Here is a 113,593-nt window from a genome sequence, read left to right on the forward strand (position 1 = left end):
TGGTCTCCAGAAATTGCTTGGATAAGCTTAAAATATAATGGATTTGTCAATTTAACTAGATACTACATTCACAGAAACAAAAATCTGACTACTATAGATACAAACCTCTGTATCCAGGCACTTCACCCTCTTATTTCAGACGTTATTGGAAGCATTGGCTTCTGGATCTTACTTTACGGTATGCAGGAGCCCTAGGCATGCTAGCAGCTTTTCTACACGTGGAAGTTGTTCTGCTACAGAAAAGGCCACATCCTTTTAGGACACACAGTTACCCTGTAGCAGATGTCCATGTGGGTACTTTTATTCTGTGCTTAAATTGCCTTTTTTTTTTGCACTGAACAGAACCTCACAAAAGCATTTCTGGTGTGAAATAAGTGTGTCCACTCAGCAACCTAGTATATATTAGCTATTGCAAAATAGGCATTCACTAGTAAGTGATCTCCTCAGCATAAAGAAGCTGCTAGTTGAACATCTAGGAAAGCATCCACATACCTAATGTGGTATTAAGGCACGAGCTAGGCTGTGTTTGGGTGCTAAGAGCCACACTGGGGCAAGGCCAGGTCACAGCCCAGTGCTGCCTCCCCCACCTCCTGCACCAAAGAGCCCACAGGGAGGAAGACCGCATGCCCAGGCCGGATGAAAGCACAGCACCTGGGACACGTCAGGGACCTCACCCAATACTGTGATCCTCCCAACTGCACTGACCTGGAGCTCCTGAATTTTTTATGGGAAAGGTTCAAGCACCTAAAATTTGACTCCTGGACTTGGTCAGAAACCCCTCAGTCTTCACAGCACAGAGTAGCTCAACACCTATTTCCCACCACAACCTGCCAGGGTCCCCCAAGCAGGTATCCTTATGCTGTCTTGCCTGAAGGACTTGGACCCACAAGTGCTGTCAGATGGGTTTTACACAGTAGATTTATGGTAAGCAGAGACCAAGGGGAGAGCCAGGCTCTGCTGTGTCTAAGCTCGCAGTGGTTCAGACCACTAGCTACTATCTCTCAGGAGAAGGCTACAGGGCTTCAGGCTACTGAGGAGAAGGGCACACTCTCTCCCTCTTATTTTGAGGTTGTTCTTCCTCTTTGTTTAAAACTTAAGGTTATCCTGGGCAGCATAGACATACTCCTAGTATTTTGATGGATCCAGTCCCTTTTGTGTTGAGGCCTTGGAAGTTGTCGTGCATGTCCCTTGTCATTGCGTGTTTCCAGCCGGAGTAATGTCTACACTAAATACTTTGGGCAGCTGCAGAATCACTCTTCTAGCCTTCCAGCCTGACCAAAAGCTGTGTGAACATGGTTAGCACTGTGACAAAGCCTGAATCACGATACCTTGCCTTGAATAAGGTTTATTAAGGCACTCTGTGCTGCTCTAGCCACGTTCACCTGGTTTCTTGTTGGAGCTTAGACAGACTTTGTGTGTGCGTGCACCACAATTATATCATATAGCCATAGCCAAAGTTACCTGAGCTTGTGGTGCGCTCCCTTTGCAATTACAATTCTTTTGCTGAAAAAAGATGTTTCAGCTGAGTAAAGGGCAAACAGTCTGTATGCAGTCCCGTGAAGCATGTGGAGCGGGTATGGCTTCTCTGGAGAATGTGTGTGCAAACAGGAGCTGTGTACAAATTGCCCAGTTCATGTGGTACACAAGAAGTAAGGTCAGTGTCCACAGCTTGAAACATGTTATAAAGAGTATTTTGTGAAAATATGTGTTTTCCCCCCTAACAAAAATAATAGGATCATGGCTTACAGCTGGGAGCAGATTTGTTGCATCAAATGCCTTTATACACACACATATATATAGATATATATGTATGTATACATTTACAGGAGTAAATGTACTCCTGTACTCCAGAATGAGTCCTGAGATTCTGCTAGGATTTAACCTGATAGGTCATTTAGATTCTAATCCTAAAAAAAGTATCATCAGGAGCATCAACATCAAGGGCAATCAAGTGATAATTGCAAAAGGAAAAGCACATTATCGGAAAACGCATTCCAGTTATTATTGGAGACAGCTTTGCTTTATATTATGCCAGTACTTTAATGAAGAGTTGTGAAGGAAATATGTCTGAAGTTATAGTTAATTATCTAAAATATTACAGTAAAAGAGTAGAGTGACAAAATAAAGATTTGTACAGACTAAGTAAGGATTTTCTTTACGTGCAAATACTTGAGAAGGCCTGTCAAGTTGAGATCTAACGATACCACATTTGGTTTGTCAAGGAAAAGAAAACAAATATATGCAAATGGCAAAGGGATCAATTAGCCCTTTGTTTCATTTAATGTCAGTTATATTTGTTTCACTGAATATCAATGTTATCAACATCAGTAGCAGTATAAATGGAGCAACCTTTGATAAATTAGCATGGCTTACTTTAATTTTGATTGAAACACACTAAAAAAGTGCTTGTTATCCAAAACACATGCAATTACCTGACATGTTTTCAGAAGGAAAGATTTACTAGTTCATGGACTATGTACTGAAGATAAATATTAGATGCTGTACCATGAATACACAGAAGCTATTTCTGAAATTTTGATTACTGTTGCATTTTATATAGCATTTTAGTCATTCATATCCCAATGGTTTTTTAAAAATCCATCCATTTAGCTTTTTCTGCATTATTATCAGTGTATCCCAAATTGTATCTTAGCTGATGTTTGACAAGAATTAATTTTAAATTTTATAAAGCTGAGGAGGAGATTACTGACCAGTTAACCGAAGGCTTGTGTCTTCAATTGTAAGATATACTTTAAAAAAAATTATTTTAAGCAGTCAAAAGATTTAAAGCCCCAGTTCTGCAAATCATTTGATAAACACACAAACAGTTTAACAGTCTTCTTGAAGACACTTGCTGAATTGAGGCTTAAATGTGTGTCTGAGTTCCTGACCTGAGTGGTGGTATTACGGATAGTATTTAAAAAATATAATAACTTTCCAACAGGCTCTGATTCATAGTTATATAGATCTAAAATCTATAATCACAGTGACTGGGTCAGACAAGGGCCAGAGTTAAAGGAGAACCCCATTTTTCCTTTCTTTCACACGTGTGTGAGAAAAAAAAAATCACTTCAAAAGTAGCCACCAGTCACTCCCGCCGTTTTCCTCGGATTCCCATTTTGGGACACGCACTTCCACTAGGCAGTGAGTGCGCTCTGGTCGGTCATGGAGCTGGCGCCGCAACGTCCGCTTGTGCTGAAAGGGAAGACAAAGCATGTAGCCTATTTGGGACTCTAGTTTCCCCTCTGGGTTACTGCCCTGGCCAATGGGAGATATTTCCCTGAGAATACTTTAGCCATCCACTCAACTGCCACACAACTCTGGGGAGGATCTAGTCTTTAGACAGCTCTATTAAGACAATGAAAAATCATCCTACATCAGCTGAGAGGGAAGCTGTCACTATTTATAACGTAGCGCCAGCATACTGACATGTATTTGTGGCTGCTGTAGTTTCCTCCTTTTTTATTTTATTGGAACAGCTTGGAACCTGCCAAGCTTCGCTCAGATTGATTTGCAGCTAATTAATTCAACAGACATTTTTAATCCTGCAAATCTGTGACTTGTAATACAGTAATCAAGCTCCTGTGAGCAAACATTAATCAGTTAGGGAAAAAAGGAAAACCTCTCTTAGCTGAGTACAGCATGGTGCCCACCCTGGAGGGAGAGATCTACAAGAAATGCAGCATGAGTAAATTCATCCTAGCTAAGCTCTCGTCATTCATCTTATGAATCATTCATCCATTTCAGCTCGTTTTACGAGCAAGGAGTTGCATTCAAAAGTGGATTGGTGTGGTTGGCATAGCTCTAGTAATTGGCAACGGGAAACCGGCCAACTTTCTGGTCAGCTGTTTCCACGTCAACCAAAAAGTCATTCTACCCAACAGCAGTTTATTTTCATTTATGAGATGAGCGTGCTGGCTGTAGAACAGTTTCTCCTGGAGAAATGACCAAGTAACAAAATACTTAACCACATTTAGCAACCACACTAAGAACTGGAAGAATGAATGGAGAATCTTTTTTATGCATTGCTTTCAACATACAGCTGGATCTCAGGTAATTTGAAGTGAAGCAGAATGGGAAAATCTAATGGTGCCCACACCAAACCTGATCTCTAAACAAAGAAAGAGTTTTGGTCAGCAGAACATTTATTTTAAGTCCTTTCGCAAGAAGGGAAGTCATAAGTTAACACTCTTTCAGTTTATAAAAATGAGCAGGAACTAGTGGGTGGTGTAACCTTTAACCTAACTCCAGTACTCAGAGGAGCATAGCTACAGCAAGAAGGGACTCAGCGAGAGCTCGCGGCTTGGCTGTGCCCACTCCTCGCCCAGATTTTGCAGCCTGCGCTGAGCACTCCGCTGTCACAGCTGCACAGCCAAGCCCAGGCAGGTCGGGTCTGTCTGCACAGGACACACACAAATGTACACAGGATGGCTACTGTGTCCATACTTTTTATCATGAAAACATATCCACTGGGAACCTTAGCCAGGAAGCCAAAGATCAAAAATGTGTGAAGGTTAACAAGCGATTCCTTCGGTCAGGATTTAGGGGCATTTGTGAAACATTGTGGAAAAGCTGGTCCTGTTTTTTCAGTGACTAAAGGAAAGAGTAGAGTCTTTTAACAGCAAAAAAACAACCCAAACCTCAATGCCAAAATACTATTTATGGTGCAGTTACTCTCTTCTCTAGTTAAGATGTTGGCTGAGAAAATTCTAGATGTGTTACAAGCCTGCTGGAACATGCAGGTAGACAGTGAAAGATACTTCTTAAATAGAACTTCTTTGTTATTGACAGGAGTAGTTCATTTGCAATAAGATACAAAGATATCTCAAACTAAGGCCAGGGTGACAAGGATTTTGTATGGATGTTATGTCAGTGATTGTTAAGATTAGAAATCCTAGATCTTTATAATAACTTATAGGTCAACAGATTATTTTATTTTCTTTACAGAGGATAAATCTCAGATGGCTTCTACGAGAACATAGTTTTTAAAATAGACTCTTAAAATGGGCTTTTCTGTATATGGAATATTATAGGCTTGGTGTTGTTAAGTGCTTGTGTGTTTTCTCATGCTCTCAATTTCTATGTTACCTTTGGCAAACAGTGGATTTGCATGTGCATGTTCCTTCAGTGCAAATAGTCCTCACGTCAGCTTTGTCAGGAACAGCTCAAGACCACATGCATGGTGTGTGTGTGTGCACTTGTAAAGGTACAGAGGAGAAAAAAAAAGGAGGATGGAGGTCAGTGGATGATGTGGCAAAAGTCTTATTATATTTAGGGAACAGCTCTGAATCTTACTGGGTATGTGAACCCTTGTGATATTTCTTCTGCTCAGGCTCAGGTATGCTGTCACTCAGCTCATCATAGGAATAACTGCTGATGGACTTCCAAGCGTATTATAAGCTATCAATTTGTGCTTGTTTAGAAGCAACCTGACTGCAACAGAAATCCCTATGGAGGCAAACACAGCCTCACACATGATCTGTAAGTGTAGCATATCATCGCAGTTCTGGTTTCTTCACAGATTCACTCAAACAAGTTTGCAAAATTTACTAGATATTGTTCTTATTTTTTTCTTGCTTCATTTTCCTCTTGTGCTTATGAATTTTATATGCAATCCCCACTGAAGAGAAAAGGAGAAGGCACTCAGGTTATATATCTTTTTTTTTTTTTCTCATGTAACAGTACAAAATTCAACAATCCCCTTATGTAATACCTAGCTATTGAGATAATCTCCACAGTAAGAGAAGAAAAAGCAAGTTAATGATGAAACAGTGAAGTAATTATATTGACTGCAAAGCAGAAACATTTTTAAAGATAACCATCATATTTTGCTGTTCAGCTGATCTTACTTCATAATTCCAAAAGCCTTGCTATACGTCTGTAACAACCTATAAATAAACATCTTTTGTTTTAGAGATTCACAGAACAGGCAATAACTTGAGATCATCTTGGATTAGCAAGCCCTGACCCCCTATGGCACTACAGTTCTTTAGCCAGACCACAGTTCCCTTGAATCAAGTCCCATTGATTCCCAAGAGCTGAAACTGTCCCCTGCATAGTATGTTCCATATGGTGGGATAGATATTTTACTGTATCTTCTTTGAGTTGTGTATTTTTAACAAGCTAAAATTTATCCTAACAAATAAGCATCACTGTATTTTCCCATGGGTGCCATTCCATGTGTTTGGCTGTCTGAAAAGGGGAAGCTGACTCCGTTCTTTTGCCCATGCTTGCTTACCTGTACCTTTAATCAAACACTAACTTTAAAAATATTTTTGTTTGTGCTGCTGAGACATGAACAACACAGTCTGTCTTTTGGATTCTGGATTTGACTCATGGCACTAGCAAATGGGAGAGTCATCTTCTCGGTGTAGGGCAAGTGCATTGGAAACAGAATCCACTGAGACACAGTAAATATGGTTCTTCCCCACGCTGATTTGATTGCCATTTGTCAGGGCACAGCTGTGCTTTAAAAGTTTGTGAAGCTCTCTGAAATCTTATTTTATTTAAAAAAAAAATCCCTTTACCTGTTCTTCCTTATTATATATTGTTCTCATGAAATTTACTATTTGTAATGAGCATGTCAGTTAATTCATATTGGAACAGTCCTTCCTCTGTAGACATTCCAAATAGTTTCCTATAAAAGCTATTAATAAGCCCAGTAGTAATTTAAAAGAACATATTCTCCAGTCATTATCGCAAAATGTACACTCAGATAAGGCAGTAGCTTAACTAACTTGTGCATGTTTGCCCCCTTCATCTCCTGAGACACAGAGCTCAAAGTTTGTTTTTCAGATTGACTGCTGAGTTTGCTCTCCTTTGAGAGGATGTGTACAAAAGTGTTTCTAGACTATTACTAAAATGGGTGAACCTTCCAAAGCAATTTCATGTGAGGCAAATGATCTTGTAGGACTCAGACTTAATAATGGCTGTTCACACACAGCTTTTTCGAACAGTCTACAGTGAAAAAAAAAAAAGAAATTCTCATAAGACTGATAGAGAAATTCTGTCCAGTGAAGACTTCAGTAAGTCGTACTTATACCAGCCCTCTGGACAGTATCATTTGTTATCCCGGGATTTGCCTTGATTATTGACAGTTTATAATCATAAAGGGCGTGCCTGAATGTCCACTATAGTAAATGGATGAATTTCTGTTGAGTTAACTCGGATAAGCCCCAGGAGTAAGCACTTGGGTGTTTTGCCTTTAAATTTCACAATGCCTCTCCAAATGAAATTTATTTTTAAGGAATCTCTTTAGTAACTGTTTTACAGCTCACTTGAATTTTACTGTCAAGTGAAGCAGTCAGTCATTGTGCACCCAGTGCTGATTAGGCTGAGTTAATGGAAACGTCTGGGGAAGGAATACGAGACTGGAAGCAATACTAAAGCATTTCTAGGCCTTCCAATTCTGTTAGTCACTGGATGAGTCCAAGATATCTGGCTGGGTTCCAGAATAAATTAAAATAGCTCTTTACATTTTCAGACAGCTTATTAAAAGTAATATTTTCTGTGAAAAAGTACCCTGCAAACTATACATTTCTATTTCAAGGGAAAACCATATCTCCTGAATAAAGCCTAAGTCCCTGGGCTGTAGGGCAGCAGGAGAGAACGTGGACAAGTTGGGGAGGTGCATTTTATCTTAAGCTCGGGCAAGGGTGCCCCTGCTTTCCCCACCAGCTGACCTTCAGCCTGCAGCCCCAGCCCTCCACCACACTTATTTGTCATCCTGTAGCCACTGAAGCCCATGAAAAGGGACCTAGGATTTCAGTCCTGACAAACCACATCTCAGTCTTTAGCGCTGTGTCACACGGGGCAGGGAGAGAGACACCGACACGAGGGTAGGATCAGGCAGGTACAGCTCTTGTTTCGTTATAGTGTCTCCAGTGGCTGCCCTGACACAGCTGAGCTGGTGACAGGGAAGGGGTCTGCTTTTTCTTGTGGCAGATGCTGCCTTTTGAGTACTGAGACTTGAGGAGTTTATCAAGCTATTATTTTTAGTGCGCCTCTGCGAAAAGGAAAGGCGGAGAATAAAAGTTATGATGCACTGAGGTAAGAGGATGCCTACGTATGTTAAATACCCGCAATGCCAGAACGGTAAAACATTGAGCTGGATGCCAGGCCTATAGAGGTTAGCGCTAAGAACAAAAACAAGTTTATTAACTGGTACAATGCAGTCCTCAGAGATCCAGTTCCCAATTTTGCAAATTGTCAGGGAAAAACAAAGGATCACCTCTACTGTTGTTCCATGTGAAGAACACGTTTTTTTACATCAGTTTAAAAGGTGTGCCTTTTAGCATCTTCGTGTTTTATGAAGACCTGGCAAATAGTTTTCTCCCCTCCAAAATTAAAATATCTCCTTTTGCTTGGGTTTACGTAAACCTGTATAGCCTGGATGTCTGTGAGAAACTGGGTGATTACTGAAATTCTCACAGCACCACCCTCAAAAAATCTGAGCGACTGAACAGGAACTCTTGACAAAATCTAGGGGGGAAGCTGCAATACCACAGTGCCCTGAGAAATCTCTCGTCCCAGTTTTCTAGTTTTTCACTCCATTCTGTGTCAAGAGCAGGAAAATTTAAAGGCAAAAATGTGCAAGTGTAATTAGCAATTACCAGTGGCTCTGCTCTGCCACTGTAGTGGATAGGTTCAACACACTGTGAACATTAGTGACTCCTCATGCAGAGTTGCCAGAAGTGAAGTTGTTCAAAACCATGTCACTTTTGAAAATCATGATCAAAATACAGGGTGTTTAAAAAGGTACAGCTAAGCAGATACAAATGAGTTCCAGGATTTCCTTGCTTGATAGAAACCCCCTCGCCCAAAATAACACAGACACATTTTTCTCTTTCATAGGTTATATGTAAACCATACACGCATTTCAGAAGTATAAAGGCTGTGTTTTCACAGGCCCATTAAAAAAATATATTTACATTTGTGGTGTTCCCTGCTGTGATTTCTTAGAGTCGGGTGCCTGATGTCAGGCGCAGAATTCACGATACCCTGTTACACGCACCCATGTTGTTAAAGGATCAGCAGTAGGATCTGAGAACAAAATTCAGAAAAGCCAGAGCATTCAGTAATGGCATGTATGATAGATAGTCACTGTTGAAGAGAGGAACACTTTTCCAATTTTGTCTGTCTCCTAGAAGTAGGCTTCTCTGTGAAATTCATATCCTGAAGTCTCCTTTTGCACTCGCACACATATGTTGTGCATTTAGGTACAGAAAACTGCATCGCTCTTCTTTTGAAGCAGGACTCAGAATAGAAAGCTGGGGCTGCCATTGTGCCAGGAGTCTCCTGGCCAGAGCTTTGGGCCAAAGGTGTGGGCTCAAGTCCCTGCTCATCCTGAGAGGATTCAAGCCAACACTTTCTTGGAGAGTGTCCTGTCCGCAGGATGGGGGACCCGGTCCATCTCTCCAGTTGAGAAAAGCCTACCATGCAGCCTGAAATGCAAAAAGTGCTGGGTGCAGATGGGAAAGCCCAAGAGGAGTTATGACTCTGTAGTCCAAGGTGGAAGCTGATCCTCTCTTTGGTTTTGGTTCCTACCAAAGGAGAGTTTAAAATTCGATTTAAGACCATGATTGGATAGATCACAAAAACGCTCCCATGATCAAGGGCTAGAGCCCACGCCTGCTCCCCACCTGCCTTGGCCCCTGAGCAGGCCCAGCCCACCCTTCCCAGCAGCCAGCTCCATCAGTGGGCAGCACCATCACTCTGGGTTTGCTTATACAGAATCTGTAGGAATATTTGGTGAGGAATCCCAAACGTGGGTACATCACACCTGTATCCAAACACATGGCTACACCCCAGACCTGCTCAGAGGCCATGTATCCAATAGTCCCCCAGGAGACGTAGGCATGGGACACCTGGTTTTGTGACTCCCAGGTGGCCGCTGTTGAAGAGGAGTGCCTAGAAGTTCACCTGAGCTGAGATGGTGGTGCCTCTGGGCACACACAGTGGCACAACTTCAAGCACTCCTGTTGCATTTCTGCCTTTCAGGAGCTGGAATGTGATAAAAGGTAAATGACTTCCTGACACTATAAAAAGCCTGTAAAAAAGTGCACATGCAAATAGACTCAAATACTTGAAATTCAAATTCCAATAGTATATTCTGTGTCCATTCTTTGTTACTATTACTGAAACTTTTTTTTTTTTTTTTTAGAAATCATAAAGATTCATGCTTGGCATTAAATTGTTACATGATATAAAATCAATTTCAGATGAGTGAATTTTTACTATATATGTCCTGGGTTTAGTTTCTTGGTTATTTTTCGTAAACACATTTTACATCTAACTACCTCAGCTGCCTTTTGTTTTGTTTTGGCACATACAAAGTCATGCACTTTCTATATTTGGGGAGGGGGGGAGGTTCTTTCCATTTTGAATAACCAGGTTCAAAGCCATGTTGATCAATTTATAGAGGAGATCAATTTAACGAGACGTAATTATTAACAGTTGCAGAACATACATTTTATTTTTAGCTTCTGTTGGGGTATAGTTTAACTATCCAGAAAAAGAAAAAAAACACCATAAGCTGCTTATTAATTTGCCTTAAAAAATGTGTGCTCTTTCCTATTCAAGTTGTGTTATTTAACTCTTATCTTGTACACAATTTATGTGACAAAAACTAAAGTAACAGTTGGCAGATAAATAGCAAATTGAACAGAATGGACCAATAGTTTCTCAGTTCTCTCTTGTAAACTGTTGCATTATACACTGATTGTGCTAAAATAATTGTTACTGTGCTTATACTCCTTAGTCACCATTGCAGAAATAAAGTTATGGAAGATCACATTCGTGTTTATGGAACAGTGTAGATATCCCCCAAGTACAAGCACAGTAACTTGAGGTGAATGATAATCACTGCAGAACTTGTGCTTTGACTTGTAAACATTGTAAAAATGTATTTGGTATTTTATTTGAAATGAAGAATCAAAATAGTTATTAAAAAATCTTCCTGTAAATATATATATTCAGATTCCATGTATACAAACATTCCTTTAGAGTTCAGATTGTGAAGAGTGTCTTTATTGGCTAGAGACTACTGTCTCCCATGGCAGTGGTTACATGTGCTATAGTAAAGAACACAGTGTGTGAAGTATTTGATGTACTGCAGTACCATAGTTCTTTTGGTCTGTTAAGTAAGTTGCAATTTGTGATGAAATGAAGTTGAAAGTAGTGCTTCATACTAACAAATTTCCTTGGTTACAACTTGATTTTTCTTGTAAAACTTAAAAGGAAAACTTGAAAATTTTATATATTTGGATTTTGTAGATTTTTTTTATTTTATTGCAACACAAGGTACCAAAATCATTAAATAAAGTACACTGTGGTCATTTTACCATATCTCTAGAGTCTTTTTTAAAACTCTTTTGCCCTGGTGAATCAGCAAAAGCATGCCTCTGAAATTATTACTGAACAAGACCAAAGTTGACCTGCTTTGAGCAAGGGATTGAACCAGATGACTTCCAGGGGTCCTTTCCAACATTAATTATTCTAGGATTCTAGGCAGTATTATCATACAACACAATTCAGCTCTGTTGTATCTGTGTAAATTCATAATAATTTGTAGTTTACAAGTTTTATAGAGCCGGTCTGAAATTACAGCAAGTAACATAGCAGAACTCAGTTTTCTTCAACAAGGATTGTCCTTTAATAATTTATTTTGGCTTTTATACGCATATACTAGAACCTTTGAGAAATCTTAATGGGTGAAACCACATAACATGCAATGCTCAAGCCACAGAATTATTCCAGTGCTCGTTTCTTCAGCAAGCACCTGAATAGCAGGCATTTCCCTGCCAGGATCCTATGGAGTCCCACACACAGTCAATAGAAACCTCCACATAAGGCAGAGGTCCCTGAGCGCAGAGGCAGTGCAGGCAGCTCCCAGGCTACCTCAGAGACCTAGAGGAAACTCAGTGTCTCCATGTGGGACCTGGACAACCCTACAAGCCCAGCAGACTGCCCCAGGAAACTGCCCCAACAGGCACCTCGGCCAATACAAGTAGGGTGCTCCGGCCACTGTGGTTGGTTGGTGGTGAACTGAGCACTGTTTCCAAGGCAGGACTCCAGAAAAGCTGCCTTTTGCCCAGGGAGTGGGAAGGCTCCTTGGTCCATCAGAGCCGAATCTGCCTCCTCTGTGGGAAGCTGGCTCACCCCTTGCCCCAGCTATCTGGCATGGAGCCACCTGCCCCTGCGAGAAGCCCACAGCACCAAAGAGGGGAAAAGCAAGAGAGAGCCTTGGTGATGAGGATGCTCCTTTGGAAAGGGGAGATTTCTGGCCTCTGCTGTCAGGGCTAGTTCAGCATTTTAGCCACAGCTAATACAAAATGAATGAGAAGCTGTAGAAACCTGGGACTCTTCTGTCACCTAAGAAGTCCTCTGCTCACTGAGGGACAGAAGAAGGTGCTCTGTTGCTTTTATTCTCCCTTCAGACTCCTGAAAGCATTACTATTTGCAGTGCAGTGAGCCAGGTCAAGAAGCTGGAGAAGGAAGATTGGCCTCATCCCAGCCTTGTCTTGAGTATGATTCAAGAACAACTTCCTGGCCAGAGGCAGCTTCCTCGAATTTAGTCCATTCAAACCCCCTTGACTCAAGGAGGTTTAGTTTCTTCTAGTCCTGCCTTATTGGCAAGTACTTTAATCACTAGGCTATTGCACAAGTTGTTGATGTCTTTGGCAGCATCTCTAATGGCTTTAATAGCCCTCCTGGATTTTCTTGCAACTTTACAATGTGCAATGACACCCCAAGCAGGACCGGGAATTTGTGCAACAAAGGGCAGACCCAAATCTCATAGCCTTTCTATCCCTTAGCCAGGCTCCTGCTCTTTCTTCTTAGATTGTTGGTCTCTCTTAGACCATCAAGAAGGGCAGACAGGGGAAAACAACCCATGAGTTATTTAGCTGGAGATCGTATTGGCTTTATTTTGGAGAGCGCTCATGGCCTGCAGCACTTCTTGTCTCAAATAGGAGCTGGGAATGCTCAGTGGCTCTGAAAGACGTGGCCCTTCTTTTTCACACTGAATAGCCAAAGCACCTCGGTGCCTGGTGTAATCAGAGGGGTCTTTTGGACCCATCAGCTTTGACTCCTGCATCCACAATGCCCTTTCTCTTTGGGACACAACTCGCATCTCCCTGTATGAGAAGAGGTTGTCCTGAATAATGAGCTGACTTTGAAATCTGCTCTGAAGACAATTCTATCAAATAAGTAATTGTGCTGTTCCCCTTAAATCAGTGCTCTGTTCTAGCTTCATCATGGTCGCCTCGAATACAGACAGCTTTAATTTTCTCCTTTTCAAACTCAAAAGCAAACTAGCTATTTCATAACTTTTAGTTACATATCAGAATAACAAGGAACATCTGGAGACTCCTTCAGATTGAGCGAGCAGCATAATGCAATTCACCCATTCCTTACTGCATTTGTTTGTTCCTAATGATCTTTTTTTGCTTGTCTGATGATTTTATAACTCTTTCAAGATTCTCCCTTTAAGGCTTTTTCTGCTTTTGTTTTTGTCTGTTTGTTTATTTTAAATGCCTGTTTGTCTCTGATATTTGTTTCTGTGCTTTCCTTTGGGGATTTGGTTTTGCTTTCAGCTGTATTTTACCATCTGTTACGTCTGAGTCTGCATTTCAAATGCTGTCACCTTCTTTTGCCAACTTTGATTCCAGCTGGCTGCGACAGTGCAGTGGTGGGAGAGGAGCTTTCTGGTTACATTATACCTGTGTGGTATTTCGTCAGAGGTCTGTTGTCCTGAGGAACGTCCTAACAACAGCCTGATGAAAGCAGGGACGTTAAGCCACATATAAACTTGTTTGATTGGTCTGAGCATTTCATTGTGTTCATTATCATTTCATCTGCATCCTGTGTCATTTTTTGCCTACAGGTTTATTACAGAATCGTAAGTGCTGCCTTGGAATTTCCTTGGCTTTTATATGTGATTCCACCTAGCCCATATTTTCAAATCAAGAAAAGCCAAAATGAAGGGATCCTGCCTTAGCTGGGCCATAGTGTCTAAGAGCACTTGCCATTTTTAAGCAAGTATTTTAAGCCTCCAAAGCAATGCAAAGAATTGCCATATACTTAAACTCTGTTACAGCATAAAGCATATAGTATATCTTAATGATAACCCTTAATGAACACCAAATATCATACCTGTGTGAGCAGTATACACAATACAGTGTACTGTGTATGTAATGGAAAAATGAGGCTGTAGTTTAAGTTCTGTGTTACTGTATATAGGAGGAAAGGGGTTGTCTTGTCTTCTGTGAGAAGTACTGGTACTCATACACAGGGGTTACAGTCCTCCCCACTTCCTCCCAGCTGACAGTAGGCAGGACACTATTGGTAATTAAGAATAAACATGCCTTACAGTTATATCGTTCTTTAAGGTGAAATGAACTCCTACGTATGACCTGTAGCTAGTAATTAATCAAGTTTAGCCTTTAGATGGGCTTTTGCTTTTATATTTGATCTGTCTGATGTTTAAAGTTACAGCTCTGCAACTCTATTCTATTCAAAATTCTGTCTTTGATTTCCTCCATATGAATTGCTAGAATCAGGCATTTTAATAAAATATGCAATTGAGCTAGGAATGTTCTTGGAAACTTTGGGATCCAAATAATGTTGCCCCTTAGGTTCTTTTTCAGTGCTCAGTTAAGGCCTCTGACAAACTACTGTTTGTTTTTCCTCATCCTGGTAAGACTTTAAAATGTGGGTTGGGGAGCAGGGAACCAAAAGGACAGTCTCTGATTTGCCTGATACAGCCATCCAGCCACTTAAATGGTCTCATCTGCCACAGTAGCGCACATTTAAAAGGTCATCATGGCATCGTTCAGCACACAGGCATTGCTGCCCAGGCTGGATTCATGTTACTTGCTGGCCGCACAGAGAAGTACTGAAGAGATGGCATTTGAATTCATACAGTAAGACAGATTTCTAGGGAGATGCTGTACCTCTTATTAAGTTAGCTGGTGTATTTGGAAGAAAGCAAGCAAGCTTTTGGGCTCAGAGTCTCGCTGTTATTTATGTTATATCTGCCTAAAGTCATGGGGCAAATACACAAAGAATCTGTGCCTAGAGAACAAGGTGTAAATGCGTAGCTCGGCGCGTGCCGAAGGAGAGGGCAGAGCCAGGGAGGAGATGCCGCCTGTCAGAAGCCAGGCGGAGGGTGAGTGCTGGAGCTGGATGCCACTAGCTGCTGCACTGGCTGGAGTCACGATCTGTGCTCTGCTCTCTCCGGGTCCCGCACATCCGAGTTTTAAACAGAGGCTGCAAAGAAGACTTTCCCATACTGTTTTTTTCAGAACACATCAGGCTGCATGAATAAATTGCTCCCTATGTGCCAGCTTGCATTGCTGCTGTACTAAACAGCAAGGCACTGACCTGAGCATTTCTCTTGCTGCAGCTGTCAGGACATGAATGCAGAATTTGACATTAATGCTCAGAGAAGCCCAGCTGAAGTATTCAGAGGAATAGCCTCTGCTTCAGTGATATGGTTTTCCACTTGTGCCAAGACAGCAGTGCTTCTAAATTCTCGTGCCGATAATGTTTCTGATATCAGAAACACTGGCTGCAAACTTCCAGCCAATATGCCTGGGGAAAAAAGAAAAAGAAGTGAGCCAAAATGTTAGCAAATCATCTGTCTTCTCACTGTAAGCTCCCCTGTGCAAATATCCTTGAGTTTGCCCTCAGGTGCCTACAGAGGAGATGCAATGTTCAGGTTTTTTCATGCCATGGATTGCCCTGCCCTAGACAAGCGAATGGAGAGGTGGTGCCCATGCAAATCAAGGCAAACCTTACCAAGGCAGTTATGGAAACAGGCTTATGTATTTTAAGTGTGAAACAAGCAGGCCTGGGACCAAGCGGCAGCCAGACAAGGCTGATTTCTGACTAGCTAGGGCCTGATTTCTGGGGATCAGACATATAAGAAAAGTTGTCCTTTCATCTTAAAAAGGAGCGTAACCGCACTATCTGAGCCACACTGAGCCATCTTGCATTTTGATAGCTTTTCAAACTTAAGACAGCCTGCCTTGCTAAATGTTAACCTCTTTTTGTGTCACAGGCTTGGCGCTGACCGGGGGCAGCTAAGTGTTTCCTATGATTACGGTTATAATGGGGCAGCACAGCTCTCTAAACAAAGGGGCAAAATGGACAGGAAAAAAAAGTCCAAAATCTTGTGCAGAATCCACGTTTCCATATCTGATGGATTTTTGTAAGACTGGTGAATCCTTGGGAGAAAGAAACCTTCATTTTTTTCTCCTGAAGCATATGGTAAATCCAGCATACCCAGACAACAGTACGGGATCCCAGGAAGGGAAACCTGGGCCGTCGGTATGTGAATTACCTGGAACCAGCCACATTTTCTTGATCTTATTTATTTATTTATTTCAAGCAGCTGCCAACACCCGCTGCACCTCTTAAAATTGAGTTTGCCCCACCCCAGCAGCGGCACATTTATTCCGGGATGAATCACCACTGCCTTCCTCCCACAGGCAACCTGCCTATGTTCAGCCAAGCCTACTTTGATCTCCCCAGATGCACATCAGTGGCTGTTTCCAGCAGTTTAGTATTAAATCTGATTCAGGCTTAGATGGAAGCAGATCTGCCCCTAAAGAGCCTATACCATAGGCTCTTCTGTTTTCCTTCAGCTGCATGTCTCCTCTGCCATCTCCTGCCTGGCACGCTGCCCAGGGAGGTGCAGTCACTGTCGAAACAGGACTGCTTGCCAAAGAAATGAAACTTCTCTCAAAGGACAACCCTGGTACAATGATTTCAGTCTTTTTTCAAGCAGTCCCCACTCTACAGGTAAAATTGCATCTGTGGCCATGCTCCTTTATATTTGAATGTATCTGTTTACTTCCTCGTCAAACCTGCTTTTTCTATGTGTTTTACTCTGGAGCTCAGGAAGATCAGTATTGCCAACATCTATTGAGGCAGGGTCACTATTCTGAAACCTAAGAAGTGTTTCAATCTTAATTGCACTGATGTGAGCACACTGCTAATATGGATGCTGTTTTCCATTGTAGAGGTGGGACCTGGCGCGCAAATTCATAAAGGTATGCAACTTCCTAGTTGATGAAAATGTTCCTATAGCCTTAGTTCCCACATTTACAGAGAGCATTTGCATTAAAATCAGGAGCTAAGGCTCCGGAAATCATTATTTCCTTTCTATCGCAGTATTGCCCATGTTTTGTTGCATGGTTTGAAGAGCCAATCAGTTAGAAATCAGCACATCCACAGAAACCAGTTAATGAGAAATGATTAAGTATAATGACAAAGCAAGCATGAAAGCTATCATCTTGACATTCTCAAAGCCAAAGGCAGATTGAATAATACTGGTCTGCTATTTGACTTGCAACAGGAGCTAAAGTAGGTTCCGTGTTCCTATTTATACAGAAGAAACAGGGCATCTCACATACACACACACACACACACACACACACACACACACATATACATAGTGCTGTGTAAATAATAAGACTAGACAGTATCTGCTCCTGCAACCATTAATGGTCAGAAAATGTTAAGAGTTAAGAAACTAGAAAAGATTGATTAATGCACTCCATTGACTGAGATTTTCTGTTTGCCTTTTTAGGTCAATTCTGTATTCCCATTGCTCCTATAAGTGTGTTTTGGGGCACTTGTGAGTGCCTAACCGCCCACATGCTAAATTCTCCTTAATCACCTTTCCGCAGACAGCAGCAAAAGCAGTCTTCCAACTTTAAATGCCTGTCAAACCGTACGTACTTATCAAGGATGAGGAGTGCTTTGCACAGCTAAATAATGAAGCGCTGGGCATGGAGTAGTCAAAGCAACTTGAAGGTGTTGCGGTCAGAAGAACTTCAGATCCACATTTGACCCAGAAGCTGCACCAGAAGGGTGGAATAAATTATACAGTGTAAGAATGGAGGGGGGGGGGGGTTGGACTAGATGATCTGCAGAGGTCCCTTCCAACCTCAACCATTCTGTGATTCTGTAATGTCCGTCAGTTCCTCTATTCAAGCTGCTACGCAGAAAGCTTATTTCCTCCCAGAAGCAGTAGTTGCAGATACTGTATGTATGACAGAAAAATACCAGAAGCTCTTTTTATAAAGCTTTCATACCTTGTTAGAACTGTAGTCTTCCCCTGCAAGGTGTGATCTGTGCACACGGAGACCCTAAAGATGGTAGTGGGGTGCACATGAAGACCAGAAGTTAACCAGTTTAGCTCCTCAGCCCTAACTTCTTGTGCAGCCAGGGACAGGCTGTGTCTGCTGAGCCACAGCTGCACCAGCTCTAGGCTGCGCAAGGTTTATCAGGGTACTTGATGCACTAAAAACAGGATGACTGAACCAGCCTGGCTGCTGCCTCTTCTGCTGCCCATGTTGCAAAGACTGCTCCAGCCTAGCGCAGCCTCATGCACTGCCTGCACTGCCAGGCCAACCTTAGCAGCCTTGTTACACTGTGTCTGCAGGTGCTCACGGAGCACCAGCTCTTCAGTACAGGGTTGCCACAATTCCCTAGGATGTGGAGACATGTGTGAGATCAGTGATGGAGAGAGGAAATTAGGAGGAAGCATGACTGCTAGCTTGCTTTAGAGGGGAAATAGCAACCCTTGAGGTGCTATCTGATGAACAAGTCTACTATGGAGCTGGCTACTAGACATCTTATGCTAGAGTCTACTGGCTTATTGTTTGCTCCCAAGAGGCCCTCAGTCCTGCTGAGACCTGTTCACAAGGCTGCGCTGCAGCTCTTTCCAAAGAGGACTGCACCCCCTCGCACATACCCTCATTGCACAACATGGATGGCATGTTTGGTACCGGCAACACCATCATATCCGCTTTGCTTCTCTGCTGGTTCTGGGTGTACACAGAGAGAAAAAAGAGTCAGGAAGCTTTAATCTTGTAAATGTGACCCAAGATTGTCCAGAATTAGGACTCCAGAACTAGTTTGGAGATTGTGTGTGTGTGTGCCTGTGTTTCATTTATGGGACTTGTTTTCTATTTTTATGAAAGCCTTCAGGGACTGAACCAAATTGCAATCAGCCTTTTCTGTCAAGCTTGTTCTCATAAAACAAAATAAAGATACCAAAAAGTCCATTTGGAATATGCAACTGTACAGGCAAAAAAACATAGCTAAGCAAGCCTGTAACTGCCAGCTAGTTAGGAAAATTAATCCATTGCAGTATGGACAGGAGAAAATTCATCCATTTCAGGATGGGGAAGACATTTTAAAAGCCCTAGTGGATCTGCCAGGAGAGTAGTTTTTACACAGTAAGGAGAAGTGTGACCATTCAAGAAGCATCTGGCGTGCTGGCAGCTTCATCACAGCAGTTGAAACAGGAGCTCAGAAATGTTTTTACATATCTTCAATAGACTTTAAAAAAATCAAAATGAGAACTGCTACATGTTCATTGGGTTCTACCTTCCCATTCCCTGATGAGAGTTAATTGAAGAAGGATTGAAGCTGCTCTGGTATTGCAGAAAAGTCCAAGGGGGCAGAGAGCATAGACCTGACCATAGGAAAACATGGTTAGGAAACCAGAAAAGCAAAACTCAGTCTGGAATACACAAAGCTCAGGCATATCTGCAACAGGATTCATCCTATTTCATCTGCCACAGACTCTCTGTAAAGATGACAAGAAACTGCAAAATTTTACCCTCCCCAACATTTGGTACATTTTGTTTCCCATGAACAGGAACTAAGTGAAAAACAGTTCAGTTTTCTTGCCTTTTAACTTTTTAAAAGTTTTTTGTTAACTTTTAACATCTTCTCTGCATAATACAAACTCTTTAGTGTTTTATGTAGAAGTTTGGCATCTCTTTTTTCCAGAGTATGCAGTGGTTTTAGCTAGAAAACAGGAGCCACAGGCGATCTGAAGAATCCATACTTACACTCTCTCCAGTTATAGCTACTAATAGGGAAGCTAGGGACTGATGGTCTTACTCTCATGTGATGGCTGTGACACATGGGCTGGTAGAATAGACCTGCTCTCCAACAACTGACTCAGCTCCATAGTGAGGAGAAAAAAGCTGAGCCTGCCTTATAAATAGCCTGATGTTAATTCTAAATTGCATCTTATCCTCTTCTAATGTTCTACGCATACACACACACACACACACACACACACAGAGCAAGCAGAAGTGTAAGCATATGCTTTTGTTTAAGAAAAAAATCTCCCTACAGTTCAAAAGTTTATTACATTTCTGGCCAATTTTCTGACATGGAGAAATCATTATAACAATTAAAAATATACTTCAGGAAGCAAGATATGGCATGTGCTCAATGTATATTGTGACAAAAACTCAAGATAGTAAGTGGTGATTTTGCAAACAGTGCCAGTACAAAACAGATTTATTCAAAAAGCAAACAAGCAAACACTGCAAATAACCCACAATGAGAAAAGTAATTTGCTTTGAGACCACGATTCATTTTGGCTAGCTCTGAACTAGAGAAAAAGAAAAGGCATTAGCATTATTGATCTACACCATAGAAACACCTTATCTTTGTTGCTGGCAAGGACCTTAGTAGACAGAAAGTGAAGTGCATAGAACTAAGAAAAGTGATATCAGATTGTCTGATCAAGTTTCAGCAGAAATGTTTTGGAGGATTATTTTGCTTACTATGTATTTTCTGTGCTATTACACTCGTGCAGCAGTTCCATACATCCCTACATTTATCTTTGGTATATTTCTTTTTTGGTGCAAAAATATCATCCAAAAAGTATTCAACATCTATGACAGGCTTAACAGGGATTAAGCACTGCAGGGCTAGTAAGAGTTAAAAGTCACTGTAGCTGCATCTTTCTCTTCAGAGTAATAGGATGAAGCAACATAATGGGACACTTGCACAGCAAACCCAATACCAAATGAACGGCACAACTGTGTTGACAGTGCTGATTACCTGCTCTAGCTTGCATGTGCAGTGGTTAATTTCATGCAAAAGCATCCTAATATTAGATGTTCAGACTGTGCTCTGCTATTGCACAACAAGACAGTAAACTGGCCAGTAGGAGGTTTGGGTCTTGCTGAGAGATAAAGCTAAATACCTGTTGGTACAGTAGCCTACTTCTATTTCCAAACAAGCTAAAAATGCATGTCCTGGTTATGCTGTTTGCATGAAAGAAGGCAAAATAAGAGAAGGAGAAGCCTGGAACGTCTTCAGCATATCCAAAGGCTAATGATATAATTCACTATCTAGTCTAATGATGCTAAAATTTCCTTTAAGTATTTCTGTCTAACAAAGAATAAACCAAATCAGCTAAAAGAAAGCCTGGTCCATAAGTTGTAAGAGTCTCTCTCCAGATCTTTCCCCTTTTTCAATGAAACAAAGGTAGATAATCATTCACCCACCAAATCTGTATAAATACATTTTAGTTTTTCACTTTTGCTACTTACTTTCTGTGTGGAATCTTAAATATAACTTTAGTGGTATTGCAGTGCCTATTAAGGCCTCCTTTGACACTCACTAGAACTGTTAAAACTCAGACCTACCATTTATGTGACTTCTGTCCATTATTCCACTATTGTCCAAATTATTTTTCCTTTAATTCATTCCTTCTGGGGCTTCTTCTAGGCAAGAAAAGCTTCTCAAGGGAATTACATACTGCTCAGAAGCACTGATAGTTCAGGAGGGGAGAGCATTTATATTTTCATTTAGTTCAAAAACACAACACAATCCCAGAAGCCTGTTCCAGTTGTCAATTTTATTTGGAAAGTATCTTCTATACATTTTAAAATATAGAAATAAATATGAAAGGTCTATACAAATATTAATATGAGCCTCTAAGGAGTACCAATACTGCACTTGATTTTTGATACTTGTCTTTGATACTTAAAGGGGAAAAAGTTGCATCAAACACAGCCCTCAAATTTAGTAAAATAAATTTTACAAAATCTAACATCACAAAGGTCTGTTCACATCTAGTGGAACCTTTTAAATTGAGTTTTCTTCTACATATATGCAACCACAACACTAAAGTATGGTTTAGTCGCCTTTGAGAATTTCACAATATAGACTGATTTAACACTTTCCTCAAGCTGGACAGTAAAAATAAAGTCATACTTAAGTTGTACTCAGATGTAGTATTTTGGCATTCTCAGTTTTAATGATACACTGTGTTAATGCAATATTTTTGAAATACATTCCAATAACTTAAAAGGACACAATCTTGTCTTCAAGTAAAACCCAAATCATTAAAACAAACAAACAAACAAACAAAAAACTTTGAAATGGGCATTTGTTTTTACCAAACACAATTTTTCCCCAAGCTTTAAAACATTTAGTTCAACACCACATAAAATGCTTTTGATATTTAAAAAACAAAAAACAAAAACACCCCACATAAAACAGGTGAGCTTTGGGGGGTTTGCAGGTCATATTTTATAGAATCTTTCCCATACAGTGATTTTATTCTAACATAGGGCATCATCCACATGCACTTATGTAACTCCATTGATTTACAATTGAAGGAGTATAAGGCAAAGCATGTGCTTAAATATTTGGAGGAATGAGTAACAACTTGAATACAACTGCTCTTTCAAAAAAAAATTTGTTTGGGGTTTTTATTTTTTTGTTAAGAAAAGGTAAAAAAAAAAATCCAACATTATTGAAAAAAGACTACATAATAAAGCAAAAATCTCTTTTGCCTTTCCTTAAGGATTTTGATCTCATCCCACAACTAAAGAGTTCCCAGATGTTAATTTAGGAACTGTAGATTAAACTTGCTGGCAATCAGAGGAAATATTTCAGATATTTCCTATTTAGATAATAAAAGCATAGGCTTTAGTTCAGAAAAAAATGTAATATACTATGTGTGCATAAAAGCCCAATCCTGCAACTCCTTCTGTTCATTCAATGGCTTTTATTTAAGGAAAGTGTATAAGCTTTTCCTCTCAACCCAATTTAGTAACTTACATAAAAACTATGTTTGAAGAATATGGATGTTTAGCAGATTATATATATACACACTAGATTTAAAGGGTATTTGGGAATATCTACCCTGTTTTTCAAAAGAACCACTGTTTAAAAAAAAAAAAGTGCTACAAGTTGTACTAATTTTTCATTTCTTTCCTTCAAAATAAAGCATTCTGAACTCATGTTACTAAAAGGGACTCATTTCTATTTTAAAAAGTTCAAATGCTTGGTTCATTCTGTCAAAGGAGAATTTGCAGATTCAGTAAGACATATATGGGACAACACTCTCTACTCGGGAGTAAATATTCAACGTGGTTCTACTTAGGAGAGCGACTACTGAATCAGGTTCCGATTCACTGCTTGGGAGTGGTTTCTGAAACAAGCTTGCTTGCTTCACTACAGGTTTTTGCTCTAATCGATTTCCACTGCTACAAACTCTTTCTGAGCATACCCAGTAAAACTTCCCAGGTTACTGGAAAGTATTTTCCAGGTTTTACAGGTAGAGCTGGAGGTTCTGCACTGAAGGCTCACTGCTTCTGTCAGCAGTCTATTTTTCAAAAGCTCAACAGTAACAACCTATAGGAAGTTTTCCTAAGAGCTGTATGTTCTAGTCATGATGCTCCAGACAGCAGGACTCCAGTCAGAGGGTCTAACATTCAGGTTAAACAGCAACCATAGTTTTGGGGTTTTTTTTTTTTTTTTTAATAATAAGACAAGAGATCATGAACATTAAGACTTGCTGCGTCATTTTTACAAAAACACTTTCAAGGTAGGAACGTACTTGTCAAGAACTAAGTTTTGCCCCATTATGAATGATTTAAAGTTTGGGCTCCTGAGTTTGATATTGGACAAGGGCAAGAGCAAAGGAAAGTGTCTTATATCACAAATTATACAGCAGTATCACTAGGGCAGTATTTTAAACCTGTTATTAGAAGAGTTAATAAGTTACAAATATGACTTTAAGAACATTATAACTAGATAGTAGTTTATTCAGAGCACCTTAATCTTCTTTCTGTCGTGTCTGAAATCGTTCCATTAAAGCCCTAAATACATTTCCAGGTATTTTCTGATGTTTGTCTATTAGAGACTGGACTGCAGCTTTTGCCTGTAAGGAAAAAGAGAAGTTTTGGACAAAATAAATATCATCTTTATATTGCTGGAACATGGAAACAACTTCTGGGCTGTTTTTCATCCTTTCAAATACTGCAGAACTACTGCAGGACTAAAATACTATTTTTCATATTTATGCCCACAGGATGTGTTTGTGGGATCACTGTCAAGAAACAAACCAACAAACTTATATGTTTTACCTCCAAGCTCCCTGGCAGCTGTGTTCAATGTGTTTACAAGCTCTAGTAGTGACATGCAATAGTAAAATGAAGATGCAGTAAACTAATGAAGAGACCTAGATCCACAAAGCATGTCAGTGCCTGTGTACTGTAGCATAACTCAGAAATTTCTGTCAATGCCCAGGTTTGCAGCAGTAACACTTCTTCAGTGTGCAAGGACTTCTACACACACTCAGAAGCAGCACTGGAAACACAGCCGTCTCTTGCTTAAGTCCATCCGGCTTTTACAAAGTAATAATCCCTGCGTCCAAGTCCCCTAAAGGAGCAGGTCCAGTAAAGCACGCTTAGATCACACTTAAAATACTGCATATGACAGCAACAGTCACTTTCACTCAAAAACATAGAAGGCCAAGAAGTTAATAGCAGCCATTCTTAATATATAATAGCTCTATGGGGAACATTCAAATCCAGGGCAATATGCAAAGCTATGGGAAGGACACGCAGTAACCTTCCTATCGTGCCTAGAGAAGCAAAGACAAGTCAATTCTTAAGGCCAGAGACAGAACAGAGACCTGTTTGCTTTTTGTAAACCAGGGATCAGCATGCTCATTTGAGAGGTGGTAAAAGTGAGTTTTGGTACAAGCTCTCACTGTTTATATGAAAAAGACAGAAGCAAGTGAGAGTGGGCATTAATGTAAGACTCCAAGCATGGCTGGATGTCATTTAAACAGACACTCTCTCCCAAAAGCCAACAGTTCAGAAGCTCTATCAGACTGAAGCCATGTGCAAACCCCAACAGAAACACTCACTTTTCCACAAACAGGTCATTGGATAATGCAGATAAACATTTTAAGATGTCATTTTGCATAGATCTTATCAGAGGGTAAACAGGTAATGAGAGACAACTGAACTGATACCTGTATGGTCAAAAATAAAAATTTCTTTCCCCTCATGTGACGTTTTCACAATGCTAAAAATGACCATTTGTGAAGCTTTCAAAAACAGATATTTCAACTGCTGACCGCTTCATGACTTACAGGCTTTGCGTTTCTGCACTGTGAAAGCTATTCATAAACTAAAGCAACACAAAAACCTGACAATCCTCTCTATAAACCACCTCGGCTTGAAAAAGGGGAGCATCCACAAGTAAATTTGTTGTGTGGGAAGCTGGAGGAAATAGAAATGGGAATAGACTGTGCAAAGCTGTGAAATGATTTGGCTTTAGTTGTTTTATTGTATGGAATTTCCACAATTTGCAACCACAGGTTGGCTAAATTTGGAAGGCTTCATTAGTATCTTTCTGAAAAGGTTAAAAAAACAGAATGCTTTCCCTGGGTGAAGTGCTCATTGACTTTCTTTACCAACCTAGAGCAGGTAACTGGACATATTTTTATCTGACCGAACTTCTTCAGGCTCTAAAGCGAGATGCTTCTTGGAGCAAATACAGGGTACATTGACATTAAAAGGCCTACAACTTCTGCAAGTCCAGTTATAAAAGACAGCATTTAGGAGGAGCATTCAGAATTCAGTAATCCAAAATTTATCATGATTCCATCAACTTTTATAACAAGCTCCAAGGCAAAAGTCACTATCCTGACAAGTATATTCCAGTGTTTTGTATTAAAACAGTCAATATGTTAATTTAAACATACACACACACAATCTTACCTTTGCAGTTAGTTCCTCCGTAGTTACATTTGGTTCATATGGAATGGGTTCTCCAAGAAATGTACGAAGTTTGACTGGAAATCCACCATACATAGGAACTACTGGCAATCTAAGATGCTCATATAGCGACCTAAATATTTCTAACATGAAAGAATTTAGAGGGAAGGAGTGAGAAGGAGCGAGAACAAGAAAGAAGGAGAGAGAATAAGATTATTCCGTAAAGGTTTTTTTTCACCAGTATGTTTTAAAATAGAAACTGGTTTGTCAGGTAATCCAGCCCCTGCCCCAGCTTCTCAAGCAATGTCATCTCAAGTGCTATTCTACCCTTGACTTTCATTTAATAAAAAATGTATTAATGCTAATGTAAGACTTGTTTCACTTTAGAATGAAATCTGTCCTCCAAACAGTAACTGCAAAGAAAAGAGCAGGAGAAAAATCCAGTAGCTGCCTCTCTGGAATGGAAGGCTACACAATACAGGTTACAGTTCAACTAATCTTACAGGTTAGTTTAAGAAACTACCATTGCTGGAAGACTGTTCTGTTCAATCCCACTGAGGTCTAAAGGATCAGGAACAGTCATATCTACCTCAAAGACAGTCATATTAAAATGCTGAACTTGCTCTTTCTGACCACACACTGGTTGCAGTGAAACACTACACACAGAGGTAAAAAAACAGGTTATTTCAATCCGCTCTAATCTTTCTCTCTCATGCCACTTCCTAAGCATCTGTCCCAAACATCACCAGAACACATTTCTCACAGAATGGGTGCTAATATCATCTCTCGCAATTTTAAACAAGAAATTCCTTCAACTGAGTGTTGGTATAAGAAAATCCTTACTGACTGGGATGTGATTTCTTCTGTATACAACTTGTAAGAACAAAGAATATTCCAAAACTACTGAAACTGGAGTAATACCTCCAGCGATCAATAGCATGTTAGTTAAATCCCTCTAGTACCTCTGCTGTAGAATACAAGTAGCATAAACATTTTTGGCTTAAATTTCTTCTAGTTTGGGAAGATTCAGATTAGTCTGAGGCCCTGCAAACCCTAGTACTTCTCCTGAACACAGCAACTGTTAATTGCTGTTTATTTTTCTAGAACCTGAAGAATGCGAATCTTTCTGCCTGTCTACATTGATGCCTGGCCTTTCTCCACACAGTGGAGAAAGCTCCTAATTAGAGGGTAGAAAGTTAGGGAACTGTTTTGCCCTAGAGTCCTCTGATGAAGATGATGATGCCACACTTGAGGCAGAACACACTGCGTGGAAGAGACTGTTTTGGCCCTCTCTGCCAGACAGCAAGTTGGAGAATGAAAAAAAGAGGAGTTTGACACTAGCAGATCAGCAGAGATGTGGGCATCTAATTGTCCCAGAGGTGGATCTTTCAGGCTTATACCCATCTATTAGTGTGCTCACTGGAATCCCCAAAGAGGTGAGGAAAGAGAAAGACAGCAGGCAAATGCAAGGTTTTGTGCCAAATAGTAAACTAACTATGTATTATATGTACTTCAGACCACCTAAAGTTTAAGTACAGGTAGAGGTGTAAGCACAGAGCTTTAAGAGGACATTTAAAGAAATTAGTCATCAGTTGCAAACCCTTATGTTTGCCTTGCTTCTTAACAGGCTGCAGAAAGCCTAGAGTTGGCCTAGCAGATATAAGCAGAAAACAAACAGCAGTCTAAATGTATTTGCCTTTGTTCTGGTTCATTTTTCCCTCCGCTCTTCTACTCCATATGTGAAGACCCTTTGCTATGCAGAGAATAACTTACATGAGCAAATACTTCATCTACTGCTGGTATTAAATACAATATATAAATAAATATAATAACATGTATCCATCTCATTTAACTCTACTAGAGAGTAAACCTCAAGAAACAAGACTGTGTCAAATCTCAAGTTTATACAGAGATTACTTCTACAGAAATAGGCTAAACACACATGGAAAAAATAAACTACAAAAAAAAAATAAAATATCTTACTTATTCCTCCTAATGTCCTAATGCCTTCTCGAACATTTTGTGTAAACATAGGAATGATGGGCTAGGAGGGAAAAAAAAAAGAAAAAAAAAAAGGTAAGAATTTAATGAAGATAGTACTATCTTAAAAAAAAAAAAAAAAAAAAATCTATCTCACTTAAACCTAAAGGGCAAATTAATTTCAGAAGCGTTTGTCAGACAAGGACATACAGAGAGCAAAACAAGGCTTCATAAGTTCTAAAGCCAAAGCAATGAGGTTTCAGGCTGGAGAATAACATCAGCTGACAGCAAGTTACTGTTCCAGAAAGTCTATTTACTTCAAGCAGTGCAGGATTTTTAACACTTATGGAGCATTTAGGCTTCCCCTCATCTAGCAGCATTTGTACTTTTGTGACTGAAGGGCTTAAGCCTTTTGACTAATTTGCAGTTATGCTCAAAGGAAAGCAGTCACATGATTGAAACCCTAGACTTGTCTGATTTGTCTCTGCTCTGCTGATTTTATTACTTCACACATAATGTGTCATTGCAAATTAATCTAATTTCTGCAGAAGAATATTTGGAAGACTGTGATTAGTTCAAGCTTTTATTGGAAGCTACAAAGATCTTTCAAGATTTACAAGACCTGGTGGGGGCTCTATTATATAAGGTTTCTTAATATCAAATTATAATGGATGCTCATTTTACACAGCAGCATCAGAAATACACAACTCTACAGGATTTTCAAACATCCAGATTCTTTCAAACTTTTTATAAAGGCATGGAGATGAGTTAGCAAATTAAAATTTTTATACAGGTAGTAAGAAATTTGTTAAAAAAAAGAGTCTGCAAATAATCCAATGCAACTATAAAGAATAAAGAGAAGTGCAGTTGCCTACACTGAATGGCAACATATTTCTATATTCTGGACCATCTTCTTTGGAACATCTTACTTTTGATATACAGGTACAGGTAGAGATTTTTGCATATACCAAGCTTGTCTATATGACAAAACACATTGAAAAATTCTGGCAAACAAAATGCTGAAACAAAAACAACCTCAAGAAGCTGAAGGTCCCAATACTGATATTTTAGGCACGTTTTCCTTTCCTGGAAGGGTTATGGTTAAAAGTGATTTAAAGTTCATCTTTATCCTACACAAAGTTATTTTCCTTGCTTTCAGCCTGCCTCCAACACTGTTCCTACTTTACTGCATCCCTCAATTATGGAAAACAGCGCAATGGGAACTGAACATACATTCAAATGAAATAACTAAAACAACCATAGCTGAATCCCAAGTACGGCCTTTCACATGCTATTACAATATCCTAATAAAATCTAAATTTGTTGAAAATATCCTGTTTAAACTGCATTATTTTCCTCCTAAGCAAAGTGTCACACATGTAAATTTGGATCTTAAAAGTATTCTATTCATGTATAAAACCCAGAGTTTTACCTATTGTCCAACAGAGACTGGTTAAGCATAAAACTCTTGATGTGATACTCCCTCCCCCCCCCCTTTTTTTTTTAATTGAGGCATACACAGACCTGTGGGCATATGTACACACCTTCCAAGTACAAATACAGAATGAGAGGGCCTCTGGTCTGAAAGGATTATTAAAATAGTTACAACTCAAACATATCATACACATATGTGCCTTGCTCAGTTGGTCCCCTATGAGTAATTATGTTTGGTCAGCAGGTAGATAATGTTATATATTAAGCAGAACTGAAGAGAAAATGTTCACACTAGTGAATAGCATCTCCTGCTGCTGCTGTAAATATGACCTAGAGGTCCCTCACTACCATAAAAATGGCAAAACGGTATATAGCGACAGTGATTCTAGTATGAGTACAAAGGCACAGACAGAGAGTATAGGTCTGCAGAGTCTCAGAGCGTGCTTCAGCAAAGGGGAAATATAACTACTGATGTATGGTTGCTTTGCAATCATTCTGGTCAGAGGTTGTGCCTTTACAACCCTGAGCAGGTATGTGCAAAGCAGCACAAGCTTATAACACAAAAACTGTCCTAGATTTCATCTCTCATTCTTTTAAGACTTGTTGATTTCATAGATTTCCTGATCATAATATTCTTAGCTGATTCCAAAACCTTCTTATCAAAAGGGAGAAAAAGAATCTTGAAATTTAGTTATAAGAGTAAGTACAGCATATTCAGGACACTCAACAATGTAACGCCAAAATATCTGATAATCAGAACAGCTTCCCTGGAAGAAAGTATTAATAAGTTAGCATTCTTTGCTTCTCTTTTGTGATCTGTCACACTTACCACTTTTGCATCAATGGCCACCTGAGCAAAGCCCTTTCGATTACCCCACATAACAACATATGTCTCATCACTGAAGAGTGCTTCCCGAACTCCACCTGGGGAAATGGCTACCAGATGGCCCTTCTTCAGAGCATTGACACATTCTTCTTTTGATCCATGCATAACTCCAACTACATCAAGTAATAGCTTAAAACCTGTAGGATATGATAATATTAATTCAGAAAATGTTAATTCACTTTACCATTGAGTACACATTCCCAAAACAGAACACAGTGGCTAAAACTTAACTTGTCTAATAACCTATATCCCCAAATCAAAGATGTTTCTGGAGGTGCTGAAGCGTTAAGCTTTGCTTGTAATTTTCATCTATCAAGTTGAAGATTTATTTTTTTCAGTGGCTTGTTGTCACAGTAAAGGCAGATGCTATCTCACAGTCAGGACTGGGGGCGGGGGGGGGGGGGGGGGGGAAGGCAAGCACTCCGTGCCATCTTTAATGTACCCTTTCAAGGAGTTGTTAAGTCTGCTACTGGGCACTGTTTCTTTGCCCAAACTTTACTCTTCAGATGTGGCATAGTCCTAGTAAAGTCCAGTAACAAAACAGACCACCAAATTGCTGTGTTTTTTCCCCCCCTTTGGCAAACAAAGGAGAGTAGGTACAAAAGACGAATAAAATGTAGCATTTTCCATGTTCCATATCACTGCAGTATTAACTCCACAGCTCACTCTGTAAGTACACTGATGACCTTTCACTAGAAAGACCGATTTGCATATATTCATCTCATGTTCAGATTTTTTCATCTACTGCTGAAGTATTTAAATGTAAAATTACATACACCCTTCACACCATCTTGAATTTGAAATGTCATACTGACCCTGCTTTTCAATAACAGAAAAACATCAAAAATTGTTTACAAGTATCAGATAGACACACACCTGCACAATTTAGACAACTAGCTAAATGTGAAGGAACATAACTACCATCAACCTCATTTTTCAGAAACTGTCCATCATGTTCACTTGGTTCAATATATTTTAAATTCACTTAGCTTTTATGAATACCATATACTGAAATGGGAACTTCAGATGACTGAGCACTATGGGAAAGATTACTTCTTTCTTGAAGTTTCCCACTGAGGCAAACTTAAGCAGATCAACCATAGAAAAGAGTACAGAATTGTTCTAGTCAAATTTGTCCCTCAATAATAAATCTTCATTTTTTAACCTCAGGTAAACAAATGAATATTTGTTACTATAAACACACATTTCTTACACACATACACTGAAGCACTGAAGAAGAGTACATATACTTAAGACAGAGCTCTGTCTTGACTTACAGACCATATAAATTAAGGACTTGGGAAGGAGAGCATGAGTCAGCACATCATTAGTTTATTCTTAGCTGAATTCTGATCTCCAACTAGTTTTAGTTTTTGGTGTGAATAATAATTACTCCTGATTTATATTTACATACAGTCAGAATCTATTTACAAACATGACAACAAACACAAGCTCTGTTACAGCTGAGGCTGATCTGATTCTGTAAGGTCCTTGTCTTGTACTGCCTCATAGCTGGCTGTACCTGCCTCACACACTGCAGGTAACACTAGCGGTCTTCACCTAGCAGCATTTGAACACAAGACTCCTGAAACAGAGTTTTCTTAAAGCCATTTCATTTCTCTCAGATGCTTTGTTCAGGGGATTTTACATGGTTTTACATTCCCGAACTAGTTAAAGCTCTTTGGAACATACATGGCATTACAAAGTTGCTTGCCTCTAAGCTCCTTTCTATCAGTGAGTTGGGGGGAATTACAAAACGTTAACAAGAAGGGTAGAGTCAAACAGGAAGAGAGGCTCCAAGGAAGGAGCAGGTATGAAAATAGTTTTCCTTTCTGCAATGGGCATGCCAGAGTAGGAGGGAAATGATAGAGCAACTCCATGGGAGTCTCTCCAGCTCATAGGTCAGAAAACAAGATGACAGCATAGGCAGAATATAGGCAATACTTTGCAATGGGGAATAGTGGTGGTGGAGTTTCAAGTTGATTCTCTCAAGACTTTTCAGCCATACTTCCCCCTTGATTTTTATTATAAACTTTACACTCTGAGCTGTGTCTCATACCCTGACTAGCAGATCCTACGTTAATATTAACACCTTTGCTCCAAGAGCAAAGAAGAAGAGGAACTGGCTAAATTAGGGAAATAGAGAGAGGAATTAATGCAGTGTCCGTGATGTGACCACAATCATACTCTATGGACAGGGTAAGGGTCATCACAGAGTGAGAAGCAGCAGTGGGGTGGCACTTTACTGTAGCATGCAAGTGACCAGTAATCTTTTTTTTCCCACTTTAAGCAACAACACTCCCCTGCAAAAGTATTTTAAGCAAAGTTTTTCACCCTTCCAGAACATGGAAAGATGCTGATTTTTCCAAATACCAAGTAATCCAAAAATAATTGTATTCCACAGTTCAGCCTAGACTCTGTTCCAGCATCCCAACACTCTTCTCCCATTCCCCCAAAACATTGTTCCCTCACAAATGTTTGACAACCCTTTGGAAAGTACCCTGAAACGTATTTAACACTTATCTCAACAGTTTTTATGCATTATTACCCTTCTCTAACCTAGCCCCAGTGACCACTGTAATATGGGGACTATCATCAACCTGCTAGGGAGATGGCAAGAAGGTCCCTCTGCTTTTTCTACTGATGTCCTTTAGGACTACAAACAGAGAGGAATCATTTAGATCACTGAATCCAATCTTCTCCAATTGTAGGTAACCATGCAAGGATATCTGCAAAACACCTAGTCCACAGGCCACTTTGCAATACCTTGTCTATATAACAGACAAGAAGCCACAGTTCCTTTCCTCTGAGACATTACAGGATAGGGACCAACTTAGATCTCTAAAATAGCAGGAAATCTTTTAAAGAGAGCACCTACATAATTCTAGGAAGCAGATCATGTCCCATACTATAGGCAGGGTGACAGAGAAGAACAACATTTCAGTTAACTCAATCTTGGAGATATCAATTTAATCCTGGGCATAGCTGAGAATCCACAGATCATAAAAGCACTAGCATGTTTCTTTTCTGTGACCTACCTTCAGTATAAATAACATAACGTAACATAACATAACATAACAAAGATCTAGGACAATATTTCACATCCCTTCTGCCCCTCAAAGGTAAGCAACAGAAGTGTAGTATGGATAGAACATTATTACATTATTGATACAATACCCAATGCAGAGGTTGCAGCGAGACTGCATCCTGGCAATTCCCGAGATTCAGATCTATGAAATAAGCCGTTCCTCACAGGTATTCATAATAGATTCACAAATCATAAAAACAGAAGGATCATTAAATCATCTAAACCAAGTGCGTTTAACACAGCCCATAGCTTTTTTCCCCCCATTTCCTCTGCACTGAGCCGATTAACTTCAGGTTAATTAAAGCATCTTCTGGAAAGACATTCAATTTAAAGACTTAATCAACATCAGGCAGCCTTAGATCAGGCAAGCTAAAATGATAGCAAGCTTTCTGGTTTGATTCACAAAAGAAGCTCCTTCCATCCTGTCAGATTACCGTGCAGATTTCAAAACATGATCAGAAATGATATTGGGGCTCCTTGAGCTCGTCTTTCCTGTATGGCCTTATTCATTCACAGAATCTGAGAATAATCTGGGTTGGAAGGGATCTCTGAAGGTCATCTAATCCAACCTTCCACTCAAACTGTGTCCAACTAGATCAGGCTGCCCAGGGCTGCACTTCAAGGATAGAGATTTCCCAATTTTCCTGGGCAAGCCATTCGGGCGTCTGATCACCCTCATTGTGAAAATACCTCTCCATATGCCTAATCAGAATATCCTGCATTGCAACTTGCCTCTGTTGCTTCTCATTCTCATCTCTGCGCACCTTTGAGAAGAGTCTGACTGTCATCTTTGCACCCTCCATTAGGTAGCTGAAGACAGCAATAAAACCTCTCCTGAGCCTTCTCAGACACAGACCGAACAAACCCAGGTCCCTCTGCCTCTCCTCATACACTGTGCACCAACCCCCTAATCACCTTGGTGGCCCTCCATTGAATCCAGTCTAGTATGTCAACATCTTTCTTGTACAGGGGAGCCCAAAACTGGACACAGTTGTTGCAGATGAGTGAGGAGTGATGCACTTCACTCGTAAGAGAGAAGTAGCAATAGGTTTTATTGAGGTAAGACAGTGATTTAACAGAGTTCAACCGTAAATAAGACAGTGATTTAACAAGGGTCGATGGCAAGGTTCACTCAGTTATTTACTGCGTGGAGGACAGGGTCAAATGAAAGGGTCAAGGAGACCCTCCCATTGAGTCACGAGGTTCAGAATGGACCCCCTTGCTTTCCAAACTCCTCCTCAGAGGAGTCTGAGGGCGGCTGGATCCTATCTTAGTCCCAGACTTGGTCAACCGTTTATGTCTAAAGGATTATGTGTACAATCAGAGATGCAACTCAGCAAAGTTTCCCAAAGTTTTGCAAAGTTTCAGCATGTTATTAGTCAATTACCAAGAATCTGTCGCAGGTAAGGAATCTCTCAACCTCGAGGAGTAACCTTGAGAGGCCTCCCTGCTCAAGAGGAGGTTCTGCAGTGCAGCCCACTGCTGTGCAGGAGAGCTCAAGGGGCTCTGGGCTGCCCCCTATTTATGGGGGGGAAATGACTGACTCATAGTCATATTTGCATACTGGATGGATTTTAGTTGGCACATGCTCAGTTAGCCCCGCCTATGTGCTGTTTGCAGAGAGGTCAGGTGGGCAGTGGGAAGGGGGGGGAAGGGGGAAAGGAGCACATGGTCACAACAGTGCTCCAAGATGTGCTTTCACAGGCACCACATAAGAGGGAAGAATCTCTTCCCACAACCTGCTGGCTACACATGCTAATAAAGGCAGTTGATCTTTGCTGCAAGGGCACACTGCTGATTCACGCTTAACTTGTTGTCCACGAGAATGTCCAGGTCCTTCTCTGCAAAGCCACTTTCTACTCACTGTCCCACCGCTACTGTTGCGTGGGGTTATTCCATCCCAGATGCATGACTTCACATTTGCTTTTGTTGAACTTCAAGACATTTTTCAGTCCATTCCTGTGAAGTCACTCTGAATACCAGCTCTAACCCCCTGTGCATCAACTGCTCCCCCAATGCGGTATCATCAATAAAACTTGCTGAGAGCACACTCAAACCCATCATCCAGGTAATCACTAAAACCATTAAACAATACCAGCCTCAGTATCAATCCCTGAATGATATCATTAGTAACAGTCTGCCAGCTAGATTCTGTACTGCTGAACTAAACTGTTTGAGATCAGCCACCCAGACAGATGTCTCTGCAATACTAATAAATTATATAAAACTCATACCACAACATCTAGAGTCTTATTTTAAATAAGAAACTGAGAAAAACAGAATAATCTTCCTTTTGATACAGAACTGCACATAAATATTAATACATATAATATGTATTATCTAAATTTCAAAATAGGTTACGCTGGTCACGAGTATATAAAAGATTTGATAATCAACTGACAAAACTTGATCTGTTGGCAAGAGCAGTTGCAGAGGCAAAACCATGCTTTTATCACTATGGAAAAGCTCTGCTTTCAGGGAGTAAGGCTGAAATGAAGCTATACTGGCTAAAGAACAATTTTGTGATATGAGTTGTTTCCACTAAAAGCATTGCTGATATTGTATATCAGTACACTACAGAACACTTCTGTAAATTCACAAAATGAATTATGAGGTTGTTATTCCAACTTACTCCAACTGAACGTGGGAGAAGGACTGGGTATTAATGTATTTTGGAAACTCAAAAAAAAGAAAAAACCCACACACTCACCCTCAAAACAAAACAAAAAAAACATGTAACTAATATGTGCGGTCAGCTGTGTTTTTCACTGGGCTGTCCAGCCAAAATCTTGTCCTAAACATATTCTTCATCTTCCTCATGCTTTATCAAAATGTGAAATTAAAATTTAGAAACTGTCTCCTCAACACTTTTTCCCCAGCCTGTAAACATGGGCATCTTTTATGTTCCCCTCCCCAGACAATATCAAGAACATCATTATTTTGAAAATTTAAACTATGCATCATTGGCTGTAATTTACAAGTTCACAAAGCACATTTAAGAAAAATGCAACGCTGAGCAGTACTAAAAAATAAAATAAAAACAAAAACAAAAATGCTATAAGAGACATATTCAGTGAAACCAATATTGCAAGAGAATCTGAGCCTTATACATTATATCAACACAAGATGTTCCTAAGTTAGACACTTAATTTAACTGACTGATCTCCTTAGACTCCCTCTGTAGTCAACAAGAGGGCAACTCAGAATGCCTGAAGCAGGTTCCTACCGTGAATTGCCTTTTAAATGTCTATTTTCTTTACAGTTTTTTAGAGGGACAACCCTATATAGACTGGTAATTTAGTGCAGCCCCGAACTTCTGTTTCTCTTCTGTTACTCTTCCACTGGTCATCATTTTTAAAGGGCAACAGATGAAATTCCATGATCGCAAATACTGTGCTCAAAAGGTAGATGAGAAGAAACAAGCTAGCACCCTTACAGCATCAGGAACCTTGATGTACTGCACATATGTGGTTCTCAATTTATTTTAGTCTGTTTCCTTAAGGAATCAGAATGTCATGCAGTCATGCTGTGACTGTCTTTCCAGCTGGTTTAAACTTGATACCCCAAAATGCCCCTTGAGCCTATTCTTGATCAAACCTAACAGCAGGATCACAAAACAAAACCTCGAGATTTTGTGAAAAACTGTTGGCTCAATGGGATGGTAAGGGGAAAGGGAAGCAAATCAGTGCCTCCCTGTGATGGAAAGCAGGTAGAATACAGCCTTTATCTTGTTCTGAGGCAGCAGATGTCTGACCAACAAGTGTAATCAAACAGGCAGTAAGTATGGGACAAAAGTTTAAGAACCTCAGAGGTTGTTTTGGGGAACTATGGGAAGGACACTGTAAGCAATGCACGGAGGGAAGAGAAGGAGACATACAAACTGCATTATATTCATATATTCATGTAACAACCTCTTTTCTGCATGTACTTTTTAAAATAAAATTTTTTAGGCTATGATACCATAAAAATAATGATGGTTGACACAGGTGACTAAAGGTTGTTTTCCCTCAGGTGTGCTGCTCAATAACAATAAAGATATCAGAACCGCTGTACTGAAAGAATAGGAAATGAGGAAATGATCACCTCTATGCCTATAACATACACATGATTTTGCAATTCTGGACATACTAAATTACACTGAACTTTGGGATGTTTGAGCTCTTTGAGCACTTGAAATTACACTGTATGCAAGAGGCAGAGAAGACAGACATTCACACAAAAGCTTCTCCCTTTATCTAACCACAAAAAGTTGAGTCTACACAGATATTCATCTGCACTTGGGTATATTTTATAACTAGTACAAAACCAAACTAGTTATTTTATAACTAGTACCTGAACAATCAGCTGCAATATTTGGCTGTACTAGTGCTCAGGGAAGATAGCAAGATGTTTAAAATTCGCACAAACTTGTTGAACACCTCTACAGCTTTCTTTCAGGAAACTCCATTCTCCTTGGCACTGTCTTCTTGGGGGCAGGCTCATGCCCACCATACTCAGCTGGGTAGGATATGAAAAGGCATCCTCACCCCAAACTAATAATTCCAAATTTAAGGCTATTGCTTCCAAACAGCATATTTCTTAATCAGGTTACACCATGCATTCTGCCTATATTAATAAATGGAGAAAATATTTTATTGAATTCTCTACTACTGATTAATAGTGACATCTGTTTCCTCCCATGATTTCCTTTCCTTTGTTTCTAAATACTCTAAAAGCAGTGACAGGTGCTGCTCAGCCAGGAATACAACCCACCCTTGCATGGGCCAGGTGCCTAAGATCATCCTTCTTTGTAAAGAACATGTTAGAGATAGCTCTTCCCCAAGGGACTTTCAATAAATTTGTCTGAATATATGTTCTAAGAGTTGTAGCCCTGTGGCACAAATTCTATTATTTATATTGTAAAAAGAAATTACTTGAGTTCTCAAACTCATTGGTTATGATGAAGTAAGTTACCTGGTAATTTAAAGACAAAATGATCAGCTACTACATGGCAGGTTCTCTTCCGTAGTATATGAAGTTTAGCCATGAAATAGATGTAGTCAACAGGAGTTGCACCATGATAAAACACAACAAGCCCTGGTCCTTCTGGAATATTTTCTATACCATGAAGCTCATAACCTGTTAGGAGTAAAGGGCATAAAGGATGTCAAAGTTTTATATAACTCTATTCCAAAGAAACTAACTTGCATCAAATTGGCAAGCTGAAACCAACAGCTATTGAGAAATGGTAGAACAATTAATGGCTGCTAAAAAACCAAGAGCTTACTTGCAGCATTTACTAACTTGCTTTCATAAGAAAGAAAAGTTTCATTTAAAACAGAAGAGCTACATTTAAAGAGAAAAAGAACAATAAAATAGCCTCAATATCTTGAACTGCTGTATAATTCTACCTTATTGTTTCATTTCACTACCTTCAAGGCTGGAGAAGTCCTCTGAATCAATCATTCAAAAGAAATCAAAATAAGGATTGGATATGCGGTGAAACACAACTCTTTCAAGCTATTATCTACCTTTCAAAGTCAGTTCACTGCCATGAGTAACTGTTTAAGAAGGTTTGATGTGACAACATCCATTTAAGTGTCTCCTTCTATTCCAGGGAATGAAGCTCTTTGTTATGTTATTTCTTTCAGGGAATACACTTGCACCCTTTTTCCACCAGTAAGAACTAAAAGCTACTTGGGGCTTAAATTAGAAGCAGGATTTATATATTTAATTGAAACATACATGAACACATACAAGTTTCTAATTGAACATACATTTCCAATTAAGTTTGCAGTGCAGAATATATCCAGTTAACATAAAATAGCTGATCAGTTTAGAATATATTCAGTTAATGGAGCAGCTTTGTTACAGTATTCTTTTCTGTTTACTGTTGCTTCTTCTGAAGTCACCAGGTCTGCATTTCTCATTTCACCCATTCTTTAATTCTCTCTATACTCTTGCCTCTTCTCCCACTGGCTATTTTACTTTCTACACTTCTGGATCTGCAACACAGTACAAGCATATACATACGTATCATTCGTACCATCAGAAGTGACCACTAACTCTGCTCCATGGCATGGGTGAAAATAACCAGAATGATACTTATATCTAGCATGTGCATAATATATATAAAGATACAGGTATCATGCACCACTTTTTGTGTTGTTGGGTTTTGGGGGTTTTTTTTGCAATGCTGTGAGATTTCAGGATGAAGAGAAAAAGTCTTCCTGTGATATGTTGATTAATTGAGTGGAGAAAAAAAAAAAAGAAATGAAACGCAAGACATTTCACTCTGAAGTAAGAAAAGCGTATACAGAACCTGGGAAGCAGCAAACAGGGCAGGGCAGGGCAGAAGTCACAACAGTAAATGAGGGTCTCAGTGAGAATCTTTTCTGTGCAAATAAAAAGTTAAACTTCATAAAAAGAAAAAGTTACTTAGGATGAGAAAAGCCAAGGCCTTAAAAATCATTTTTTTAATGAAAAAGAGTAAATAATTTTATTATGAAGTAAGCATTTTAAGCTCTTTGATATAGCTGTTGATTTTGATCTAGTGTACTTTCCTAGATTCGAAAGTTACATCTTAGCCTTACAAAGCCTATCTGATACAGCCGCTGCACCATCTGGTTATCAATGCATTGAAAACCACTTCCTTTTGACTGGAGAACAAACAGAGATGATTTTCAAGAAGGATTTGTTCTATATGTAAATTGCTCTTAAACATCTCTTTCTCCTTTAGCTGCATGTAGACTGAATGGTTCTGAAAGAGGCTTATGATTTCTTTAGAAAGAAAAGTCAAATCATTTATTATGTCTGCCTTCATAGAAGAAATAATAGTAGAGGGACAGGGAACAGATCCCTTAGTTTTGACATTCTTGTACTAGAGAAAGTAGTTGTCAAAAATACATAGACAGAAATAAAATAAGAAAGTAGGCTCCAGAGGTAAAAGTAACAGTTTTGGCCTCTAAAGTAGCAGTTGCTGCTATTGACAACTAATGAGTGAACTGACATTAATTGTTCCTATATGCACTCTGAACAAACAGTAGAAAGCCTTTTTAATTTGGTCCATTTTGTTTTGTTTGCTAAAGAATTCCTGGAGTCTAGTTAATTGGACTAATTTTTAAGACGACTATCATTCCAGGTACTCCTGGAATGAGAAAATCCAGGAATAATTATTAAAAGTGAAAAAGAAAAAAAGAATCTTAAACAATAAAGTTCTGCAAACATTCAGCTGGATAAAGATCTCATTTTGTACCAGCAAAGAAAGAAAAGCATAAAAAAAGCAAATTTAACATCCAAAAAAACCCCTCAACTGCTTTTTTCTCCGAAGTTCAGAATGACTGAAGAACCAGCAATATTGACAAACTGAAGGGAAAAAAAAAAAAAGAAAAGAATTGGTCCGAATTTCAAATCTCATGCAACAGCAGCAAAAATAAGATGTATATTGATAAGCCTGAAAGATAAACCCAGGAATAAGAGCTTCAACACTTTTTAAATGAAAATTCAGATCTTGCTTACCATGCCATATTCTTGCATGTCCATCCCATAGCGTAGCCAACATTTCTTTTGCACCATCCCAAAAATCATTGGAATAAGCTTCCTTTAATTCATTCTTCCTTTTATAAATATGAACAAAGATAATGGAAAAGTATATGAAAAGGAGAATAACTCCCGGAAGGAGAAAAACTATTATGAGTGGGAAAAACACCCATAAAAGGTAGACTGCATAACTCAGATAGTCTTCAATATGCTCCACACCAGTCCATTCTTTCAGTAAGTAAGCCAGGCAGGTAAAGTAGGACATAGGTATCTGTCCTGCAGGACAGGATTCATTTCTATCTATCATCTCCTGTTTAATTAAAAACAAAAAACAAAAAAAACAGATGAATAAATCCTCAAAAAGGTAGACATAAACCTGCCTACTGTTTAATCACACAAAAAAACCTCTCTGATGCATTTCATTCATACACCATTTGCAGTACATCCCAGCAGCCCCTACTAGAAGCAGAAGGGTTCATATAGTAAAACTGTTATTCATTTTTTTCAATCCTTTTCTGTTGTGTACTAGAAATCAACTCTAACTCGAAAAAAGTGTGTGATAGTTTAATCCAAGATTTTTATCTCATTAAAAACTATCTTACAAAAAAGCAAGAACATTTATGCAGCTTTTTGTACTTTCAATTTTCAGAAAGCTGTACTGACTAGTTGGTTACTAGTCTAATTTATTGTTCACACAATATTCAGAGCATTAAAAACCTTCTCCCAAAGCATTTACTGCAACAGGAAACATCATAGTCTCAAATCCAGTGCTATAAAAACCTACTGAACATTTCCACTAACCACAAGCACATGATGACTCAGAAAGAGGGTCTCAAGCAGGTCTCACCCATGTAGAGACCTTAAACTGTATCTGGAAATTTACAGATAGTAAAATGCAAGTTTCAGAGCACAACAGAAATGAAGCAGAAAGGAAGAGGACAAAAGATCACAAGAATTCCTTCAAAATTTGTATCTAGTCTTTTTACTGTGTCTGTGTAAGACTCTTTCTCCTCCCACCTCAATTTCTAAGAAGCTTCAGAGTTTCATCTCTCTGGACTGATATTCCAGGCTTTCTACAACTTTGGAGCAACATTTTTTTCTTAGATTTGTACAATTTGGAGGAAAACTTGCTATTCACTTCATCTAACAGCATTAGACAAGCTGTATGCTCATGCGTCTATGCTAGAGTTCTAGAACAAAATAAATAATACTTTGAAAAAATACTTTTATCCTAGTCTAGAAAAGTTTTGGCCAAGACTCGGAGCAACTGTTAGTCAGGACCAAGTGGGAAAATATTTCACAATTATAATATACGCATGTAGAGGGAAAGAGATGGATTAAGAACAATCACGTTTGGGCACTTTTTTGTATTAAAAAGTGACTTACAGCATGACTGCAGAGTTCCGAGGCCTAGAGAGACATATGCCTACCATTCCTTTGCTCTTGCTGTGTTTTCACAAGCAACAAGTGACTGAAATTCAGCAGATAATTTTGCTAATGCTAACAGAACCCTAATGACAACAAAAACTAGGAGGCAGACTAATTCTACCCAACATTTGCTATGAGAAGTTGAAGCAAACAGAGCAGAAGTCATCCCACTTATTTCTCAATTTTTCTTCCCATCTTGATACAGCAAGGATGTTCCTTTCCTTCTGTTTTGAAATTTCCCTTTACCTGCATTGCTCAAGATAACGCCTTTTAATGAGAAGAAACCTGATCTTCTGACAAGGACGTTGGTCCCATGATCCAAGCCCATTCCTCTAATCCAGGCTTAAAAACTTTTGTTCTTCTGAGTGTTCTTGAGCACGATGCAGAGAGCCAATGCTTTTATCTTCAGTGATCTATAAGCACATGGCTTTAATGACATGCACTTCATGGATTTCGTGTGTGCATGTTTTCTTAAGCATGTGAGAGTCAGGGTGGGGGGTGAATTAGGGGGAAAGGAGGGGAGAGAGACAGAGTATGAGAGACAGAGAACAAGAGAAAGTATTTTCTCATTCTAGTTTTCAGAGCTGAACTCCAGAACCTGTCAGGCAGCAAACACCCACAGCAAGGACAGGAAACAACTTGTGAGACCAAGCAAGATTTAGGAGTAGGATTCAAAGCTATAATATTTATCAGATAGTAATGCCTGGACTTCTCCGGTGGCTCTGCCTACTAACTAGAGACCAATACGGAACATGAGTTATGGCACAGAAACATATTTCAAAACCCTGAGGTAACTACATAGCTTTAAAAATTACTTAAAGTTATACTCTGCCTCCTATTATATTTTTAATTGTTTATGACTTTTTCCAAACTCCAAATCCTCATCAAGTAAATTTAAAGTCCTGTCCACACATGGCAGCCTTGCAAAATACTACTTGTCCTTTTAATGTTAGATGCTCCCTCAGCCCTGGCACAGACATCATTGCCTCCAGCCACCTAACAACACTGGCTGCCCTCCTCTGGGCTCATTCCAGTTTGGCAGTATCTTTCTTCTACTGGAGGGCTCAAAACTGAACATAGCAGTCCCGATGTGGTCTCACGAGTACTGAATAGAGGGAAACAATCACTTCCTCAACCTAATGGCTGTGGCCCTGCTAACGTAGCCCAGCATGCAGATAGCCATCCTCACCACTGACTTACCCTCAACTTTATCCACCAAAGACCTTCTACAGACTACATTTTTGCTCTACTTGTTACAAGTCCAGCATTTGTTCTGATCTCCTATGGCAGGCCCACAAGAATACTCCATATCCAAATCTAAAAGTGTGATTTATATTACGGACAAATATAACAACCTACCATATGTAACGGCAGTGAAGAAAAGACTGACAGTCTCCACAGTCAAAAAAGCATAGACTTGCTCAGAACTAAGTAAAGGCCCAACACAGTTTATATGCACTACTAACAGATAAAGTTATTTTGCTCTGTCCCACTTTACAGCTGTCTACCATATGACTGCCCAGTACAATTAAAGTTACAAGAAACACCAGTGATGTCTCTCTGATTAGGGCCTTGTTTAAGCAAAGAAAGAGAGACTATCCTGTCCTCCTTGCTATTCAGAACTTTTGTGATATCTGTCACCACCCAAACTAAAAATTAAAATAGGGGTGCAGTACTCCCAAGTCTCAACTTTAGTCATTTTATAGGCAAAATCCCTCTGAAATATGGTCATACCTTTAAGGCGCTTCTTTTCACTGGCATCACAAGCACATTTCCTCTCGTGCAGTTTGAGCTAAATATTTTTAATCTCAATTCTAGCTTCCTAGTAGAGCAGCTTGCATAGATTTGCACTAGAGGAAAAAGATGCAGTTTCACATTTGACTAATGATAGTGCGCACTGACTTACATTCTAGCTTTGGGCTTTATGTTGATGTTGAAAGAACTGGAAACAAGGCTAACATAAAATTCCCTTCACGGATTTCTTGCATGCAAGCCAGAGAAATCCTTACATAAACCAGAACAGAGGTTTTCAGCTGTAGTCTGCAGACACTGAGATACCTGAGATACTACTGACAATGCTACAAAAAGTGATTATGGAAAGCAACGCATACTGCTGACAACCGTACACAACATGATTTGATCATGATTTTATATGAAATGTCTAAGTGGAACAGGAAAAAATTCCAACATCTCCAATTAGAAAGATACTGAAAAACAACAGTTACAACATGCTCCTGCCAACAGAAATACATTGCTTTCTATTGCGTTAATCAGCTACGGCCAACATATCTACCAAAATTAGCAAAGCTACCATAAACACAAAGAACAGGAGAACCCAATAAAACTGCTAATAGCACCTGCAACCTCACCTAATTAGAAGGCCCTAAAGTTCATATGGTTTATTGTTCTTGTTTTTAAACAAGACCTAGCCTGCTTTCAGCTTCTGCAATAACAGCACGGTAACTCCTCCTGCGGGAAGCTGGAGGAGAATCTAGTTTTTTCTTAAAAGAAGGCAAACAAATCCAGTTCAGGTGTTTGAATGAAGCACTCGTTGTCCGTCTGGTCTCCCTCCGCTGCCCTTGCAGCGTACCTGTCTTTACAATGCTGCTGCTGTTCGGGGAAAGACTTTGTCACTTCATAGGGTGACCCAGAGCCTGCTCGCCGGCGCCGCGACCCGAGCGCGCAGCGGGCATCGCCCGGACCAGCCACGCTCCAGCCCGCTCTACAAAACACACGATGAACTAACGCTCTTTAAAACCTCGGCTGCCTCTAACGCTACCCGCGCCGCGATGCGCCGTGCGGAGGGAAGCAGCGCGGCAGAGCCCCGCTCCGGGAGCGGGGGGGAAGCGGGGAGCTGGGGCGCGGCGCGGCGGCCAACGGCCCCCAACGGCCCCCGCCGCTCACCGCGGCACCGGGCGCTGCGCGGCCCTGCGCCCGCGAGCCCGCACCGGGCGGCAGAGGCCTCCCCGCGCCGCGGGGCTGCCGCCGCCGCCGCGGGGAGAGGAGGGGAGGGGAGGGGAGGGAGCGCGCCCCCTCCCCCCGCCGCCCGCTCACCTTCCCCTCGCCGCTCCGGCTCCAGCCCCGCGTCCCTCCTCGGCCCGGTTTTACCTCTCCGCCCGCCGCCCCCGCGGAGGCCGGGTGCCCCCGGGGCGGCCAGGCTAGGGCGGGTCCCCCGGGGGCGAAGCGGACGGGCAGGGAGCCGGAGAGGAGAAGGCGGCGGGGGCTGAGGCGAGGAAGAGGGCGGCGCGGCGGCGGGGAAGGGAGGCGGAACCCGGCGTTGCCGGGGCCGCGCAGCCGCCCGGACCGCTGTGTGGCGAGTACCGCGGCGGCGGCGCTTCCGGCGGGGAAGAGCGGGGCGCCGCCAGGGGGCGCGGGGCGGCGGTTGGGCGGCGTGTTGTGGCGGTGGCGGCAGTGGCGGCGGTTGTTGAGGGCGTCGCGGTGGGGTGGTACGTTGGTGGCAGTCCTACACTCAAGCCCGGAAAGTGATTTCTCTCGGCCGCGCTTGCAGCCGGAGCAGCCGCCGAGCCTGCCGCGGGGAAAAGCTGCCGGCACCTTCCCATACGGAGGCCCGCGACCTGCTTTAACATGACATTTTGTTATTTGACTCCTTGGTGTAGGCGGATCCTACAGTCCATCTGCAACTGTGGTGTTCCATGTTGCTTCTCTTCTGTGAAATGTTTCACTCGTATAAAGACCTGTCACCTCACCTTTATCCCTTACTCCTGATTATTTATAAGCAAAATCTCATGCAGGTTTCTGGGGGATTATATAGCTAATCTCACTCTATTGTGAAAAATTTACATTTATTCCTGTTCTTCCTTAGCCTTCTCTTAACCAAGTATTCATCAATACAATGATTTGCTTTCTTATGCCACAGTAGCTTGGTTTATCTAAGGACCTTTGGTGAAGATTCTTCTCAATAGTTTTTTTGGAAATCCAGATCATCATTTTGCATTTGCCTGTCGATACCTTCATGTAATTCTAGTAGATTTGTGAATTGACTTTCTTCTGTGAAAGCTGTGTGTCAGTTAAGTGTCTTGTAATTTTTATCAATTTGCCTTATACAGCGGTTAGGTGCACTGTCTGTAGTTTCCCAGATGCTTGCTGGAACCCTTATTAAAACCTTTCATTGGCAGCTTTTCCAAAAAATCTTTATTGGCCGGGTTTAACAGTTAATTCATGCTCCTTTCTGTTTTCCTTGTGCTGCTTGAAAATTTCTACTATTTCAAAGATAACTTGTGTTTAATAGCCACTACTCTGATGTTTAGCTATACCTACTTTATCTTCATCTTTAAAACCTTTTTTAAATGGGTTATATGCATTTACTGTCTTTATCACCATATTATCTTTGAACAGCCTCCCTGCCACCTGCCTACTTCTTTTAATTTCCTTCTTACCATCTCCTTTCACTGCCCCCCATATGTTATGATGGTGGATTTTTTTGTTTCTTCCTAGTATGAGGATGTTGAATCAGAGAGCAATGTGGTAATTACTGTTACTGTTACTCTTCAGTAGTAACACTGTGAATGGGAATCTGGGCCTTTCTCTACAATAAATCCAGAGTTGCTGTTCCTGTTCAGGTTATCTGACTAGCTATCCTAAAAGTGATTGTTTTATGATATTTAAAAATATAGTCTTGGTATAATGCCTGTTGTGACTTTTACCAGGCTTACAGAGAATAACTGAGTCTGTCATTACTCTTTCTGCTCTTGCGGCTTCTACAATTTGTCTTAGTCATTAACACCACCCTGACTGGGTGATACCAGTATTGTACACTTTCTTTGTAAGCAAAAAATTTTTTAATCTTTATGGACTCTCTAAGTTCATACAGTTAAATTACATTTAGTGTAAACTTTCTTTAACAAATACTGCTGTTCCTCCAGTAGTGTGATCTTGTACATTATTCCTACATAAGTTGTTCCATATTGCTGAGTCCCAATTTACTACTCTGCCAGTCTTGTTAAAATACCGTCTCTTGCAGTTCCATTGTAGATGCTGTAGAACAGAAATACATGCTTTTGGCTTTGCATTACACCATACAGTCAGCAGCTAGAGTAGAAAAATGAAGCAGCAATAAAATTTTCCTGTCCCTCAGGCCCAAATGTATTCCAAACAGAATTTGTGGAGGCAAACTGATTTATAAAGTCAACTGTAATCCAGCTATGTTAGTCATCAGACTGGGAGATGCTTTTCAACATTTTGATGAAGTACATTAATACATTTAAAAATGTAATACATTTAAATTTAAAATTGTGCAAATGTATTTGCATATACACTTTTAAATATACATAGATCTCTCTTTTCAGTGACATATTTGAGATGGTCAGGATGTTCAAAAATGGGTCAGGTGTAGACTGTATGTGGAGGGCACTGATTTATACCAGCCTGATTCCCCAGTTTGATAATTCAAACTATAAAGATATATTTTTTATTCAGCTTGATTTGGGCAACAGGAAGTCAATATGATATGCTAATCCCATTCTTTAAAACAAACTGAATGGCTGGTGTCTGGGGTTTTTATAGTATTTGGTCTTTTTTTTTTCTTTTTTTCACATGTGTTGCATAGTACATAAATACTTGTTCTTTAATTAATTCCATATATTGAAACTTCCATACTTTGTCTTAAATCTTCTCAGCCAGGGACCAGGAAAATTTAGGAAATTGTAGTCGTTGTAACATGGAGTAATTTGAAGTCCAGATTTTGCAAGGTTGTTATATTTGGGATTTTTTAAAGCATTTTATTGGGGAGGGTTTGCAATTTGGACATAAAGTTTGAAGCATTTGTTAGCATATTTCTGACTGTCCTGCGGCCTTAGTTATGCTTCCTAGATCTACCTTCTATGTTAAAAGAAATCAATTTAATAGAAAAGAATGCATTGCAGTTACACCAGGCTTGGTTCCAGACACAGGTTCCTTTAGCTACCATACCAGCTGGGCTGAAATTTAACAATTTTCACAATGACACTATTACAAACTGTGCCATCAACCTTAGGTTAAGATCAGTTCATGACAAATTGCCTGCAAATTCTTTCATATCTTTGTCTGTTATGCTTTTTTGACTGGCTATCATTTATGTTTACATTATTTGACTTCTGAGCTGTAGCTATTCAGTGGTGCATTTTATAACTTTATTTGTAGTGTTGTCAAATGAACTTTTTTTTTAGTGTTACCAGTAGTACATTCTTCCCCAATGTAAATCCTGTAGTTTGTGTTGGATAAACCTCATGTATGAAAAGTTAAGGAACGTGATTTTCTTGCATCATTTATTAGGCAAACTATACCAAAAAAGCCATAAATGTTTTTTCAGGTTTTGAGGCAGGCACAGATCATCTGCATTTCCTATTTTTCATTTCTTTTTTATTCTATGACAGAGAGGCAAGACAATACATTTTGTAGGAGAGCAATTTGATGGGGAAATACAATTCTATTTGTATGGAAACAAATTCTTTTAGAAGAACAGTATTATATTTATGGAAAAAACAACTGATTTAAATATTAGAAAAAACAGTGTCTTATAGTTCATTTAAAAACACTAAAATTTCTAAATAATAGTTTTGTTCATTGCCTTAAGAACCCAGAAAATACTTTAAGACAACTGTGAGAGAGAACAAGTGATAGAAATTAAGCTTCACTCCAGCTCATTTCAGACAAACTGCAGATAATATAGGGATGCTGCTGTAACATGATATAGCCCAGCAAAAGCTTTTGCTTTGTAAACAAACTGTTAACCCCTGGAGATATGGGAGATCTAGGCTCAGATCCCCGCTTTGAAAGATAATCATTACTCCTTACATATCCTTTGTCCAAGGCTGGTGCTCCGTTCTGAGTGGCAGCCTGGCCCCTAACATCAGGTGTCAGAGGGCAGAGAATCTGAAAGGTAGTGCAGCTCTCAGAATATGGATGACTGAAGTGTGCTAATTGATGATGCCAATGTGCTTGAAAAATAGGATATTTTCCTTCCACGTGATTTTTGTGATAACAAGGAATACTTTCAGATTCTGGTTACTCATAATTGCTGCTGCTTCTTCATCTGTGTCCAATTTAGTATCTGCAGCCCCTTCTTTCAGTTCCTTTCCTTACTCCGGTTAACCCCAGGCTTTGAATTTTAGCTTAAGTTGCTAGGGTGCACTATGTAAGACTGCATGGTTTGAATTCCTATTCATGTCCAGGCATAGTAGTCAGCATCTTGATTTGCTTTAGTCTATCATTTCCTATGCGCGTTGAGTCTCTGCTGGGAGAAAAATCTTTCTGCCTGTATACTGCCTTAACTACAACCAGTTAAGGTATTCAGGTGAACATTTCCATGTCTTAGGATGAATTTGAGTTGTTTCAGGACAGGATTCTTGTCTTTTTGTTCCAGGGGAGTAACTTGCTTCAAGATAAGCTCACCTGTCTATCTTGCTTCCTTCTTCAGATCTGTGAGAAATATTTAGGGAGAAGCAGCAGCAGAACAGGAGAGAAGAATACTTTGATCCAAAGAGTAGATTTAGTTTTCCAGTGACAATGGGCTAATGTTGTATATATTGTTTTAGATGCTACATAAATTTTTAGGATGTTGAGGGGTAAGAGCGTAGGCGTTAAAGTACAGGAAGAAAAAATGAGGCACAACAATTAGCTTTCTTGGTTGTTTTTAATTATACAAAGGTCTCCCACTCCCACCAGTAACATCATATAGCTTGTTAAGAATACATGCTGCTTTGTAGCAAGTTTCAGTATTCTGAATAATGTATTAGTAAGACAACACTGCCTATGTCCTTCTTTCCAAACAGGCATTTACACTCTATCCACATGAGGATGGAGGTGTTGCATTTTTAGGCAAAACACCAGTGATATAAGCCTCAGGCTTGGATTACGTAAGTAAGCTCCCCCCGCCAGTTCCCTGGGAGATCTGGGTGACTATAGCACATCTGTACTGCAAATAGACTACAATGCAGGGATTCTCAGACTAGAGGCAGCCTCCTCCACTAAATCAGTATTGTATGGTGCAATACTGCATGGATGTACCAGCTGAGACTTGAAAGTATTCAACATGTATTTGCACAGGGCTGCATTTAACTAAAGCCTTTTTTCTCTCTTTGAGAGTATAAAACTTTAATTCTTGCCTCAAATGGTAGTTAGAATCTGAATCAAATATTTCTATCACTCTGTGACTCCTTCTCTAGAGTTAGCCAGATTTGTTCCATCCCCTCATAAAATGGGAGTGAGATCCCTCACTCCACTGTACAAAGGGGATAAAATACTTGTGTAGGAGACTTTTCTGTCAAAGCAAAATCTTGGATGCAGAATTTACTTTCCAGGATACTGAACCATTAAGACAAGGAGTTTGTATAAGTCTAATATCTGGTTTAGTGAGATTATTTCTCTTTGTATATATCTCTCCGGAAAAATGATCTAAGCAATAATGAATAGCTAAAGTGAGACAGTTTCTCTTCTCACTGTCTTGTCTGACATCTGATTCGTAAGGTGCTCAGAGAGTGCCTGCTACATTGGACTCTGGTGGGACAACACCCGATTTGAGATTCTTTTCAGGAACTAGACTGTGAGCAGCTCAAAACATAAAACCACAGAACGAGACAACATTTTTGAGGCTCTCAGCTCTATGTAAATATTTGTCTTAGGTAGAGGCCAAATACCAGCTACATGATTTTCTTCTGGAGAGTTTAGCACTTGCACTGCTATTATACGTAAGTTTTCTTGTTTAAGGGCCCACTCTTTTTGACTTAAGAATGTCCTCAAAGAGTCAACAAGACATTAATTGTTTTCTTCTGTTGAATCTGCAGAAACTTGTAAGTTAAACTGGTTAAAAAAACAATTATTAGCCATCATTGCTGTAGGACATTGTTTTTCACTATATATTTTTAAAACAGTTAAACAAACACAAGCACTCTAATCACTTTTCTGCTTTTTATCAAATCGGTCCAATAAGGCCTTCCATATGCTGCCTGGGATTGTTTGGTGTTTTTCTATTAGAGCCTGGACTGCAGTCTTTGTCTGAAAAGAGAAGAGAAAGTTGTCCTTTACATATATGCTTATGCAAGAAAGAAACAGTATAATCACTGACTTCTTACCAGAGTTTCCAGAGGTGTTGGGAAAAGCACGCTTAAGATCTACCTTAAGAAAAAAAGGTGTCATTTATATTAGCTATCTATCCTAACAACATTTTCCTTTAGAAAGGAAAAAGAACATTGATTGCAGTTTGGTAAGGCTCATATTAAGACTTATCAGTCCTGGGAGTTCCTAAGTCAAATTAGCCTTTAATACATGCACACATTAAGTTTGTGCAGTCTTCATCCCTGGAAGTTTTCAAGAGCACTGGATAAAGCTTGACAAACCTGGTCTGATCTCATATCTGAGCCTACTGTGACCAAGAGGTTGGACCAGGGACCTCCAGATGTTCCTCCCAACATGAATTCTTCTATAATTTTATCATACTCAGCATATACATAATAAGAGAACTCCTAACTATATTCTATTACTTTTTAGTCTGCATGCAAGTCAAATGTAAGTTTGTGAAGAAAATGAATAAAATACTCTGCATCTCCACTAGTGATATAAATAATCTCTTTTATTTTTTCCTAATATATTTAAATTTGAAATAAGGATAGCTAGTGATCTGTCCCAAAGTAGTGGTAAAATATCACTGGGAATATAAGCAAAGAGTAGCTAAACTTTTCCTGATAGATTAGCTTCCTGACTCCTTTCCAAGGCAGGATCAGATAGAGGTCAGCTAGTCTACTGTTCATCTCAAACCTCATTTAAGGTTGTTGGGTTTTTTTAAGCTAGTATTAGACACATCTGCTTCCACTGAAGTAGATGGCCAAACTCCTGACTTAATAAAGCAAGTTAATTCAGTGGAAATTTTAAATTTCAGTTTAGCAAGTATACAAAATACTGTTCCCCCAAAATCCAAGAATATGGGTAACCATAAGGACTGTTTTAGTATTTATCTTGCATGCAGCCTCCTAAACCTGGTAAGCACAAACGCCACAGCTTGCTGGGACAGTTCTCTTGTAACTGGCAAAACCTGTCTTTCGGGCTTCGCTGTCATGAAGCCCAGAACAATCTGCAGCAGATCCTTTGAAACAAACAAACAAAGAAAAGCTTCTTGCGTCTTTTCTGGCGCAGCAAGGTGATTTTTAGATCAGTGATTCCTAACTCATATTTTGATCTATCTATTCCTAGACTGTAGTAGAATTTTCTAAATAAAGTCATCTTTCATCTTCTATGAAAAATTTAAAAAGTGAATTTTCTGTATAGATTAATATTTTGAAAAATGCCTAAACCATAGATCTATAAAAGTTTTTATGCACCCAACCACAATTGATTTCATCAAGCTGTAGGTACTGAAAATATTTTTGCATTTGGGATGTGAATTTTTTTTTTTTTTTTTTTTTTTACATTTTCCTTTTGACAATGGGACTGAAGCTCTTGTGGAACTTACCTATGTTTCTAGCCACCCTCTGTTCGTTAGGGAAGATTCTCAGAAGATATTTGTTATATATGAAGTTTATTTTTTCCTGTGTACTTATCATTTCAGGTATCAAAGTTATCAAAGAGGCAAGAAACTAAGTTAGTGTTCCAAGAATACAATAATCACACATTCTGAAAAGATAGGGGCATCTCAAACAACTGCTACTGTGTCAGTACATACTGATAGATATCTGCACGTTATATAATCATGGTGCTCAACTGTCCATTATATTAACAAGCTAGTAAAACTATACTTGTCTTTAATCAACAGTACAAAAAAACTAGTTTCAAGTGCACACATAAGAAAGACAAAGTATGCAGTTCAGTATTGCAGGGAAAGCTAACTTACCTTTTCAACTAATTCCTCAGTAGTTATATTTGGATCATAAGGAATTGGCTCCCCAATATATGTGCGAAATTTAACTGGAATTCCTCCATATGGTGGAGTAATCGGCAGTCGAGTACTTTCATATAACTGCCTTAAAAATCCTGTAATAGTTTAGGGGGGAAAAAGTGAGATCATAGTGACAATAAACGCAATCCAAACTTGAAACTCATAGATTTGGAAAGAATCCTTAAAGATGCTCGTTTTGCTTGACAGTCAAGAAGAAATTGTAAGATTTAGATAACTGTCCACCAAAACAAGGCATGACAGAATTAATAGATCACAGAAATGAGACTGCATTAAAGAACCAAATCACAGAGCACATGCTAGTTACACACTTGCTAGATAGCTCAATACTTGAGATACCTCTGACCCGCAGCAGGCATGTTAAAGAATCCAGTGTAAGCAAAAGTCTGAAAAGAAAAGTCTTTTTCAGAGAAAAGTGAAGAAAACATTTCAAATACTTAAAATATATTTTAAAATTCTTACTTCTTTCTTTAAACATCCTATATCCTTCCCGGACATTCTGAGTATACATTGGAATGATGGGCTATGGGATCAAGAAAAACAAAAAGGTGAAAAATCTTATACCATGTTTGAATTTATGTTTTAGTGCCTGATAATGCAGATGAAAAAATTCCTTGAATGTAGAGGATAATTATTGGTTGCTTAGATAGCAAATATGGGATTTTCTTATCACTGAAATGCTGAGGGCTTAGTACGTTGCCCTGCAATGGAAGTTTATTATATTTTGAACTTATCTTACACTACTGCACTGGGAGTTCCAAAATTCTAAAAGTTTATTAACATTCACATTTCAGTTTGGGACAAACACACACACTAAACATTTTTCTTAGGCATGAGTGGAAGGAGAGATAGTGTGCAATTTGCAAACAGCCAGTAGTTTGCTGATTGTTTTCCACATCTTAGGTGCCTCTACAAAGGCTCACGTCTCTGTTCTGCCTAATCAAGACAAGGAATCGATAAGCTTCTTCACACTGGAAATAAATGCCTTTATCAGCAATTTGTTCTGAGTTTTCAGTCCTCCCATTTTGAAAGCCCATCCTGGACTTCTGAACTCTTACCTAAAGACTGCATCAATGAAACTGGTATGTTTCCAGAAAAAGTTCTAATATGTTTCCCAAACGTAAAAAAAGAATCAAGTAAAATATACTGAATGACAATGAAGCATTATTTCTGCCATGATGAACAATGGTAATTAGATGTCCTCTGTGCAATGATTAAAAAAATTCTAAATGCGCAATTCAGATTTTGCAAATTTGTTAAGAATCATCAAATTTGGCATGGAGCTATCAAACATAGATTTTCACACTGATGTAGGTGACCTATATAAGCCTGCAAAGTTTATACATCTCACATAATGATATTTTTGCTGATGACAGATACTATTTAGAACAAAGAAAACAAATATTAATGCTGTGTTTCCACCAGTAAGTCTGCTTTTCATTCATTCATACATATATGAAATATGTATGTGTTTTTATTTTGGGGGAAGACATTGAGCAGAGCTAACCAAAACATCAGAATTATTTATTTTTTAAAAGTAAAGGTTAATTTTGAAGAAAATATACATAACTTGATAAACATGTTTTATGGAGAGAACCCAAGGACATAATCACTGAAATATTGGAAAATTATTTCAACCTTCACAAAGAAACTTAAGCATTACAAATACTATCCTCTATTACACTGTCTATGGAAAGCTAGTGTCTGGCTGTTTTTAAAGGCAACTAAAACTTAAAAGGTAACATCCCAAGGGAAGGCATTTCTTAAGACAGCATTGTGCTAGTTTGCATTGCTTTTAATTTTTTTTTCATCATTTGTAATGTCTTATCTAAAAATTTAAATATTGTGCCATAATATTCCAAGACATAGGAAAATCAGTACTGCTCTCACACAATTAACTGCTAACTGCTCTCTTTCGGCCTTCTAGGGCCAAACACAGAAACTGGAGCCTAGAGTCATGCTTAAGCCCCATTTTTTTCCATAATTTGGGTGTCTGACTCAAATAGAACTGCAAGCAGACACATCTTTGTCCACCTATATCACACATGGAGAATAAGCACCTTCAACTGTTCCTTCATTCCCTCACCTTCTACTGCAAAAAGAAACAAAGCCAAACTCTTTTACAACACACTTAACACTGCATCTTTATCTATATTGGAACAAAGAGCATTTGCCCATGATACAAAATACATGACATCATACCTCTCTCTCCTCACCCTCAAAATGTTCAAATCTACAGTTCCCATGTCCTTAAGGCAGGTCTTGCCTGCTACGGCATAGTGCAAAAGGTAATTCTGGGGTGGGAGAGAAGGGAAGAGACCAAATGAGCACGTACATGCACCAGATGTGCTGTCCTGTTAAGAAACTTAGCTGGTAGGGGCAACTACCATGTTGCAGTTTCTGCCCTCAGAACTGCTCTTGTATCTTTTTCCAGTGACTTCCTACAGTATGAGCACTGTAGCAGTTATAGCACAGAAGTCCATATGCAGAATGGAGTATGTATTAGCCCATGCAAATGAACTGCTGTTGCTAGTGGAGCTAACCCCGGTATCACTATACTGGGATGCAGTATAGTACAGTACACAAAACAAGCAACTATTTATCTGGGAGCAGACAGATGGCTAAATCCTTAGGTTTGACTCAAGGATAGTTCCAACAATGCAAGTGTGATCGGAATCACATTTTTCATCTCTGGTGTTTTAAGGGGTAACCACATAATCTCTCACAGCAAAACAAAAACTAATAGGGGGAACTTTCATTTTTCTGAAAATATCATTGCTACCATGATCATGCTGATAGAAAAATACAGAACTTCAGTTGAATAGCTGTTTTCAGAAAGGTATCTGGGACAGACAGACAGAGAAGGGCTAGGGGTTATTCAGTAACCTCTTGGCTTTTTGTTTTTTTTCCTCAAGGTTATTTTTAGACCCTCTTGTTGGCTTTTTGGACACAGACTAACATCTTGATTAAGTCTCACTTCTTTTCCTGTGCCTAGAAGTGTAGTTATAGCTTATCTTGAATAATCTATGTTACTGATATTATATTAAAAGATTGAAAGGAAAATGAACTATTTTAACATCCTTTTGAGTAAAGTCAGAAAGTCAAGTTTCTTTATCATATAAGCTCAAGAACAGAAGTCAAATTACATCTCTCAGCTCCCAAAAACATTGCTGTTTTAAAGTCACTATTTGCAAGGAAAGTGACTAACACTGTGTTATTGGTTTATACCTTTCACTTGGAATGCATATTGTAAGAATTAACTAAGATTCTAAGAAAAATAACTTGGATGCTATCTATTTATTGTAGTATGTCTGATTGAACCATAAAGTGAAACTTTGCAATTTCTCTGCCTAAATCTAAAATCATGTGTTCTGAATAGGGAGGTATTTAGTTCATGAAGTCTTGCCACAGCAGAAAGCAAGAAGGCATTCAGTTTTGGCTCATCTTATCTGTTTCTCAAAATAAGATCTTACTAAAGTAGTAATGTTTAGATAATAATCCCATTGGAAAAAAACTTATGCAAGTCCTTTGGACAAATAAGGGCAATTACGTGTCTTTATTGACTTGAACTACACTCCTTCTGGAGGGCAGTCCTTAAGCAGCTACAGAAAAAGAGAACAAGCTCATTTCATTATTTTAACTAAAAAGAAAGAATGCTGTAAAGTGTGTTTGGTTCACAGGATGGTGGCTACACTGTATGCTGGATAAATTCAAAACAAGGCTCTGCTAGTCTTCTCTTGCATTTATCCAGAATCTGAGTAAGTATTAGCAAAACATGTATTAATTGGTACATTACAAACTGAGCTCTGTTAAGTTTAGATGATTCTATTCCCAGACTTCAGTCACTCTATGAGACTGGTTTGACCAGTATTGAAAAGGATGCAGCAAAAACAAACAAGAGAAATCAAACTCAAGTTCGTCAACAGATGGAATCCATTACTACTATGGGACTAACTTTATGTAAGAAACAGTACGTATGGTTAATACTGTCCTCTCTACTGGTGAAGTTTGGTTCCTACAGTTAAACAGCACTTTTTTTTTTTTTAAGTGCCTTTTTCTATCTAATGTATTTCTGATCACAAATTTCCAGAGAAATATTGAAAGTGCCCAAAATTCAGTGAAGCCTGCAAGCTAATTATATGATGCCCACCATAGTGAAATCCAGTCAGAGTTGCTGATCACAAGAGATCAGTCACCTGAATGAGTGTATTCAAACAAAGAGAAGTAATATGAGAGCAAGACACACTGTAAAGGTATGCTCAGGCTAGCAGGTGTCAAAGGAGATAATCCTCTCTGTGCCTTCCAGGTAACAGACAGTCCTACAGAGTGTCTGTTTTACCAGACAGGGTAATATAAATCACCACAAGGTAGCTTGAAAGACAAACAGGAAAATTAAATTATTAAAAAAATCACTCAAGTTGCATAAAAAGTATTCAAGTATATTATTATATACTAATACAGAAAAGGAAAGATTATAAGGGAATTCAGAATGCACATCTGGATTTGGCTGGGTTTATTCTGTTCAGATTCTCGTATTTTCCTTGTAGGGGTGGCGTACAAGCCCTCACAGTATATTAAGTATTGTGACTAACAGCCCTCACTTTTGAGAAAAAGGAAGGGAAAGGGAACAGAAGTCCAAAACTCCCAACTTTTACAAGGCCACGCAGCAAGATAGACAAAGAGCTGGGAATAGGACCCCCAGCCTAAAAATACTTTATTCACTTGATAATCCCCTAAATTTATTCCACTGTTATCTCCTTACAAGATTTCAAAGGCAGACAGTTATGAAGAAATATTAACCTGAAGCATACCTTTTGAAACTCTGGGTACTATGTAGTAGGAGCTTCTGAGAAAGGGATCAAAGCAAAGTTTAACAAGCAACAAGTCAGAGGAGATAAGAAAGAGAAATAGCTACACAAAAAACTGAAAGGAGTAGTGAGAAGTTCAAGTTTCATGTGAAGAACTCAACTCCCAGTACAGATACTCTTACATAGCCTGAAAAGGATTATAGTAATTCAGAAGGCCAAGAAGAGCACTGCAATAGATGAGATATTCATGAGAATGAAAAGAAAAATTACGATATTGCAATTATTGAGAAAGCAGCAGCAAAATGCTCATGGCAGAACAGATAAAGCCTGGATGTATATTAGTAATGTTCCACACAAAGAGTGCTAGATGTGCTAAGTCTAATCCAAGACAGAAAACTGGGCCCTAGTTATGATGATGAAGATGGGAAGTGGCAGTTACAAGAAAAGACAGGGAGTTACAGAGTTACTGTTTCAGCTCTATATCATCCAAAATAAAATTATTTCCCAGAGACTCTATCAGAGAAACAATTTCATGTGTGGAATTATATGGAGGAAGTCAGAGCCAATGGTAAAAGTTTGTGTTTGTAGATCACCATCTACATGGAAAATGTACCTGAAATTGTGGCCATGCATTCATTAGCAAAAAGTGAAAACCAATAGAAATATTTCTATAGAGGAAAACAACCGATGCTGCGCATCACACATCAACACTGTACACATTTTAGTGTTTTGTTTTTTACTTAGAACAAACTGTGGTTTGGTACCATCAACTGAATGCCCACTTGCAGCTTGAGAGTATTCGGTTGCACATCTGGAGCACTTCTGCTGTAGTTTTCACCAAAAGGATTGCAGTTCATGTACACTGGAACCATACCGTGATGTTCATGAAAGCATTGTAAGTCAGGCAGATGGGAAAACTGCTCCAAAAGTGCACTCCTCATCCAAACTGAAACACTGATTTAGACACACTTTGTGCTAGCTGATAGAATCTTTCACAAACATGAAAAAGAGCAAGGGTAAGAACAAAATCCTGGACTCTCATAGAACAGAGGGGGAAGAAAGAACAATAAGGATAATGCATTAAAAATCCATAAGGAAATGATTAGATGTGTAGAAGGAAAAATAAGAGGAACATAGTTTAATAGTCTAGTAGGATGAGAAAAAAAGAATCAAATGTTACAGCAATGTTGAGAAGAAGGACCAAGGCGTAAATTCGTGAAATGTGGTCAAGACAAAAATTAGATGCCTGCATGAGAGTAATATTGTTTCGTTTCAAGATCGGAGGAACCAAGCAGAGACTCATCCAGGAGGGAACTTTAGAGAGAGATGCTTTGCAATAGTCAAGAAAAAGCTATACACTTCCATAAAAATCTTTGCTGCCTGTAGATTACTATGCTTGAGGAAGTAGGAGAAGAGGAAAAATCTTTACGCTCAAACCTTTTTCTTCTGTCTGGAAGATTTCCCAGTAAACTCTCCTAAACTACATTTTATAATGAAACATACATGCAACAAGCATAAACTGGGATGGTAACGTATATTACTCACCACTTTTGCATCTATAGCCACCTGAGCAAAACCTTTTCGATTACCCCACATGAGCTGATAACTTTCATCACTGAACAGTGCTTCTCTAACCCCACCAGGTGAGATAGACACCAAGTGTCCGTTCTTCAGTGCACTGAGGCACTCCTCCCTTGTACCTGGCATAACACCAGTCACTTCCAATAATAATTTAAGTCCTGTAATAAATAAATAGCAAATACATATTATTTTAACATTAAATCATAAATATTGCTTCCATGTAACAACAAGATTACAGCTTAATGAAAATCTAATGGCTGTATATTTGAAATAAGGCAAATTTGTATGAAGTCAATAAAACACATATAGAGTAAATAATGGCAAAGTGGCAAATGTGGACAATATTTTTGCCCAAACATTATCAAGGTGAACCAGCTTAGTAAGAGCATCTCCATAAGCCAATGCCTATGTATGCTATTTGCCATAATTATCAAAACACCAGCCACACAATGGAAACTAGTGCCTCAAAGCTGGAAATCTGAAAATTAACCTCTACTCCTCCCTCCTTTCTTTTGAATATTTTTAATACAAAACAAATATAAATTTTAACTACAATAAATATTATTACAAAAAATAAGTGCCTGTAAAGTGTGGATTTTTAGTGTTCTTTTAAAATATAATGTTTAATATTTTATGCCAAGTTTTACACAGTTAAATTGCAAACTACTTGAGATTGTCAAACTTGGCAATTCTACGACTCTTAAGATGCATGACAGCAGAATTTAACAGGGCAGTTTCAATACTGGCTGAACAGCTGGATGAATCTCCTTCACTTGTTAGTTAGTAATTACGATTTCTCCAAAAGACAGATTTAAAAGCACAGAGAACAGCACTTTATTATGTTCACATTTTAAACCTAGAAATTCTAAACCCTCATAGAGAGCTTCAGGAAACAACGTTTTGCCTAATCTTCGAATTCACTGTACCCAAATGCATGGTTTGAAAAGTAGCTATTTATATTAATAAACATAAACAACTATACACTGTCAAAACAAGTATCTAGCACTGCGTTTTTGACAAGAGTCAGCAACAGAAACTCTGGAAGACAGTGTAAAAAAAAGAGCCAAATCTTGTAATTGCATCTTACTTAATCTTATTCAGTGTATTTTATCTGACAGATTTTTCTATCAAAGATAGATTTTGACTTTGTCTAATCACTTTGTGAACTCACCTCTAATTTTTATCCTGTAGCTATGAATACCATAGCCTTATTAAGTGAAAAGGTACTTCCTTTGCTTGGCTTTAAAAATTTTTGCCTGTTAAGAATTATGATGCATCACATGAAATTACTATAAAGGAAGTTATCACTTCTTATTCATCTCTTCCATTTACTCAGAATTTTATATCCTTCAATCATGCAAGACTTCTGTCCTATATAGTCTCCTCAAGGGAAGTCATTCCATGCCTCTGATCATTCTTGTTGTCTTTTTTTTTTTTTTTGGTGTCTTTTCTACTTTGCAGCTTTTTTGATATGAGGAAAACAGAACTCCATGTAGTACTCAAGGTGTGGGCATCATATGCATTTTGAGTAGCATAATGGTATTTTCTGTTTCTTCTCTTCCTGATATTTCTAAAATTCCGTTTGCCTTTTGGTGATTGCTAGGAGTTGAGCTGACATATTCCTAAAATTATCTAGAGAATTTAAAGCCTACTTATGTATTTATTATATATGCAGTTAGACTTGTTTTCCCTCCCTTGTGCATTGCATCATATTTAATAGTTTCATTTGTCATTTTATCAGATAGTGATTCAATATTGTTAAATAACTATACTGTCTGTGTGAGCTTTTATTACCTTAAAAAAAATGCCAACATAAGGCTTTATCACCTATTGATCTAGTTTTTGATTATGTTCAACAATATAGGTGCCAGCACAGATCTCCATAGGTACACCTTGTGAATCCTACTTCTTTGTGAAAATGAACTATTTATTTCTACCCCTTTTTTCCTACCCTTTAACCAGTAATGAATTCACAAGACTTCTCCCATGACAGCATAGTAACTTCAAAAGACTTCTGTGAAGGACCTGGTCAAAAGTCTTTTGGAGACTTAGGTACAGCCTATGCTCAAGAGCATTCTTCAAAGAACCAATCTGTGAATTGTTAACTTTCCTCTGCAAAAAGCAGATAAGTATGGTAGAAGGGGGGAGGCGTAGGGACAACTCTTTTTACTGAGTATATTACTTTTAGCCATGATTTCTACTAATTTAATTAATAGAGAAGCCCAATTTCCATAATTTGTGGTCCTTTTTACTAGATGCCTTTGGTATCCTTTTATAAGTTGACACCATATTTCCCACCTTCTGTTCCTCTAGAACAAACACGATCCAAGCAATACGTTACGTACACATCAGCAGTCCGTAAATTCTACAGTTGAATTATTTTAGAACTCTTGAAGAGAGTATAGTTTGGTTCTGCTAATGTGTTACTATACATTTATAATTAAAAGCTCATCTACTGACTCTTCAGTTTGAAACAGTACCTCTCGTTTATCCCTTAAAAAAAGAAGTCTCCAGTTCAAAATTCTGCTAAGCCTTATTTTCCTTTTGGGTTCCTGTTGCAAACCAGCATCTCTTGATTTTCTTCCCCACTATCTTTCTAGAGGTGCCATATATGGTTTTATATCAACTTGCTTGAGTTAATGCTTTCTTTGTTTTCCTTGTTTAGACACAACTCCCTTTTTTGAAGAATGTCCTTCTACTTTTAAATAACTTGCTTTACTCCATATTATTATCATCATTCTTAATACAGGCGGTATAAAGATGCCTTTAAATAAACTCCTTGCTATTCCTTCTGGCTGCTTCTTCCTTATGTCTTGTTTTTCTAAAAATAAAGGAAGTTTGCTTTTCTACATTTTCTCCTTTTTATAATGCAATTATTTATTTATTTATTTCTCAGTCTATAATATGTTGAATCTGAGTGTGTTGTGGTGATCAGTATTAAAGAGCTGTTCTTCAATAGTAAAATCTTGAAACAAGTTTTGTGCCCTGCTCAGGGCTAAATCTGTAACTGCTTCTCTTCTAGTGGATTTTTTTGTTCAAAGAACACTCATTTTGTTCAAAGAATACTAACTGGCTATGTTCAAAAATTTAGATTTGATGTCATAACCCCACTGCAGTATCTGCCCAGTCTAGAGACCAGTTAAGTAACTAATATCTCTCCATTTCCCAGGCTTTTCTGCCCTCATAATCCACTGCTACCAGCCAGCATGAGGTCAGTAATATAGTCCTATCCTATGCTTTCTGTTTAGTCATGAAATTTCATCCCAAAGGAATTATATAATGTCTGTTTGTCAGTTTTGGAGGTGCTACCAGTGTTTTTATAAGCTTTCACTTAAAGGATATTCTACCCTGTTTGAGCTTCTCCATTTACCAGCCTGTCCCCTGTCTTTTTGCTTAAAAGCTCTCTTCAGATTGTAATAGTTGTTAATTTCACCAAAACCAGCAACAGGCAGAATGAATCCAGAATGCTTAAAAAAAGAAGAACATGTTCTTACCTGGTAAACGAAAGACAAAATGGTCAGCTACTGACAGACAAAGTCTTTTTTTCCAGAGAAAGAGCCTAGATAAAAAGTAAAGGTAGTCTATAGGAATGGCTCCATGGTAATATATAAGAATGCCTGGTCCTTCTGGTAGGTTTTCCACACCATGAAGCTCATAACCTGTACGAGATGTAAAGCAAACCATTTACTGTCCTTTACTGAATGTCCTTCAGAGAGAGCTGTAAGAGCCTGAAGAGCAGCTTTTAAAAGAATTAAGTTCTAGAGGCACCTTTTGGTCAACAGCAAAGAAAAGGCCCCTCAAACACCACAGAATATCCTATCCAGTAAGCCAATCTGTGTATCAGTTAAATCACTAGATCAGACTTGAACCTGACACTTTCCCCAAGTGAATATACTAAGTTAATTATTGTCTATTATAACTTGTCCTGGTCCAAAGCATAATTAAAAAAAAAAAAAAAAAAATCAGTATACTAGTATGAAACAGCTTCATCAGGAGAATGAGAGACAAACAACCTGTCTGCATGCCTTCCTGAAACAGGAAGTATTAATTTCCATTCTGTGTCAGACAGAGTTAAAGTTTGGGAATGGGTGGCCTTCCAGGTAAGTGTTCAAGTTAGGAGCAGTTGGGTTGGGGACCCTGCCATTCAGATTTTACTGAAGAAAAAGTTGCCCTAGGTTATGTGTTTAAGTCCAAAGCAGAATCCATTACAATCCCAAAGGCAGATTCTCTCCACATGACAGTTATATGCATTTCATTTCACAAGGTAAGGAATTTCCTGACAGGCACAGACTTCTATAAATCCCTTTCCTGGTTCTTCCTACATTTGATCTAAGCTGTAGGCATAGGCACAGCAGCCTAATGTATACAAAGGCTTGGAAAAGCCACAGCTTCTACCAAGCAAGCACTCAGTTCCACCTTGCCTGCCTTCATCTCCATCCCTGCTACAGCTCCCATCATGAGCCATTTGGGGAGACGGCCGGGGAGGGAGCAGGCAGAGTCCGAGGAAGAGCTAGAGAAGGTTTTATATTGCAGGCGGTTCAAAGATTGAGGGAAAAAGCTGTGAGGAAGGGTAGCAACACACAGAATAACATTTTATTCTTCATCATTAGGGCAGCAAAATTAAGTCGTGCTTATAGACTTAAACTACCTCTGTGGGAAGAACGGGTATGTAGCTTGGGGCTGAGGATTTTCCTAAGCAGGAGGGTGTGTTGAGGTGCCTGAAGGTTGAGTATAATGACATTGAATAATCAGATAACTTTTAAATTCTGCCGCAGTATAGATTTAAATGTGGTATCTAATTATTTATTTTCCATACAGCCGTTAAAGTTATTTTAAACTGTCATAACACAAAGTAGTTTTCTCCAACTAAAAATACACTAACATTTCCAGTTAGATGTTTTGTTTTGATTGTTCATTTAAGTGGGTTATGAACAGCTACTAAAATAAAAAAAAGAAATCATAAGTCTCCCTTGCAGTTAAGTTACTAGAACTAGCATGAACACTGCAGTCCACTGTGATACCATAAACAGAGAAGTGCATCTTCCTACTCACTTACAGAAATTTACCCTATATAATCTCATTTCTCCCTTTCATTCCATCTATTCTAAATTGCAGTCAGTCTTTGGGGCAGAAACTTTTGCGTTCTACACCACATGAAGTACAATAGATATCATTTCCTTGTACCCATTAGGAAGAAATCTAAAATTAAAACTTGGGTATATTTACTATCTACTGCAAGTCAAACCTTCAAACCATCATGCCATACTTACCATGCCATATTCTTGCATATATATCCCAGAAGCTTGCCACAGTTTTCCTTGCATTATCCCAAACATCACTCAAGGGATCTGCTTTTACCTCACTGTTCCTCTGATATATTAAAAGCAAAATATTAGTTAGGTAAATGAAAAAGAGGATTGTTAAAGGAACTATAAAAAAAACTAGTATTGCACTCATCATCAGTGAGAAGATGACCACATGAAAAAAATATTTCTCCAGGTACTCCACACCAGTCCATTCTTCCAGCATGTAAGCAAGGCAGCTTAGGTAGGTCATAGGTATCTGTCCTGAAGCACAGGATTCTGTTCTACCTATCATGTCCTGCATGAAAGAGAACAAAAACAGATCTGATTTCTATGATCATAGAAGCTACTTAATTTAGAAAAAAATCTTCACTGTAAATACACCTAGTGACTACTTTGGTATAGCATAGAGTCAAACATTTTATTCGTCTCTGTCATGCTAAGATACCTGCTGGCAATTGCTATCCACTGTTGCCTATGAAGGCCGATTAGATTATCGTAAGTATTTATGGATCTGTTCTACACAGCAAGACAATAGGGACTCAGAGAATAAGTGGTACAGTCCAAAAGTACAGCAGGGAACAATGAAAGTAGGCTACACAGGTTGGAACACTCTTCTTCCCAGCAGACCAGAAAGGCAATTGAACATTGGGGATTTGAATAACTAAAAAGTTACCAGCTTCAGCAGAAAGACAGTTTTAGGTTAGACTTTTTGAGGATTCTAGAGGAAAACTAAGAGTCCATGCTAAATGGAATATATTTCAAAACCACTTACCAGTAAGATTTTTCTGTATATGTCTGCCTTACTTGTTAGGAACTTGGAAGAACATAAGTAATAAATACTTTCAGCAGAGTTAGCCAAAAACACTGATACCAAAAGTCTTGGCTTTGCTGATCCTCTTCAGAGAGTCCAAACTAGGTTTCTCATTCCCCTTAATTTGGTAGCTAGCAGGAAACGAGGGAAATGAACAAAAGAGTGAGCAACTGAGCTGGATGAAGAGCTAAATGGCAAGAACCTGAATAGCTGCTGCTCCATCCAGAGGGCTAGAGCTGGTTGGGACAGCATTCGCTACTGCTGGCAGCATTGTGAAGGGAAGCTCTACACCGCCACCCACTCACCCCCCCACACACAAACACACACTCTTCTTTCAGACTTTCCAGGCCTAGCAAAGGCCCATTAGGCTCCATGGGCCTAGCAATATTTTTGCCACATATGAAGCTACTTTGTCTATTCCTGTACCTGACTCTAGCTGCTTTACAACAAGTAATGGTGTCTCTAGAATGCAGCGGAATTCCAGTATCTCTTGCTTATTTTAAAATTCTTAAGCAAATTAACCAGAGATTTAAACACAACAATCATATACATTAATCCATAACTGAATACAGCTTTTATTTGGCTCACTCAGGTCACTGCTTGTTTAACAAGTAAATTTTTCTGGTCTAACTCCAGAACAAGTATAGGCAAGAGACAAATCACAACTGCCACAGTGCCCAGTATTTAAAGTAGAGCAAGTCCAAACAGATTTTTTCTGACTTTATATATTCAGCTGAGTATATTTGACATATATATATATAAGCAAACCTATTATTCACTAACAACTCTAATTCCTGTCTTTTTATTTTTCTTTTTTAAAGCCCTGGATAGAACATTGGAAGTGAATTGGTATAAAGGACAGCTCCGATACCACAGAACACTGTCTTGACTTTCAAAGGCACAGGATAGCTGTGCAGACAGGATGGCTTCCAACCCAAAGAAACCAAATAAAATAGCTGGAAGGATATTAAACTAGAAGTGCAAAGGAAGCAATCGTTGTATTAAATCAAACTCAGCAGGCAGCAAACAAATGAAACCAATGCAGCAAAGACATTATGAGAATTAATACATAATTGTTTATAGACTGATTACAGGTGCCGGACTAAGATATAAGAGGATCTAGAAATTCTCACTGAAAAGAGACTATCAATAGCACAAATGAAACAAAAGGAATAGTCTATATCATTTGGATATTAAAATCTCTGCTTATAAGGTGTTTAAGAAGGATGAAGCTGATGGTGTGGCACTACTCTCTACTAAAGAGGTGATTAATTGTTACTGATAAGAGTAAGAACCACAAATCCTGAATGCTTGTGAAGCTTGCTTCTGCTGACAGGACCTAGGAGAAGGCAATGTTAAGGGCTTGCCTCAGGCTACTGAATCAGAAATACAGAACTGTACTTAAGAGTAACTCATTCAACCTGCAACGTAGGAAGAAGGAAGGGAGTGGATTTTGTGTTGTTATGGAGGCTTGGAACACATACTACAGCCAGCAGCAAAACTCAGAATTTCTTAAAATTACAGATAAAATTTCCACACGCTTAATAAATGTACCCATAATAAGGTAAATATTTTGAACCCCCTATGTGATGAGGGGATTAATGGCAATATATTGATCACTGATTGGAACCTGTTAATCAAGGGATCATATAATCTATCAACATTTTAAGATTAATATGTCCAGATATCTTATACTTAACATTCTTTAAAAAGCCAGCTGAAATTCCCGCTGGCCTCCTGACATTCATTTTTAATAACTCCTGAAAGACTTGAGAAAAATCCCAAAGACTGAGAGAGATGTAATATTATTCCAAAGTCCCCAAATGCAGGTAACATGCTGCAGGTCTCAGCAGACAGATAAATCACCAGCAAGATAACTTAAAAGTTGGTATGTGATGAATGTAACTGATGCCACTCATCATAATTTTGGGGGAAACTGATCTTGTAAACAAATGCACCGCCATTCTTTGAGGAAATTATAGAGGTTTAACAGCTTGTGCAGATGTCATATCCATACATTTTTAGTGGGGGCTTGTTAAAGGGTCACTTTAAGCCACATGCGAGTTGCCACTCAAAGGTGGAACGCACCCTTCCACCAGTCCCTGACCTGGAATACAGTTCTCACTGCATCTCAGTGCTGGCATAGCCAGACCTGGTACCAGCGGGACCAGCTAGCTCCCTGCTAACTGGATGACCACATAAATGTTGACACAAGCAAAGCCACTTTTGGGAACAGCCCAAACTTAAATTGGCCTATAGTGATTATGAAAGTACATTGCTAATGCCTCCTAATATTTTGATTAAAAAAATAAAGCTCTTTATAATGGAGCACATATAAAATGAATAATGTCATCAACTGGCATGACAAAAAAGTAACCATCAGTGGGGAATTCCCATCAAATGGGAGTTGTTTCTAAGTCCTACATTATTAAATATCTTCAGAACTTCCTCCTAAAATCAATGGTATGTTATACTAATTCCTCTTCCTCCATCATGATTTTTACATAGCATAAAACTACCTGTTGGATGGAAAATGCTACATTTAACCTTGTTTGCTCACAGACCTCAGTATAAAAGAACATCAGTTACTTATTCATTTCTGATTTTAAGTATGGACACACACAAAAAAAAGCTCTAGAAGAAAAAATTCAGTGAATTAATTGTCCAAAAGTAACGTTTAAAACCTATAAAAGGGGTATGAACAGTACTGATTTGACTAAGGACATGTGCAAGTAGTTGGGTACACATGGAGTGAGTTAACTCTACACCAACTAGCTAAGTGGGTGGGTGGGATGCAAGCTAACTCTACATCATTCCAATTAAATCCAAGCCAGAATGGAGAAAGAATAAATGATTGACTGAATAAGAAAAGTTAGAAGGAGCATGGATCTTACTGGTAGTTAGGATGCTCAGCTAGGTTACAGTTCCTACCCAATAGTTCTGTTGAACACTACCTCCAACATTTCGAAAGAAAAGAATGAGCCCTGATCAGATTTTGGACTGTATGACTTGAGTCCAATGTAGTAAATGCATTTCTCTGCAACTGTCAGCATAACATCAAAGGACTAGAACAGGATAGGACTTCTCTCTCTGACATGTTTTATTGCCTAGCTCTCCCCAGCCTCTTGTTGAGACCACAAACACAATTTTTAGGCATTCTTTTTACCAAACACTGTACAGAGAATTTATTACATAACTATTTGATTGCCTATTGCAAAGCTCTTAATAAGGACCTGCTTGATTATGCATTGAACGGAAATGTAAGAGTATTACTGCAACATGTCTACTCATAACTGTTTTGTTTTGCTCCAAGACTTGGAATTTTAAGTAGAAATTTCTCTCCTACTTTTATTAAATATGAGCCAAAAACATCTCCCATATTCTTCAATACTGAACATCCCAGAAAAGATTAACAGACAGGTATAATGTTTTGTGAAGAAATACTTTTTCAACTGTCTATATTTTTCTCATCTCATCTAGTGATGGACTTGAAGTCTCACTATTCTGAGTGATTTCATTTTCCTCTAGTTAACAACATCTATGTTGACATACAAGATGTTTGTTTTGGCTCCACCTATAAAGTATATCAAATTCCAGAGTAATAGCAGTATCTACAATGTAAAATTACAGGTGATGTCATAGAGAGAACTAATTACTCCCTATTTAAAGGGGAGCTCCCTTTCCAACAAAAGACTCTTGTACTACAGTCATTCAGATCCTGAGCTCTTGCTGAAGAAGCACTTGTTGATAAGGATAATCTTATCAGTAACCATTATAATCCCAGGAAATGGAAGAGCACTGACAAAACTGTCACAAGAGACCTATGGCAACAAAACAGCCATCTTTCAGCTTTGACTGAAGTGTGGGCAACCTTAGTCTTGATGCTCAACTGTTAGTTCTTGGCAAAATGTTTAGTAGAGCAGAGTAGGAACAGTAGTGTTAAGCAGCTGAAGACTTTTCTATACAGAATTTTGTGATACCTGCTTTCTTGTGCCATGCTCCTACTTTCTATTCTGTCAGCCTCAAGTGCTCTATTTCACAAGGGAAATAAGACAGCAGTTACAACTCTACATATTACCTGTCTTATGAACAGGACTCAGGCAAGAACTTATTCAAGCCTTCCTACCAGCTCTGCAAGAGGAAAATACAAAAATATGGTAAATGAATGTCTACTGAATAGCAAGATTTTAGCTACATAATTCAGATTTTTCCCCTCTCTTAAGAAATATCAGCTCTTTTACTGATGTTTAAATGGCCAAGGAGCTACAATATTTAAGCATAAGAAGACAATTTCAGTCCATACCCACTACAAGTTACTATGTTTATAATTTCAAAATATTATGACTGTAAAGACCTCTCATATCTACACTGGCAGCCTGGAGCCTAAGTAATACATGACTAGCTAACAGAAAAATGCCCTTTCACACATGTGTGACTTGGGGTAGGTCAATACAATTTAGTGTGCACACAGTTGACACCTTGTTAAAAATGTTATGTTTCCTTTATATATCACATAACATTTTGGAATCACAGAATGGCTGAGGTTGGAAGGGACCTCTGGAGATCAACTAGTCCAATCTCCCTGCTCAAGCAGGGACACCTCGAGCACATTGCCCAGGATTGTGATCAGACAACTTTTGAATATACATGGAGACTCCACAACCTCTGTGGGCAATGAATATTACTAACAATGTAAATGAAATTCTAACTGTGTGTTTTCCAGAACATTTTATACCAGTTCCACAAAAAATTACTCTTTTGCTGTCCTCCTACAGACACTTCACAGTTCTTGCCTACATAAATCCACAGATGCTTCTATGTTTTTACAACTTTCCCTACCTACATGCATTATCATCCTCCCCAAAACTGAAGGGTATATCCCCCTGAGGCAGCAAGTATTGCTCTGCAGTCAGTTAAAGTCCACAGTGCTGCTACTCTCAGTGCATATTCTATCTTTCCCACACACCAAGGCTATCTGATCTAGACTGTTGTTTCCCAATTATTCTCTTACTTTCTCAGAAAGTATCATTATTACTAAATTCTCATTCAAGTTTGATTCAACATAGGCAAATTAAGAACCATTACTGGTCAGGCAGCAATGCTGAAGTTTAGTTTCCAGAAATTTGGTAGATAGGAGCTAGAAGATTGTGTATGAGCAGCAGGATCCGTATTCTATCGCTATTTGGTCATGCCTATAATGCTCAGACACAAGTAGAACATAGTGCCAGACATCTACATTTCCTGCTTTTGTTCACCCGGAAACTTCATTACTGTGAAAATTCGCGATTTTTCCTCAATTTCTGCTTTTCGGGAGCCGTGACAAGTGACCATCGCGCAAGCCCAGCCCGCTCACAGGTACTACAGGTTCAATGTATCCGACACCTTGCTGTAAAAATAGGCTGTTTCGTCCACGCAGAGCGGAGCGGAGCTCCGGAGACGGCTGCCTCGAGCTCCGCACTCCACCCACAGGGATGCTCCGGCTCTCGCCCGGAAAAGGGGAGAAGCAAACCCTCCCCGGCAGAGCTCCCGTGGGGGCAAGCAGACCAAAGCGTGGCAAAACCTGCCCGCTCGGCAGCGGAGGCTGCGCGCTCCCCTCGGTGCGGCCTCGCCCGGCCCAGCCGCCCCCTCACCGCCACACCGACCCCTCTCCCGCCGCCGGGTGGGACGCCACGTCACCCCCGCCTCACGCTGCCCCACGGCGCCCCCCGGGCAGCCGGGCCGGGGCCTGCCCGCGCCCCACGGGGGAAGGCGCCCACAGGCTCCAGCAGCCTTTCTCACCTGCGCGCAACGGTGGCAGCAGTAAAAAGTACCCCGCGGTCCGGGCCCGGGCCCGGGATAAGAGCGCCGCCGCCCCCGCGCTGAGGCCCGAGGAGGCGGGGTCGCCTTGGGCAGCCCAAGTGGGTTCCGCGCCCACATCTCCATTTTTAACTCTTCAAAGATAAAAACGTCGGGACAGGAGCTGCTAGCCCCGCCCGGCGCCGCTAAATGGAGGCGCCGCTTCCCGCCGCGAGGGAACGGCAGGCGGGGGGCGGGGGGAAAGCAGCCCCAAAGGCATCGCCACCTGCCCTCAGTACCCCTCTGCCCTCACGTTAGCCCCCCCGCCATCTTCTCCGTCCCCCCATCGCTTCAGGACCCGCGTCGTCTCCTCAGCCCCCCTCTGCCCTCCCCCCGGCGCCCCCCGCGCGCTCCCCACGAGGGAGCAGCCGTTAACGGCCGCTGCCTCCCGCCCCCAGCGGCGGGGCGCTGCAGGGGCGCCGGCGGCAGCGGGAAGCCTCCCGCCCTGGGGGTGAAACTTGCTGTAGCTCCCGGGTTTCCTAAGGACCAGCCTGCAGGGAGGCTTGGCACGGGAACTGTAGGCTTAAGGGCACGCTGCCTGTTTAGCGGTAGCTAAGGATGGAGGGAAAGTCTGCGGCTTAGCCCGGAGTGATGAGGCAGGGCTGCCCGTGCGACTGCTGGGTTATTACAGGCGGTTTAGCAAATACAGGGAGATGGGATTTAAAACGGCTGCAGGTGACAGGATTCAGTGTTCGCATGAATTACCCTGAAGGCTGTGTCCCGGGTCACAAGCAACCAGTATCCGCTCTCTGCCTGAGACAGAAGTCTTCCAGTGACATACCTCCACTGTCGATTCGCGTTTTACGTGGATGAAGAAAGCTTTCACACAGTGCCTTGGCTGTTGAATTGAGAATGTCCAACGGCTTGGAGAGGGAAAGAAACTTAATAAAAAGCTTAAAAGAACAAGATGTCACACTAAGGCTGCAATTAAATAGAATAAGGCTAAATTAAATAGAGGAAACCTGAAACAAACCCTTATGTTTTACTATTAGTCAGTATACAGCTAATGTTACAGATGTCATATTTGGCCAGATAAGACCAATAGGTACTGATTTTTAAGTTCAGAAAAGGATTAATCTGGCCTGTTTCAGACAGGTAATAGAATTTCATCCATTTGATTTGATACTGAACAAGAATGGGGTAATAATGATTTGCAAATGAAGAAGAGAGGAAGTAGAACCTAATTTCCCAAGTGCACACCAGAAAAAAAAATCTATATATGATTAGAGACACCTTTTTAAGAATTAAAAGGCCTTTAAGAGTGAATTTGGAGTTATTTCTTCCGGGATAGAACATGTTGATTTAAGACTGAAATGGGTCCTGAGGCAAGGTAGAGGGTCTACCGACACTTGTTCACGGTGTGACACTGCTATAGTGCTTTAAGATTGATTGTTCCAAACTTGAAGATGCTCAGGGGATTGAGCAAGCATAGTCAATGATGCTGTAAGGAAGATTTCGAATGGTTGCCCAGTAGGACTTGTTATCAAAGAGGATTCTTCAACAGACTTTCCCTCCAAACACTGAGAGTATTTGATTCAGCTGACACAAGTAAATTGGCTTGCCCCTGTTCTTCAGAAGATGCAGAGAATAATAAGCATTGCTTCAACCTGAGCATCTCCTCTTATGTCTGTGCTCATCCCAGGACAGAGCTGAGCTGCTGCCCCTGCCTGAGTCCCATGAGACAGAAGGGTAGGGAGGCAGGACATTTCTTCCTGCACATGTGTAGTGCTGTAGCTGTAGCTCAGGGAAAGTGCTCACAGACCTGGGATCTGGATACCACTGATAAGCTCTTCTGCTGACTTCTGGCTTTTGTGAGTCAAGATTAATTTGTTCAGTAAGAGTTTTTCTAGTGAAGGAAGATGTTTCATAGACTTGATATTTCTTCCCTAGTGTGAAGCAGCAAAATCATTGTATAAGCATATTTGCTAGTAGAGAAATTAATAGAATGCAGGAATAGAGTATTTAAAATATGACAAAAGCAGATTTATGTGATCACTGCAGATAGAAAAGGGATTGTACATAACGTTTACTGACCAACACCAAATCAAGGTGACAGTAAGTATTTGTATACTATCATTCAAAGAATATGGGTAGAAATGAAGGAACTAAAACTACTACTGAAAAACAGAAGTATAGTGAAATAGTAAGCATAAAATATAATTGGAATAAAGGTTAGTGGATAGCATAGTGTGATAAAATGGAATTGCATTGCCATCTTTGCTTTTTCTTATTTTCTTTACAATCAACTTGAAGAAAAGTTGTGTGAGGCTTTTCCAGAGTGGTTTTAGGAATCTGGTATGGGCCTCCAGCAGCAGATTTGAATGTGAATGAATATTTCTAATGATGGATAATATTACTCTGATGAATTTATGACATTACACAAAATTAAAATTTAGGAATTTGAATTTCAGGATGTGAGGAGATTGTGTTTGATCTGTATTGAAGTTAAAGAGATGGAAAATGTCAACACTTGGGAATTTCTAGATCAAATAAGAGGCAAAAATATTAGAAAGAAGATTCCAAAATAATTACAGAAACATCTAGTGTACAGTGTGTATTATCATGAGTATAAAGCTCCTAAGAGAATTGGAGAAAAACAAACTGGTTGGTAAAATAAACTGTGTCTTGGAAATTAGGAGGATATGTGAAACAATGAAAAAAAAATAGCCAAGATTTTTTACCTTCAGATATAAACAAAAGGAGCAACCAATGAAGGTAAGATAGGAATTAAGAATGAATATGGGTGAAGAGGTATTTTGCTCTAATTTTCAATAAGGCACTGAAACAGGGCATAGGCAGATTAATAGTAAGGACGAAGGAGTAGAAATTACAAAGATGGAAGCAAAAGCCAATGTACACAAATTGTAAGTAGGACAGAACCGGGTAGTTTTCTCAATCTGTATCAGAACAGTGTCTAGCAGATGGAATTGCAGGCCCAACAGTAAGGACTTTTTAGTAACTTTGTGAAGTTGAGATTATCAGATAGCTAAAGAATAGCAAATTTAGCACCTATATCTAAGAAAATCAAAAGAGAATTATGTTTCAGGCCAACGTATATTAAGAAAATAATAATTCAAGATGTGGAGAAAAATAGTAAACTCATGTTTCAGTCTCTAATTGTAAATCCTGCCAGGCTAAAGTGATCTTTTTTAGACAAAATAATTTTGCTAAAAGAGGAAGGAAACTAGGTCTCTTCTATCTGAATTTCAGTAAAGTTTTTCATACATGATCTTTTAGCAAATTGAATGTTTTTAATTTGCATTAAAAATGGCCAAAGATGTTGCGCTGAAAGAATGTGTTAGAGATGGTGTTCCTCATGAATTAATCTTATAAATAAAAAGATTAAGTGATTTCAGCAGCATAAAAAGAGTGCACTAGTGACATTTGCTTGTGACAAGTTTTGGAGGCATTGTCAATACAAACAAGAACTGTAGTATTCTCTGGGAAGAAGAATGATCTTGAGGATTAAATAGTGGAAACAGTTATTTTAGGAATAACTGCTGGAAATGCCATAGTTTAGAGTATAATGATGTATGCCGTAAGTTTGAAACTTATCAGCTGGATACAGATGAAGAGAAGACTGGACTATACAAATTACAGAGTGACAGAGCTACCGATTGGATGAGACCATGAAAAAGATAAGTGTAACCTTAGGGTTTATCTGACAAGAATTTCTGGTAGGATTAGTGAAGTGTAAAGGCATTACTGAGATCTGCTCTGAAATATTATATTTAATTCTAATTCCCTCATGTTTATGATGATTAGTTTAAATTGAAACAAGTACTGAGAAGAGTCCAAAGGATGACAGGGATATAGAAACTTGTCATAGGAGAAAAGACAGAGGCACTTGGCTTTTTCTTTAGCCTAGCAAAATTAAATTTCAAGCAGGATGTAATTGCTGCCTTTAAATAATTTTGGGGGTAAGCAGGGAGAAAAGTAATTCAGGTCAACTGAAGCCCAACATAAACGCATACTAATAATCAGTCTACAAATTTAACAAGTTTTATATTCAGATAAGTTTTCTAGCAGGAAAAAGAGAAAGAGTGAGGTTCTGAAGCTATTTTCAATAGAAGTTACAGAGGTTTTGTTACTGTTTGTGAGCTGAATCAATCAAATAGATTATAGAAGGTCGGAGGTCCCTGTTGCTTGTACAACACTGGAGATGAGCTGCTGTCAGAGTTCACTTTCGCTGAATATACTTCTGGCAGAAAGTGGAACAGATGATTACCATAAAGTGACAGTTTGGTTTTGAAGGCTAGAAAGTTTTATCTGAAAAATACCAATTACTTGTTGCTGTTTCAAAAAAGTGTCTCAGTCTTGCCTTCTAATACTTGCTTATACATGCATTCCAGGACTTAGACAGGGCTGGCAATTGCCACTGACCCTATTCTGGAGCAAGCGATGGCTTTTGTGTGTCCTTAGGACTGTATCTCATTGCAGCCAGTAATGTCCTAGAGTGATCAGAAGAGAAGAATGTTTGGAGGTCTTAAATCTGGACAAGCTGAATGTGAACCCATTGTTTTTCCTTCAGAATTGACATTCTAGAGAAGTCGATCTCTAGGTGCTAAAAGATGAGGTCTGGATTGTACCACAGCTGTAGCATTGATTTCAGGCAGTCTCCAAGGCAGTCTCCAGTACAGTAGAGGTAGGAGTTGAGACAAAGAATAATTATTTGTATTTTCTGGAAGAGATGCTTCACTGATGAAGATAAAGAAAAAGGTACAGATAAAGAAAAGGATACTACTTTTTCTTCAGATCCTGAAGGAAAGATCCTCCAATACCATTCCTGGAAAGCTGTTAGATGGACTGAAATTGTTAGCAGTGGGTGGAGTGAGGAACTTCATTGGTCAGGCAGGGGAAAATGGACATTACGTATGAGATCCTATTCTCTTTTTGTCTGTGTAAAATGGGCAGAATCAAACCAAACTCTGAGGGCTCAGCCTGTCCTGAAGAAAAACAGAAAATAGCTCGAGATTAAAATTTTGTGATCTAGCCACTAACTCAGTTCATTTGCCCTGAAGCAGAAGTTGTTGACCTGAGCAACAATGGTCAGCTTGGCATGCCAAGCACTTATTCCTAGCTCCAAAGAGAGCCCTCCCCATTTCTTTTTTAAAGCCTCAATCCCCTTCTTGTTCCCCTTCAAAACTGTTATTCTTGACCAGCTGTTTCCAGGTTCAATCTCTAACTCTTCTAGCAGACACTGCAGCTTTTGCCCCCTTCAGGGTGGAGACATTCTGAAGAGTGATGTTGTGACCATGGTCACCTCCCTCTTGAAAAAAATCCTTCAGACTGCTTCCCTCATCACTGCCAGATGCTGCTCTGAGTATGGCCTTATTAGATTAGACACCTTGCCTGTACATAGCTTTGCACCATTTATACCATAGCTGGACTACAGTCAGGACTGAAGTCTCCACTTTCAGAGTGCTCCACTTGGTGGTCTACAGAATGACTCCACTGCCCCTGAATGATTTTGCACCACTATAAGCATTATAAAGTGTATTTGCCATCAAAACCTAAAATAAACCTAATACAGTTCAGGTCCTGGCTGTCAAGAAGTTGGGCAGCCTTGCTCTAGTTATTACTTCACTTAGATAATGTAATAATAGCATTCCTTCTACTGCAAGCAGTTGAGTGGGTGTATATGGAGCAATTGCCTAAGTGGATAGAATTCGCACAGATGGAAATGAGGTAGGTGAGCTGTAATATCGAGTGTGGGTGACCTTCCTCCTTTATCCACCCTTTCAGCCTGCCCACACAGGATGTACACACCAAACACGACAGAGTTCTGAATAGTTAAAGGACTGCAAAATGTTACAGGAGAATTTTGCTGAATGGATCCATCTAGGATGCTTTATGTTTCAGGAATTTTTGAGGAAAGTGCTTAGCAAGTCATTCATTGACTTTTTTTTCCCATCATCTTCTCACTGATTATCAAATCATTTTCATTTGGATATTTATGAAATTTTAACTTTAAATAGTCTGCCTAAAATGAAAGCTTGATAATGTTTTTCTGCATCATTAAGAAAAGACTATGTGATACTATAATCTTGACTAACCCTCAGCAGAAAGAAAAGGTTAAAAAGCCTATTTGAGTTTGTGGAGAATCTGAATGTTCAAGATCACATTTTTTGACAGCGGAATATATTCAAAGGTAATTGAGAATATATTGTAACTTCTTTTCAGATTGCAGTAGTATTACATTCTTAAATAAAACCAAAAAACCACAGTCTAAATTGTAAGAAACCTCACTTTTAGGTTGATGAGAATTCAGAGCTGTAGTTAAATTTCTTACTCAGGCGGTTCTCCCTATAATGTAAATAAAGTATAATATATTAATACCTGTATAACATGTTTGGTCCAGTGTCATTAAGACATTTGAGCAGTTTATTCTGTAAGCTAGCCTTTCACAAAGAAAGTTGCAAAGCATTTTAGCTATTTTATATTTTTGCATATTTGAGGCCTGGATCTACTATCACTAATAGGCTGGACTTTCCTGCCTCTAGTCCTGGTAAGACAAAGAACTGAATGCAACCATATTTCAACTACAACAGGGCAGAGGCAGTGATCTGTGCTAAAACTCCTCACAAAAAAATGTATCGCACATTCCTTCTGTTCATGGAAATAGAGGGGCAACCTTCTGTGACCAGAACAGAGAGGCAGTTGTCACAGAATGATAGAGGAGAGGACTGGAAGGGATCTCAAGAGGTGATCAAGTCCCTCCTCTTACTTGAGGCAGTGCCTACTATATCTGTGTCCTCACTGATGTTTATCTACTCCAGTCTAAAAAGAAATCTAGTGGTAGAGGTTACCCTGCAATACTGTAAGATTATTATTATTATTATTTTGTTATGACTTCTGTAAAACAAACAGATATTTCATAAGGCAGAGGGTTGGTCTTCTGGGAGGGATTTGAAAGACAAAGAATTAAAGGCATCTTAATATTCCATTAAAATTAGTAGTAATCACAGGTAAACATCCATTTTCCTTGTTACAATTTTACATATTCAATTGCTGGCACATGAAAAAAAAAGTTAGGAGCTCTTCATGAGTATGTAAAATGGAGTGGTCTTTACAATAAAACAATAATAAATCATGCTTTCAATTAATGATATTAATTGAAATGATATTACAATGATATTAACTGACAAAGAATCTGAAAAATGGAAGAAATATTTTAGTAATAAGAAAATGAATCCAGGCCATCAAACTTTCTTAATTACACTGCTTTTAAACAATTTTTCTCCCCTGCTTGTCCTTCAATCCCCCTTTCCTTTAAGAAAACATACCCAAGTCCTTCTTGAACTGAGTTTTGTACTATTCTTTTTTTGTCAATTTGTAGATTTTCAGTGATCAGCCACACTTTGTACCTGATCAAACCTATGATTTTCAAGTCCTCACTGACACGTAAGGAATTAAGTTGCTGATTTACAACAATGTGACCTTATTTTGTCTTAGCAACCAGTTCTGCTGGCAACTAAGGTTGCACTTAGAGCTGCAATAGCTACTAATAAAAACTGTTTTTTTTTAAATCAACCCAATATGTTTCTAAAACAAAAAGAGCCACCCATGAAGCAGGAAGTACTCTTTTTGTACAGACATGTTTCAGAGTAAAAACTGAATTTAGCAGACGTGTTGTAATGTGTTAAACCAAACTGCATTCAGTTTACTTCATTCACTATGCGAAAGTTCTTTCTAATGACAGAACAGGTTCAAGGAAAGATCCTTGATTCTCATTCATGTTTGATCTCATTTTATGCTACTCTAGCAGTGTGAAGACAGCTGAAAAGCTACTTATTATCCATTTATCTCCAGGGCTTCTTCACAATGTTGGAGAAGGGTGTGGAAGAGGTATTCTATAAAAAATATGCAGTTCATATATGTATATATTTATGTAACTACTTTCATTTTTAGTCTATGTATTGTATCTTCACACAAATTGTTCATTCACATAGCTACCATGTAAATGTGCCTATGCTCAGTCACTCAGGATCAAGTAATTTGAATCATTGCAGTATTTTGAGCGTTTTCCAAGCTCAGTGCATGAGTATGCAGGGCAGTATGCAGATCTCAAGCTATCTTAGTTTCTCAGCCACCATCTTGACTGCCCGATGGAGACAGTGATCCATCTTAATAACATACAAGTTTTCTTCTTTCTTCAGCTCTTCTTTAGATCCCAGACTCTTCAGTGTAAATTCTTAGGCAGATTTTTTTTACTTTGGGAAATACAAAAACTTTATTTTGCCTTTTCTATTCATGTTTCATCACTGCTTCTATCTGAGATATGTAGGGGATAATGTCCCCCATAACACAATCTACGTCTACCTTGTTACAGACAAAATCTTTTGATTTACCTATGTAATGAATGTGAAAGTCACATTTGCAACTGTTTTTCCCTCTTACCTAAATAATAGCCATTAGGGATATGAATCTAAGTTTCAGGAGCTTCTTTTTTAAAAAGGCCGTGAGATTTTCATCTGGTCCAGCTAGGCACAAGTGTATGATCTCTACAGTGAACTGTTCAACGAGCACTTTGACCTTGGTGCCATTTCAGTCTTTCCTCCCAGTCCCTTGCAGGCTTTCCAGGCCTACAAAGGATTGCTTAACTGAGACCTGCATTCAGGAAGTCCTGCTTTCCCTCACCATTCTAGCCCGAATGTTCTGATATCTCTTGCCTCCATATGATTTCTGAAAAGGCACATGACATAGTTGAACCATGACTCATGGTGCCAATCCTATCATCAGTGGCTCCAGTTCCTTATGGTAACATCACCCTGGAAAGGTGATGGAGCAGCTCATCCTGGAAGCCATCTCCACACATGTGGAGGAAAAGAAGGTGATCAGGAGTAGTCAGCATGGCTTCACCAAGGGGAAATCATGCCTAACCAATCTGATAGCCTTCTAGGATGGAATGACTGGCTGGGTAGATGAGGGGAGAGCAGTGGATGTTGTCTACCTAGACTTCAGCAAGGCTTTTGACACTGTCTCCCATAGCATCCTCATAGACAAGCTCAGGAAGTGTGGGCTAGATGAGTGGACAGGGAGGTGGATTGAGAACTGGCTGAATGGCAGAGCTCAGAGAGTTGTGATCAGTGGTGCAGAGTCTAGTTGGAGGCCTGTAGCTAGCGGTGTCCCCCAGGGGTCAGTACTGGGTCCAGTCTTGTTCAACTTCTTCATCAATGACCTGGATGAAGGCACAGAGTGCACCCTCAGCAAGTTTGCTGACGATACAAAACTGGGAGGAGTGGCTGATACACCAGAGGGCTGTGCTGCCATTCAAAGAGACTTGGACAGGCTGGAGAGGTGGGCAGAGAGGAACCTCATGAAGTTCAACAAAGGCAAGTGCAGGGTCCTGCACCTAGGGAGGAATAACCCCATGCACCAGTACAGGTTGGGGGTTGACCTGCTGGAAAGCAGCTCTGCGGAGAAGGACCTGGGAGTGCTGGTGGACACCAAGTTAAGCATGAGGCAGCAATGTGCCCTTGTGGCCAAGAAGGCCAATGGTATCCTGGGCTGCATCAGGAAGAGTGTTGCCAGCAGGTCGAGGGAGGTGATTCTCCCCCTCTACTCAGCCCTGGTGAGGCCACATCTGGAGTACTGCGTCCAGTTCTGGGCTCCCCAGTACAAGAGGGATGTGGCACTACTGGAGCAAGTCCAGCGAAGGGCTACAAAGATGATTAGGGGACTGGAGCATCTCTCTTATGAGGAAAGGCTGAGAGAGCTGGGCCTGTTTAGCTTGGAGAAGAGAAGGCTGAGAGGAGATCTTATCAATGTGTACAAGTATGTGAAGGGAGGGTGTCGAGAGGATGGGACCAGACTCTTTTCAGTGGTGCCCAGCGACAGGACACGAGGCAACAGGCACAAACTGAAACACAGATACTTCCATCTTAACATGAGGAAAAACTTTTTCACTGTGAGGGTGACAGAGCACTGGAACAGGTTGCCCAGAGAGGTGGTGGAGTCTCCTTCTCTGGAGATATTCAAAACGCGCCTGGATGCAATCCTGTGCAATGTGCTCTAGGTGACCCTGCTTGGGCAGGGGGGTTGGACTAGATGATCTCCAGAGGTCCCTTCCAACCTCAGTGATTCTGTGATTCTGTGATTCAAGAAAAAGCTCCAAAAGCATTTCTTCTCACTTTCCCCTTCATCACCTGTGGAAAAAACTTCAAGTCCTTTAACCCCTTCAGCACAGGCTCTGCATCTGCAGTTCCATTGACTGGTGCCGAGTTCATATCAGGCTTCAACCTAGGATTTTCTAACTGCTTAGCACTGAGAGTTCTTCTAAGGTTTTCTGTTAAGCCTAACTCTCTTCCTCCAGCTGCTGAGGTTCTTAATCAGTGCCATCCCACTATGGGGCCAAAACAAAAATGTTTGTTCCCATCAGAAATCTCCTTGCTGATGGGACCATTCTCCGTTGGAATAATGGAGATAAATCAAAGGCATATGCAACCTGTATTTTCAGTTGTCTTCAATACACCAGACTACTCTCATTCTTTCTTTTTAAAAAAGGAAGAAAGATTTCACTTTCAGATGAGGAATCCTGCTGGCAAGGTTTGCTTACCCTACTGGTCTTCAGGTCTTCAAGTCTTAAGGACTATTAGGGAGATGAGTTTCATTCCCCTATTTACAGGGACACTGAGACACCTGTTGTCTGTCCTTGAATCTCCCAATATGTTGTTGTATACCATGATCAGAATTGCACTTGATAATTTACCATGTATAATCCTAAAGATTTTATTCTGGATGAAACAGAAATAGAAAAAAAAAAACAATTAAGTGGTTTTCAGATGAAAACCCACTTTATCAGTGAGAAATCCTTGGAATTTGTCTTTTCTTCACAATTTACTAACAGAGAATTCTGTGATTCTCTTCCATCCCAATCTATGGATGCTCAACTTCATGGCTCATGTAATTGTTGATCTGCATTTCTAGAACATGCTTTTTCTTTCTTTGTGAAAAAGGTACTCACTAGCAATAAAAAGTGGTTCCATGAAACTCATTCGACAAAGTAAACAAGATTATCAGTTGTTGGACCTTTCTTTCTGCCGAAATTTTTTTTTAGTCATCCTGAACTCTCTGTTAGAATTGAAGGAGTCTAGCCATTTTGTTAGTTCAATGAAGATTCATCTGATAGCTAACTTGAATCACTGCATGACATTTCAATATTTCCACATCCAGTTGTTCTCAGCTTTTTTTAAGGGCTAGGCCAGTTGTTCTGCTCTGTAAAAGACTGTCACCTAGAAAGACCTGGTTTTGGTGTTCACAATCTTCCTGGATCCATCTTTTGAGCCCCCAGAAACTTATTCGTCATTGCATCTATTCAGGAAGGTATTTTTCCCAATGATAATATCTGCCATGATGCCGGAAGAAATCAAAGCCAACGTGGCTGTTTCTCCAAATGTAATATTCTTTTTTGGTTGGGTATCTCTGAGAAAAAAATGTCCCCAAAGCAATTTTCAAGTTCAATCAGAGAATTAAATTATGTGTGCTCTTCCCTAAATCTCACAACTCTGAGGCTGAGGTGTATGCTGTAGATGTCAAGAGGGACATCTCTTATTACCTCCTCAGTCCTAGTTCTTTCATATAGTCTGTGAGGCTGATCACATTAGCAGCCAAGGAATTCAAGAGTACAGCAATCTTCACACTGAGAGAGTTTAAGTACATAAGAGATTGTATCAAGGCTTGTTATGAGATTCCAACAGTGGAACTACCCTCCATCATCAGAGCCCATTCCAGCAAAGTTCAAGATGTATCTTCGGCCTTAGTAAGAAACAGCTGTATCTTTCCACTCCCACCTTGCCCATGTCCCATCTGTAACTCCCTTCATACCTCTGCCTAACTACTGTGCCATTACTGAAGCCTCCAGGAAGATTTTGAGAAGTGGTAAAGGCTTCCAAATTCTCTGTCTGAAGTAACTGTGAACAGACTCCTTAAGGTCATGCACTAAATTAGTATGCATATAAACAACCACTTGAAGGTAAAATAAGAAAGTGACTTCCCCCAGCTGGAGTCCTTTGAAATGTATTGCCTGTGTGGATATTTACTTCTTACCATCCTTCCTTTCTCCTCTAGAATCGTACTGAGAATGCTAATTTTGGCATTCTGACACTGGGAGAGAGACTAATTGATGCCAGACGTTTTCTGTCCCACGTGCTCATGCATTGAGCATGAGGGGGACAGGAGGGAGCATGACCTACATACTTACTGTAGGGTTAAAAATCTTCAACCTCTAAAGACTGGGCATGCTAGAGTGCAAATATCCATATGGATAGCGCATCTCAAAGAACTCCAGATACTTTCCTATTGAGAATCTCAAGAGTTGGCATAATGTGTCTAGTTCTCAATGCAGTAGCAGCTTTGATACAGAATGTGGCCTCAGGACTGTCTCATGTTAGAAATAATCCTATCTTGTGGGCCTCCAACAGACAGGGAGAGGCTTGTTAGTCCCTAAGGAGTGAAATAATTCTGGTGGACAATTATAAAAATATCTATATCTTTTTAACTACTCTGTTATTATCTGTAATTGTTAGGTAAAGTATGAGTCCTAAATAGTGCACTCCCTGATGACGTGGTCATAGTATTACAGATATCGTCTTGAATTCTTTCAGTTGCTGCTCTAGGCCTTGTGACTGTCTTCTGTGAATCAGACCTACAGCTGAGATCATTCTTTTTTCCAGCCATCAAGGTTACTGGTTATCCACATAACTTCAAACATAATAATGAAAGTCACAAAAAAAATACTATTACTTCTTGTAAATTGTCTTTACTGCTGTTGTTCACATACAATAAACAAAAAATAATTGACATTTTTGCCACTTATATTTGAGAACAAGTAATTGAAGTAATTAATCAAATAATGCCTGAAAAATATATTCTTTTGGATTTCTTGAATCAAGATAAATACATACAAAAATATATTTCCATATTACTTAAAGCTATTCTTAAAAATACAGGATATTTACTGAGAAGTCTGAAAGTTAAGCTCATTTGTCATTGCACTGATGTTGTCTGCAACAACATGAGATATAGATACATACATACATTCATACATATATAGACAGGCAGACTAATTAAGGGAGTTTCAGAAGTCCTGCTTTATAGTAACATAGTCACAAAGACCCCTACAAAATATTCTTGTCTCCTATATGCTGGGGAGTGTCAGAACAGTATCCCTGCCTAAATCATTCACCCAAGAGACAATTCTGCTAAAAGTGCAGCTGAGAGCAGCTGATAAGAAAGAAGAAAAGGTTTTGCTTAGATTTCTGTTTTGTTAGTTTTCTTGCACATGCGATGCCTCCGTGAAACAGCCTTTCTGACCATCACAAATGTGGCTGGAATGAGAGGCTGTCCAAGGTCAGAGACTCCTTTGAGATTCAAGCTCCTCCTGTATCCTGGTCAAAATTTACCAGGATCATTAAAGTAAAAGTGAGAGAACAAACCAATAACTGATTTCACATCTATGGGTCAAGACCAAAGGTTTGGCTGAGCAAAACCATCTTTGAAACCAGTAGGAATTTCATCTACCTAGACATTATAGGTCTTAGAACTGATATTAAAATCATACTTTGTAAACAGTGTAATCAAGGTTATAACAAATAATTGACTCTTCCCCTAATACCACCCAGATGTGGAAATACTATTATTAATCATCCTGGGTAGAGCAGTGCCTGTAAATAAAGTTGCATAACAGTTGCCATTACATAGAGCCTTTCTCCATCACATCAATATTTTTCTTTTTTTTTTAATAACTGGATACAGACTGAGCTTTTGGGTTTTGCTCTTTTTTAAAAAGAGCTTCAGAAAAAAATATCTAATTAAAAATAAAATTTTAGAATAGCAATAGTGACACTAAAACCAAAAGTGTTTTAAATAGTTCTAGCTTGTCTCTGGTTTGGACAAAGAAACAACAAATATAATAGGGAGAGAGTATCTAGACTGTAAATATGTTTTTACTGATTTTACTTGTTTGGTAAACATTGTCTGAATTATTAGGTGCTTTTTTTTAAAAAGACTGATATATAGTCTTATACATTCTTGAGATTTTAAACTGAAGATCTCTTAACACGCCATTGGCACTTCATATTTGAATGTTAGTTCAGCATAAATTCTTATTTAGAAATCAGTCTCTCACTCTAAAGTTGATTCTGCACATTTTTCTCATTCAAGATCTCAATTAACTCCTTTGGATTAGGGTCTGAAAGCTTAGGTTAGGCTGGAAAAGAGACAAATGTTTCTAAAGGTGAACTCCACAGAATGAAAGAGATATCAGTCATAAGGTAAATATTAAGCCTGTGTCTTAAATAATGCATCTACACCCACAAGCCCCAAATAGTAAATGAGTCGTATGCGAGGAAAAATTACATCATGTTCATCTACAAAACAAAGCAGCTAATGTTGCAATAGTCATTTTAAGATTAGCAATTTGTGACTTTGCATTAGCAAATCTTAATCCCATTTTTAATTAGTGCTTGTTCATATAAATTTTTGTAAATCATATAAAACCAGATTAGAAGGTCCTAAGTGTTTTACACACGTAACACACACAAAACAGGCTTCTGAAAAAATTTTTGTAAGAGAATAACGTCTCATCTTTCTTATTCTGAAGATTTTTAGGGCACATATGTAGGTATGCATGCAGGACACTTTCATACCTTAATTGTTAATATCCATCAGCTGGAGAGTTCCATTATAGATGTATTTCCCTCTATGTAATGGTGGGAGTTGAATAATATGTTGAAATAATCTGTTGAAATTCCATGAGAGTAGATTTATTTTAATATAAGAGATAATCATTTCATATTCCACTCCTCCTATTTGTTAATTAGTATTTTCTTTTCCTCATTTTACACAAAATTATTCCCACTCATTTAAAAAAGACATTAAGTATCTAGAGTTAAAGGCCTGGAATCAGACTCAGAAAAGGCAGCCTGGCTTATGTTTAAAGCTGCAGAAAGCAGTAAGATGGTTACTCCCAGCATAAATGGAGACTTTGAGGGAGGTTAGAGCCAATTTCTGAAAGGATTCATTAGAATAAACCAACTGGACATCTTGTAGGTTGAAGATTCCTGTCCTATTGACATGTTGTTTTTACTGGGCAAAATTTAAAGAAGTTATGTCCTTCAAGCATTTCTAAAAATTCTGCATACAGTGATAACTCCTACTTTTCCCAGCTGGTTAGGTAAAGTAATCTTACATTTGGAGTGTAGAATGTCTTCTTCACCTCTGACTTTGTGTGCCATATAGCTACATAAATTCATTAAGAAGATTTTGAAAAAAATTCTCACATATAACAAAGATGGTCTGAGACATTGAAAAGCGTTGGTCACTGAGACTCCTAGTCTCCTGATCTCAGAATATCCACCCTATTATCATCTGCCTAAATTAACACACGATTTCCTAATTCTAAGCAGGTTCACATAAAATTCAGTGGAATTTCTGTGAAAAACTGAAATATCATGTAGATTTATAGTACAACTCAAAGACCTGAGAGATCTTGTCCGTCTCTGCTCTAAAGGAAGTTCAGCCATCTCTGATTATCTCTGCCTGACACTCATTTCAGATTTTAAATAAAAATATCAGCAACATGCCATCCAGAGAGAATGGGACTCAGTCCCGTGAATTCCCCCTATAAGACATAGGGTCTGCCACTAGAACCCATTATCTGGGAGTGTTTCCCTATCCATATATTCCCTGGCCTTCAGTTTTCTTGCTTACGGCCTGTAAAGTTCTTCAGACAATCCCAGAATCATGGCTGACATGATCTTCTCTGCCTAAATATATTTAGGCTTCAATTAGTAAAAGTGCACTTTTAAATTTATTCTTTGACCACCATTTCTGTGGTGACTTCACAGATTTTTCTGACAGTTGAATTGAAATTTGCTTGTAATTTCCTAATTAATTTCATAGCCATACTTAGACCTAATAAAAAGAGTTGTGCTGCTTCTTCTCTTCCCCAAAATGCATCTAAAATCCTGTGACATGATAAAAGGCAAATGTCCTTTTTTTCTCAGGTTCTTCATAGAAACTGAGAAATCCATTATTAGGTTTTTAGGTGCTTTTTAGGTTATAAGTTAATTTTTAGGTGCTTTTTAAAACCCATTCTCTTGGCTATCAACACATCATTTATTTTCTTTATTGAAGTTTTTCAAATGCAAACTCCCTTCTTTAACATAACTATCATGACTGTCTATATTTCAGATTTTTATTAGCCTGAAGTGTCTCTGAATATCAATTTTTAATACAGTATTTGTAGGCACGTTTTTTGGTGTTTGAAGTACTATGCAAGTTACCGTGTTTTATTGTAACTGATTCTATTTTAGAATTGTTTTCAATGCATAAGTGTGATCTGGAAGTGATGACGTCAGCAGGTGCTATCGTAGTACAAAGCCATCCCTTCCTCGGTGTACTGCCTTATAGTTATTTATTTTGTGTACTTGCATCTTACTTTTCTGCTTTTGTTTTTTGTTTAAAGTTTTCTTCATATCTTATAATTGTGTATTTTTCCTAAGTTATTTCAGCTAGGTGGTATTCAGTTCCTGAGATGTGCGTTAGAACAAGAACAGGCCGTGAGGATTCTCTCCTTCTCTCATTAAAGTTTTGCTTTCACCCAGATCCACTAAGTGGCAAGACACTGGTCTCAGTCCTTGCATTCCTAGAAAGTAATAATTACACCAGAAGGACAGTGGTATTAGCCTCTGCAAAAGGGACTCCTTACACTCTCAAAGAGTATAGTCCTGCAGATCTCCAAATATATTTTATGGAAGGCCATGGCTACAATGCATTCATGGTCGATAACAAAGATTTTCCTTTTATTTTGTCACCCTGAGATCATGAGAGTTTCTTGGACAAGGTTTCTTCTTGATAAAGTAGCAGCTGTTGGACTGATCTTACATCTCTGTTGATACATCAGTAAAAGAGAGACTGAGTGAATGGTCACATTGCACAAGGCTACTTCTCCTATGTGTTATTTATTGTCAGAAGTGTAAAACTCAGTTCCCTCAGTTATCACAAACTAAGTCTGGATTGCATTGTTACCGTTTTTGATGAACTGCAGTTCCAGAACCTCTTTTAAATTTCCTATAAATTCACATCCTTACTCCTCACACTATCATTTTTCTTTAGCCATTATGATCAGGAGTAAGATTAACTTCTGTTTAAAATATCTTTTAAGTTCTGTAGCCATTACTTCAAGCCAATATTGGTACAATGTGATGTTTTCATACACAGCTCTGCTTTCTTTTCCTTTTCTGCTTGTAAAACACTATTTTGATTCATAAATTCTCTCTTCCTTGTAATTTAATGATAAAGAATTTAATGATATTTGTTATTGTCTTTTTTCCTCTCCTTGGTAAATGGCATTAAAAGTTAATTGCTGAGTAAAATGAGTAAAAGCAGACACAGACAAGTTACTCAGGAGTACAGATAACAACCATTCCATCTGTCACACGAACAGGCCAAATCAGGGTTTTGAACAAGTAAAGCAAAACATAAAAAGCAACAAGTAATTTTATTCGTTTAAAAATGTGATTTTTCACATTTGGCAGAGTCTGATCCGGATGATATTTTTTTCGGCTCAAAGAATGCATGTAACCTGAGCAGTAATAGCTTGTACTTCCTTGGTTGTGCTTTCTTTCCATATTTTACTTTGGCTTGTAGAGTTAACTATGAGAGACATGAGGCTGTTGCTCCTTTCCTGACTTTTCAGAACTGCTTCAAAGTTTCACCCTTCTCCAGTCACTGGGGGACCCACAGTCACCCTCATCGGGAAAACAAAGAATCTGAAGTACCAATAGTGTCTTACTTCACCCAAGAGACAGGAGTAATATCTCTGATGGAAAGCATTTATCCCAACCGGAAGCTTATTCAGAAGAGGTAAAAATTTTGCAGCCAGTCCAAAGTGGGTATTTCCGTGACAGCCCTAAACCTTTATACTGTAACCTTTCCTATTCAAACTCAGAAATTTAGACAAACCATGCAAAGCCTATGGAAAAGCCATCAGAATTTTATGGGTATGAAGAGTTTAAAAGTTACTGTGAGCAAATATGTACAGCAGTAACACATTGCAAATTCATCTTACTCTCTCTCTCTTACCCCTCAAAATATATCATCTGATTCAACCTCCTTTTAAAATATATCTGTTTCTAGCTATCCACTGAATTAGCTGCTCTTCTGCTAATTCTGTTTTCAGAAATCTCCCTTTGATCATCCAATTCCCCCTACTTTGGGGGGATTCAGAATAGTAGTTTACAGCCTTTTGGATTCTGGTAGCTAATTCAAACAGGAGATAAGTCAATAACCAACCACAGTCCATTCACTAGATGAGATCCTTCTTGAGAAAAGCAAGACCTCTCACATGTAGTGTGTATGTCCAAATTAAACTTGATCTTTTGCAATGTCTTTTTTTCCAAAACTTCTCAATGGTTATATCTCCTCAGTCTGTTTTAAATCAAGAATGAGAGCTGGATCAAACAAATTAAACATGTAAAATTAGGTGGAATAAATCTTGTCTTCTTATTTCATTCCTGCTGTGTTCAGCAGAGCTAAGTTTTGTATTTTCCATGAAAATAAGCAACCTTTCAGCAGAGGAACACCCTAATAGAAACAAGCTACTCAAATCCCATTTGGAATGTAAAAACACAAAACTGAAAGGAATAATGGGGGCGAATCCAGTCCCCAGAAATCTCGCATATAGATAGATGGCTACTGCAGAAGTCCACAGAGTGTCTGTTCCACTTGCAATGACATGTAATACTTCCACATAACCAAACTTAAGAATTTTAATAAGGGATCAAGAGCCATAGCAATTAAGTGTCACAGGAGGAGAACAGGATAGATTAAGGGAGTTGTCAGTGGCTGAGATACTTGCAATAACGAGGAATTTGTTAAAGAAAACTCCCAGATGATACTAAGACATAAGTCTTGCCCCATGTTAAGAGGAGGTGAGGAGGAGGCTGTTGTCCCTGCAAAACTGACTTCAGGGAAAAATTCTCTCTTGATTACAAATCTGCCAAGCGGATTAACACTGAGCACATAAGCATTATACACCGCAAACACACTTGGCAGTTTTAATGTCAATAGAAACACTAATAGATTTTGTCCTGCAAGCCCGGGTGCAAGATTAGGAAAGAGAGGGGAAAAACCTCCTGGCCTCCAAAGACAAGCAACAGAAGCCCTGACACATGGGGATAATATAATGTAAACATGATGCAAGCAGTGATCCAGTCTATTTTGCTTGCACTCATGGAAGTAATAACACATGCAATATACAAGAACCTAATTTTCTTAGTCCAAGAATCTTGCATATAATCTTTCCAAAGACTTGTCACACTCAGTTTTGCAGAGTCAGGACTCTATTTAGAACATTATTCCAGAACTTAGTCCTCAGATATGGTTTCCAGTTTACATTTATTTATTGCCAAGATAAACATTTGATCTTGTGCCAATATTATCCTTTAACTTAAATAACTCTCCTTCCTTTTTAACTACAAGCATTTTTTTTCCTTCTCTGTTTAATCTACCACTTAGGTCATAAAGGACATACACTTTAGGCAGATGAAATTCAATTCCTCATCCTTCCTTCTACTGTGATTTCAGCCTCTCTGGTAGTAACCAACATATTGCAACTGGTTGCAACATTCACTTTGTCCTTTATGTTACTAGCAGATTTTTGTTATTAGTCAACTCATATATCTTATTAAACTTGGTCTATATTTGGTTAGAACACTTTTCTTCAAAGCTAAATGAAATCCAATTTGATCCTTTCTCAGCAACTCTTCCACTGCATATATGATCTCATTGTCCAGTGATGTGTTCTGTGCTACCCCTCCCTTTTTTTCCTCTTCTTCAGAGTCTGTTTTATTCCCCGTGTAAAAACCTAAAAAATGTCCAAAAACCCCGGTCATGGATTGAGAATCAAGTTATGCTAAGCAGAAAATTCTCAAAGAGAGCAACAGGGTAAGCAGTAGTGGTAATAGGCCTTCTAGTAGGCCAGATTACATTTCATATATTAAGCTATCCAGGTTAGGCCAAAAAGCAATGCTAAGGAAAAAAAGCCAAAGGAAGTGGCCACAGGCCAGAGTTGTAGAAATGGTGGACTTCTTGCCTCTAGTTGCTAGAACTGACTAAAAGGTATAACATTAGAGTGGTTTAGATAACTACAGAGTAATAAAATAAAGTTAAGGCTAGATCTGATTGCCAAGATAGGCAATGACCAGTTATGTATATCTGCTTCTTATATTTTTAATGCAGTTTTATATTAGCAATCAGATTATAAAAGAAGGTCTTGTGTCTAAGACACTGCTCCCCAGTGTCAAGCATGTGTTTATCCTGATACTCCTATCCAGAGGTTCAACGAGACCTTCACTTTCCACCATAATGTCTTGAAACTTAGGCAATATTTATCCCAAAGAGACTGGCATCCTATAAGTGTTTCTTGACAATTTAAAATGCATAAATTTTCAGTTAGAAATGATTAGACAAAGTCTTGAATAACAGGTCCTTAAATGGATACAAAAAAGAACAGGTAGGAATGAACCTTCTAATACTCCTAAGACAATTCTGGATGCTGGGGAAATACACACGAAAAGGACTGCAGAAGAAGGCCAGGCTCATGTGGTCTTCCTGAATAGCATCTCCTGTTGCCTCTGCCAGACACAGCCGATGGGGCTGACCAGAATCACAGGTCTGGTATAGTATGGCATTTCTTATGTTCTTAAGAACACACATTCTGCTTATACTCTGTTCTAGATGCACCTGCTTAGTAATGGCAAATACAATTCTCTTTCCTGGCATTAACAAACATTTTTGTGTTTAAGGTAATATAAGCTCATTTATCGACATCTTACCAGTATGGACAGAAACTGAGTGAATCTGTAAAATACTGTGTATTTTTAAGTATACTATGTATACTTAATACTTATATACTATAAGCATAATATATTAAATTACTTGAGATATGTTTATAGAAGAAGATATGAAGAAGGAATGAAGACTCAAATAAAGAGGTCCTAGAGGAGAACTGTAGAAATGATGGCTGTTTCAGTTCTAACAACCTGAGAGGAAGATGCTTACAAAGTTATTTATTACTAGATTATCCATTATCCTGAAATAACAATACAATCACTGTCTGATAAACAGACTGACAGAAGCATCAAAAATACAAAATATATGCAGATTAATGGCATGGTGCCAAGCTTTTGCAACTTTTAGTTGGTTCACCTCCAAAAATTAAAAAAAAAAAAAAGAAATTCTACAGAAAAGGAGAATCAAAGGACCTTAAACACACAGGTTATTTCATGGGTAGGTGTGGCATGTTTCTAAGGTGGCACCTGTTTGCAAGGGGCAACACAGGCATGTTTTGTATTATCATACTGTAAAAGAGAACTCGCTTTCACCTTCTCCAGAATGATGGGAGCCAGAAGCCAGTGAGCTTCCCAGCTGGCTCAGCCACTTAGTCTGGACTACAGACTGTCTCAAATACGCACGATGAAATATAGAGAGGCCCTCAGTACCCTCACTCTACTGGGTCACTTTTCTTTGGGTATCCCTCACCATTCACAGATTTTATGAGTGGGATATACACAGTTCACGAGTATTCAGCGATTATTTATTGGCTAATACACATAGTAGACAGTTGGGACTAACATGCTACTAAGTTAAGCATTGATATACTCCCATTGTCTTCCTATTGTCTAGTTTTATCCTGGCATTTTCTCTCCACTCCTGCAGTTACTAAAGATTACCACCTCAATATTACACTTTGAGTTGTTTTTTTTTTTTTTTTTATCATGTATGGCTATAGCTCATGAACCGTCTCATAGCTTGATAATAATTTTCTCAAAAACAAAGCCACAGATGTGCTGCACCAAAATGGATTCAGGGCTACAGAGAGCTGAATCCCTGGACTGAGTTATACCTGTCTGGGGCAACCTTTGAGCAATTTGGCTCTGGACTCTTCTTGCTTCTTCCAAAGCTGTGCTGTCCTCTTGTCCTTTTGTACAATCCTTAAAACCTGCATTCACCTTTTCTACTTGGCTACACAGCAGTGTGACATGATTTAATTTGTGTATATGAAATCTATTTGTTATGCTGATGTAAAAAGCTATTTAAAATGGTTCATACTTTTGCTTACAAGTCTGACATAAATGATTGTAAAAATAATTAAGAAATTCATTCTTCCAGCTGACAGTAGCTGTGACTGAACCAAAGATAAATGAAATACTGAACAGAAAAATGGAAAATCCATTCTGTATATTATGGTGTGAAGGCCTGTGTTTGAACTTTGATTACAAATTTAGATTCTAAACATCTTTTTTACCACAGAAGTATTTACCTGGTATGCTGCTGATGAAGTGATTAGTTGCTGAGTGGCAAAGCCTGCCAGTGTTAATGAAGGAGTTAAGTATAAAATAACTGTAATCTAAAAGAACAGCATTGTGGTAATAAGCAATAAGCATAGGTCCTTCCAGTGCATTTTCTGCATCATGCTGTTCATAAATTGTCAGCTGCCCGGAATATGATACTTCCAATATTAGCTTCATACAATTCATCCTACAGTTTAACTCCTTACAACACACTGAGAAGATACAATACAGGAAAGTACACAGAAGTCAATATTCAATGGGCAATCAAGAATTAAATATTTCAGCAAATATCACTGAGTCTTGGCAGTTAAATGTTTCAAAATTCCAATATGAGCAAAATGCTGTGAAGACAAACCAAGAGCATACCATGTTGCATGCTTTGCTTGTGTATCATCCGCTTATTACAGAGGTCTACAATCTGTTGATGATATTTTTTCTGTGCCATTTCTGTAGTTATTGCTAACCAATTCAATAGCAGTTTTTCAACACCAGTTTGTATGAATGAATGAATAACATGAATTATGAATTATGAATACATGAATGTATGTACCACATTATCATTTGGAAATTAAATTTACACATAAAAATAACACCAAAATAAATGAGTACCTGAAGAAAATAAGAATAATTCTGAAGTTAGAAAACCAACAAGACAAATATGAAATCATCACATGATTAAGCACAGGAGGTTGTCCTAATGATAAAAATCACCCATTTTTTGATCAAGCTTTTTGTTAGACTTTGCAGAGAAGGTGCTTAGTTCATGTTACTGGGAATATTTATTCAAATATAAAATAAACAGGTATGTAGTTGTAGCAGCACATCATTGGTTAATCCTTCCACTGAAGGATGAAATGTGTCAAAACAAGTTTTTAAATCAGTTGTAGATGTGTTGTCTTTCAATTTTGAATAATTGTACTCAAAACCCTTGTACTATGCTGGCTAAGAGACAGGAAATATCCAGCTTATGTTCTCTGCAGCTTTCATTGCTGCATACCCCTCTGCCAGTTACATCACACAGGAGGAGTCCCTGTTGGAACTATGATGTTTCAATAATCTTTTAAATATTTTCCTAATGCTTATAGCCATCTGTTCTGTCCCTTATGTACTTATTCTGTTTCCATTAGACCATTCTTGAGAAGAATCAGAAAATTATTGTTTAACACAATATTGAAAATTATGGCTGTCCTATCCATCCTGGGAATGCTGCACGGTTATTTTTACTGAACTGTGTTGCACATAACAATGCTTAAATCCTTTCCTTCGCTGATTAGGGGTCACTAAAAACATATGCACAAAAAATTCAGAGTGTTCCTACTAGCAATTGTGTGTAAGGATTCTTTATGCTAAGATCACCTAGATCATTGCCTAAGCAAGAAGTGTGTTATGAATATACAGGAAGGAGCATCAAAGGTTACATCAAGAAAAGGTAGCGCCTTCATTTTGCATTTATTAAAATTAAAATTAAAATTCATGTTTTATTTCTCTGATCATCATAGTTAAAAAACAGCAAGCATTGCACACACACGTCTAGAGAGTAAAGTGACCAGAGAAGAAATTTACACATAAATTCAGAAATGTAGAAACAAAAGAAGGCTTCTAATAACAAAGGCAACTCTAAAAGCAAAATATTCCTCCCAAGTTTCAATTTCCTTTTTTCTTAAAAAAAAAAAGGAAAATTAGTAAAGAAAAGCATTTTATCTGTGGTCATTTTGTCTTTGTTTTTTGTTTGTTTTTTTTTTTTCTGGATAGCACTGGGAGTCTCATTTCCTACTGGGCAGAGACTGAAAACCTCATGTAAGATCAGACTTTCAGTTTTCAGCTCAAAAATCCAGAATTCCAAGACTTCCCACAGCATCTTCTGAAATGTACAAAGGAGAAGTCTGAAAAGTTATAGTCTGAAAAGGGCTTTCCAGCCTCTTGCATTTGCTGCCATTTCAGCAATATTCAGCTGATGCATAGGCTTCTGCCAGCTCACAGAAATACCTCTTCCAGAGGAATACCTAGTAACTGTTTCCCTTAGGAGGAGAGAAAATAACCAGATGATACTGGACAGACCCTTTTGAACAAAAAATTGTGTTGCCAGAAAACATTTCTTCACATTTAATTCCTAATAAAAAACTAGAGTGAAGATTAGAAATTATTTTGATTTTTAAAATAAAAAGGTACTTTCAAAGAAGTCATAGTCACACTTTAAATGTTGTTTAATATTTTAAATAGAAATGATAGGAAATAAAATTTCTGACAATGTTTTTTCTTCAGAAAATGCAAGTTCTAAAAGACAAAAGTATCCTGGAAATTTGAAGCAATTTTGAAAGAAATCTGCCTGGTCTCTTGACAACTTCTCTATCCCAGCCAAGCAGATTTCAGGGCACGGGGGTAGTCTAGACTTCCAGGAAGCCTTTTTTTTTTTTTTTTTGGACACACTTTTAAACAATCTTTACATTACTCTGGACTACTAGAGTGTTTGGAGGTATATTTGGCTTTGAAAACATTTTGGTCTATTTGAGTATTTGAAATGAAATACGATGGACTTCCACTTCAGCAAAAGATTGTGTTTTTTAGAATGTTTGTCCCCAAATCAAGACAAAAAGTAAAATAAATAAATAAATAAATAAATAAACTGTAGAACTGAAAGGCTATTTTCTGACCAGGTCTAGTTTAAAATAAGTAGCAGAATACATGTGTCCCTCTAACTCATAAAAATATTAATTTGGAAATTTCAAGTGGAGGTTTCTTTAAACTCGATCTCCTAACAAAAGCAAAGGAATATTCTGAAGCAGTTTTTCATGACAGCAGGTTACCTAACAAGGGACTGCACTATAAGCTGTTTTCTCGGGTTTTTTTAACTTACTGATGGCAAGTTCAAAGCTGTACAGTTCTCCTGCAAGTTTTTTTTTTTTTTTAGAAACAGTGAGAATGGAAGGAACCTGGGAAGGAGCCTAGGACTTGTACCAGAGTTAGAGAGATTACAGCTAAGAATGTAATTAATAAACAGTAGGATTTACTGTGCTAAGAAGGGGGGGGATGAAGACATGTTAGATGAAAAAAAGAAAGTGAGAGGTAATAAAAGAACAAAGCTAAGGCTTTGACAGGTTAAAGGATTTGGGATAATGAACCAGAGAGGGAACAGATAAGCAGTAGTATAGTAGTATAACAGTATAATCATTTCCTTGCAAATGTTATAGGAACACCCAACATTAGTCTGCTGTCAGCAAATACCTTTGAAAATCATTGGCAGAATGCCTCATGCTTGTAGGGACCTACAGTCTACTCATGCTATTTCAGTAGTAGACCTAAGTGGTACATATCCCACTGACAACAGCTGTGGAGCTGAGTGAACTCCACAGTGAAACATCGCTTACTGGGATTTTTTTCAAGTGCTAAAAATGAAGCATCGGTATGCACAGAACTGGTTTAGAAGGAAAATAAATTTGCAAAGTGCTGCATTGTGCAGCTGATCTGGCTTTTTATCTCCTCTCATTCCAGCCTGACCACTACGGAATTTCTTGCAACATTAATTGGAATGTCAGGAAGAGGGTATTTCCAGAAAAGTCTGCTCAGGGGTGATTTATTTTCCTCTTATATATCATTTTAGTAGTCCAGTCTCTCATCACTTACAGATGAATCCCTGAAGATTAGCAGTATGTCACTTGCACGCTTTTATATTAGCTCATGTTACAGCTGACATTTCCCAAATTCATTGAGATGTCATTCTTTTGTATCCGATACCAAAGATTTCAATGACACCTTGCCTAGAGCATCCCATGATACTTGCACATTGCGTAAAAGATCCTGCTTTAATCTCAGGTCTTTCCTTTTCTTTAAAGTCCCTTGCATATGCCTTTGAAGCAGACCAAGGGCCACGACCTCTCTTTTTTCCGCCTGTTGCCCCAACCACTTTCTTTCTACTCAACCAGCAGAAAATTCCCACATGCTCATCACTGTAATAAAGCTTTCTCGTATTCACACACACACACACAAAAAAAACTTTAGAAGGGAGAGGCCAAAAAGTCCCTTAGCAGCTCCTGCACTCAGTAACTACAGCTGCTGGAAGTAGGCACCTTGGCAGGCAAAGCGTGACCAGCTGGAGCAGCTGCCTCATGCGTGGGGCTGCGAGAGCTGGGGCAGAGCTGGTGTCCTGGGGCAGGGAGCAACTTGCTCAACGGGTGCCCTCCATGGCATCATGTAGTAGGAGAGGCAACGAGGAGCAGGTCTGGGCAGCTGCCTGTCCCCACTTCATATCCAGCTCTGGTTCCTCGTGCCCCTTCCTCCTCTTGGTATGAGCTGTTCTTCCTCCGGAGCACTCCCCTATCTCCCTGCTATCTGCTTGCTGTGGCTGGTGCTTCAGCTACTCACCCAGGTGGCTGGAGGAGTGGTAAAGAGAGCTACTGAGCTATCTAGGCAGACCTTCTAATGATCCTGCAAAAAATCCATCCTTTTTTGGAAATCAAGGTTAGACTGGAATAAAAGTCACTGTGCAGAGCTCATCAGCCTTTATTCCTGCACAGGTCTCCTGCAGAAAGACGCTGCTATGATTCACCTCCAAAAGGTGAACTGAATGAATGGCGGAGCAGGGGGACCACTGAGCCCCTGCCAGCCTCCCTTCCCCAAACAGGGTGTCTGCTCTGAAGCCTCCTAATGCTTCACACTTTAGTAGGTTCTATTTTACTGCTGACAGTTTCTATGACAAACATGAGGAGGGCGGGAAACTCAGCTGTTTGCTGTAAGAGCCAGAGTGGAGCCAGTAAGGGTGCAGTTCAGTGCAAGTTCAGTGCTCACAATGCCCTTATTTTTTTCTTTCACAGAGCATACAGACACTCCAGAGAAACACATTTTCTATTTGCATTAACTCTGGTGTTTACAGCTATAAAAAGGAGCACACCATGGCAGTCAGTACTGATTAAGTTCCTTGGTCAGTACTTGACTTATTTGATGAATAGAGTATGCAAACACACCTTTATTCTATTCAGATAAAGAACCTCTCGCATTAGGACAAATATTGTCTCATGTTCTTAATCCAGCCCTTCAACCACTATTTTATTTCCATTACAGCCACATACAGAAACTATAGTATAGTTCCTAATTTCCTTTCTTTCCAGGGTCCTGATGTGAAATGCTTCTAATAATCTAGAAATGCACCATCCACTGATGCTTTTGTCTTCCAGAATCATCTTGCCTGAATATGGAAGGAATAAGCAAAAGAAATGGACATGCATTCTTAATTTGATTTCTTTAAGATGTCATTGAAAAATTAATTTGAAAATGAGAGGTCGGTAGTTTCTTGCTTAGTTTCATAACTCTGTATTAATTATTTATTATCTTCTACTCAGAAACTCTCCCAAACCCCAAAAGAATGACTTAAAGTGACTCTGAAAATGACTGTCATACTTTCATAGTTCCTTTAAAATCTGTTTATACATCATACATATCTAAAGGAAAAAGTTCTTCTATTACTTGAACATAATTTATTATTCCTTGTTCTGCTCCTGAGATCCCAGAATAATGAAATACCACAGCTTAAAAAAGTATCTCTTCTCCTCTTTCCTAACCCCCTCCAGTACTGTCTAGTATACCCCTTCTCTCTGGTCTGACAAATACTGTAATATCTATTTCTTCCTTTTATGTATATGTATCTCCATCTATATTTGAAAACAGTTTTTCTCTGTCTTTACCCAGTGTTCAGTCTGATTTCTTGTGGCTGCTGTATCTCTCTGTTCTACATTTATATTTTCTCTGTCTCTTGTAAATGTGTTCTGATCTCTCTTCCTACTTTCTGTGTGCTTGTCAAGTTTATTTTTATTTTGTGTTTTGCTTTGCTGTGGCTTTTCTTTCTTTTTGGCTTTAAGTTGATTCACTGTGTGTTCTGTTTTCTAAACACCCTGAAAAATGCAGCTGCCTTTGGCACAGCACCCAGGGGAAAGGTGAGTGAGCTCCTGGGCCACCCGGCGCGGGGAACGAGGGCCAAGGTGGTGACGACACCGACACCGGCCTCTGCCAGTGGAGGAGGGGACCTGCATGCAGGAAGGCCCAGAGCCCCCGGGCACAGCAGCAGGACGGTCACTCCGGGGCCCCTGGCAAAGTCACATACATTGTCTTGTTTCCTTGCCTTGGACTTCAAGCTGGAACTGAGGCATTGAATAGAGGTGAAGCAATACGTGACAAAACTTCTGTAGTTAAGCTTGTGTCTTGTTTATTTGGTGGCCGGTATTATGCACATTTGCTATCCACAGAGGTATCAGCATGACAACATATTATTCATGGTTATGCTACTCTCCCTATACTTATCACATCAGAAGTACAAACCTGATTTGTTTATATTGTCATTGACAACCATGACTAAATTGATTTGTGTTCTACTTTGTTCTTTAATGAGCTTTCTTCTAGAGCTTTCTTCTGATATTTTTTCCCAAATGTGAAATATGACAATAGTTTCATATATGTCTTTTCTGGTCTGTGACTGTCACCTCCAGACATTGCCCAATAAAATGAGAATTTATTTCATGCATTAAACCACTTTCTTTTTATATAACTATTTTTGTTATCAGGATTAGTATTACTGTTTGACTGCAAATTCTTTCCTCTGTGCTAATTGTGCTACCTCTATTTATTATTAATTCTGGTGTTATTTATTCCTCTTTCTCAGGTATTCTGATGACAGAATTAACTGCTCTAACAAGTAAGGGCTTCACCTTATAGGTAAAAGGTAATCCCTATTTGGGACTTGCACCATTTCCATTTGAAGTCAGTGGGAGTTTTTTCATAGATCTTAGATCTTAGTGAGGTGATGGCTGCTATCTGTGAAGTTCATATTTTTATACATATACATATGTATGTATACACACACATGTGAAATTGTCATATTGTTTTCAGTAAGACATCTAAAGGTTCTTCATTATGTGTGGGATTCAAAAACAGACTGGCACCCTGGAAACTGCAGCTGTTTTCTTTTCAAGCTATATAATATTTTCAGCAAACACAGTGGCAGCACAAGCTTCCCTTTACGTGTGCTTTAACAAAGATCTGCAAGATCCACCAGAAGGGACATATAATTCAGCCTCTCTGCTGTGTCTATATTAGCAAGTAAAACAGGACAATGCCTCTTCTTTGGCAAGTAATCCCTGTGTCCATGGGCCTAAACTCTTCTCTCCTCTCCCCTTGAGAACAGGGTGGCCTCGTCCATGCTGCCTGTCGGGAACAGTTGCTGCCTCCTGCTGCCCCAGGCTGTGCCCAGGAGTTTCTGGGAGGCTTGGCCGCCTCGGCCCTTGTGCCAGGGAGCATACTAGCATTTAAACAAAATCCATGATCATGTGCTAGCACTCGGCCCTTCCTCTGGTCCTGTTTGGTTTACCCAGATACGTACTGAGACCGTCAGTGAGGATAAGTGCCAACAATGCTGATGTTTTGTTGTGCTCAGGGCCAGCCAAGCTAATCCCAAATTTATTTAATTTAAGCTTTCAACCTTTAGTCAAGGATCAAATCGAGAACAAAATGTGCTGTACTCTGTATCCCACTTACTAATGCTCTGAAGCGCACTGTCTCTCCCTTGTAATCTTCTTCCAGTTCATCCGTGCAGAATTATTGGCCTCTGTATCTCAACCTGTTCATAAGTCTGTTTGATTTTTTAATTATCGTGTATGAGGGCTACAATACACATTTGGGAAACTATATCTATGTCAAGCTCCCATATATTGCACCTCCTTCTGAGAGCAAGAGTTAGTCTCATTAGAAACTGCAGAACTCCCTGGAGTATTAGTCAATGTACACTCTTTACATAGAGGCTTGCTAAGGGATAAGGATAGGATAAACCTATAAATTATAAACCTGTAAATTGTGCTTCTTCTGATCACTGTAAAAGAGGATAAAGACTTAGAGATAATTGATGGCCATAGGGACATCTTCTGGCTTTATGTTGACCTCCTTGCCTCAAGTATATATGTGTTAACTCTTCATCACTAGGCTGAAGTGTTAGAGCTATCATGTTTGTTTGCAATAAATCTGGCCAAACTTAGTCACTGAGCCAAGCGTGTAATCATAAAAACAAGCCTGAATGCTGAAGTCTCCTTATTGTGCTTGGCTAAGTGCTGAAGTGTGTGGGACCTGCATGTATCCATAAAGCTGACAAAGATAATAGAGCAACAGTGCGGTCACGCTGACCGCCAACCCCAGGGACCCGCAGCAACACGGGGGACTGCTGCCTGGACAGACAGGCTTTTCTCTCTAGTCTCTTTTTCTGGTTTCTGTGGACATTCTGGATACATGGCTAGAAAAAAATTTTGTTTTCATGTGTTCCATATCTTAACCATGTTTTTAATATGAAATCCAGGCCATCTGTCTACAACTTCAGTATATTTGTTCCAGTGTAAACAATTCCTGCTATTGCCCTGGCACGGATATGATCACAGAGACTGAAAACTTGGCTAAAATCTCTGCCTTGCACTTTTAAAACTTTTTCTTTGCATATATTTAGTTTTGGACAAATATTTAGGGCCTTGTAGGTTATTCCAGTTTGAAAAACAAAGGCAAAGTCGCATAACTGTAAATAATTTTATCATACTGTACAGAGTCTTGCTTTTCTGCACACTGGAACACTCAAACAGCCAAAGAAATCTTCCCTACTCACAGCTCAAAACCTCTTTCAGCCAACACTGCGATCCAAAAGCACATTCCCCAGGCCTCTCTCAGAGTTACAAACCGCTGCTGCTGGGTCTCTGTTTCAGAGAGCTGCACATCTCACCCACTCTGACATACCCCTTTCCAAATAAAGTATATCTGCATTTTGCAGAATTGGCAGCTCCTTGATAGCGAGTTATTTAGCTTAATCAACATCAGGAAGCAAGTCTAAGAATGTGGACACTTCCTTGTGCTTTTCTTCAGCCTACATCCTCTTTCTCGTATGAGGGCCATGAGGAACGCTAACCCTGGTTTCTAACCTTGGGAACCCTCATACAGCCTGGAAAGGACTGTGGCACCACAGAGGCAGAGAGGTAAAAATGACAAGGTGCTCTAGCTGCAGTGAGATGCAAATAGCATCATGGCAAAAGCCACATGTTTTCCTTGGGCTTTTCTTTCCCATGTGGGGTTGGACCTGGATTTCTAACAGAGTCAAATTTAAATGTTCTCGCTATTCGGGAGGGCTGGCATCATACAATATAAAGACAGTGATGTGGAGAGAAGACACATCGTTTGGAAAGGAATGTAATCTAATTTTTGGAGTACAATCTAATTCAGCAAAACAGCACACTGATAGCATGAGTTACATTAACACTTAATAATTAACATATATTCTTCCTAATTCAGTAAAAATGCATTTCTGTCTGATCATTTGCTCATGCCTGACCCAGACCAAATCAAAATACAGAACAAATAGAGGCTTACAGATGTATAGTACATACATGCAGGCTTTATTACTGTTTGGTTACTGCCATAGTCATGCTAGTTAAAAATCTGACATGTCAGACTGATGAGTTTTGTTTGGATCTATGTGTCACAATACCAAAAGAACGTTCCAACCTTTCAGTTAACAGGAGCCCAAAATATAAATATTTAATCTCCTTAAAAAATGATATTTATTATGTTACTGAGGACAAAAAAACAAGCAAAAATCCAAGTTCCATTGAACAAAACAAATCCATTCAGTTGGTCTCATAAAAAAATCAAAATAAGCACATATGCCATATGTTAAAAATACTAAATCCACTTTGTCTTTATAAACTGTTTTCCATTTAAAACATCTACACATTTAAATGATAAAAGCATTTGGTTCCTGCTGCACAAATGCTAGGTACAGTAAATAATTTAATACACATGGAACAGAAGCTGGAAGGAAGCACAATCGGCCCTTTGTTTTATATTCCCTATGACATCTTTAGATCTTGCCCTTCTTAACACAAGTTTTTCAGTCTTAGTGTCTAAAGGAATGCAGTCCCGGGCCATTAAAAGATAATCATCTTTGTGAGGATTACACTTTTGCTTTAAAAAGTACCTTTTGCTTAAACCACCCTTTAAAGCAAACACATTATAAAATTTAAATTCACACTAAAGTAAAAACGTTGATAACAAAGCCAACAATGTTGTAATAAAAGACATTAAAATAACTCCAATGGAAAAGTATATGCATGAGATCAATGGCCTACCAAATGTCACCTCAAATTCTCCTTCTAAACTTACAGGGGGCTTTTTGAAGCAGACAGTCAACACAGTTCAGAGTGGTAACCTCTTTTTGCGATTCAGGTTGTCTGATTCTGTATCACTTGTTTGGAAAATGGATAGCAAGTTTTTTGATGTTTAACTAAAACAGATGGAAACTGGCTATCCAGCAAACCCTTAAGATGTTAAATGGAAAAAGACTAACTGAAAACATCAAAATTTCGCTCTCTGTATCTTCACTATTACATTCTTCTCCCCCCTGCTGCCCCACTGAAAGGTCATTTCATCTCTCAGCCTATCTAGAAGCATTTAGTGAAGAGATTTAGTGAAGAAGCTGTCAGAGGGACATGAAAGTTGAAGATTTTGGAATTCACTAGCTGGAATAGTCAGACCTCCATCTCCCAAAAATTTATTTTGTGGAACTGTTCAAGTAAGATAAGTAGAATATAGCTGTCACTTAGCCAGGGCTTTATTTTCTGCTGCTTCTGTCTGCCGCTTCCCCCAGTAACTCACACCATAGGTTCAGGATGGAGCACTTTGGAGTACAGCCTCTGAAGAGTGGGTTGCGAGCAGAGGTGCAGGTGGGCGCCCAGACTCAGCACACTGATCAGCTGGCAGGAGCCCACACTCAGCTTCTGCCACAGGACTCATAGGTGGGTATCTCTGCCATGCAGGGGACAACACGCATGCTATGCAAAATACTTGCAATTAACCCTCTGGCACCCCACCTCTGCTCCCTGAATAGACCATTATAGTTCCCACCTACTACTGATTGCAACAGCTCCATGGCTCACTCTCCTGTAGACATTATATCCCTGTGCTAATTAAAAAAAAAAAAAGATTTTAACTGAAAATAACCTAAGAGAGATTTCAGAGTGTCCTAAGTTCTTTCAGTTCGGTAAACCAGGTGGTAGCATCTTATCAGTTGATTCCCCATAGGCACCCTCAGAAAGTGCACCTTGCGACATGCAATCTAGATGCAAATTACAGAACGAAGGGGCAGAGTTATGAAGTGAAAACAATGCACAAATCTATCCAGAAGCACCATGGAGCTGTAAATCAATACCATTACACCAGGCATTATCTGCTGGCCTCGGGGGAGGCCAATGTCATTACACAACAGATGAACGATGTACTACTAGAAACCTCACTTTTAAAGAAAATAATGGGTAAGACATCTCAGTTTTGCCATTTACACTGGAAAAGTGATGATTTAGTATAGAATAATGTAGATTTCTTACAAAATACTAGAAATTTTCAAAGAGAGTTAACTAACCTTTTCAGCTAGTTCCTCAACAGTTGTATCTGGATCAAATGGAATAGGTTCTCCAATATAGGTACAAAATTTGACTGGAAATCCACCGTATATTGGAAGGAATGGCAGTCGCAAACATTCATATGATTTACAAAAAGTGTTTCCAACATATACTCAACGTGGTATGTTTAAACAGATTAAATAGAAATACATAGGGAAAATATATAATATATTTTTCCAAGTGTCTGATATGCTTCTCCAAGATTCTGTGTAAATACAGGGATGATGGGCAGAGTGCGGGGAGCCCCCCATCTCCAACAAGATGGGTGAGCAAACAGGGAAACCTGCATTCCCAGGAAGGGGTGCGCTTGTCACCCACAGCGCCTGTGAGAGGGGGCACGTATGTGAATAATCCCGCGTGTGAAGTGTGTGTGTGGGGCGGGGGGAATGCGTGTGTGTAGAATTACAACTTTGGGAGATTAGTTATAAAAGGATGGTTAGAAACTTGTAGGTGCTTATTAACATTTTGCAAGTGTCTTGTACTCTGTTGTATTGCTGATATTGATCTGTATAGTTCACTGATTGCCAGTTAATTATGTGTCATTAATAAATCAGTAAACCCTTTGATCCTGGTTTGATTTAAACCATATGAGCTGGGCAAGTTTTCCCTCCAACTCTCCCTTATAATAAGAAATTAGCTTAAGTACACCTGAATCACAGCCAAGTTATAATAGCTCTTTAAATTTGATGATTGCATGTTTCATTTCATAGGATAAATGTACTTAGAAACTTGTATGGAAACTTCATAGGAAAAATGTACTTAGAAAACATGTTCCTGGTCTTCTAATTATATTGCATATTCATCCCAAATAAATTTGTTATTTTGGTGCATTCTTCTGTCACTGCTCTCTATATATGGTCATCATTTAATAGGTGTTTGTAATAAGGAAAGGAAATTTCTCATTTGTAAATTGTATATCACTTACTTTCTACTTCAGGAGTCAGGCTGTTGAATTCTGGGAACTACATTCCAAATGAATAACCTGTCTGTAGTTTCTCATTTTATCATACACGCTCTAATTAAAGTAGTTAAAAATACTTACTGGGCTAAGAGAGGGCAGAAAGAGAGAGCAGAATAAAATAAAAGTTTCCCACTCATCAAAAATGTTGAAATGAAAAATGCAGCTACAGCTTTCAGATCTTCAAATATGAATTGGGAACCAAGACGGTTCAATGATTAGTTCCAGAGAAACAAACTATCCCCAAGAACCAAGAATTTTACTGAAGATATTAATCATGAAACACAGCAACTAAATTTAGAAACATATGATAAAAATATAATTGCTACCTGCTCTTTAGATTAGAAACAGTCCTTTCACTCACTATGTAAATGGTGGAGGGTGGTCAAACCCTGGAACAGGTTGCCCAAAGAGGTTGTGGAGTCTCTGTCGTGGGAGCTATTCAAAACCCGACCAGACACAGCCCTGAGCAGTCTGCCCTAGCTGCCCATGTGTGAGCTGGGGGGTGGACCACACGATCTCCAGGGGTCCCTGCCAGCCCCAACTAGCCTGTAATTCTGTGATTCTGTGTCAGCATAATGGGTCCCACTCGATGACTAGGGCTCTGGCACAATGCCAAAAGGTCTACAAACTTGCAAAAAGTTACAAGCAAAAGGCTTAAGAATTAATTAAAATAAGCAACAGAGAAATGTAAAGCTGCTACTTATCAGAGATATTACAGAAATAAAATAAAGCACTACAAAACTTCCTTACAGGCATGGTCATATAAGGCCATACCTATAAAAAATAACTCAGTTCAATGAGAAATACACTTGACAGTAAAGAAGAATTAAAGCTACACATCTTTAAAGTTATTTTTTTAAGATGTCCCCAGTATGTTCTCAGTCTCAGGATGTGATCTCATCCGTTTTAAAATACATCATCAGCTTCCAAAAGTGCAAACGAACAGTTGTCACTTGTAAAATAAATGGTCTAGTCTATTATCTAGGACTATGTAACTTCATAGGATGTAACTGCATGTATTGCCATACAAAAAAGAAATACAAAAAGTTAAACCAAAGATGACAATTGGAAGAAACAGAGGTATTAGATTCACAGTGTCTGATAATGGGCAAGACCAAACAGGTACTGTTCCAATTAAATATTGTTCAGTCAGGATTCAAAGCTGCTTTGAACACAGCAGGCCCTGACAGTCAGTATTCATGTTGACCCTGTGAAGACATGGAATCGTGGAACAGTCAAAACCACAGTGCAAGCATTATAAAAGTTATGAGTTATCTTTCTGGGCTTTCTGTATTTTATCTCAAAGGGCAAGCTAACAGATTCTTTATGTAGGAATCAAAGACATAGCAATAACTGATAGGACTCCCCAGTGATGCAACAAACCAGTTAACTATTTTCTGGGCATTTCTCCACTGTGATGAAATGTCACATAAGCTTATTTGGCCTGGTTTAAAGGCTTTAACAGAAAAAGAACCCATCACTGTATAAAAATAGGGGGAATTACAATTCATACACTGTCATGGAATCAAAGGACATGGTGCTGTGACCTAATCACTTCTTAAGCTATCACTTGCTTTTCAGTAGGCTTTCTCCTAAACACTTTTGCTTTGTTTCTGTGCAAGTTAAGTAACTACTGTTTAACAGTTATTGTTCCATTGTAATTGCAAATACCAAGCTGAAACCATAATGGCTACAGCAACCACAATGATTGCAAGAACCTGTATCTTCTATAGATTTGTCTAATGACCTTATCTGACTATAGCATAATTAAAGGATTACTAGAAGTTTGAGAATTAAGGTGTCATTAAGAAGGCAACTAGAGAATTAAAAATGAACAGTTTAGGAACTAACACACCTAACTAACATGTCTGGATATCATGTTCACTTCATGTCCTTTTAAACATTCGTTTGGATCTCCAGACATTAAAAAAAGTATAGAATCTAGCTGAGATGGCTTAATACATCTCAAAATAAAAGCAAAAAATTGTTATGTGCTGAAAAATAATTAGAAGTGCAAAGTTTCTGGAACTAGTAGAGTTTAATTCTCACTGAGACAATGTTGCTGCATAGGAATTTCTCATGTGCTAGATCACTCACATCTAAGTGCCAAAGGGGACTCTGAAACAGAAAAAATCTTCTCATACACATAGTCATAAAACCATATGTCAAGCTACACTGACCTTGTGATAGCTTATGATAGCATCTGCTCAGTGGACTCTAGACTTTATAAAAAAGTGAAAGGAGCTATACTCCTGAGAGACCTGTATTTCAGCAAGATATGAGTAATATGAGAGTTACTTACAGACTGGAAACATTCAAGGCAAATATCTTTTCAGAGGACTGGAAGGTCTCTGAAGCTGATCCTTCTACGTACAACTGCAACTGGAGAACTGACATTTCCTCCAGTTCCTCCACTTTATTAGGAACTGTATTCAAGCTAAAAGAAAAAAAAAACTCACCTTACCATAATTTTCCATACAAGTTCCACAGATATGTCATTATTTGCCTTCATCTGTCCCATAGTTCACTGGAATATTGTCCTTTAAGCCATTCTTCCTCTTGTAAATGTGAAGCAAAAGACTGGACACCAAGCAGAAAAACATAATATACAAAAAGCATTATAAATGGAATTTGAATCAACTAGAACCAATGCACACAAATCTTTCAGGTACTCCAGCTGAATCAATTCTTCCAAAATATAAACTGCACAAGTTTGGGATTCAATTCTACATATCATTTCCTGTTAAGAGAGAATATAGTACATTGAGTTAAATACTCTCAAATATTTCTTTTAGTTTATCCACTACAGAAAGATGATAAAATGATATTCATGTCTTTTGTAACATGTAAGTTACAAAACTTTACTCTATTTAAATAGTGTTCTTAATCTTATCTTATTATCTGCTAATAAACCAAGGTTTTGATAAATGATTTGTCATTTGGTTATATATAGATATGTACATAATGTGATAATTTCCACCAAGAAAACAATGAGAGGTCTTTTCTATCAGGCATTACATAAACATGTAGCAAGCCCCAGCTTGACTCAAAGAACATGTGTCTTATTTTTCCAGCACTTATCATGCACAGTAAGGTACATATGTGCTTATAAGATCAGAGCTCAGAATTACATGAGTAGATAAGAGATAATGTAAGAATACATTCTATTTTATATGCATCGCATGTATTTGCTTTTGTTTTATTTTTCATAGGTAAGGACACTATTCTCAGCATTGCTCAATTTATCATTACTTCATCAGTATCTGTCATGGAAGTTAGTCTTCCTGCAGCTTTCAAGTTAGTTGGAAGGCAAGGTCACATTCTGAGAGCATGGATAAAAGCAACAAAGACGGGATCACTGGCAAGTGGAGGTTTTCAGTATCATCTAAGATATAATAAAAATAACAATAGATGGGTCCATGAAGGGCCTTGAAGCTGAGGCCAAACATGATGTGTGGGACAAAGGAGCTGCTAACATAAAACAAGCGTGCGAGTCAGAGAACCAGACAAGGAAGCAGCTCAGAGTAGGACACGCAAGAGGGAAGAAATCTGCAGCTGAAGAGGGTAGACAGGAAAAAGACTGAGGAAGGGAACACCAGTGTCACGAAAGCAGGCAGAAGTGGAGGCCTCATGGTGAGGACAGTGCCCTCTACTCTGTCTCTACGCCATTGCCCTGCTCCTCTTTGCTCAGCCAAGGTGTGCGCTTCGCCAGCGTGTCTTGCACTTCAGGGTGCTTTCTGGTCAGGAAGCGGTGGTTGTAAAACACAGCGGCTGCCTGGCAATCACGTGGAGCGAATGCCACAATAACTTCTGTTGACAGGAGAAAACACCATGAAGAAAATACAGTAGAAAAGCAAAGCAAGCTGAACTGCAGGGAATTCAAACATTTGCATCAGGAAACGCATGACACAAGCGTTCTGCTCACTGACCTCCTGACATGCTAAGGCAAGGCCTGCTACCAGGGCTGCGGAGTAGGCTACAGAGCCTGTATGTGGTTTGGCTTCATTTGTATTTATCAGGTAAATCTTTTCAAGTTCCATCAGAAGGACATATCCTCCCTATGCTGAGTCAATGTGAAGCAGTCCATTACTTTCCCACAATACAAACTCCTTATCAAGCATAAACTTAAACCTGCTTCATTACATACACCTTTTTTAATCAGTGTAATCTCATCAGTGGGTATTTTTTAAGGCTGGCTTAATTCACTTTAGCTTAAGCATGTTATTTGCCAGTCCAAGCTAAACTGAAATAAGTGCTGTTCACAAGTGCCTTTTTGCTAGTTAAACTGTATCTTTTTAAAATCACATCTGCTAAAAATCACACTCAAAGTCCATTGCTCTGAATGGGTCAGACGTATTTTCATGGTCTTGGCCTAAAGGGCATATCTCTACTAGGATATAGTACAACTAGAAAAAAGTAACTAGAATGAGTAGCAAGGACAACCATAGGTACAGACCAGCTCCCAGAGAAGGAACATTGAATATGCCAAGGCTCTTCAGCCTGGAAAAGAGACAAATTAGAAGCAATTGGATAGAAGTCTATACAATTCATAGCATAGTAGCTGAATATGGATCAGTTCTTCACTTACTCTTCTGGTAAAGAGCTAGGGAGCATCACTTGAAGCTGGTAGAAGCCACATTCAAAAAGAGAAGAGTGACTCTTCAAGCAACAACTGTTAGGCCTGTGAAATTTGCTGTTAGACGACGGTTCCACAAGGAAACTGGAACAAGTATCATGAGGAGAAATCCCCTGACTGTTACTAAACAGACAGAGACCATATGCCTTCAGCTGCAGATGGCTGGAGAACGTGAGAGTATTAGAGGGAATATGCCTACCCTTACGTATCTGCTGTTGGCTGCTCCTGGAGGCAGGATATTGGGGTTGGATATTATATAAAAAAGACCATATCGTTCTTACGCAAAAGTATTCTCTGCATTTCACTTGAAATACAACATTGTTTCTTTTTCCTTAAGATGAGAAATAGAATCATTCTCAAAATATTTCACAATCCACAATTCAACTTTTCAACACTCAACACGTGGCTGTTTCTTAAACAATTTGTGTTGAGAGATTTTAATTTTACTACCTTTTCAGTTTTGAAATAAATATTATTAAAGTGATGTGGTCTCATAATTGCTGACCCAAGTATACCCATATAAATGCTAGAAGTGTGTAACTTTTCCACATCTTTCTGAAGGATTACAGTGATATAGTGATGGAACGATATAGACAAGCCCTGAGTAATTTTGGTTATACCAGACAGAAGATCATGCATGATTCAGGATACAATTAGTTTTAAGAATTTTGTTTGGAAGTAGATGGAATTTGTTGGCTGTGCCACTGTCACCTGAACAGCCAGTCCTTCTGCCTCCAAATTCTCCTTTGCATATTTTCTACATGAAACTTCTTAAATATCCTGAGGATATTTTGCTCTTTCAATGGCGTTTACTTAATGAACAGCTATTCAACAGTTTGCCATCTTCTTCAGTGTGACTCAGGCCTTATTTACTGCATATTATTCAAATCCTGCTCAAAAGACAGAATGATTGATTTGCTTCTGAGTTTCTCTATGGCTGCTATCAGTTGCATATGCACAAAGAATAGTGAATGCTTTACAAATATTAATTAATCTTCATAAAGTGAGGAAAAGTGCAGTTTCATCCTTTACATTTGAAAAGCTGTTTTTTCTTTTTAATTCCAGAAATTTCAGATATTAGATGACTAAGGCCTGATCTTTCAGTGTTCCTTTTCAGTGTACCTTTTTTTTTGGATAAAGCATATTATCGTCATCACAAATCCTATCAGCTGACACTATTTTGAAACAGAGTTCATCAGAAAGGTTGGCATGACCAGAATCACTTCACAGACTTCTGTCACCAGACAGATAACTGGTAACAGCATCAGCACTAGCGGAAGTGGGAAGTCCTACTTTGCCAGGGCACTTCACAGATATCTGTGGATAGTGGGCAAGAGAAAGGGCCACTCTGGATACCGGCCCAGGTTCCCACGGGTGCGGACTCTTTCTCCTCAGACCTGTTCTTCTCATGTCTCTTCTTTGTCCCACCTCCTTGGCCTCATCTCAGTCTCCTCATCCCAGTCTTTTTTTCTCCTCGCCTTACCTTCACCCCTTCAGTACATTGTTCAAATCTCTTTTTCCTCTTTCCCCATCATATCCACCTTCCCCTGCCCAGGTCTCATTCTGTCCCCTCATCCTTTCCTTGCTTCCCAGTGCTTTCCACCTCGTTTCCAATCTCTTATCATTTTTAACTGCCTTACTACTTCTGCTCCAGACACTACTTCAGGACGTTTTGCTCAGGCATTCCAGCCCTGTTCCCTCTCCCAGTTTTGCCAGATTTTTATTGCAGTGTCTTTTGTTATGGATTTTTGTTGCAATGTCCTTTCCCACCTTCCCTTTCCCCACCTCTGAACACCATCAAAATGTGGCGGATGAATGGCACGGACTCAGGAGGGTTTGCATCCTGAGACATTTATTGTTTATTTCTGAGCATATTTAAAAAGTTAGCTGCTTCAGTGGTTTCACAGACACACTTTGCTAGGCCAATCATCATGCAGATTATGTCACAGGTAGCCAACCATTACACCGATCACGCACGCAGCGGTCATGCCTTGTACCTTGCTACTTGTTTAGAAAAGCTGTCTTGCCCTTAACCTTGGTTCCCACTGGCTTCTGCTAGTTTATCTGTACTTTCTCAGGATGTATCATTCCCAGCTGCACCAGTGTCCTTGGGTACGTTTGTCTGAGGCTCCTGTTGCTTGCTACTTGCAACTTTCCACCAGTTTAACCCTGTCATGACCCTCCACATCAAAATGCAAATATTCCTCTTAGGGAGTCATTGAAAGTATAAGAAATAATATAATTACAGCTAAATCTTACATTTCCAACTACAGCTCTCAAGGGTCCAATTATTCATTTTGTCGTTAAGGAAGCTGAGACACAGACAGGCAAAGTAACCTGTCAGAGGTCCTGGGGGAAAGGAAGAGGTCACTAGAAGGTGCCAGGGGCTGAACCCTCAGTCCAGGGCTGCAGCTCTTTGACCAAAGATCAGCACCTCTCAGAAGTGTTTTAATGGATTATACTCAATGGGAGCACTGAAATACCAAGGTGAAATTCAGCATGCAGTGGCTGCTGGGAGACACTGCTCCTCGCAGATGTCTTTCTGAAGATGCTGTTGTTGCTGTGCTATCCGCCACTCCAACTTCACCTGTAACAGCATCTCTTTCACTCTTTACTGCTCGCACTCTAAGTTGTCGATCCCCACCACAGAGTTAACTGCAACTACCCTTTTATTAAAAATTAATTGAAAGTATATGTTACTGGACTTCACAGCAGAGGTAATTCTGCATAACCAACTTGCAGTCCAAATTTTTGAAAGCTAACCAA

The 113,593-nt window shown here is 39.1% G+C and overlaps 2 protein-coding genes across 11 annotated transcripts; both read right to left on the bottom strand.

The window, feature by feature from the left end:
• Positions 1 to 21,667: 21,667 nt before the first annotated feature.
• LOC106494476 (DGAT1/2-independent enzyme synthesizing storage lipids-like) lies at positions 21,668 to 45,367 on the bottom strand. Of its 8 annotated transcripts, XM_067290458.1 has the most exons (8): positions 45,239 to 45,322; positions 44,775 to 44,906; positions 40,736 to 41,066; positions 38,192 to 38,356; positions 30,094 to 30,287; positions 27,834 to 27,894; positions 25,854 to 25,993; positions 21,668 to 24,001 (listed from the first exon to the last, which is right to left on the bottom strand). In XM_067290458.1, exons 3-8 carry the CDS (start codon positions 41,061 to 41,063, stop codon positions 23,897 to 23,899), a joined length of 993 nt encoding a protein of 330 aa, XP_067146559.1. In that variant the 5' UTR covers positions 41,064 to 41,066; positions 44,775 to 44,906; positions 45,239 to 45,322; the 3' UTR covers positions 21,668 to 23,896. The 8 variants fall into 8 exon arrangements, with proteins under 8 accessions (XP_067146559.1, XP_067146561.1, XP_067146560.1 ...); XM_067290460.1 differs by lacking the exon at positions 44,775 to 44,906 and having other exon boundaries at positions 45,293 to 45,367; XM_067290459.1 differs by lacking the exon at positions 44,775 to 44,906 and having other exon boundaries at positions 45,239 to 45,314.
• Positions 45,368 to 49,795: 4,428 nt separating this feature from the next.
• LOC106494404 (DGAT1/2-independent enzyme synthesizing storage lipids-like) lies at positions 49,796 to 71,491 on the bottom strand. Of its 3 annotated transcripts, XM_067292331.1 has the most exons (9): positions 71,351 to 71,416; positions 69,651 to 69,703; positions 65,534 to 65,703; positions 64,726 to 65,056; positions 62,950 to 63,114; positions 59,420 to 59,613; positions 53,529 to 53,589; positions 53,004 to 53,143; positions 49,796 to 51,175 (listed from the first exon to the last, which is right to left on the bottom strand). In XM_067292331.1, exons 4-9 carry the CDS (start codon positions 65,051 to 65,053, stop codon positions 51,071 to 51,073), a joined length of 993 nt encoding a protein of 330 aa, XP_067148432.1. In that variant the 5' UTR covers positions 65,054 to 65,056; positions 65,534 to 65,703; positions 69,651 to 69,703; positions 71,351 to 71,416; the 3' UTR covers positions 49,796 to 51,070. The 3 variants fall into 3 exon arrangements, with proteins under 3 accessions (XP_067148432.1, XP_067148429.1, XP_067148431.1); XM_067292328.1 differs by lacking the exon at positions 69,651 to 69,703 and having other exon boundaries at positions 71,351 to 71,390; XM_067292330.1 differs by lacking the exons at positions 65,534 to 65,703; positions 69,651 to 69,703 and having other exon boundaries at positions 71,351 to 71,491.
• Positions 71,492 to 113,593: the final 42,102 nt, after the last annotated feature.

The sequence above is a fragment of the Apteryx mantelli genome, chromosome 2 (assembly GCF_036417845.1).
Source record: "Apteryx mantelli isolate bAptMan1 chromosome 2, bAptMan1.hap1, whole genome shotgun sequence".
NCBI classification, from domain to species: Eukaryota; Metazoa; Chordata; class Aves; order Apterygiformes; family Apterygidae; genus Apteryx; species Apteryx mantelli.

What these genes read in the sequence shown, in the direction of transcription:
- LOC106494404 (XM_067292330.1), bottom strand. Translation starts at nt 71,488, where the DNA reads ATGTGGGCGCGGAACCCACTTGGGCTGCCCAAGGCGACCCCGCCTCCT. An exon ending in GCTGCCACCGTTGCGCGCAG is followed by an intron (nt 65,057 to 71,350) that starts GTGAGAAAGGCT and finishes TCTTTCATGCAG; the next exon opens with GACATGATAGGTAGAACAGA. An exon ending in TTTTGTCTTTCGTTTACCAG is followed by an intron (nt 59,614 to 62,949) that starts GTAAGAACATGT and finishes TATTTATTACAG; the next exon opens with GACTTAAATTATTATTGGAA.
- LOC106494476 (XM_067290457.1), bottom strand. Translation starts at nt 43,945, where the DNA reads ATGCCAGTGAAAAGAAGCGCCTTAAAG. An exon ending in TGAAAAGAAGCGCCTTAAAG is followed by an intron (nt 41,067 to 43,918) that starts GTATGACCATAT and finishes TTAATTAAACAG; the next exon opens with GAGATGATAGATAGAAATGA. An exon ending in TAGGACATTAGGAGGAATAA is followed by an intron (nt 25,994 to 27,833) that starts GTAAGATATTTT and finishes CTTTCATGTTAG; the next exon opens with AAATATTTAGGTCGCTATAT.